Source organism: Neomonachus schauinslandi, chromosome 2 (genome assembly GCF_002201575.2).
Source record: "Neomonachus schauinslandi chromosome 2, ASM220157v2, whole genome shotgun sequence".
Lineage (NCBI taxonomy): Eukaryota > Metazoa > Chordata > Mammalia > Carnivora > Phocidae > Neomonachus > Neomonachus schauinslandi.
In genome coordinates, this window is record NC_058404.1 from 49,161,441 (window position 1) to 49,305,619 (window position 144,179).

Consider the following 144,179-nt stretch of genomic DNA (forward strand, 5'->3'; position numbering starts at 1 on the left):
GTGGCTCCATAAGTAACTTTCTAATAGACCTGTGGCTTTACATTTTTTTTTCTTTAAGATTTATTTATTTATTTGAGAGAGAGTGCACAAGCGGGAGGGGCAGAGGGAGAGGGAGAGAGAGAGAATCTTCAGCAGATTCTGCATTGGGCATGGAGCCTGACTCAGGACTCAATGCGGGGCTCGATCTCACGCCCCTGAGATCATGACCTGAGCAGAAACCAAGAGTCGGACGTTCAACCCACTGAGCCACCCGGGAGCCCCTAGGTAAATGGCTTTAGAAAGTACTGAGCTTCCTGTCTCTGAATGTATTCATGCTGACACTGGAGGAGTTCTGTTATAGGATGTTGTAAAGGGCACAGAAGAGCTCAATCGGCTTAGGTGACCTTCAGGGTCCCTTCCAAACTCCAAGGGATACGTTTCTATGAAAATCCATGATTCTATGAAACCTATGCATGAATGCCCGTGAGGGAAAGCGAGAGGCTGAATCCGAAACTAAAGAAACCTGTTTTTAAATATAGGCATTATGGGGGCGCCTGGGTAGCTCAGTCATTAAGCGTCTGCCTTCGGCTCAGGTCATGATCCCGGGGTCCTGGGATCGAGCCCCGTGTCGGGCTCCCTGCTCCGTGGGAAGCCTGCTTCTCCCTCTCCCACCGCCCCCCTGCTTGTGTTCCTTCTCTCGCTATCTCTGTCAAATGAATAAATAAAATCTTAAAAAAAAAAAAAATATAGGCATCATGTTTTGACAGCCATTTTCTTTTTAAATCAATACATGGTATTGGTTTAGAAGATTCAGTCACCTTCTACCCCACATTTCTAAGATTTCAATGGCATAGAGCTTTGAGACCCCTTCCTCCCACCCAGACACCAAAGCATAGCTTTTCCAGATGTGCTACCAAATTCTTGGGGCTGGAGGGATATCTGAGGTCCTGTGTTCCTTCCCCGATCCAAATGCAAGACCACAATATGGACTCACAAGTTGACAGCTGGAACCACGACTGGACGGAAGCTGAGGCCCGTGCTCTTCTCTCCTGCCACCTGCTGGCCCTTCCCTTCGGGTCTTGTTTCAGCAGGACAGAAGAATTCATTTCCAGGAGGCCTCTGCCACCCAGAAGGCCTCGTAGAGGGGAAGTGGGGGGTAGTTTCCCTGTCTGTAAGGGGAAAGCTTGGATGACTTCCAGGGGTTCTTACTCAATCTAAGAAAATCGTAACTTTGCAGATGACAGTGACTGGAAGAGACCTTCAAACCTCTTCTAAGCCAGCCTTCGATTGATAGCCTGGTTTGGCCCAGCGGTGTTGAATAATCTTGAGCTAACATATACAAATTTGACTTAAAAATCAGATTTGTGATGTCATTTGCTATTGGATAGTCACGAAGTGGTAAAGCTGAGAGCAGCCTGTAGGTGAGTACATCCACATTTCAGTCGCAAGACACGTCAGTAATGAGAGTACAATAGTACCAGTCACAAAAGGCCCGCACTTGCCTTGTCTACCTTTCTAGCCCCCGCCGCACTTCTAGAAGAGCTGGCTGCTGGGGAAGAGCGAAGCATCGGGGGAGAGCTGGAAGAAGCAGTGACCAGTCAGACCTGAACTAGCAGGTGGGTTGAAGTTTTGAATTATATTTGGGATTAAAGTTTTGATTTAAATAACAACATTTTTAATACCTAAAAGGAAGTTGTAATTTTAAAGTGAATCTGTTCCTATTTGGGAGCACTTGATCAGAAAGTCACAGAATCTGATCTCTTGGCCCAAGACGTCATCAAAGGGTGGACAAGAGAATCCAGAGTTCTGCTGAAGAAAGACCTGGAAGGAAACAACCACTTCTTTTTTCCGGTCCTATCAAGTTCAGCCCCTCGGATGAAATCGGTTAATAAAACCTCGTTTCCCCACGGCGATTGTTGGCCCGAGCTGAGAAGCAACTGCCCCCCTTAGGAAGCTCATGCGTAGTGTGTGTATGCACTTGCCCATCTCGCCAGCCTTCCTTCCCATTACCTGCCTGACCCCACGGGCTGGAATTTACCTTGCTCTCGTCCTAGTCCTCATTTTCCAGTGGGCAAAAGGAAGCCCCAAAGGGGACAACTGGCTTGTGCTAATTCACATAGAAAAGGAGCTGAGTTTCATCCTAAAATCCACACTCCTAAAGGTAAAATCCATGGAAATGGTGTACGGTATACATCTCCCTTTCCTTCGTGTTCCTGTGCCTATCCTCACCCATACTAGATCTTTCCTCCCATCCCTTACATTGCAGGAGGAAGGGGCGCTGGGACACGGGTAGCGAAGGTCGCAGGGGGGTTGGGGTGAGGACATCTTGAGTTGCTTGAGGCCAGTTCTGTCCCCATCACCTCCTTTCCCACCCCCAAGCACCAAACTGAGATGAAAGCAAGCAGCTCTCTTCCTTCCTTGTGTTCCTTCTCCACTGAGTTCAGATTGACCTGGAACATGGGAGTTCATCGAGAGACAGCCTGTCCAAACATACGTTGTTTTGTGGGTGGGGACACCAAGGCACTCCTCTCTTGATCCTCTCCATTTCAGAACTCATTACCCACCCCTAAGCCCCAGAAACCAGGTGTGACGTCTGGGAAGTGGCTGGGCATTTTCTTTTGGATTAGATGGCCCAGGAGGCAAAGGCAGAGAGAAGCCCCTCTCCCCTCCCTCCTTAGCTGAGCCGCTGCTACATCCAGGCCCAGCTCAGCTGAGTCCAGATAGAGAAATTCTACCTTTGATAAAAAATTGGTAACACTGGTTGCCTCCAAGAAGGGGAACTGGGAACACATCACTCTGTACCTTTCTCTTCTTTTAAGTAGACTTTATTTTTTAGAGCAGTTTTACATTTGCTGCGTAATTGAGAAGATACAGAGCGTTCCCATTTACCACCTACCCCCACACCTACACACAGCCTCCCCCACTATCAACCTCCCACCAGAGGGGTACATTTGTTACCACTGATGAACATCCACTGACACGTCATCGTCACCCAGAGCCCGGTTTACCTTAGGGTCCATTCTTGGTGTACATTCTATGGGTTTGAACAAATGTATACCAACATGTATCCACCATTACAGTATCCTACAGAGCATTTTCATTGCCCTAAAACTCTGCACTCTGCCCTTTTATACCTTTTGAATTCTGAACCATGTATACCTAATTCATATAAGGGAAAACAGTTTAAACATTCTTCCCAACTCAGAATGCCAGGAAATCCTGGGGTTGGGGGGTAGTCCTCCAGTGGAGCTCGTTCACAGCGCCTGGAGGCAGCCGTGGGCAAGCTCAAGTGAGGGCGGGTTTGTGTTTCCTATACTCTTTAATCTCTGCTATATGAGCAGTTGTCTGAATACAAGCGAAGAAGAAAAAGTCCAGCTAATCAATGTATTGTTCTGTACAACAAGGTTTTACTATGTTACAAATCTTCAATCATTATCTGGTTTTAAACATGGTGGATAACACCTTTCACCATGGCAGAAGAGGGACCAGGCAGGGCCTCACATTGGGGGTGAGGGGCAGGAACATAGATGACTTTCTCCCTTCTTCTGGAAAAAGGAAACATTTTCTAACCACAGGCACCCATAAAGCTTTCTCTGTGACCAAATTTAAGTTTTGTCTCTTTGAGACCTTCCACCCCTTTCCAAAGACTTTTTTTTTCCCCTCCCATGAGAAATGTAAATAACATTCCAGAAAAGGCCAGGGAGAAGGAATTTCACAGTCCCTGAGCAGACAGCTCTAACTTCAGCTTCTCCTGCAGCAAAGGCGGTGGGAAGACTGGGCTGACCCTGGGCAAAAGCAGGGGCAGGGGAGACTAGGCCTGGCAGGGTGGTGGGAGCGGCCACAAAGTTCCTACCTGCTAGGAGCTCTGGAAGCACCTGGGGGAGACTGGGACATGGTGGTGGGTAGTGGGGAGTGGCTGGGCATTTTGGATTAGATGGCCCAGGAGGCAAAGGCAGAGAGAAACCCCTCTCCCCTCCCTCCTTAGCTGAGCCGCTGCTACATCCAGGCCCAGCTCAGCTGAGTCCAGATAGAGAAATTCTACCTTTGATAAAAAACTGGTAACACTGGTTGCCTCCAAGAAGGGGAACTGGGAACACATCACTCTGTACCTTTCTCTTCTTTTAAGTAGACTTTATTTTTTAGACGTCTGGGAAGTGGCTGGGCCCAGGGGATGCTTACACATCCAACATTCACACGTCTTGACAGCAGCTTTGGGAGGTCTCATGCCCATTTTGCAGATGAGGAAATGAAGGCTCTCAGAGGTGAGGTCTCAGCAAACAGCAGAGGCAAGGAGAGCAGGCCCACAGTTTCACGAGAGGTCTGGAGCAGGACTGTCAGCACAGAGGTCCCCACGGTGACATTCTCATACAAGCCAACATGTAGTCAGGCTGGCTGAAGATAGGCAGGTTGTCATTCTCATCGATGAGGGTGACCTTCACCTTGGCGTAGCCCACATGGTCAGACACACTCTCTGGCAAAGAGGTCAAAGTCATAGTGGTCCATGGTCTCATAGTCCAGGGGGATGGCCACCTGGCTATGAATGTCCGCTTTCCTTTGGACAGAGGTAGGGAGATAATGGAGTGCTGGGAATCATTCCCTATCAGGTACACCTTGAACAGGTTGTTCAGGCCCAAGTTCCATCACTCTGTATGATCTTCTTCCCATGGGCCATAGGGCAGGGATGAAGGAACAGTGGAGCTTGGCAACCCCTCCAGAGGAAATGGGAGTTCAGAGTGGTTGACTAAGCCACCCAAGGTCGCACAGGACATTGGAGGCAGTGAGGATACAAGTCCACGCCCAGCTCCCAGGCTGGGCTGCCTTCCAGCCCGGGGCAAGCGGGGTCAGGGCATCCCCCCAGTAGCAGCCCCAGTGCAATCTGAGTTACCAGAGCAAACAGAGAGTAAGGCTGAGCACCCCAGAGCCACATCCGAGTGAATGCCAGCAGGTGAGGCCAAGCAGGCAGTTGCCCCGAGGAGGGGAGGTTGGAACTGGCTTTAGGAATGAAGGCAGAATGGACTAGAAGAGTTCCAAAGACTAGCAATTCTAGTTTTGAAATGAGTTACATAAGCCTTGTTGATACTGAGGACATTAATGATAAAATGAGGAAGTTCAAGTCTTGAAGTGACAGAACAGAGCTAAGGGCTTCACAACCGAAGAGAAGTCTGGCAAGGCTGAGCTGGGTCAAGGGCATTGCTGCTATAACAGTATTTGTCTCTCAACCTTCTTCAGCCTGTAATTTTGACCCACTGACCCTGGATTTGGCCGAGGAGCCAAAAAGGTTCAAGACCAACGGACCAGCCTTTGGCGGCTGAAAGATCCTATTCTCAGCTGCAGATCCCCGGAATCAGAAGCAAATGTTAGCCTGCTCTCTGCGGGGCAAAGTGCCGAAGCCGAAGCCAAAATACCAGCAGGAGTGCGGGCGCCTAGGCCTCAGCCAGGCAGGATGTGAAATGTCAGGCCATTAGGCTTGTATTTTTACTGCAGTGGTTACAGGATGGGGTTGATGTGGGACTGAAAACGCATGCTGACTTAGGGGAGTTCTTTGGGGTTTTTTTTCCCAGTCTTAAATATCGACACCCACTCACCAGGTTCGGGAACGAGTAAACGCTACGGAAGATATTAAGGGTGAACCTTCATTTCCCCTGGCCTCCATTCCCTGGCTATCAACACGGGCAGAAAATGCCAGGTCAGTGCCAATCGGTGCATGCCAACAGCAGAGAAGTTTATTTCATCTGGCTCCGGGGCAGAACTACAGTCACAACAACTAAGGTGGGAAGTTCCTCAAGTAACTGATACTGTGAGATCAGAAAGGCAGAGGGAGGGGCACCTGGGTGGCTCAGATGGTTAAGCGTCTGCCTTCCGCTCAGGTCATGATCTCAGGGTCTTGGGATCGAGTCCCGCATCGGGCTCCCTGCTCAGTGCAGAGCCTGCTTCTCCCTCTCCCTCTGCTTGTGCTCTTCTGTCTATCTCTCTGTCAAATAAATGAATGAAATCTTTAAAAAAAGAAAAAAAAAGGCAGAGGGAAGCCATCAACGTGAGCCAGAAAAAGAGGTAAAATCTATTCTAATGATAAACCATGGGTAACACGTGCTGTGAGATAGGTATTTGTATTTGCAGTGTATTCCTGAGGCCATCAAGTAAATGCATGGACCTCTACATTTTTGGTATGAAAATTCTGGTTTCAACTTATATTCGCCGTATTAGTTTACTCAAACACTGAAATCCAAGAATTCTCATAGCTAAGGCAGTTAAAACCAAAAGGATGTAGGTACTGCCCCGACTAGTGAGAAATAGGACTCAAAAATGTCTTCTAATAATCATTGAAGAATTCAAATATGCTTTCGCGGCTGGGAGAGACACTTGAATGTTTGTGTGGCTCCCTCTACCCCAAGACCTCCCCCTGCAAACATACTCAGTTACAGAAAAAGCACCACCACAGAAGGGGTGAAACTGTAAATAACGCTGGCCCAAAGCTCCTACATTCATCAGGGATACCATTCCAGGGCCTGGGTGACTCAGTTGGTTCAACTTCTGACTTCAGTTCAGGTTATGATCTCGGGGACATGGGATCGAGTGATGAGCCCAGCGTGGGCCTTCTTACTCGGCGGGGAGTCTGTTTCTCCCTCCCTTTGCCCCTCCCCCATTCATGCTCTCTTTCTCTCAAATAAATAAAATCTAAAAAAAAAAAGATACCATTCCAGCAAGTCTTCAGAAGTGTAGCCTCATCTTGGTCAAAATCTCAGCAGACCCCTAAGAATTCTGGAAGGCGGGGTATCAAGTTGTAAACTTCGAATACTAGTGCTCAAACATCATGGCCCTTGAGATCCAGGCTTTTTGCTTCTCTTCCTGGAATTCTCGGGCAATCTTCCCTTCACCCTAAGTTGCTCTTTTCCTCTTGCTAAGGAGCAAAACTGACCGTTTGAAGGGTATCATTTCAGGCAGCCAAGAACCTCCTTCTTCCTACTCACCTAAAAGAGGTATGCACATCCCATCAGTGAGACAGAGGCTTGGGGAAGCAAAGTGAAAAGTAAAATCACACACACACACACACACACACACACACACACACATACACACACTTGATTCTACTCAAACTATAAGCTTTTATTGTATTTTACATATCATTCCTCCAGGACGTGATGAATATGCAGTTGGCATCTTCTCATTTGTGAAATGAATAGTGCGCCTAAGGCCTCCTGCCGCGTGCCGGGCCCAGGCGAGCGGAGAAGAGCTCCAAGTGAAGCTGGAATGGGAGGCTGCCTGGGCTCAGGCAGTGGCCTCATTTCTGAGCTGTCACACTTACTGGATGGAGTGAGATGGGCTGCGACTGACACTTAGCTTGGAATTTCAGTTTCTAATTTTACGCTTCTGATTATAGGACAGTTTGATTGTTTTATAGTCTACATTAAGATCAAAAGGTTGCCCACTCACTGGGATTTGTTATTCACAATGCTGTATTTGAAATCAAACAGAGACAAAGCAGGCTTCAATATCACAGCTCAGGAAAAACTGGAAAGGAAAGGTGTTCTATTTTTGTGTCCTGAGCGGTTTTCCCCAGAACCTGTTCTAGCCCAGAGAACAAGGGCTTTGACTCTCAGATGCAAAGGTGGCGGGAGAGGCCGGTCCCCAGCTGGAGGCCAGAGCTGAATTCTTTCTCCTCCTGCTCTGTGTACGCCTGCCACCTTCCTTCCTGAGTGGGGACACCATTGGCACTGGATAGTTTAAAGGCTCACCAAAAGCCGGGCTTCCAGAAAGAGTTAAAAGTAAAACAACAAAATAAACAAGAGCTACTGACAGCGTTCAACTAAAGCGTGCTGTAGTCCACACCTTCCAGACTTCGGTAAGCTTCCCCACGTGCGTTCCAGCACCAGCGCGGTGACGAAGCGCCCTTGCCCAAAGATCGTGACCCTAGATCAACAAAGGCTGGTAAGAAATGAATTCTAAAGCTGTAAAAGAGCTGAGCTTGTGAAGCAGATTAAATAGTGCGGCCCTCACTGGCATGCAGATCGGAGCAGGGAAATGAGACACAGTTAAAAAGACATACCCTCAGAATGCATGGAGTTGATCACAGGCACAGCTCCTAAATATAACGATTTGCAATTTTCCTACAGGTAGTTTAGGAAACATGTCACTAGCAAGAAATGAGATGGTTTCAGTGGCAACAGTGTGACCTGTGGGCATGGAACCAACGTCCTCGAGAGAAAAGGTCCTTGTTTTTTCTGGATCCACAGGTGCTGGGGAAAAGACTGCCCCCCACACAGAGGCAGGGGAAATCAGCACAGAGCAGCTCAAGAAGTTCGAGAGCTAGGAATTAAACTCGGGCAATTCAGAGAGGCTTTGACACTTGAAAGCAGTGTGAGGTGAGAATTCAGAGAGGTTTAAAATTCGGACCCCAGGATCTCTCACACTACACCGATCATAGACGTCTGCTCCAGAAGCTGTAACTCTACCTGCTGTAACGGCGGGCAGAGGAGTCCTTCAGAGGCGGTGGCAGGCAGAGGTAACACGGGTGAGGCCAGAGGCAAGCTCTCCCCATTCTAGATGTTGGCCGCAGCGTGAAAGAAGTGCCTGTGGGGGGCGCCTGGGTGGCTCAGTTGGTTAAGCGACTGCCTTCGGCTCAGGTCATGATCCTGGAGTCCCGGGATCGAGTCCCGCATCGGGCTCCCTGCTCAGCGGGGGGTCTGCTTCTCCCTCTGACCCTCTTCCCTCTCGTGCTCTCTGTCTCTCATTCTCTCTCTCAAATAAATAAATAAAATCTTAAAAAAAAAAAAAAGAAGTGCCTGTGGGCTGGGCAGGAGCCCTACCAGCTTCCACTCAATCCACAGAGGGCTTGGGAAAGGTCATCCACTTCAGCCCCCTGGGCATCTAGAGGGCAGACGCACTTGGCCACGAGGGAGGAAGAAGCTCTAGAAGCTGCCATGTTGAGCCTTGGATGGACGAGGTTTTTTATAGCCAGATCACTCCAAAACCAGTGTGGGGATGGGGATAACGAGCAAATTCTATGAGTTCATATATTAATGTCCTTCCAAATAAAAAAATGATTCTTTATTTTTACATTTCTAAAATCACAGAACTCCAGGCTGAATGTTATCTCACACACACACACAAAAAAAATCACTAATTTCTGGAGTCATCATATGGGAAAAATCTCCCATATCCCCTCTTCAAAATCTGGCCGAGTTATGCCTCAGGGAAATTTTCCAGTTCCGCCCCACACACCGACTTGGGATAAATAGAAACACTGAGGTCGTTTAGTTTTACCCACAGTTCCAAAGTGCTCTGACAGGATAACTCTCACCGGGTTAGAATACAGTTAGGAAGAATAAAGCTGCGTGTAGAATTCTGGGTGTGGTTAAAATGTGAATGTGTGCGCCTCCTGACCTGCGGGCTTTGTTCTCTTCTCCTTTCACTTGTTTTGTTTTGTTGCTTCCTACCGGGATTGCAACAAAAATATACCTTCTATTCAGAATCCCACTGGAGAGTAACTGGTTCAGATGAGTAGTCCTGTTACATATTAAGTTACTGGGCCTACAACTGAGAAATCTGAACTCTGGGGATACAACTCAAAGTAAATATTGTCTCAAGGTAAATAAACTAATTACTTGGCTGGCTGGTGAAATGCTTCCTTCTAAGATCATAACCCCAGCACGGGACGTTTGCTTTCTGCATGTGCATCCCAAGACAAAAATCAGGTAACCTGACATCCTCAAAATGATTCAGATCATGCCTTCCTATTTCTCCCCTCAGCGCTGAGCAACAGCTCCAGAGCCTGGAAGTCGTCACGTATGTGGCTTGGGACTCGGCACTCAGGTAAACACTGCCACGTGCCCGACCATGACTAACACGGACTACTTCTCTAAGCACGATGGTAACTAGGGGGGAGGCCCTCGCTCAGGGAAAGGACGCGGAAGGTGGAAGCCAGGACAAGGGGAGAGCTGAGGACAACGCTGCTAACAGACTCACACGACACCATGGGACGGGAATACTGAAGCCGGCAATCTTCTGAAAATACCACTATCACCATCAAAACCCGTAAGCTTTCTTGTTCTACTCAGGAAATCGGGGCCAAGGGCAACGTTCGCATACACTGCTCACTGATACATTCTTCTTAACAGAAGTGAAGCTATTTTAAGAATATGAAAAAGCTTCTCAAGACATCTGTTCTCAGGGACAGACCACAGTAACAAATACGTCTCAGAGCTGGTCTGTTCTAAAGTCTATCCCAAGAACAAGGGCAGCCAACTATCATGAGGTACCAAGACATGTTTCAGCAAAAATATTTTCACTTTCCTAAAGTTATATGCTGTTTTTCAAGTCCAAATATATTATAAATATCTGATCCTTTTCCGTCGGCAAAAAAGGGAACACTTTTTTTGTTTTTTAGACTCCAACGCTGGTAATATTTGTGTAGAATGAAGGTAGAATTTTAGTTGTTTTTTTTTTTTATAACTCCAAACACAGATGAAATCAAACTGTCTGCAATTGTCCCGAAATTCACATCTTTCAAAGGTCCTTTCCTCCATTCACATGAATTCATCTGAATCATTGCCGTCCTGTAGGAAACAAAAAAGTGAAACTGTAAAAGCCTTTAAAATAAATAACTCAAATTTTTAAAAATGTACACAATTAGTCTTAAGTAACAAGCTTCCTGATGCGTAACTGCAAAGTTCAGAAAGTGAAAGTAAAAAGTAACATCATTAAATTCACTCACCACTTCTCTATCTTAAAGTAGGAGCTGTTTAGACTAGTTGGATTTCTATGGCGTCATTATATGGCCTGAATCACACAGCAACAAATGACCAACAGTTTCCAAATTATGAAGTAAAGGCCCACCTGCCCTAGGACAGGATGTAACAAGTGTGACGAAAACAAAATGTGATCACTCCAACAAATACAGCAAAATATGAATCCAAACAGATCCTGCCTCAAATCCTTATGCCAAGGATGCTGCCAATAGGCAATTAGGCAAACACATTTTTGGCCTAGATTCCATTATTTTTAGCCTCAAGGTTGTCACAAGATGGATTTTTTTAAGTAGGAAAAGTGATTAGGAAGCCATAGGCTAGGTACCAAGTTCAGTGGCCTGCCAAGTTTTTGATTAAAAAACCTTATATGATGGTATACAGTAGAAAGGCCCTGATTTTATTGTGTGGCTTATATACACGTCCTAAAGACCAAGGACAAAAGTAGAGCCCCAGACTCCTTTTTGATCTATTGCATACCCTGAGAAAACGGCCCTGGATGCCAACATTCGCTAAGTGTCTAAGTTTGGGACATCAGCTTGAAAACGTCACAACCTGAACATAGCACTTGCTGTAGCTTCTCTTTCCCATGGCCTGATACCGGAGCTGAGAGAGAAGGGGAGGGCTCAGGCTTCCAGGTATATATGCTCTGCTCCTCCTTAATAGCTCTTATTAAAGATGGGCCAGGAAACAGGAGATCCCAGCAGGAAACGCTGGTTTCTGAGGTCTGCTTTGATCGCCAGTTTCTTTCAGTAGTTCTCTGTGCTTTTCATCAAGGAGCACAGCGAACCGAGGCCACGGCAAAAATGCCTTAGATAATTGTATGAAGAGCAAGCTCATGTTGGTATTCTATGCACAAACCAGAACTGTGACTGCCTTAGAGTCCTACACTGAAATCATAGCATCAGAGATGTTCAAAGTCACCATCTATCTTGGAAGGTCAGTATTAGAACCTGAACACTGAGGTGGAAAAATGCTCTAAGACAATTTGGATTGGTGACAATGAAAGTGTGTCACTCCCGATAAAGGCTGTGAGTCAGATTTGCAGAGTGTCTGTCCCATGTGTCTGCGGATCTGTATTTGGGGATTACAGCAACTTTTAAATAGATATCCGAGACCCAAGACTTTATCTGGACAATTTTAATTTTTTTTAGAGAGAAAGAGAGAGTGTGTATGAAGTGGGGCAGGGGGTGGGGAGGGGCAAAGGGAGAGGGGGAGAGAGAATCCTAAGCAGGCTCCAGCGCGGAGCCCAACGTGGGCTTCGATCCCAACACCCTGAGATCATGACAGGAGCCAAAATCAAGAGTCGGACGCTAGAACGACTGAACAATCCAGGTGCCCCTATTTGGCCAATTTTTATATTTAAGATTCCCTTTAAGAGTCAATATGTTTTTCAATATAGCAAAATAGGTTTCTTGTCATCTACCTATAAAGTGATAAACAAAATCGAATTGAAAGGAACTGTTTACTGATAACAAATTAAAAGATTAGGAAGAAATTACAGATTGAAGAGGATTATTCTAAATAGGAGAGCAAGAGCTCAAAATTAAAACCAACTTCAGAGTGGAAGACTAATATTTTTCCTGATGAATTTATATAAGCCACATGAAAACTCAAGTCCTATCATATATAAACGCAGCTTTAACTGAAGATCAACTGATCATGCAGCCAAACTGGATCATAAAAGGTCTGTACCCCCTTAAGAGAAGAGGGTTACAAGGAGAATGAAAACCTATTCTTTGGCAGTATGGGGGGGAAAGCTCTAAGAGTCCTTCCACTGCAAGACAGAGTAAAAACTCCCAGTGCAAAACTTCCCTGGAAACATGAATCTGATTGAAACCTGGAGCTCAGGGACAAGGGAGCAAACAACAGACAGAGAGGAACGGCAGAAAAGTTAGGAGTCCTTTGGTGTATAAATCTGACTTGCTAATCCTGGAGTGTATGTATGTATGTATGTATGTATGTATGTATGTATGTATGTATTTATTTATTTGACAGAGAGAGACACAGCGAAGAGAGGGACCACAAGCAGGTGGAGTGGAGGAGGGAGAAGCAGGCTAATCCTGGAGTTTGTTATTTGTTTGTTTGTTTGTTTGACAGAGAGAGACACAGCCAAGAGAGGGACCACAAGCAGGCGGAGTGGGGGAGGGAGAAGCAGGCTTCCCGCTGAGCAGGGAGCCCGATGCGGGGCTCGATCCCAGGACCCTGAGATCATGACCTGAGCTGAAGGCAGACGCCTAACGACTGAGCCACCCAGGCGCCCTGCTAATCCTGGAGCTTTCAACATCTGTCGCTACTCAGATCATGTCTGTATATTTGTATGTGTGTGTGTGTGTGTATTAATTCCAGAAGAATGTCCAAAATTTAATAATCCACAATGATGGAAATAAAAATGCCTAAGATTAACATAATCCAGGTGCCCAATTTCTGCTGGAAAGTAGCCTCTAAATCACAGAAGATTTTTAAGCAACAATAACCACAACAAAGACATTACACTGAGGGTATGTTAAAGACTTCTGTTTAACTGTTAAGCTGTTTTAAGAGTTCCAAGAAATCTAATAGTACTTTCCAGAAGGGATTAAATACATATCACCATTAATACTGAAACTCTGTGGGAAAAGAGCAGTTAAGGGCTGTATCGACAAAAAATTAACAATGACCATTTATATTCAGAGACTGAGGAACAACTTTCACATATATGCCCTTGTTTAAATTCTAGTGCAGACCCAGGAAGAAATTAAGTCTCCCTTCCACTGCTGATGAATACTCCTTCAGAGAGGTTAAATAACTTTATTAGGCTTATCCATGTAGTAAATGATAGCTTAGGGCTCTAACCTTCAAATTCAAGGTGTATTTAATTACATAATGCTACTCTTGAATTTTTCAGGAATAAATTACAAAGCTACATCTCTGACTCACAAAGGAGCCTCATAAATTTCGTTCTTCAGAGACAGAAATAAGAATATTGTCCTTACTCATTTTTAGAAGGACATTAAGATTTGAACAAGGTGTAAAATCCTACTAAAAACCCCCACTGATGAACTAAATATGGGGTTTGACTAGATGACCTTTAAGGGATCTTAAATTTTGTTAATTATTTCCAAGCATCTAAGGCAGTAGTGTGTAATATTATTTTCTTTGATGGTGGAAATGTTCTATTTCTGCACTGTCCAATATGACCACTAGCCACATGTGGCTAGTATGACTGAGCAGTTTTTAAAGTAAACTAAATTTTAATTAAATTTAAATGGTCACATGTAATTAGTGCCTAGTATCCTGAACAACAAGATCTAAAGCATACATAGTTGCCCCCTGAACAACACGGGTTTGAACCACACGGGTCTACTTCTACACAGACCCTTTTTCAATAAATACAGTTCGGGACTGTAAAAGTATTTTCTTCTCCCTATGACTTTATGGTCTTTTCTCTAGCTTACTTTATTGTGTGAATATGGTACATAATACATAAGACATACAAAATATGGGTCAATCCACTGTTTATATTATGGGTAAGGCTTCTGGTCAACAGTAGGCTACCAGCAGTTAAGTTCTGGGGGAGTCAAAAGTTATATGGAGATTTTTCAACTGTGTAGGGGGTTTGGCACCCCTAACCCCCTTACTGTTCAAGGGCCAACTGTATTTGTAAGCTATACTATAAAATATGCAACATAGCAAATATATCCACCCAGTTTCGATTTTCTGCAGCCTGTTACATAATAGCTAAATTGGGCTATCTCCATATCTTCCCATATATTTTGGGAAGAGAGTACTCATGGACAGTAAGTCCCTGACATAGTTCCAATAAAATAATTAGATGCTGATACTAAGAAAATTCTTTCAGTACTATAATCTGGATCTCCCTTTCTCTTATCTGAGGTCCTGAGGAACATGAAATCAACCAATGTGTCACTTAGGCTGCAGGTAAGATCTTGGGGTTAATACTTCCATTTTGTTTTTTAATTGAAGGTGAGAATTTTGTTTTCAGTTGTAATATAGGATCTACAGTAACATTAATGTAGAATATTAATAAGGGCCCGCCTGCATGCCACAACTAGGAAAGGGCAAATGAGGAGCAAGAATGTTCTGTTAACAGACCTGCACATCATAACAGAGCCCGATGATTTCTTTCCGTGAGGTGACCTACTTAAAAACACATTGCCCCCCCCAGGGCAAGAGGGGCAATGCCCAATAGAATGCGCTTGAGCGTATGATGGTTGCCAAATCATGTCAAGCCATCAGCAACATGTGAATCAGTACTGGCTAGTCACTCGATTATTAAAAACTCTTAATTATTTTAAGGTACAACATTAAAACAAATAACTTGAACATACCTGATTTGAAGACATATTCTCAACTTTCATTAGTGATGAATAGCTCCTAGAAGGAAACACATTTAAAATAAGGTTATCCAGGGGCGCCTAGTTGGCTCAGTCGGTTAAGTGTCCAACTCTTGATTTTGGGTCAGGTCATGATCTCAGGGTGGTGAGATCGAGCCCCACGGTAGGCTCCGCATTGGATGTGGAGCCTGCTTAAGTCCCCCCTTCTCTAAAAATAAACAAAATAAGGCTATCCAGCCAGCGAGTATTTCATGAACATTTACCATGTACCCAGCAGGGTCTTTCGGAGGAAAATATGATCCCTGCCCTCAAGGAGATTGCAACAAATACCTTTGAACAGTAAATAAGATGTGCACAGCACTTTACAGTTTAGAAAGTGCTTGCTCATACTCATTTCATGTCACTTCCACACTGTGAGGTAGGTGGCGTTATTCAGATCAGGAAACCCATCTATGGCCAAGAGCAAACAGGACTCCTTGCTGGGGGCGGACTGCCCGAACTGCAGAGGCTACAGGAACTCACGAGGAGATGCACCAGCACAGAGGCAGATCCAGAGAATGGTAGGAGCAAAGGCAAAGAGATGGTATCTATAATGATATCTCAAGTCCATTCAAGTGGAGTCCGAAGGCAAAGGAGTGGGAAATTAGGCTGGATGTGTGGGGCCCGATTATGTTGTCCTAACTGCGTGAGCTAACACAACGTGATCGGCAAGAAGCCACAATATAAGACGGGAGCAGAGGAGAGACATATGAGATTCAACAAGTATTATTAAATATCTGTGAGGTGTGAAGCCCTGTGCTAAGTCTGGGTGGAGGATGAGATGGGAAGAAAACAGAACATGATGAACAAGACAAAGCCTAGCCCCAAAGAGCTTACCAGGAGAGGAGATAAGACCTATTCAGCCATAAGTCTGCAAAAAGTTCAATTAAAAATACACAAAGAGACAAAAGAAAGTGAGACCATAGAACACCAGTGTTTAATCTGTAGCAGACAGAAGAGAGGGAGAAGGGAAATTAAGGCAAGGAGATGAGTTAATAGTAACAGTATTTACATTTACCATTTACCAAGTATCCTTTATTTGCTAGGACCTGTGTTCTATGCTTCATAAATTACCGCTAATCCCCCAACCACTTTATAAGGCAAGGGAGAGTCTCATGCCTACTCAAGACACAGGAGGCAGAGCAGGGGACGTTAAGGAAGTCGTGCAAGCTCTCCCAGCTAACTAGTGGAGAAGCGAGCCTCTGAATCCGCATCAGATTCCTGAGCTCACACTCCTGCCATCATGCTCCATCCAGTCTGCTGCAATGTTCCCCCACTGAGGGCATGAATCCAGGCTGTTAACAGCTGTCCTGGTAAGAAGGGATAAATCTGAGAGGAATCAACGATGACATGAAGGTTTCTATCTTGGGTGATTTGAAGAAAATAATGCTACAGTTGAGAGAAATGGGCAAATGCTGCAAGGAAGGTGTGCTCGGTGTGCGGCATGTTGCATGTGAAGGAATGGTGAGACATCCAAGTAGAGAATACGAACTATAGAAACGGAAAACTGAGAACGAGAGGGAAAGAGAACAGTCCCAGTTTGAGACAACCATCTGGGAGACATTTGGAGAGAGAGATTAGGCGAAGCTTGTCGGAGGAAGTGGTTATCTCTAAGAAATACACAGGTAAGATGGAGAAGCTGCAAGAGCAGAAAGAGAGAGGCATGCTGAGCACAAAGTGGGTAAAGCAGGGAATCTCAATCCTGGCTGCATTTCAAAATCGCCTAATGAAGACGGGCATCCCCGAGCCACATTCAAGAACCACTGGGTCTGAGAGCCCACTTCGATGAAAGCAACACACAGTTACCCTTTGTTAGGCCATGCCTGTCCTCTGAGCTCTGTCCCATTCATCCATCTGCCTATCTGACATTTTTTTGGATACCTCAAGGTATTGTCAGATTCGTATGTCCCTTTGCTACTCATGGTCCCACACCAGTTTGGTTCTTTCCCAGTATCCCCTGGGCCCAGAGAACGGCACCGCCATCCACTTCACCTCACACACCAGAAACCTAGCAGTCACTCTTTTCCCCTGCCTGTCCCCTCCATTCGATCTAGCTTCAAATCTTGTCATTTTACCTACAAAATCACTTCTCCCTGGTCCACTTCTCTCTACCCCTCCACAACACTCCCATATTCCAAGCTACCATCACCTGTCTTGTGGACAACTAATAGTTTTCTAACTGGCCTAGCCACCCCCCACCAGGTTCCTCTTCCATTCAGGTCAGCAAAGTGAGCTTTCTGAAGCACAAACCTTATCATACAACCCCCTGCTTAAAAGTCTTTGATGATCTCACAAAAGTCTGATGAAGGATGAAGACAAACATGACACCAACAGGCCCCGTGTGCTCGGGCACTTTGATCCACGCATCCCCACTCCTGGGTTCCATACATTTGGGCCTGCCTTTCTAGTCCTGGGTTCTGCCTTGCTGCCTCCCACACAGAGTCTTTCTTTGCACACCCAGTTCCCTCTGCTTAGAGCCCTCTTGCCACCATCTCCCTTTTAACCAGCAAACATAGTTCTGATCTTAGCTCAAGCATCACTGTCTCAGAGAAGCCAATCTCTGTTATTTATACATCCGCAATATATTAACCAATCTTACTCACTGCATATGCAAAGCATCGGATCACACATAAAGGGATGCAAAGATGCATATAAGTGCCTCTTTGAAGGAGTTTGCCACTAAAACGGAGAGCTACAGCATACAGAGCGTTAGTTATAGAAGGCAGCAGTGTTCGTGTGTGAGGGAGAAACAAAAGAAGGTCCAATTAAAGCAGTCATTTCTACATTGGACTATATCATCTTTTTAATCATTGGTCTTTTACCTTTTCTACATGTTGCCACTAAACTCCTCCTACAGTCTACTTCTTCCTAACATCCTAGGACACCTATGATGGCTCCTTATCACTTACAACCTAAAATTCTGTACTACGCAAAACCTTTTAAAATCCCCCTCCGATGTGCCTAATCTTTTATTCTTTTATTTGCCTATATATGACCTTGACTCTGGTCTTGCCAACCCGTTCCTTTCTTGCCTTACAGGCAGTACGGTGCGGACCTCAGGACTCCAGACTTGAGTTAGAATTCCTGCTTTGCCCCTTACCAGCTATAAGTTTCCACACATTAACCATCTTTTTTTTTTTTTTTAAGATTTTATTTATTTATTTGACAGAGAGAGACACAGCGAGAAAGGGAACACAAGCAGGGGAGTGGGAGAGGGAGAAGCAGGCTCCCCGCCGAGCAGGGAGCCCGATGCGGGGCTCGATCCCAGGACCCTGGGATCATGACCTGAGCCGAAGGCAGACGCTTAACGACTGAGCCACCCAGGCGCCCCCCACACATTAACCATCTTGCTAAAGTCATCTTTGTCCCCAAATCCAGCTCAGGTTACTTGTCCAAACTGATGATCCATTCACCTGTGACTTGTCATTTTACCTGGGCCTTGTACTTGTCTGACTTCAATCACCCGAGCCTTGGTTTCAAATTTCGACCTCCCAGACTCCCAATTTTTAAATATCTCTATCTCAGGTAGCCACAGTCCCTACCTTTTTCTTTTCTGATCTGTTACTCACTTATCCTCTATTAACTACCTTTTTCTATTGTTTCTTCTGGTTTGAATATCCACATGGTGGAGCTTGATTTTGATGCTGATGTTTGTTATAATACCACAAAGCCCAAATAAGTGAATACAAGACTGAAACAGAGCAGGTGAGCTTTCATGTGGATGCAACCATGCATTCCACTACAGAGATGAAACGACGCAGCCAGGACACACTGAAGGGAGCCAGGGATGCTCTTCCCTAGCACCTGCCAATAAATGATGGTGTCCACTGGGAGACTCACCGCTAACCTCTCTAAAGGATTTCTCCAAATGCCTGCTCTCTCAAACCAAATGTAGACTGAGTAGAAGCTGTTCTGCTTCTCACTCTCAAGATCACGTCTAAGACACCGACTACTCTAAAAACCTGTGCTGAATCTCTGCTATTACCTCATCTTAATGTATGGCTTGCGGTGTAGCAGTCACAGAGAGGAAGGAACGTGTGAGGAGGCTTCTTCCCTACACTCCAAACCCCATGAGCTCCTAGGCTCACAGGGCATGTGTCTAAGGAGCTAACGAGTAAGATGGGTAAGTGAGAATATGCAAAGTCTAAGGAAGGGGAAATTTTTCCCAATGGTTTAGATGAAGAAAATAAATGGTGAACAGATGGTATTACTATACTGCCCTCTCAACAACCCAAATATTTCTAAAACCTGTCTAAGAGGATGTTCTTTACGTAGACCTATTTACATTATCAGATCATCACAGTTTCTGCATGCTGAGATCAAGGAGTAAAGGCTCATCGGCAAGAGCAAGATGGAGTTCTGTCTCCAGGGGCTATCATTCCTCGCCTCGGAGCAGAAGTCGTGCCTTCCACAGGGCGGGCTGGGCTTTGTTCACCGCTGAGCTGAGGGCCGACAGAGGATCCTGACTGGAGCTCGGAGAACTTGGAGCTGTATAATGGCAATTCCATCCATTTCTTCTCCCAGTAGACATTAGAAATGAGAGGCTTATTGCCATTCTTGTTCAACAAGTTAAGAAGAGAAAGGGGACAAGAATCTAAATAATGGTTTTAGAATTGGAGGGAAGTTGGATATCTCCGGATACGAGGCTGTTGAGTATTTCTTTGCTGAAATCATCTGGAAGCATTGGGGTTAACTTCCGGGATAAGAATATCTCTTGGTTTCTCTGCAGAATCCCCTTCAGACCCAAAAGTCGGTTTCTTAGGCATTCGCAGCAACTAAAGTGGACATCCCCTACCAGATGGTCCAAATAAAAGAACCAGCTGCTGGTGAAAGCTAATGAAATTGTCATTGTCAGAAAACCAAGTGAAAGACTTGAGAATGAGAAGATTCTGTAGGCCCAGCATTTGATCTCTTGGGTGGAAGAGTCAAAGACAGAAACTAAGGTGATGTATAGAGCACTACCAAGGTATAAAAACAGATTTTAAAACGGGTCAGAAGCTTAGAGCTTGTGGCTGGAACTTCACAGAAGCTGCAGGAGCTGGCACGCAAGCCGGCAGGTCCCTGGTCTGTTGCTGCGTGGCTTCCCCGCGCTGCAGCCTTGCCTCTCACCCTCCCAGCTTCAGCAGCTTGGGAAAGCAAATCATTGCCGTGGCACAGGTTTCACAGAAATGAACGCATCAGCTGTTTCTGGTTTTCTGAGAGCCACGATCATTTATTAAAAAGAAAGCATCAGGGAAAAACTGTGTAGAAAAACATGAACTAGAAAAGTGATTTTCCCATTTATTCCACTTACATTTTCCTTTTGGTATTTATGGGCCAGAGTGATATAGGACAAAAATTTGTGTCTGAGAAAACAAATGGAAAAATTACAAGTGACGAGGGACAGCTTAGAAAATGGAACTGATCAGATAAATTTGCTTTTGAGGCAAAAATTTCACTCAATAACAATGAGAATTTTTTTCCCCCCTCAACTTATTTAAATATTTTATGTGTTGTTGATACTATAAAAGAAAATCTGGGAGATAAGCACATTGTGTTTTAGTTTAAACTAATAAAATCAAATATACAAAATCCCCTAAATTTTACTAGTACACAGCTTGATTTGAAGCAAAAATGAAATGCATTTTAAGATAAATTCCCGTATCTATAAATTACTTGATTCATATAGAATAAATTTTACTTTAACGCTGAACAGACTGAACAGAGGCAGAAAAGAGTGGTAACTATAGCGTGTTGTGAGCTTGAGAATCAGACAAGACTAGCTCTGTGACTTTGGGCAAGTTACTTAACTGCTTGTCAGGCTGTTTCCTCTTCTAGAAAATGCAGGTAATAACAGTATTTGCCTCATATTGGCTATTGTTAGGATCAAATGAAATAATGGAGCTAAATATAGTACAGGGTTTGGCAGATGACAAGTGCCCAAAAACGTTAGCTATTCTTTCTTGTTAAGTTATTAAGTAAATTAAGTGATACTATATTCCTAACATATTATGTTTCTGAACAAAATTGTTAGATCTGTAGAAGGCACAAGAAGGTATGTTTTCACTCTTTTCCCCACTCCACACGAAAAACAAAAATGAATAAGCTACTCTCAATCCTACATTGCTCAAAATTCCACACATTTTACTGCGCTGATCGAGCTGATAATTTTTCTTTCACTCACAACACAAAGCAGACTCGCACTAGGTCAAACCAAATCTGGGCATTCGTTTGTTTCGTGTCAGCAGATTATAACTCAGGATAACACTTCCGGAGCTCTCCATCTGAATATATTTTAAATGCAGCCACTTATCCCGTTTCAGCAGAAACCCCAAAGGAGCACGTGCATGCGGATAACTAAGAAATACCAGTACTTGATCATTATACCTACGTTCTGACCCAACAACCTTTCTAATCACCCAGTGTATTCCAAGGAAACCAAGTCAGGACATGGCAAGACAGCTCATTTTGATCCTGTGCCACTCCCAAAGGCACAGCAATGCCTTTTCTTCCCCCCTTCTTTTCGGTATGCTTAACACAAATGATATCTACGGAGAACTGTGGGAAAATCTAGAAATCCTGTAAGTAGAAGTTGCAGGATTAAATTCCCTCTTTGACAAAGAAAACCCAGGAGTCTCTTTAGGTATAAACTATACATCTACTACAGATTCAGCGTGGTGGGCAGACTAATGATCCCAACCATAGATGTCCACATCCCAATCCCCAGAACCTGCAACTATGTCACCTCATCTGGCACAAGGGGCTTTGCAGATGTGGTTGGGTTAAGGATCTTAGATGGAGAGGTTATGGATTGTCTGGGTGGGCCCAATGTCACTGCACTGGTCCTCAACAGTACAGAAGGCTGTGGTCAGAGATGGGGCTGCGACTCTGGAGGGAGGGTCTCAGAGATGCATGTGGCCAGCTCTGAAGATGGAGGAAGGGGCCACAAGCCAAGGAATGTGGGTGGCCTCTAGGAGCTGGAAAAGGAAACAGATTCTCCCCTAGAGCTCCAGAAAGGAACACAGCCCAGCTGACACCTTGATATTAGCCCACTGAGAACCACGCTGGACTTCTAACATATGAATGGATGGAACTGTAAGGTAAGAAATCTATGTTGTCTGAAGCCACTAAATCTGTGATAATTTGTTACAGGAGCCACAGAAGACTCAGTCTGGATTCTCATACACTAGAAATTCAGGACTCAAGTTGTATTTTAACTACTATTTATCATTTTACTTACTTATTTTTGTTTATTTTTTAAAGATTTTATATCTTATTTTATTAAGTAGGTTCCACACCCAACATGGGGATTGAACTCACAACCCCAAGATCGAGTCACATGCTCTACTGACTGAGCCAGCTAGGCACCCCCTACTATTTATCATTTTAAAGTGTAGTGCTTTGGGGTAGGCCTCATTACATTAATCACTTCTAACTTACGAAAAAAATTTTTTCTTTTAAAAAACAAATTTTAAGAATTACTAGCAGTGGGGCACCTGGGTTAAGTGTTTGCCTTCGGCACAGGTCATAGATCCCAGGGTCCAGTGATTGAGCCCTACATCAGGTTCCCTGCTCAGCTGGGGGTCTGCTTCTCCCTCTCCCCTCTGCCTCTCAACTCCCCCTACACCCCCCACCCCTGCTCGTGCTCTCGCTCTCAAATAAACAAATAAAATCTTAAAAAAAAAAAAAAAAAAGAATTACTAGCATAGGCCTTCAGAGCTAAGACCACCTTATTCAAGTACCACAGCGAGTCAATGTTAAATCCTTAATATAACATCTTGTCTTTTCCTGAAGATGTTTACAAACCAAACTCTAAAGATGATGGTTTATCTAAGAATAAAATTAGCTCTTTTATTTCACACACACTCATATCCCGTCCCTATAAAAGGGCGTCATTTGACCAACGCCTCAGCATAACTGCCTTTTCCTAGACCGTCTCAGGCCCCAAGTCTGTTCTCTGTCCTGCCCTCCACCAGTATATCCTTCCTACGGGTTGGTCCCTGATGAAAATCAGCAGCAAGGAATCTCCAAGGTCAACACCAACACCACAGCTCCGACATACCGAAGTTCGTCCATTTCCCGCTTCTTCTTCATCTCTTCCTTCTCTCTCCTTTTCATTTCCTGAATTTGGGCTTTTTTCTCATTCCTCTCTTCTCGGTCTCTGCATTCCTTCTCTGCCGCGAGGTCTGGGAACCGCTCCATTTTGGTCTTTTCTAATCGGTTCAGGATCTCATTCACTTTCTTCTCCACGGTCACAATTTTCACCTTTGAGGGAGATGGGAGGGAACAATACTGAATCTTTATTGTAGGTTTCCCCCCCCCCAGAACAGAGGCAATGCTTTCTAGGGGCCAAACAACCCAGCTGAAAAGGGATTTAGAAGGCATACGTCATGCTGAGCCTTCAACAATGAAGGCAGGAGACGGAAAAGCCCGGGGCTCCATGGCACCTCCCACCGCGGCGCACAACACTTACATCCTTCTGCCTGTGAAAGCCTATCTGTCCCACATCCATGTCGGCTGTTTTCTTCAGGTTAGACCACGGTGTATATACCACATTAACGTTGTTCATCTTGCAGCCTGCCAAGAGAGACTGTCTTCAACATGAGGGCCGGAGCATACTGAGTTCCCTCACCCACTGGCCAATTACCAAAATCCAACAAACGGAAAGGCTGAGTGCAAACAGCCACTGAGGGATTCAAACCACCAAATACTTTTTTTTTTTGAACCCACCCACGAAAGGCAGATGGTAAAGGTGACCAACACAATTCAAGCAATAGTGTTATGAAGGAAAGCAGGGGTCTGTGGATTAGCTTCAGGGACTTCTGAGACTCCCAAATAGTGAAAACAAAATTTATGATACGCATTTTTTAAAAAGAGAAATGGACCAAACAGGTTTCCCTCAGATTCCCAATGGAGTCGTTGATTCAGTAAAGGCTAAACATCGAGATAAAGCAAAAAGCCATGGTCTGGGATTCAAGAGACCAGCACGAGACCCTGGAACCAACACAAACCAGCTGTGTCACTTAGGGAACGTGCCCAGGGCTCCCGGAATCTCATTTGAAACAGGAAGAGATCGGACTAGTAGAATTTTTTGTTTGTTTGTTTCTTTTCACAGTGGTAGTACCTCTTTTACCAAAGAAAACATATCAAAGTAATAAAAGCAGAGATGCTCTAGATGAAAGGGGTGCCGGGTACCCCATACCCCACTCATTCCTCCTACCACCTCCACCTCTCATTTCCCCTCTGCCCCGGACCGCTTCTCAGGCAGCTTGAAGAATCCCAGTTTAATCACTGGCCCAACACTCTTTAAGGCCCTTTTCAGTATATTATATAGTTTATTAAATCACCACATACATTGGAGAAAACTGGTGAATAACTGCTTACTTAAGTGATCAAAATTAACATCATCAAAAATGGAGCAAAATGGCACCATGTGAGTCCTGATTGTAACACACAAGACTTCACTTATATGTTATTCCTGACTGAAAATGCATGTGATCCTACTCAAGTGGAAGCATCAGACCAACCCAAATCACAGGATATCCTACAACTGGTCTCCATTCAAAGTGTCAATGTCTTGAAAGACAAAGAAGTATCTTTAGATTAAAAGAGATCAGAGACATGATGAGTAACTATAACATATGATCTTGGATCAGAAAAAGAAATGCTAGGGCGCCTGGGTGGCTCAGGCAGTTAAGCTTCTGCCCTCAGCTCAGGTCATGATCCCAGGGTCCTGGGATCAAATCCCACATCGGGCTCCCCATGCTCTGCAGGGAGCCTGCTTCTCCCTCTGCCTGTAGCTCCCCCTGCTTGTGCATTCTCTCTCTCTCAAATAAATAAATAAAATCTTTAAAAAAAAGAGAGAGAGAAAGAAATACTATAAAGGGATAGTAGTGGGACAACTGGAAAAACTTACATATGGACTATATATCAAATGACAGTACTCTAGCCATGTTAAACTTCCTGAATCTGGTCACAGTAATGCAGTTACTCAGACAATGTCCTTGTTCTTAGGACATGCTAAAGAGTTACGAGGTCTATAATTTTCCTTCGAATGATTCAGCTAAAAAAAGGAATAATTAGAACATTATAGAGAGAAAGCAAATACATATGGAAAAATTATTGAATCTAAGTGAAGGGCATACAGGAGTTGTATTTCTCTAGCAACGTTTCTGTAGGTTTGAAATTTTTTTTTTCAAAATTAAGATTTAAAAAAATCTCCATGTGTGTGGTGCTACAGGAGATCCAAACATGGATCAGATAATGGGTCTTGTCTTCCAAGACTAAAGGAAAGCAGATAAGTACATAAATAACCTCAATGAAAAGCAGACTTCTTCAGAACGCCCAGGTGGCTCAGTCGGTTAAGCGTCTGCCTTCGGCTCAGGTCACGATCTCAGGGTCCTGGGATCAAGCCTCGCATCAGACTTCTTGCTCAGCAGGGAGTATGCTTCTTTCTCTCTGCCCTCCCCACCCCCTCCCCCCAGCTCTCGCTCTCTCTCAAATAAATAAATATAATCTTTAGGAAAAAAAAAAGAAAGAAAGAAAAGCAGAACTCATCAAATGCTATTGGAAAGGTACAGGTAAAGTCCTAATGCTGCTCCGAGAGGGCAGTGGTCACCCACGCTGGAAGAAGGGAAAGGCTCCATCAGAGAGGTTAATACAGTTTAGTGGTTAAGACAGAAGACTTTCAGGTCAGACTGACTTCAAATGCACCCACCACCACACTTCAGAGCTCTGAGACCTTGGGCAGGTTCCTTAACTCCCTTAAGCTCAGCTCACTCATCTCTAGAATGAAAATAATAACACATATCTCAGGAGGGTTGATAAGTGAAATAATCGGTGAAGTTTTAGCATGTAGTGCCAGGCATGTAATTAATGTTCAAGGTTAGCTATTACTACCATTACTACAACTACTGGGTGGACCCTGAACCTTAGCTTGCATCTAGACACGGGACGACGGAAAGGCAGACAAAACTGAGGACAGGGGAGACAACATAAGCAGAGATATATGGTAGGAAAACAGCCAAGACGTGCTTTGGCTGGAGGGTGAAATACGTGAAGGGAAAAAAGTCTGTAGTCAGAGCAGAGATGCTTAGCTTCTAGCTGAAGAAGTCTGGACTTATATGTATAATTAAGGTGAGGCGTGTCATAGAAAGTTTCTAAGACTTTAGAAAGTTTACTCTGGCAAAAGATTCTATGAATAAACTGACTGACCAGATTCTATGATGACAAACAAGTTTAACCCAATTTCCTTGGTTCTGAGAGCCAAAGGCAGTCTAGCGGGGGGGGAAATATTTTAACTGCACAGCAACGCAAATGGAGCATCCTCAGCATCCTCTGCTGTCAATTCATGCGTGAGGCTCCTGGGCTTAGCTCCTTATTCTGCTAAGTGAGCTCTCACTGTGGAAGGCTGAAGTGGAGAGCAGAGGAGGGCAGTGTCATGACTCTTCTGCCTTTTCTGTTTTCTCTAGAACTAGTAAACTATAAAGAGATTAAGAATAAAGAGGCCAGGCCCAGAATAAAGAGTCCAAAGACCCTTTAATAAAGTCACATCTGCTAGCCAGGGGCATGGAAAGGAAACAAGACCATGTGAAAGAGGTTGCAACACACAAGAGGATAATGATTGTTTTAATTTTATTATTTTTACTTTAATAACTGAAGCTCGTGACTGGAAATCTTAAAAACTCTGTTCTGCTCATAAAAATGGAATGTCCTAAAAGACTAACTGCAATTTAATGATTTACGGTGTTGAAAACCAGTGACTCTACACGACCAGACTTCTACTTTCTTTGGCTAGGTATCTGACTCAGTAAAGCTGTCCAACTTAGTCTAAGTGATGAGGAAGGGGTACACTGGCCAACTCTTATCCTGTAATCTCCAACCCTGGTACCTACTATCAGCTAAGTGTCTGCCCTCTATCCAAACCATATTTCTTTCCAACCCTCTGGATAATCTCTCAACCTCACATCAAACCAAACTTACCTCCACTCTAGCTCTGTGTCCTACACCCCCAAATCCAACCTACTAGCTCAACCATTCTTAGCAGAACACCATCTCCTGGCTCCCCTTTTTAACTCCCACTTCCTCCCCCAAAATTGTCCTTCTTGACCTGTACTGACTACTGACCAATTAAATCTACTACTGACAGGGGTGCCTGGGTGGCTCAGTTGTTTAAACGACTGCCTTCGGCTCAGGTCGTGATCCCAGGGTCATGGGATCGAGCCCCACATTGGGCTCCTATCTCAGTGGGAAGCCTGCTTCTCCCTCTCCCTCTGCTGCTCCCCCTGCTTGTGCTCTCCTGCTCTGTCTCTGTCAAATAAATAAAATTCTTAAAAAAAAAAAAAAAAATCTACTACTGACAGAACTAAACAAGCACCAAGCCCAGAATTACAGGCCTCCCCTAAAACAGGACAATTGTTCTCAACCAACCCTCTGTACATATTACAATCTCCCGGAGAACACTGGAAAAATACAGATACTCATGGATCACCCCAGACCAACTAAATGAGATTCTTTGGGAGATAAGAAGATCAACAGACTCGATACCTTCACAATATACAGGGAGAATAAAGTATGAAAGAGGAGAAGGAGAGAAAAAAAAAGTAAGAAACAGGGATATAGAGACTTGAGTTCTAGAATTTAAGAACAAATGATGGAAAGAAAGACATCACACAGCATTAAAAATAAAGCCATGACATACATCTCTTGCTTAGCTATTAACCTAACCTCATTTCCAAAAGCCCCCCACCTTTTTTTGAAGATTTATTTGAGAGAGAGAGCGCGTGCACACGTGTTGGGGGAAGGGCAGAGGGAGAGAATATCCAAGCAGACTCCCGCTGGGTGTGGAGCCCCACGAGGGGCTCGATCTCATGAGCCATGAAATCAGGACCTGAGCTGAAAGCAAGAATCAGTTTGACTAAGCCACCCAGGCACCCCCAAAAACCTTTCTACGAATAACATCAAGGGTAGGCAGGTTTAGACAAGCTTCTAGTCAAGGTAAGGGGAACACAGTAGAAAGAGCTGAGAAAGGACCACGAACATGAGAGGGGTGGAGAGATTAGCTTTCAGTTCTCGGACAGGTAGCAGAACAAAACAGGGGAAAGGTATATTACATATTATTCATTTGACTCAAGCCCAAGTCACTGACATGTTCTCTAAAATGTATTCAATTTCAGATACAGATACTGGTGTTAATTCTGAAAACACCTCTAAGAGAACTGACCTTGAATGCTATTGGCCTTCACAAGATGGGCACAGTCCATCAGGACTTCCTTTGGTATGTCTTCTATCTTCTCCCCCTGGAACATAAAAATAAACCAGATGGTCCACTACCTTGTCACTGATCAATACTGGAGCACTTATAGGGCTTTACTGCCTTACTAGGCACAACTTTATTAAAAGCAGAGGCTCTTCACTGTATTTCAGAACACTGAAAAATGAAGTCTATTATGGGAATGTTTGAGAGAAGGCAGTACAAGTAATATGGAAAATATGAATACTTAATAAGTGGGTGAAAAGGGTATAAAAGAAAACCACTAAAGTACTAACTGTAATTATGTCTCAGGAACTTTCTCCTCTTTCTTGTCACTTTCTTCTCTTCATTCTTACTTCTGGAAACCTTGTGGGGAAATGGTGCCTATTTCTGATAATTGGAAGTCTTCTTTGCTGAGGTCCCTATGACCTTCCTTTCAAAGAGATATCTTATGGTCTTGAGTCTCAAACATCGTTTGAGGTAGGTCATCCATCAGCCTTAATTAGGAACCCCGCTCTTCGTGTGTTTGATATAACCACCCACCCTAAGGGAAAAATAATATTGACTCATTTTCTGTACAGATACTGTAACAAAGTCAAAGCTGAAAAAGCAAAGCCATTCCAAAAGAACAAAAATATTTCAAAGGCCGAACAAGTGGGAATCACCTCAGTACTGGCTCCAGCTAGGCATGGGATTAAAGCAGCACTTCTGTATGGGAATGAAATGTGCCACCTACCTAAATAACTGGAGATAAATTAAGTTTTTTTGTTTTTTTTTAAAGATTTTATTTATTTATTTGAGAGAGAGAATGAGAGAGAGCACATGAGAGGGGGGAGGGTCAGAGGGAGAAGCAGACCCCCCGCTGAGCAGGGAGCCCGATGCGGGACTCGATCCCGGGACTCCAGGATCATGACCTGAGCCGAAGGCAGTCGCCTAACCAACTGAGCCACCCAGGCGCCCAGGAGATAAATTAAGTTTATTCCATTACGTTTCAGAATTTTTTTTGTTTGTTTTTAAAATGTTTTAAAATGAGGATCTCTCAAATACATAACGTTGACCCAAAAAATACGTGATTTAAGTTTGCCACTACTTTAATAACATAGCTCATAATGTGCAATTCCCTGGCCACTTAAAGAAAGGATTCTGAATTTAGCATCTTGATAACACAATGTCATTACTAAGAGTATCAACCATTACACTAGGCCATAATATGGTGATAGTGATGCCTTCGGGAGCGTCAAAAATACACAGAAGCAGACTGACCCTATTCTAAATAAATCAACATAATTAAAAAACAAAACAGCTACCACTTTTGAAGTACCCACCATGTGCCAGGCACTAAGTAAACAGCCATATGAAAAAGATAGTATTATCTTCACTTTAGCAACAATGAAAATAAAGCTTAGCAGGGTTAAATAACTGGGCTAGGGTCCCCTAAATCTAGTAAGTGACAGAGCTGAGAGATGAACCCAGGCCCAAGGGTTGTAGCAACTGACCCCAGAGTACAGTGCCTTTGGAATTCTTGTGGAAATGTAGTTTCTTGGTCCTGGATGTCAGCCTACATCCTCATATCCCTTCTTGCTACCTGTGTCTGTCACTATTCCTGAAGCAAGCTCATCTTCCTGTTGGCTACTTCTAATATAATACGAGCAGACTTAAAAAAAAAAAACAAAAACCAATCCTTCAGCTTAGCGTTATGCATAAAGTCAGAGTAAACTCTGACTGGAGAGTCTGAGGTGCTCTCAATACATAAATGTCAGAATTTTGACTGTGGGCTTTGTGCCATCTCTGTCAATGAGGTAAGAGACCTCTGGACAGCTGAGGGTTTTCTATGGGTTTTCAAAAACCAAAGAAGCCTAGGAAAGAACACTGCTGAGTATCTCTGATCTTCAAGATCTGGGTTGAATTCAACTGAATTCAACAACCAAAAAGTTAACACATACGATGCTTAACATGTGCCAGGCATTATTCTAACTGCTTCAGTCACGCTAGCTCATTTAATCGTCACAATGGCCCAAGAAGATAGGTACTGTTAGCTCCCTCTTACAGATGAGGAAACGGGCACAGCTAGGTGACTTGCTCAATAAGTCCCACAGCTAGTACGCAGGACAGCTAGGGCTCCCCTCCAGCAATCTGGGTCCCCAACCGCCTGGTTTTACTCCATCTCCAACACTCACTTGGTACCTACTAAGTACAAAAGGCTACGCCACTTACTGCAGATCAACCAGATAAACGATCCCCAAAGAGCACATATTTTTATTGAGCACATGATGTTGCTTCCAAAAGAAAATGAAATTAAACTTCTTTTCAAACAAGGAGTAACTGGTAGTAAGTGAACTTGGGACTACCACTATTATTTCCATTTTCTGACACAGATGAGTCTAAAGGAAAAGAAAAACTTAATCTGAACCAAAAGGAAACTTGGTAACACCATACTCTATTTTCTCTAAACTTAAAATAGTTCCAAAATGGCAAGACGTTGCCAAGGAGAATCCAGACTTTTGTTCCAGCAGAGTTCACAATCTTCCTCTTTTTGACATAGCTCACAATGTGCTTTACAATACAGTTCTCAAAAACATAAGGAGTATAAATAAAGATGGGGCACAGTGTATAACCTTGCTAACAGATTAAGAAGTGAATATTATAATCATAATGAAATAGCATCTTATACTTATTTAAAAATTGTCAAAAGGTTGCTATTTTTTTTAAGTTGTAAAATCCCAGGAAGGGTTTGGAAAACCTGTATGTATCAGGTAGCATTTTAAACTAGTGCAATTATTTTTAGAGAGCAATTGGCCTCTGAAAGATTTCCCAAATGTTTCTATCTTTTGGCTCAGTGACTCCATTTCTGAGAATTATTGTAAAAAACTTACTTCGAAAGGAAAACAGAATATGGTTCATAAAGAAAATTTCTTGTTGGGGATTCATAATGTTGAAAACTGTAAACAACTTATATTCTGAAAGGGAGGTTTCGTATTAATTGTGGCATATTATCTACCAACTCAAAGCAGCCCGTCAAAACAATAAATATGAAAATAATATGGTAAGATGAAAGTTTATCACACTGTCACTTTAAAGAGTCATACAATCAACTAGGGGAATTAACAACTGTAATAATACAACAGGATGGAACGTAAACAAAAAAAAATCTAAGTGCATGGCATGACATCTCTCAAAGGCGTGCGGTAAAAAATAGAGCAGCTTACAAATAACTCTGGAAAACAGCATTTTGACTGGAAACTAAAGGCAAAAAGACAAAAATAATTGCACTCAAACACTGTACTTTAGTTGATAAAGTTGTTTTGAATGGGGAGACAGCTTAACAAATCTGAAACCACTTACACAAATAGTGCAATCAAATAAGCAAACAGATGGTGGATGGTGGGAACCAGGCTTCTCGCGCTGAGAAGGAAATAACAGAGAAGCAAGGAGAAAAGGCTAGAATGGCCTCTGTAATAACAGATTTGTCAAAGACATCAGTATGAGCTCATGTTTTGCTTAACATAGATACAAATGGAGACACAGAAACAAAGATTCACAGGAATTACTAACATGCGTTAGTATACCTACATGTAGTTCCTAGCTCCGTAGCTCATGTATACAGACATGTAGTTCCTAGCCCTCTGACAGGGCCTAGAAGCAATGACACTCCAGGAGCAGTGAGCACACCACGTCCAGATCTTGGCTTCTAAATACCACTCCCCAATAAAAGGAATCAGGGTTGCTTGGAGAAAGGGCCGATTCAAGGACTGGGGCAGGGAAAATACAAGATGAGCCCATAGCATCTTAGAGAGCCAGACAGCAAGGAAGTGCTCAAAAACCAAAGGATGGGAGCATATCAAAGGAACACAAGAGCCAAGCTGAAAGAGCTCCAACTAAAGCTGGGACAATTTCAGCTACCAAATAACACAGAATTGGATTATAACCCCGAGTATAAAATAAACATATGAGTCCATAGTGATACAAATAAACTACTGTATTAAATATATAGGGGAGAAGAGATGAATCTTCCTTATATATGTAAATACTCCCCCCCACTGCAAGAAGTAGAGCTTAATTCCATCCCCATCCCCTTGAGTATGGGCTGGACTTGGTAACTTGTCTCCAAATAACAGAGTATGGAAGGGGGGAGAAAAACAAGACTCTAGTGGACAAACCTGGCAAACACTGGGCTGGCCAGGAGATGAAGGTTAGCAACATCAGTGCTAAGTTCTATTAATGCAGGTACCCTTGACATGATGTGATGAGGAGGGCACTCCACCTTTGTGCTATTCTTCCTCCAAAACCCAGAACATCAGTCATGAGAAAAACATCAGATAAACTCAAATTGAGTAATATTCTGTCAAGAACCTGACCCATACTTCTCAAATTGTCATGGTCATGAGAAACAGGGAGAGTCTCACACTTTTACAGTGTGAAACTGCCACAGACCAGAGCCTAGGCATACATGACAATTAAACACAATGTGGGACACTGGGCTGGAGGAGGACATTAATGGAAAAACTCGTGAAATCAAAATAGAGTCCAGAGTTTAGTTAATGGTAACGTACCAATGTTGGTTTCTTGGTTCTAACAAATCTGCCATAATAATATAAAATGTTCACAATGGAGGGAGAACTAGGCACGAGGTATATGGGAACTCTGTACTATCTCTGCAACTTCTAAATCTAAAATCATTCCAAAGTAAGACGTTAAAAAAAAAAAAAAGTAATACATATAGCAAGTATATATACCCTATGATTCAACTGTATAAAATATAACATATGAGGGGCGCCTGGGTGGCTCAGTTGTCAAGCGTCTGCCTTAGGTGCAGGTCATGGTCCCAGGGTCCTGGAATCGAGCCCCGCATCGGGCTCCCTGTTCTGCAGGAAGCCTGCTTCTCCCTCTTCCACTCCCCCTGCTTGTGTTCCCTCTCTCGCTATCTCTCTGTCAAATAAATAAATAAAATCTTTAAAAAAAAATAAAATAAAATAAATAAAATATATGAAAGTAAAGGCATTAGAAAACCAGTGCTTTTGGGACGCCTGGGTGGCTCAGTCATTAAGTGTCTGCCTTTGGCTCAGGTCATGATCCCAGGGTCCTGGGATGGAGTCCCACATTGGGCTCCTTGCTCAGTGGGAAGCCTGCTTCTCCCTCTGCCTGCCACTCCCCCTGCTTGTGCTTACTCATTCTCTATCTCTCTGACAAATAAATAAATAAAATCTTTAAAATAAAAAATAAAGTCTTCTGCTCCAGAGAACACCTCCACTACCTCAAAAAACAAAACAAAACAAAACAAAACAAAAACAGTGCTTTTATGTTACTAGGAAACGTTGCATCTTTTCCCCTTACTATTCTAATGCTGTTTTAAATGTCCCAAAGAAGCCCCTGATAACTGGGAATATCCACCCTCGGTGAGGGAGTGTGAGAAGGAACCACACATGATCTCCACGGGAAAAGACAGAAGGTCCGGAATTGTCCACTGAAATGAAAGGGAGAGAGAGCAGAGGTGACAAACCACACAGCTGAACTGGTAGGATAATTACGCAGTGGGGACAGTGGTTCTAGCTGGGGTATATGGACTATGCCCCCTTCCAAGTATCCAAAAATCACCAGACTTTCCCTTAGTGATTTTCCAGGTCAGGGGTAAGACATCTCTTCATTTGCTGATTTTCCAACTTTTGTACGTATTTATTACTTGAAGCAATTTAAACTGCAAAAAAAGGACAGAGGACAAGATAGGATGCTCATAGCTAGAGAAAAAGTCATGAGTCCATGTTTAAATCCAGTTACCTTATGTAATCGAAGGTATACATGAGCCGAAGAGAGTTTGTCCACATGAAACCTACAAAGAATGAAAACCACTTTTAGCAAGAGGTACAAGACAACCACCTCCTCAGACCCCTTGCCTTTAAAGCATTCCAATCCAGAAAGTATTAACTCAGTGCTCACCACATGCCAAGCACCATAGGGAGTATAAAACACAGTCACTGCTTCCAAAGGCACTATTGACTGGGAGAGGTAAGATAAACATGGAAGGTTCTGCAGCTGTGTGAGACTAAGTGCCAAGATGAATACTAGAGATGATAAATGGAAATGCCCCGGAAAGGGTGATTTTTCCAGTGAGAAAGAGCTATCCATGACCAAAGGCTTCATTGATGGACTGAGGTTTAGAGGGTCCCTGACTGAAGCATGGGACTTAGAGGAAACACAGAGAAAGGAATTTCAGGTAAGGAGAGAAAGGAATGGAAGAAGTCATCAAGACTGCGGTGTTGCAAGCCTGGGAGACTGGCAGGACCAAGGAGAGAAATACTTTACAGCTGGAGAAGACACCAGTTTGGGAAAAAAAGATGAGAGGTTTGGTTTGGGACATCCTAAGTTTTCAAGCAATGGCAAAACAACCCAAAGAGAAGCACAGAGTTGGAAGAGTCATAAAATGGGTCAGACCAACAATTCATCCTGCCTCACATCTGACAATGGCCCTAATACAGGGCTTCTGGGAAAGCATGGGGGCTGCCCTTTATGATATTGTCCTAAAAACATCCGGAACGCCCTCCCATCCCAATGTCCCAAATTTACCTTTTATTAAGGCTCTATCATCTGCCAATTTAATGAAATCTTTCGAAACTTAATTCCTTTCTTACCTAGTCTTAACGTTTTGAGATACTAAGTTTTTCATATTTATAATTCACCAAATAAAGTTGACTTTCTCTCTTTTCTACTTCCAGAGACACCCCCAGGACTCTAGAACCAAACAAGAGTAACACATGATGGTCACTTTGGGATTCTGTTAACTTTAATCGTCTCTTCCTTAGTTCCTAACTTTCCAGGCTAAAGAGTTTTCAGTAAAAACCTAAGGAGGTATATATTTCTCTAGACATTTTCTTAGCAATAATGTATCTTTTAGAGGTGAAAATGGTCACACACTCACACCTAGTACAAGATGCAGACAGCATGGTTCTACATAAAAGTTAAGATTATGGTGTTCCCTCTTCAACAAGTTAAGCATCTTGTTAGTCACTTTGGATACAGAAAAATATTACACTTTTTTGGCAGTCTATGATGACTCTAGGTTCTATTAACCTTTACTGCTAGCCAGACGTGGACAATCATTTATTTTTCCCCAACTGGTTCATTTACTCATTTGCATTCCCATATAAGAGACTGATTAGTGTCTTCAGCTCGGCCTTTTCCACTGAAAAAAATGTGTTTTTGCAAATCTAAAATTACATAGCTCATTACCCTTTTTCAGGATCTTAGGATTAGAACCCATTAGGAAGCAAGTTCAGCTGAGAAGTAACTTCTCCCATTCCAACTTGTTTTAAGCCAGTTCTCCATTTAAAACAACTCTTTCCTACATACCCACAGTAGCTCGATTGTATTCTGATTTTCCTTAAGATAAGGTCTCTGATGTGGAGTTTTGTCAAAAGAAACACACAAATAATTCAATATACATCGAATGGAGCGATACATAAGTAGTTGAAATCCCAAAACACACAGGGAATATATCACTGCTGATACACAGACCAACTCCAGGCTGGTAGGTATACTTCTATAAGGGCACGAGGAATGTGGGGAAGTATGGGGCTTTGGTTGAACTGTAAAAACAAACAAAAAAGCCAATTCTGTAAACAAACTATCGTGAGCAAGTTTCCTTAAAAGAACCTTTCCAAACCTTCTAAAATGTTTACTCCAAAAAGTTTAAATCATGCCCAGTAGTTCCCTAGTTCCTTCTTGTCCTTGTTATCTTCCTCTCTCTCTACTTCATCACTGTTTTCTTTACTGAATGCAGAGACTAGAAAGCTCAATAAATGAGCATCAATGACCGGGGGATGCAGAGATGCAGGCCCTCAGAAGCTGAGTCATTTAACTCCTGAAAGTGGGGTCCCTGGAAATACTGTTCATTAGGGAGTTTGGAGGCAGTAAACACACACTATTTCTATTTTCTTTTGTTTAAAGATAAATTCAGTTCCATTCTCATTTAGTCCCGGGAAAATCCTTTGCTTAAAGGTGCCTCAGAAGGTTTTCTGGTATAAACTCAGATGCTGATGTTCACACAGGTAAAGTTCCAAAATTTATCTCAGAGCGAACCACGCTGAAAAACTGCCCCGGAATGTCAATCAACTGAATCATTCCTAGCATGCCCAGGAATGTTTCCAGGACTGACAGAAGAGTCTTGAAATTTAGGGCTGACTCTTCTACCTCACATTAGGCCTCAAATAGCTTCTAAAAGTGAAAGTCAATCACTTCCAACAACAGTCATTAGTCTCAAGGATGTCAAGATGGGTATCAAGGTATCTGTAGACACCAATTTGGTTAAATAGCATTCCAGGAGATAATCAACCATAATGAAATAAAAAACCCAACTCAGAACACAGAGGGTGTATGTTGTAAATTAGAAATTTCTCTTCCACTTAATTAAAAAAAAAAAAAGTAAATTGACTTTCGTGATGCATCTGAATATGTAACCTTTACTATGCAGGTATTTATGCCTCAAACCTGACATGTTTAAAAATTCACAGCAGATAACTACATAACAGGTGTGGCCATTCTAATATCCCTTGACAGGATCTGGAGCTCCTTGGGCTTTAAGGACAACTGAAATAATCCAGCTCGGTGACAGGTGCCCAAAATGGAGATACCAGAATGCAGTTATTATGAAGAAATGTCCAGTAGAGATCACCGCTGGAGAGGCAGAGTTAGTTAATTTTTACTGAATGTGTACCATGGGCCAGGTCCTATGGTAGGTAATGGGATGTGGTAGTAAACAAAGTAATCGTTGTCCTCATGACACTTATAGTCTAAAGTTCCAGGAACGTAAGCAGCACTCAATCTAGAAGCCCTGGGCACTGCAAACCCCGCACCTGAAGTAAGGGGGTACGAAGCAGTGTCTACCTTGATGACACCTGATATTTGAGTTCAGAAGACAGGCCACTGTGCTGGAACAGGGAGGAAATTAAAAAAAAAAAAAAAGACTTTAAAATTCCTCAGGTTTATAGTGCCTCTTGGTTCCTTTAGCGAGGACAAACAGGAAAGCATTTCCTCTGCATCATGAATTAGCCCCTCCATAATGGGGTAGGCTGGAGCAAGAGAGGAGACGCCCCTTGGTGGGTGTCTGCAGCTGGCCCTGGGGGGGGCGGTCTGAGGATGGCCACATCTGGGGGGAGCTTAAGTTAGTCTCTGTGCAACAGTTTTTCTATTAAATGTTCAATGCTGTCCGCTTTACTGAAAATCAAGCAGCTCTTCTAAAAAGTGCCTAACCTCTGTGTCTCTAGGGAATTGAGTGAAGGATCCAGGCCCACACTTGGAGAAAAGAGGTCCAGAGAGAGCTGCAGCAATGGCCTGAGGGACGAAGGAAGGCACCCTTAGCCAAAGAGCAGCAGCTGAAGGGAAGAAAGAAATTGGTAATTCAAAACTAGAGCCGGCTGGGGGGCCAGCAACAACCAGAACACATCTGTTCAGTTTCCCTTAGCCTTAGCTTCCTCATCTGAAAATGGGCTTAATACCAGTAACTCTTTTACAGGGCTACTGTGAAATTAAATGTATTAATAAAGTAAACACCTACCAGTACTTGGCATATAGCTAGGTATTCAGTAAGTGTTCATCATTATTATTGTTAAAGCCAAGAGGATCTGTGTGCTTATCTTTAGGTAGCATTTGGCCGGGGGGGGGGGGGGGGGGGGGGGGGTGGTGTTTGGAGTTGTGGAGACCACACCCTGCTCTCTATATAGAATTAGGCTCCAGGAGAGACACATCACAAGAGTAGATGCTGAAGACAGAAAAGGAAAGCAAACTGAGCCCGAGAGTGTTACATGAAAGTCATGGGAGCCCATGTCCTCCTAAAAGGTTTGAGGTCTGAGTGGTAGAGATGCCCATATGGCATTCTAAGGCAGTTGGAAAAGAAAAAGAATTCAACTAAAATGAAGGAGTTTTTTGTTCACTGGTCATCGTTTTTTGGGCTGGGTTTTGTGAACAGCAAAAATAAATTATCTTGGAAGGAGGCAAAGAAAGTATAATTATTATTCTTTAAATTTCCAGAAAATATTTTAGAAAGAGGGAGTAGAGGCTGGATCAAGACAGGGCTAACGTCATGAGGGAGATGAGAAGACAAAGGGAACCCAGCCTATGTTTTCTTTAAAGCTGTACCTGGTCAGATGCTCTATCTATTCCATCTACACGGAAGCTTCTATTTTCCTCACTGCTACCTGTGAAGCCCTCATCCATCCTTCGGCCTTCCAAGAAGAGTGGTCTGAGTGTTTGAGTGAGGTGGTCTCACTAGTCCACTGTGAGAAGACCACACATGAGGTTAAAGAATGTCTTGGTTCCAGAAGCCTCTATGGTCATCCCCAGTTTACACGGCAATTATAAACAAAGGGGGCTGGCAGGCAGCTACTTACCACTGACCATTCATAAACAAAATGCAAAGCAAGAGTTCTAGGTTTCATCATAAAAGTCAGGTGGTTGGCCAAATCTAAGAAAGTAAATAAGGCATAGAAAGCAGAACCAAAGTTGTTACTTACCAAATATCTTCAGGCCAGCCATGCTTTATTAGATCTTCATCTATAGTGAGGAACAAGAAAACAAAGAAAAGGTTAAAAATAACCTGTCAGATGAAAATATGCCAGAGTTTACAGTAAGCGGGGGAGTGGAGAAATACCAAGCCTTTCCACAAGTGTTTCTCTCCCTTAATGGAAGAAAGAGTAATTCAGAGGCTTTGATGCTTGAAAAATACAGGAAAAAAAAAATTTGTAAAAATGGTTCTTACATTTGGGCCATCATAATTATTATTTTTACAATAATACTTACAAGAAACTTCAAAGATATTTCCATTAAAAGGTAGTAAAACTTCAAATTAGAGCAGCTAATAAGTTAGATGAGGTCTTAGAAAATTGATTCACTGTAAGAAACTTATTTGTTAAAATGTCTTTGCTAATCAGTGGACTGCATTTTACTTTTTAAAAAAGACCTCTCAATTATAAAACTGTAGAACATTAGAAGATAAAACAACCACCAGAAGTATAAAAAAGAAAATAAAAATCACCTAAAATTCTGTCACATACAAAAAGAAAACTAAAATAGAAGAAACAGCTAGAAATTAAAACTAACTGTCTCTGTGGGATGGAACATGGGTGTTGGAAAGGATAGGGTGAAAAACTGATGTTTTTATGATATGCATTCTGTTACTATTTCAAATTTTAAGCTATGTATTTATTAGATCAAAGTAAAATAAAAAATGAAAAAGTTCTTTGGAAACAATGACTACTTAATTCTATCATGTGAATAAACTTTTCTACTGTTCAGATTTGGATTGTTTTTAATTATAAATGCTTCAGTAAATATTTTTAAAATAAACATGTCCACATTCCTGATTATTTCTTTCAAAGCATATTTATAAAAGGTGAATTATTCATTCAAAATGTATACTTTCACATTTTTAAGGCTAATAACATATATCACTACAGAAAGGTAATATCAATATACATTCCCAGTAGCCACGTTAATAATTAGAAACTAATTGTGTTTAATACAAAAGCATTATTTAAAGTATTAGACACAAGGTTAAAAACTGTAAGGCAAACAAAATGATTGATATGATGGTTTAAAATGTACCCAAGAGAGTATAATCTATCTAACTTGAAAGGTATTCATTTTCCAGAAAAACAAAAGGATGATAAATCTTGGATGAGGGTACTCTCAGAAACGGCAGACACCATAAATTTTCTGAAGGGCTTTCTACTAGCTTAAACGGGAAGCTGAGCCAATAGCCAACAAGTAATCAAAAAAAGTAAAGGGAAATATAAAAACCTCTTTTCCTCAGTCAGGCAATGTTTGGCTCCCTGGTGACACCTGCTGGCTAATCAAAAGAAAACATCTGCAAGCTTTTTAGTGAAAGTTAATTATTCAATTAAAAATTCATTTATGTTCCATCTAGTCATTTGTATGAAGTCATCAAGGCTATTAGACATAAGTATGAAGCGCTAGGAGCACTAGAAAATGGGGTACTTTAGAAATGTAATACCTTTCTTACAAAGCAGACTAGGAAAGCTGACACCTCCAAATGACTCCAAGTGGTCATGGGGAAAAAAAGTTCTATACATAGATTTTTTCCTACAGACATTTTAATGACAGCAAAACACTACTCCAGTGGGCTCTGGAAAGAATCTAAATTTACATCTGTAGGCATAAATTGTGTATCTAGATTTATATCTGTAGGTACAAGTTTCTACAACCGACATTCCTTTAAATGGGCTGCAATCAAGCCCATCCTAACCCTTCTCCACGAAGCCTGCTTGGTTCTCTCGCAATCACATTTACTCTCTGCCCCCTCTACTGCTACAGCACTTACTCATATTGCTTCATTTCACCCATACGTTTTAAAACAAGCATCATTTTTTAGAGAATTTTAGGTTCACAGCAAAATGACCCATTATTTTTGTGTGCACGTCTCCACCTTTAATGCTGTAAAAGCACAGACCACATCTTCCTCTTTGGCTACTCAGACAGGTTGGCATATGGCCCCAAGAAGATCAGCCCCAGCAAATGATAAACTAAAATGGAAGGAAAAAAGAGACATGGTGGGAATGTCACTGGCAAAGCTGCCTTAGGTCAGTACCACCAGGAGACCATCAGTGGGAAGCAGTATCAGTGCAGTCCTTCACTGTAAGAAAGTTCCCGGCCCAGAGTCACACAGTGCAAAACCCTCACAACCGTACGCAGCAGCTCTCCTTTAGGTGCTTCTCAGTAACCTAAGTCTTGGTCTTGTATCCTTGATGTGGTAGAAAGAAAAGCAGATTTGACCAGGTGTGGATCCATATCTACTGTAGATAACCAGGACTGGTTCTAACAGTGCCTCCTTGCTCAATGTCATACAAGGAGATAGCACCCCCTTCTCAGCCACATTCATCAGGAGGATGCAATGAAAAAAATACAAATTACCTATGATGATGTATGAGTTACTAGGAGAAATAGAAAACTCAAGTATTAATATACAGCAGTCTGCTTCTCCATAAGTCACACCAGAGACAATGGCATAAATTCATTATAAGGAAAAACTGTTTAAAAATTATTTTATGGTTGTTTTTGTTTTTTTTCTCTTGGATAGGATGTAATAGTCTTGCTTATTCTGATTCTGCTTTATGGCAACCAGTATCATTGCAAAGTTCTAAACCATTTATATAGATCTGAATAATAACTATACATATTTACACAGCTATTACATAAATCACATTACGTATTTTATATATGTTACACTGTATGTGTTGTATTAGATATGAGTATATGTTAACTATAGTTATATATCTATATATACTACAGTAATATACAACATTACTGTTCTTTGACATTTTTTCCTTTCTGGCTTTATTTATTTCATTCATGTCAAATGTCTCATACTGAAGAATGTTATACTTGCCTCTTTTAGAGAATCAAGTTTAAACTGTTGTCAGTTTCAAACTGCACCTAGAACAGACTGATGGTTTTGCGGGGGGGGAAAAAAAAGCAATACCCGGAGGTTAAAGAAAAGTAATTGGAGGGAATTGGCCAGCTCTCAGATTACTGAAGCGGTCACCCAGCCCTGGAGTGGTCCCAGGAGAGGGAGGAGCCAGCTCTGGAGAGCTAAAAAAACTCCGTCAGTTTACTGAGCACCCACCCTGGGCCAGGCGCTTTACTCAGGCTCTTTCATTTACCCCTCACACCCCTGCAAGGTTGATACTGGCCCATGATGCTCTCCTTACATCTCAGCAATGTGAGGTTCAGAGAGGTGAAGTACTACAGCTAGTCTGCTAAGAGCTGGGATTTTAACACAGATGGGCCTGACTTCTTTTCCAAAATGTGACACTACCCCTGTGAGAAGAGCCACTGTGTTTTCTCCAAGCTTAAAGCAGAGTGCTCTGTCAGGTCTCCAAGCTCCCCTGCTGCAGATCTTTTCTCCCTCAGCTCAGTGCTGTCAACTTACTACTCCAGAGCAAGCAGTTTTCCCTTTTAAACTTTAGTTCACACTGATTAGTGGGTCAAGAAATTAATTTAGCTGGTTGAGTCTAGCTTTGTAAAAATAAAACAAAACAGAAAAGAGGGCATAGCAAAGAGTATGGGTATTTTTTTGTAAATTTTCGTTTTAGTTACATCAGTGTGTACAATATGGAATAATGGATTTCATTCTGATGAGCGTGATCAACAAAGCTTGAAAAAATGTTAACACTTCATAACTCAAAAAGAGCCATCTTTAGCCTCAAAAACCCTAAAAGTATGTTTCCTCTATTCTTAAATGTGGTAAAAACGTACAGAAAATGATCTTTTCAATCAAGTCACAGATGATTTTTACTTCCGTAAGTTAGCACAGGTTAACCTCTGATTCGTATCACCCTAAATCAAACAATACCACAAAACTCTTAGTAAAAGTTAAGTTTCTAATCAGCAACAAGTGGTCCAATAGGCCCCAATATTATTTGATATAACTAAATTCTAGGAAAGTTAACCCACTGAAGTTCCTCATAATGGGCTTAACTAGTAGTAGTTAGCTGAAAACTCATATCCGACCAACTGTGGGGGGTGGGGGAGAAGGCAGTTAACACTTACCTGCTGGAAATTTCAAAATCAAATGCTTTTGAAAAACTTACTTTCATATTTATCCTTTCCCATGTAAATAGTGTAAGCAGATGAGTTAACTAAGACAAAACAAAAATATAAAAAACAGTTAGAGAACTTCATCCCCAACAAAACTGCTTCATGGGAAAAATACATGACAAATGCTTCGATTAGAGGTTGGCAACACATGGCCCAGATGCCAGATCCAGCCCTGTTTTTGGACAGCCCCCATGCTAAGAAATGACTTTTACATTTTTAAAGAGTTGAAAACACAAAATGAGGAAGAATAAAGCTACAGAGACTGTATGTGGCTCACAAAGTGTAAAATATTTACCACCTGGCCCAAATAGAACAAGTTTATTGACCCTTATTATAGAATAGCCACTTCCCTACTTTCATCAGGGATACAGTTCAATACAATTCCAGTTCAGTCCTATATTTTGCCTTCTTCAAAAGAGTAAAAAAACAAACAACAACCCAACCTTCACCTCAACCATTTAAAAATAGGCTCCAATACTTAGTTGAGTTTTTTCATAAACTTTTATTTAGTTTATGAAAAAACTCAACTTTTAGTTTATGAAAAAACTCAACTAGTTTTTGACATGACTGCCTTCTATTTAGGCAATATTAGTTACCTTCCAGGTGTGTTGCATATTATAATGGACTATCCCATTCTGGGGAAAGATGGTTTTTCAAGCATCTTCTAAATCAGTGACTCTGAACCCTGATTACACATTAGAATCACCTAATTATGTCCCAGCTCCATTAAGACTAACCAAATCCAAATTTCTGGTGGATAAGCAATGGTGTGTTTTTTTAAAGGCTCTTCAACTATTTCCAATGTGAAGTGTTAGGAACCACTGCCTTAAACCAAACTGAATATTCTAGGTATGGCTTACCTTGGAAATGACATTTGCTTTACTGAGCTAGTGTCTTTTACTGCAGGCATCCTCCATCTGGAGTCAAACAAAAAGTTAAGTTTCCGAAATTGAAATTCTATCTGGGCACTGGGTTTCCAAGCTAGTCTACCAAACTTGTTTGACCCCATCTGGATCTAAACTCCTGAGTTAATATATTGTCACTGGGCCCCCAGTCTGGGCAGCTTGTTGGCTGTCACTCAGAGCACAGAACTAGTACATGTGAGTGGAGCTCTGAAGGCCAGGGGGTAGCACGCTCATGTATAAATTCTTAAATTCTTAAATAAATTGCCTGTACTTTCAGCAATGAGAAGCTCTTTAAATTATCAATCATAGTTGCCTCTCTCGAGGAAGGAAAATCCCATTTCCTTCAGTCAACAGTTATAATGATCACAACTCAAAATTACCTGGAAGTAGTTGAGAGAACCCTCTGGAAAGGAGAGAATATTTGCACTGACTAGTTGACAGAAATACTTGTCTATAATTGACCATTACATTAGCTTGGTAAGGCCTTAGCATAGCCAGAACAGCCATTATAACAAATGGCAGAAGTGCAGAAATAAAACCATTTCAGATTGTCTCTGAACAACCTAGCCTTATCCTATGTGTACCCTCTTTGATCCTGTAATGTCACCACTAAGTATATGCTATAATTACTCTATCAAGCAATGATGTTCTTTTTACAACCTAAACACTCATTAAGACTGGTTAAACACATTGTAGAACATCCATAAACAAAATACCACCTACCCACCGAAAACAAAAGGTAGAAATTAAATAACAGTATTTTTCTATACATACAGCAAGATTCAATTTGTAAAAAATGAATATATAGTTGTATATGCATGTTTACAACTAGATGCTTAACATATGTACCTATTTCTTTATATGTATGGGAAGATATACATATAACTGTTAACAATACTTACCTTGGCTAGCTGGCTTACCAAACATATGGATGGTTTTTATAATCAGAACGAAAGTAATTTTTCAAATGATTAATATAAAATAAAGCTGTTTGTGCAGGCTAAGCCATCTAAATTATAGCCAAGAGAGTGACAGACAATTGTTTGGATGGTTGACTATAAAATGAGGTGATTAAGAACATAACTCAAATGCAAACTGAGGGGCATTCTACAAAATAATTCTTCAACAGTGTCATGAAAGACAAAGACTGAGCAACTGCTCCAGATTAGAATAGGCCGAAGAGTATGAATGACAACTGAATGCAACAACGATTTGTAATGTTCCTTTGTTATAAATGCATTATTAGGACACCAATGAAAACCGAATAAAAGCTGATGAGTTAATAGTATTGCTGCAATGTTAATTTCCTAATTTTGATAATGAGGAATGCTTTTTGATAATAGAACATCTTTGATTTTGGGGGGGGGGAACCCTGAAGTATTTAGGGGTAAAATGTGACCAACAAATGGCTCAAGAAAAAATGTGTGTGTGTGTGTACGTGTGCATGCGTATGTGGAGAGAGGGAGATGAAGAAAAAGAGGAAAAGAAAGAAATAAGTTCTAATGTTAGAATTTGGGGGGATCTGAGAGGTTATAAAGGAAATCTTTTATTAATTTTGTAACTTTCCTGAAAGACCATAATTAGTCAAAATAGAAAATTCAAAATAAAAAGGAGCATGACTGCTGAGCAAGAAGTCTGAATGAAGTTCCTGTGTATGTTAATAGGGATAAAGGAAATGTAAATTGAATTATTCTAGTACTTTTGTTACTCTTGCCCAAAGAACAGGGTTGATTAGTATGAAACTAGTCATCTTAAAGGTACCGGATTCAGGTGTAGCAACCAATCCAACTTTAGAGGCTCTGTGATAATTTCATAATTTACATAACAATCTATCTTGAGGTAGACGCAATTAAAAGGTACTAAAAGTACAGATGCACTTAATGAGCCAAGTGCAGATACTTCGTGGGTCCATAAATCAGATGGTCTTGAATTTGACAGTGGAAATACAGTAAGGCTAATGTTTCATTATTTCCTTAGGACAGAGCATGAAACATGAATAAAGTTTAAGAGATTTTAGATACTAATTTTAAAAGGAAAGGCAATAACTTTGTATTGAGATTTTCTCCCCATTTAAAAAAAGTTCTTATACAGTAAACCCTAAGTTGGTTGAAAAGCTTGGCTAGCTATACGAAGTCATTTCCTGGAGATTCTGTATGTTTAGGTTGTTTTCTCTAATGGAATATGTTAAAGTTTTATTACTATTTTACTGACAAAGTTATAATTTTTTCATTAACTTTGCAATTTTATTTTTTAAAGATTTTATTTATTTGAGAGAGAGAGAGAGAACGAGAGCTTGAGAGAGGGAGAGGGGCAGACGGAGAGGAAGAAGCAGGATCCCCGCTGAGCAGGGAGCCCGATATGGGGCTCCATCCCAGGACCCCGGTATCATGACCTGAGCCGAAGGCAGATGCTTAACCGACTGAGCCAACCAGGAGCCCCTTTTGCAATTTTAAAGATTTGCTGCCCAAGTACGTTTTGTTAAAGTCCAAATATTTTTCCAACAGGAAGCAGTTCTAACCTTTTAATGGAAGCCAATGAGAAAAATATGACCCATAATCTGCTGAAACATTGTTCTATTACAGGCATCTGTGTAAATATGAATAGTGCTCCAAGAATTTAGAATGGCTCTAAGGAGAATAAGGCAGCTAACATAAAATACATGTAGTACCTATGTACCCTGCCTGTATTTTTTATTCCATTGTTGGGCTTCTTTGGATACCTATGTTGTCGCGAACTCTCATGAGTGGAGAAGCTAAAAAGAGATGTTGGAGTTAGGACAAAGTGTGAACAAAAAAGAGGGAGGATGCTATTAGGGGCCTATAACGGCTTTTCAGGCTAGTGTGAATTGTTTCTGGTAATTTTAATAATATGGGTAAGACAAACCAAATCTATAAAGGCAGGAAATGGTTTATGGCACCCTGTGGAAATCTAGACTACTGAAAAAAATAATGAGATGTGACAGTGTGATGGAATTGGGGGGGGGGGGCAGTCTGTGAGCAAATTCCCTGGGCCTTACTGTTCTCATCTTTAGGGAAAGTATCATCACCCTATTCAACAACATGGGGCTAGTTTCGCTTAAATCTCATGTTTAACAAGCAAGCAAAGAGAGTAACAACAGAATAGTATGTGCTATGACTAAGTCAAAAAATAGCTTTATTCAACAAGCATTTATTAACTACTATGAGCCAGGCACTAGACTAGGGAAACAAGGAGATCCTGCCCCTGTCCTCAAGAAGCTTACACTCTAGATTAAGCAGACAGCATTTAATACCATATGATAAGAGCAATACCAAAGATACACACGGGGTGTTAAGAGAGTGCCCCAAAGAGGTTTAGCTAAGCAACCTCTGGGTGGGAGTTAGGCTGGGAGAGTCATTTGTAAAAGATGAGCCAGAGCTGTCTTACGGGAATTAATGCGATTGATCAGGCAAAGGGAACAACATACGCAGAAAAAACGAGGTCAAGATACAGCACTTCCTGGGAACTAAAAGCACGCTCTCCTTGGCTGCCAAAGACAAATCAGAAACACTATCATATGTCAATTTTTGAGATCTGGGACGTCAACTCTGCCCAGTGAGTGGCTGTACCGCCACTCCGCGGTCTTTTTATTGTTTTCTGTTGCATTCCAGGACCTACAACGCTATCCTAGAAGGGTAGGGCGCACTTCCTGGAAGGCAGTGTGGTTGGCAGGTGTCTCCTTTCTCCCACAAAGTGGGTAATTACCAGGACGCTGTCAGAATAAAGGCCAAGGAGGTGGGAGTGACACCTGCGACGGGGGTGTAAAGAAGCCCACAAACTGCCCAATTCCAGGTAGCGAAGGGAGGTCTTTCCGAGGAAAAATAACTCCCGGATGCAAAGACAGCAGGGGTGATGGTCCATCTACGCCCCCCCCCCAGGCCCTGAAAAGGGGCACACGGGGACGACAGGGACGGACACAAAGTGGGGACCGAAAGGGGGCAGGAAGAAGCACCCACTGCCGAGGAGGAGCAGCTTTAGGATGAAGTTCAGGCTGAACAGCAGCTTGGGGTTCCCGGCTTCGGAGCCCCGCTGTCGAGCAAGGATGGAGGGGGTCACGGCGCCCACTCACCGCTGTTGCTGGTAAAGTAGAACACCATGATCCCGGCGGCGGCGCAGATACTCCAGCGCGAAACACAAGCACTCAACTCGCCAGCTCAGGATACCAGAAAGCGGAGGCCGGCTGTTTCCCGGAACTCCTCACACACTTCCGGCTGACGTCGGGTCGCGTCATAACGCCAGCCCGTTGGCGCCATCTTTAATCCTGGCGGGGGGGGGCGGGGTACGGAAGGGTGCCGGTGGCGGGGTAGGGTGCAGGTGGGCTAATGGCATTCATTGGTTTGGGAGTTGAAGAAGGAAAGTAGATGGAGCTAGGACAATTCGTGGTTGGGAAACGCAGCGGGGAGATTCTATCTTCTTAAAAGATAAATACTTTTGGCCGACATTATTTTTAGAATCTCCATCGAATGGGCCTATATGTTGGTTATATTTGCTACCCATCACCCGCTGACGGGCTCCCTGACAGCATTGAAACCATTTGCCTGCTTCACAGATACGCGTTCACTGCGCCAATCACAGTACTTGGCACGTAGTAGGAGCTCATTTTATTTTGAAATGAACGCGAATTCTTCCACTATTCATATTCTCTACCACTTGTAAGGCGTTTGTTGGGCACATTCTGTGCTTCAGTTACCTGATCTACAAAATGAAGATGAATAGAGCAACTCATTCATAGATTATTTTTCTAAGGTTAAGTAAGTTAACAGGCGTAAAGGGTTTAGAACATAGTGAGCGCTCAACTAAAGTGATTTGTTAATGATATTCCCCAGAGGCATATGCTTCTTGGGGTTTGGACTCGGGACTGTTCTACCGTTAAATCTAAGATCGGCCATCTATTACCTCTGTGAGAGGGCAAATTCCAAACAAATGAAACTTAGAAATCTAACTGCTTTTGTCAAATGGGAATAATATTACTTATATAAAGCTCCCCAGCAGTTAGTTTTGACCTGATTATTTCTCTTCACTCCGACAGACTACATTCTATGAAGTAAAGTGCATCCTTTAACTAAATTTATTTAGAACTAAAAATGTGCCAAAGACTACCAGGATCTGGTGACACAAAGATAATAACAGTAGCTGACAACCCATGGGTACTTTAAGAACCGTACGGCTTCCCAAAGCAAGAACCTAGCTATATCCTATAAATAGTACTTGTTTTCAGGCCCTCGGTTTTAGTCTCAGTAAAATGGGAATGATAATACGTATCTCACAGGTTGTGAGGAGAAGTAAATGAAATAAAACTCGTAAAGGGTGTGAGACTGCCTGGCACATCACAGATGCGTAGAGCCATGATTTAATTTTTTTAATTTAAGTTGAAAAATAAAAAGTGAACTAGAAATCTAACGTTTTACTAATAAAAAAAGTTAAATTAATGGACAAAGCTTCAAATGTGAAAGATAACTGCCTCGAGAATCTTGGGGAGGCTACTTTACAAAAACATGCTAAACCAAGTAACCCCAGAAGGTACCTCAACCTCAAGAGGGCGACTTTATTCTGCCGAAAACTACAATTCCCAGAATGCATCTAAACCAGACCCCCCCCCACCCCCCCCACCCCGACCTCGAGAACGGAGCCCGGAGCTGCCGCAAGGGATTATGGAAGGCGTGGATTCCTTGCGTGAAGAGAGCATTTCACCTGCTAAGGGCGGGAGAATCTTGGAGACCACCTCCCGGATAGGCGGGGCAACGGCTAGTGAGCGACCAATCACCGAGCCAGCCCTTGGAAGGTCTGAAAAGCGGCGAATCAGAACGCAGCAGCTTCAGCCTTCACGGGCGCGCGGTAATTTGAATACAGTGGAGGAGAAACTGGCTCCTCCAAAGAGAGATTCCCGGCTTCGAACCTCAGGTAAGAGCTGCGGGGGCCGAGGCGTGGGGCGGAAGACTGAGGAGAAATGGAGATTCTGTGGAACGTGCGGGTGAATGTCAAGGAAAAAGACCTTTAGCTCAGGGCTTGGCGCCACGGCGGCTCAAGACCGAAACCACCCGGGGGTTCTCCGCACTTGGAGGTCACCAGGTTTCCATTTTTCTGACTTAGGGTTTCCTTGTCTATTTGCCCTGACAAGGTTCGGGGACAGGCGCGCTTTTCTGTCATATCTTTCCTCATTCAGCCCCAGAAGTGTCTTCTCTTAAGCCGCTACTCAACATTGAGTTCCAGAGACCTTGGTTTTCTGTTTCACCTTGAAATCATATTTGTGTATTATTTTTTTTAATGTACCTGATCCGAAGGAAGGAGAAGAAACTACTGAGCAACATAACCAGGCTGTCTCATGCTCGAGAATTAACGTGCATGATTGTGTTTATTTTCAGCAGCCGGAGGAGGTCCAAGTCTTATAAACAAGGAACAAGCGGCTTGTTCTAGGCTCTTTAGTAAGATGGGAGAGGATTATGCTAAACCCGTTTTCTTGCTGAACTCTGAAGAAAAAGCTAGAAACGGTCTCTGCCTTCATTGAGCATTCAGGCTGTTGAGGAAGACAGTTAAACCAACAAGAAAATGTGTTAAATGGCTTATTAAGGAAGTGTAGGTTCTGGTGAGGGAGATCAACAAGGAGATATCCCAATAGAGTATTTAAATTTGGTGTTAATTAATCAGGCTGACTAAAGGGGAAAATGTGTCCTGAAATGGAATTTAAAAAAAAATACTTCTTCCTTGGTAGGGTCATTTTCCAGCTTGAAACAGATGTACTAATTCTGCTTTTATTTCTTCTTAATTGCTATGGTGATGCAGTGTTTTCCTTTTTTTTAATTTATTTATTAAGTGTTCATTAAAGTGATTTGGTTTTTTTAATAAGCTTTTATTATTTATTTATTTATTTAAAGATTTTATTTATTTATTTGACAGAGAGAGACACAGCAAGAGAGGGAACACAAGCAGGGGGAGTGGGAGAGGGAGAGCAGGCTTCCCACTGAGCAGGGAGCCGGATGCGGGGCTCGATCCCAGGACCCTGGGATCATGACCTGAGCCGAAGGCAGACGCCCAACGACTGAGTCACCCAGGCGCCCCAAAGTGATTTGCTTTTTAAAATACCTCATCCATCAAAAAACCTTTTCAGACTCTAAAAGTGTAATTTTGATATAGTGATTTTTGTACATATTGGATAAATTTGGTTATTATAATTTTCCTATTGCTTTTAGGAGTTCAGTTAAGAAGATGTCAGCTTTTACTCCAAGAAAAAGGAAGCAGCATTCTTCAAACTATGACAAGTGAGTCTCATCCTGTGGTTAGAAACTCTTTTTTTTTTTTTTTTTTTAAATTTTTTTTTTTTTTTTTACAGAGACACAGCGAGAGAGGGAACACAAGCAGGGGGAGTGGGAGAGGGAGAAGCAGGCTTCCCGCGGAGCAGGGAGCCCGATGCGGGGCTCGATCCCAGGACCCTGGGATCATGACCTGAGCCGAAGGCAGACGCTTAACGACTGAGCCACCCAGGCGCCCCCTGTGGTTAGAAACTCTTAAAGAAAAATCCACCTTCTTGTCTTTCTTATATTCTCTCTTCTGTTTCTTAAAATTTCCATTATTCCACTTGTCTACTCCTTGTGGCTATAGTAACATTTTATATTCTAATTCTAATCTGGAAATACTGTAAGCTTTCAAAATTAATTATTCAGTGCCTTTGGAGAGAATCAGGAAGAGCTGTTTTCTGTGACTTGGAAATGTATGTCAAATCTTTTATTACCTTGCTCCTTTCTGTTCTCTTATATAATAATTAACATAGTGTTTTTCATACAGTACTCTTCTGTGAGCAATCCTAGAAAGTCTGTTTACTCAGTGCTTACTCCATGTCATAATAGATAAATTACTCCCCACAGAACAGGCTTGAGGGGGTCAGTTTATTACATAGAATTAATAATTTTAGGAAACTTGTAGCCAGTCAAGCCTGGTGAGCTCTGAGTATATGGCCAAAACTTAGAAATAGGTTTTAAAGCGCGTGCACACACACAATATCAAAGCTTTTTTGTTAACAGTGTTTGTTTTTGCAAGCATTATTGGGACTTTACTTTTGAAAAATATTTGAATGCTTTGGTAAAGACATAATTTGAGAATCCTATTGTTAAACTAATAGATAATGTGTATGGATGGGCGTTTGGTAGACAGGATGTATTGTTTTTAGTATGACCTACAAGTATGGTTGTTTATTACTTAGCAGTAGATTGGCACAAAATTGAAGCAAAATGATACTTAAAATTGGACCTTGTTTCTTTTCATAGCCTATTATCAGACATTCCATCAAAGAAATTAATTTTGGACTTTGCTGAAAATATATTTCCATCACCTGATCAAAATTACATTTGCCAAAGCAGTGATAAAAATGAAGAAAATGTACATTGCCCTCAACAGGGCCATTTCCTTTCAAGTCCACTCAAAACAACAAAAAAAAACAGACTACCACCTGCAAATCAAGGTTCACCATTTAAATCTGCTGTGTCTACTGTATCCTTTTACAACAAAAATAAATGGTACCTCAACCCATTAGAGAGAAAATTGATAAACGAGAATAGGTCCATTTGTCTAAAAACTAATAATGAAGACAAATCTTTTCCCGTGGTGACAGAAAAAATGCAGGGAAAACCAGTCTGCTCTAAGAGATTGAATAAAAAACCGCAAAAGAGTTTAACTTCTAAATATCAACCAAAATATAAATGCATCAAGCCTCTATCAAAGAATTCTAAAAATCCCAAGCAAAATCGAGTGGCCTATAAGCCCATTGTAGAGAAAGAGAATAATTATTATTCGGCTCAAAATAATCTGAATGCTCCTCGGGTTCTAAGCCAAAAAGTCAAACCACAAGTTACACTCCAGGGTGGAGCGGCATTTTTTGTTAGTAGAAAAAAGCCCTGTCTTAGAAAACTGACTCTGGAAAACAAGCCATTACTGGGACTCACACAAAAGAATATATCAGACGTGATCGAAGATTCTGATGTAGAGACTGTCAGTAAAAGAAAAACTTTTGAGACAAGGCAAGTGCCAAAGTGCTTGTTACTAGAAAAAGAACCAAGCATCGAGCTGCCTCATGAAAGAAGTAAAAATGAAGAGAAATCAATAAAGGTAAAGAAAACCAAATATGTAACTTTAAAAACTAACTAAAACTTCAGTATACATAATATATATATAACATGGTTGAACAAAATTTTATTTATAGTCCAAAGGACTGTTTTATGAAGCTGAATAGTATATTTTAATCACCATAAAGAATTTAGGGGCAGGGTGGAATGATGGGACTTTTCTCTCTTTTTTGGCTTAGGGAAGCCTACAACATTTTCTTGCATTAAGGTATGCATTTCATTAAATCCCCTTATTACTAAAGTCCAGAGAAACTTAGCAATTTTTACTTGGTAGTATTTTTAGAAAGTAGAAATAACAAAACTAGGGTAGTTTTAAAGTGTATGAGCATATTGCTTTTGTTTGTTTGTTTCAGCTCATTAAAGTGCTAGATTCTAGAAAATTTAGAGAAGACAAAGTATAATTTTTTTTTTTTTATACCTTGTTCTTGCTGGCTAATCCATGACATTCTGATTTTACTAATTCTTCCTATTTTTCCTGCCAAAAACACCCCTATATCTTGACTGGAGTTTTGGGTTTCGGTGATATAAGTGTGTAAGTTTATCAAAACTGATCAAATTGTATACTTTATATCTGTGAACTTTATATAAATGTACCTTAGTTTTTAAAAATGCACAATTCAGGCTAGAATTCTCAGTTTAGCAAAACAAAGTGGCAATGGGGGGGGTGGTATCTGCATTTCCATCCATCCATCTCCTGGTTAGTATTCTCCCTATCTATTTGGTAATAAAGATACAGCATTTATACAGTGATGTGATGAATTCTCTGCAACACTCTATTCTGCCTTATTTTCTTTTCTGAACTTCATTTTGTGGGGCTGGGTATTGGGTTCCGTCTAGTTTTCAGTAATCTTTGGAGGCTGGGCTTTTGTGCATCTTAAATTTGTGGAACTGAGCTCTGCTCAAGATTCTTAAGATTTTGTTAAATACCCACTACTAGTATTCATCTCTCCTAGCCAAGGATGAATCTTCTTTTCATTAGCGGGTACATCACCTTTCCCCAGCTCCTTGTGGAGCCCTGAGAAATGGTGAACTGATGCATTGTCCCATGTCTACCGAGATGTAATGGTCTTGAATAGGAGTTCTACTTTAATCAAAAGGGGTTTTTTCCTTTCCTCCCAAGCTATATATTCTCTAAGTCTTACCAGATAGTAGTGTTAATGAAATACTTGAGAATGTTTCTACTTTGCTTTTCCCCCTTCCCTGCTACTGCCCAACAAGTGGGATTTAGAAGCCTCTCCAGCTACTCCAGAGTGTTCTTTTTTTTTTTCCTTGGCTGCCTGTTTTTAAAGCTTATGACAGAAAGTTGTCCCTTCCCGTTTGGTGGCTGCTGGGGAAAATTTTGCCATTTTTGCTAATTTTTTTTTTTACTTCATTATCATAGAAGGGATGTTTTATAATCTTCAATCTACCATCTTTATCAGGAAATGTAATACATTTTTGACAGGATGACAAATTACAGTATTAAATATGTGCACTCTTATCTTTTAAAAGATTATGTACATTTAGTAAATATAGAGGAAATTTTCCTTAAAGTAGTCTGAAAATTGATTTATAATCAGTTTAAAAGTGTAATTTATAATAAACTAGATATTTTGCTTTAGGAATAAATCTATTGGGATTCATTCATGAGATAGGAAATAATAAAGAATTATAAGTTTCCTTTAATTTTCCCTACTCATTATTTTCAGGATTCATTAGGTGGAGTAGTTTCTTTAAGAGAAGGTATGCCTAATGAAAATAAGTGTTTTCCTTCAGAGGATTCTCTCAGTGAAAACAAAGCAGGTAAGTAAGAGAAAACTTCTCAAAATGAGTTTATTTACTTGTAATGATAATTCATTAGTATCAATATGGAATTATACACAGTAATATGTTCGGGTTTTTTTTATTCAGTATGTGTGCTTGTGTTTGTATCTTTGTGTTTGTCTCAGTGACACTGTTTTCTATGGTAAGCAATGCGGTGCATTTTGAAGACAAGGAGACCTTGGGCCGGAATTTAAGACAAATACTGATGCATAAGTGGTCTATGCGATGTGGTCAAGTTACTTAGGCTCCCTAGAATTCAGTCTTCTCATCACACCTACCCTACCTATCTTTTACCGAAAATAATAGGAAGGAGTACAAACAACTTATGTTATATATTTGTGATCAAAGTCCTATTGTAAGTAAGCATAATTTACGAAGCCATAGAAAGGACACTGAATTGGGCATCAGGAACCTTGGGATTTTGTCTAGGTCTGCCACTAATTAACTGTGTGATCTAGGGAGGAGATCTCTAAAGTAAGGGGTTAGTCTTCATTTTTAATTTTCTCTTAGTTCTGAAATCCCATTACTAACTCGTGGTGTCATTGTTCAAATCAACACTATTTACTAAACTATGAATATATAGAGAGGTTAATTAACATTTTATTTACCAACCAGATTCTTGGTAACTTTACCTTGTTGGTTATATCTGTAATTTTGGAAATAAATTAAAATTCTAGGAGTATATATGTTGACTATAGTGAGAAAACCGCAGTTCATAGGAAGAAAACATAGATAAAACTAAAAGCATAATCTGGAACAATAGCACTTAACAGGACTTAATGATATATATAGAAGGATTGTTCATAATGATGATTCTGAGATACACTGTTAGTAACTAGTATTTACTAGGTGCTGAATATGTACCAGGCAGTGCTAAGTGTTTAGTATGTGTTATGCTTCACATGGGTTGTGCTATTACTGATATAATACAACATGTAACAGAACAATAATGGCTTTCTCTTTACAGTAGTTGTAAAGTTTTCTTTTAATATAAATTTATTTCAGTAAACTAAATTCATTTAAAGAAAAATATTTAATGAATAAAAAATAATACAGATGGCATAAGGATATGGCAAAATTCATAAAGGTAGTATACAAATAGTAAAAGTTGATTACTTCATAATTAGTTTGTAATTTCTCACAACAACCCTAGGAAATGGGTTTGTATGCCCATTTTATAGAAGAGGGAAGAGACTTAGGTTAAGTAACTTAGCCACAGCTGATCAGACCTGTTTTGGCCTTGTTTCTAGAGAATGAGCTCTATTTTTCAATGCAAAGTTAAAAGTTTGCTTTTTGCTACATAGCCCACTTGCAACATATTTTTCTCTAGGCAACTACTATTTTAACTTTGGTCTTTAAAACTTTTTTTTTTTAAGATTTTATTTATTTGACAGAGAAAGCAGGGGGAGCAGCAGAGGGAGAAGCAGGCCCCCCACTGAGCAGGGAGCCCGATGTGGGGCTCGATCCTAGGACCCTGGGATCATGACCTGAGCCGAAGGCAGATGCTCAACTGACTGAACCACCCAGGCGCCCTGGTCTTTTTTTTTTTTTTTTAAATAGGCTGTTTATTGTGCAGTAATTTAATTTTTTTAATTTTTTTATGTATTTATTTTTTTTAAACATTTTATTTATTCATTTGAGAGAGAGACAGAGAAAGTGAGAGAGCACAAGTGGGGTGAGGGGCAGAGGGAGAAGCAGACTCCCTGCTGAGCAGAGAGCCTGATGTGGGGCCTGATCCCAGGACCCTGGGATCATGACCTGAGCCGAAGGCAGACGCTTAACTGACTGAGCCGCCCAGGTGCCCCAATAATTTTAGATTTATAGAAGAGTTATAAAGACAGTGCAGAGAGTTCCTATATATCCCTTACCCATTGTTACCATCTTATATCTCCATGATACTTTTGTCAAAGCTAAGAGACAGGTGTTATTAGTACATTACTACTAACTAAACTCTAGACTTTATTTGGAGTTCACCATCTTTTCTATTAATGCCTTCTTTCTGTTCTAGGATCCGGTCCAGGGTACCACACTGCATTTAGTTATCATGTCTCATTTGTCTCCTCTGGTCTATGACATTTACAGTCTTTTGTTTATTCCATGTTTTTCATGATTTTGACATTCTTGAGGAGTACTAGCCAGTTGTCCTATACAGTGGCCTTGAATCTTGGTTTGTCTGATCCTTGTCTCATTAATAGACTGGACCTACAGGTTTTGGGGAAGAATGCCACTAAGGGGAAGTACTCTTCTCACCACGTGACATTACAGATGATGTTAACCTCTGTCATTTGGTTAAGGTCAGGTTTGCAGGTTTCTCCCCTGTAAAATCACTCCTATTCCTTTTCCATACTCTGTTCTTTGGAAGTAAATCACTAAGTCTAGCCCATCCTTTCAGGGAGGGGATTAAGCTCCATCACCTGGAGGGGGAAGTATTTACATATTTATTTGGAAATCTTCTGTAAAGTGTTGTCTCTTCTCCTAATTATTCAATCTTTAAATGGACTCATGGACACATATTAGTAGGAACTCATAAGTATTTTATATTTTGGTTTATAATCTAACACTACAGTATTTATCCTATTGTTCAGATTGTTCTGGCTTTGACCATTGGGAGGTCTTTTCAGGTCATTCTCTTTGGCATGTCCCGTCCTTTTGTTTTTTTTGAGCACTTCTTTATTTTCTGGCACTACAGGGTGCTCCAGGCTCCTCTTGAATCTTCCCTGCCCCAGTCCTAGAATCAGCCATTTCTCTAAGGAAACTGGTTCTGTTGGGTTGCTCCTGGAGTGTCATTGCTTCTAGGCCCTGTCAGCAGACAGCTAGGAACTACATGTCTGTATACTAATGCATGTATACACACATATCTCTAGTTGTTCCTGTATCTCTCCATCTGTACATAAGCTAAGTAAACACAAGTTCGAACCTGATGTCTCTGACTCTAATCCAGTACCTCAGGGTTTATCCCTTTCTTGTTTATCCATAGCCTCCCATGGACAGTGAAAAACCTGGTTCCCACTCTTCACTGTCCACCCACTTAATTGTTCAGTCCCAGGACACCTGCACAGTAGTTTCAGAATTGTTAATTCACACTCCTGTGAGAAATACTTACCAGTTAGAGTATGATATTTACAGTCCTTTTGTCTTTAGCCTTATAATTTCTAGTTAAAACAGTTCTGAAAAGTTACTTAGATCAGCTGCCTGTTCTTCCCCTACCTCTTTATTGCAGTTATGCCGTGCAGTTCTGATACACTTACATGCATTTGTCCCAGTCTGCATTCCTTCTTGGAATCCTCCACCATCACAGCTGATGTTTAAATTTGATAAAGTTCAACTTAATTAATATTTTCTTCCATGTATTGTGCTTTTGGTGTTGTATATAAAAACATACCCAAACCCAAGTTCATGTGGATTTTTCTCTTACATTTTCTTCTAGAATTATATAGTTTTACGTTTTACATATAGGTCCATGATGCATTTTGAGTTAATTTTGTTTTTAAGATTTGATTCATTTATTTATTTGAGAAAGAGAGAAGAAGCAGAGGGAGAGGGACAAGCTGAGCATAGAGCCTGACGCTGGGCTCGATCCCACAACCCTGAGATCACGACTTGAGCTGAAACCAAGAGCCAGACACTTTAACCCATTGAGCCACCGAGGTGCCCCCCATTTTGAGTTAATTTTTATGGAAAAGTATTGTCAGGTTTTTTTTGCATATGACTGTCCAATTGTTCGAGCACCATTTGTTGACTATCCTTTCTCCATTTAATTACCTTTGCCTCTTTGTCAAAAATCAGTTGGCTGTTTTTGCGTGGGTCTGGTTGGGGCTATTTTGTTCCATTAATCTATTTGTCCTTCTGCCAATACCAGACAGTCTTGATGATTACTTGTTAAGTCTTGAAATGAAGTGACTTGAATATTTTGGTCATACTAACCTTTAAATATTTATGATTTAAAGCTTTGGGTTTATTTTGTAATATAAATTATTGTCCTTTTTTCCCCTACCAGTTTCTCCTGAGTCCATTGTCTATCCCATCTTCAGTGTGTCTTCGGTCAATACAAAAAGGTAGGGATTGCTCTTGTTTTAATGTTTAAGGTTTATTTAATTTTGAGTCCTTTGGGTATCTTTCTTTTTTGCACTATTTAATTTGGAAAATATATTTTTTCTTCCCCACTTAGGGGATATTGAGAATAAGATGAAATCAGGCCCTCTCATAGAAACTTCAAAAGAACCTAAGTGTTGAGAGAAGGGAAAAATCTTTATGGGTTTGAACAATAATAATTGCTAACATTTTTTTTTTTTAAAGATTTTATTAGAGAGAGAGAGGGAGGGAGAAGCAGGCTCCCTGCTGATCAGAGAACCTGACACGGGGCTCAATCCCAGGAACCTGGGATCTTGACCTGAACCAAAGGAAGACGCTTAACTGACTGAGGCACCCAGGTGCTCCATTTTGCTAACATTTTTATACAGTACCTGACCCATAATAAGTAGTTTATATCCTTTATCTCACTTGATTCTTACAACCTAGAAGGTAGATACTACAAATAATTCCATTTTCAGCTGAGGAAACTGATAGTAATCCAGTTACAATTGCACAGCTCTTAGGTGCAACAATCTTAGCAGCCACGACTAGAGTCCATATCTGAATTCAGCTATATTGCCTTTCCTGGGTGATAATATATTAAGAATAGTTCATGTTTAATGAGCATTTACAACCTTATGATGTAGGTACCATTATTTACCCCATTTTATAGACTAAGAAACTGACCAGAGGAGTGAATAACTTGCAGCAGCTCAGTGCTCTTATAAATCCCAGCTGAAGCTACCACTATCCTAGTCAAAGCTAAGACTGGAATGTGGGGAGGCATGGGTGGGTATGAGCAGAATAGGTGGGAAAGCTCTGGAAAAGAAGTTTCTTGTAGTCTTAACATCTTCCTAAGTGGTTTTGGTCCTTCTCTCCCCACTTGATAAATAACTGGAGGTATCGAGCAAGGAGATTCTAGCTTGGTTCTACTTTCAGGGCACCTCACCTTAAGTCATCTCAGAGATTGGGTTGGGTGGGCAACTTTCCTTTTTCCAAGGCCATATTCCTAGATTTTTGTACGTTTCCATTTTTTCATCTATGTCTTCTTTCATCACTATTTATTGAAGATCAAAACCTACCACAGTTAGCTGATAAAAGTGTATACACTAATCTAATCTAGCCTAAAGAGATATTAGGATACTATTGGTTGAATTGTTTGAAATTTCTCTTTATGTAGGACCCAAAAGGTCAGATCTCATCAATCCCTTATGGTTTAACCTATGACTTTTAATTTAGGTAGGTTACAGATTCTTCAGGCTCATTGTCTCACATTCATTTTTTGTTTAGCCGCTCATTTGGCATTTATAGAGTACTATGCGGTACTGAACTATACTGAGTTTTGGAGCTGTGAAGATAAATAACACATAGTTCTATCATGGAAGTTATGGTTGAAGGAGGACAGGCATTTAAACGAATACATATAATAAATTGTTAAAATTACTAAGGTAGAATAAAGAGGGGCGCCTGGCTGGCTCAGTCAGTTGGGTGTCTGCCTTCTGCTCAGGTCATGATATCAGGGTCCTGGGATGGAGCCCTATGTTGGGCTTCCTACTCAGCGGGGAGTCTGCTTCTCCTCTCCCCCCCCCACCCCGCTCATGCTTTCTCTCTCTCTCTCTCTGTGTCATAAATAAATAAAATCTTAAAAAAAAAAAGAAATAGATTGTGGTCATACATGCAGGGATGGGAAGAGCTGAGTTCCTTAGCAAAGGTTGCATAAACAAGGGGGGGGGTCAAGCAACCTAGAGAGTGTGTTTTATATAACAGGCATGTACCATTAGTGGTTTGTCAGAGCAGTTTAAAAGCATCGTATCTAGCGTTTTTTTTTTTTTTTATTTTTTTTTTTTATTATTATTTATTTATTTTTTTTTTATTTAAAAAATTTTTTTTTTTTAGATTTTATTTATTTGCGAGAGAGAGAATGAGAGACAGAGCATGAGAGGGAGGAGGGTCAGAGGGAGAAGCAGACTCCCTGCTGAGCAGAGAGCCTGATGCGGGACTCGATCCCGGGACTCTGGGATCATGACCTGAGCCGAAGGCAGTTGCTTAACCAACTGAGCCACCCAGGCGCCCCTCTAGCGTTTTTTAAATGGAATAATGCATCTCTCACATTTATTAACAGTAAGTTATTTAGTGAAACTTTTTTGTTTTTAGTTTTATATATGTATCTGTATTGGTCAAAATGTAAAATATATTTCTTACCATGATATTGCCAAATCAGTTGGAAAGATATTCTTCTAGTCAAATGATAACAGGGTAGCTTGGTTTAGCCTTGAAGCATTGGACAGGTTTTTCTCTAGTGTTTTGTTTTTGTTTTGTTTTTTAGCTTGTTAGTTTTCTCTGAATCTCTCGCTTTGGGCCCTTAGTTTTTTCCTTGCTGATTTTCTCTTCCCTCTACTCTCCACAGATTTTTATTCCTTTCGTCCTTGGAAAACCAAGGTCCTTTCATTATAAGACGAGAGTTACAAACTCAGGGCCTACAGAGATTGGGTGGAGGTTGGAGCCAACTGAAGAATGCATACCTCATCTAAAAGCATGCGCTGTGTTAGTTGCATTCTTTGAAGACATAGTGGTCTGGTGATCTTATAGTGTCTCTTGCAATATTGGAAATACACATTTTTAAGTGAAATCTCTAGATTTTGAAATATTGGTAGCTAATCCAAAGTTTTAAACACTGTGTAAGCCAATCAAAACATACCTGCTAGCTGGATTTGGCCCGAGAGCCTCCAGTTTATAACCTCCGTAAGCCAATCCCAACATTCTTTCCTAATGAGAACAGGTTGCCTCAACACCATCTATCCAGCCAAAATATTTTTTTCCTAAGTATTTGAGAATAGTGGGGTGGTGTATTAGGTATGAGGACAAGTGAATATATTAGCCTCATTCAACTGCCCAAGTAAAGAGTTGTTGGATCATAATATGCTGGTGGCTAACTTCCTGTGGAACTGTGAGGTTCAATAATAGAATCTACTTATTTGGGGCGCCTGGGTGGCTTAGTCGTTGGGCATCTGCTTTCGACTCAGGTCCTGGTCCCGGGGTCCTGGGATCAAGCCCCACATTGGGCTCCCTGCTCGGCGGGAAGCCTGCTTCTCCCTCCCCCACTCCCCCAGCTTGTGTTCCCTCTCTCGCTGTGTCTCTCTCTGTCAAATAAATAAGTAGATTTTTTTTTTTAAAAGACTTTATTTGCTGTGGTGTTACAGGAATTTCTTTATGCCTACATGGGTAAACATTGTCCTAAAATTTGGCAAAGCAAAAAAAAAAAAATTTACTTTTTAAGGAGGAAGTCAACTTAAGACTGCGTATGTGCATCTGATACTATAAATGAGAGTCCCTTGGACTTGGAGTTAGAAGATGAGGATTTGTGTCTTACTGCCACTCTTTACTAGTTACTTTACCTGGAGGAAACTACTGATCCTCTCTGAGTGGGCCTCAGGTTTCTCATAGTTCTGAGCCCTATTACTTCATCAAGTTACTGTCAATAGAGAGCAATAAAAATTGCAAGGTGCTCTGCAAGTATTATGTACATATCTGTTTTCTTTTTATTGTAATTCCTCAGATATTTTTAATTTGTTAAATAATATTAAATATTAAATTATTAACTTTCATTTCAAAGATCTTTAGTTGACGAACAGTCTTCTGTGGGATCCGTCATATCTGCTAACTTCTTGAAGCAGATCAACACGCAGAAAAGTACTAATACCAGAGATGCAAATAAAGAAACAAAAGAGCAGCTCATCATTGTGAGTAAATTTAAAACAAAGCTCCTCCTGTTTTGTGGCTCTCACATACAGAACATGAAGTCAGACATGTTGTCTTAGCATAGTTAACATGGTTTAGAGACATTATGAGTCTTGTAAATGCCAGCTTTGTTGTAGTGATAGCACTTAAAGCTAGTCAAGTAGATTTTCAAACTCATAATGTTAGGCAATGCTAGTAATTTAGTAGAATGCTAATGAATCAGTTGTCTCCGGATAAGGAAAATTATTGTTGATCCACAAAAGATGTAATGAGCATAGCTACACTGTAATAGACCTGGGCTTGGCAAATTATGGCCATGGACCAAATCTGAACCATGGCCTCTAAACTAAGAATAGCTTTGATGTTTTTAAAGGGTTGGAAAAAAGAGAATAATATGAGACAAAAAGAGCCTAAAATATTTTCTATCTGGCCTTTTGCAGAAAAAGTTTTACAATCCCAGTATTCATTCAGAGCTTGGTGTTTTCAGTAGCATTAAATATTGCCTCATGAGATAGAATGGAAGTTAATAAGCCATAAAAATTGAATATTCCTGACTTTCCTACATTCATGAATTTATCATGCCAAATTTAGGAAAGTTTTCTGAACTTTTATTATGTATTTATTTTTTTAATCAACTTTTGGGGCAAAGAATTTTAATATTCCTAATCACTTAAGGAAAAAATACTATATAATGAATATACAAGGCCTGAGATTTTTGCCCTGCCTCTTTGAAACAAGGCCTTTTCACGGCTCTCATTTAAGAGCTTAATAAAGAAGCACTATTGTTCATCTTAGCTATTATCTTTATGATTTAATCTGATTCCTTCTAGAATTATGGATCCAGCCAAGGGATCTTGATTTTTTTTATACCATCAAAGAGACAGTTTGATTTCTTTCATCAATTTATTGCATTTTTAGGTCTCTTCTCATTCCATTTTGTTTAGTAGATGGGGGAAGAGCATATAGTAACCAGACTTTCATTTAGTATTTTACTCGTGCCAGCATAAAAGAAAAATAGGAAGAAATTTGAGTGAGTAGTTACATGAACTAAAATACAGAACTATTTGTGATATGTTTAAGATGGGCTTTTTCTTTTTCTTTTCCCGATTACAGGACGCAGGTCAGAAACACTTTGGAGCCACCATGTGTAAGTCTTGCGGTATGATCTACACTGCCTCCAGTCCTGAAGATGAACTGCAGCATGTTCAGCATCACTACAGATTTCTGGAGGGCATCAAATACACAGTAAGTCAAAAGTAGTCTTTCAGTTTGTTCTAAAAGTAAAACTGCCTTAAAAGATACATTTCTTTTGCTTAAACATTGAAAAGATATATATATATATATCCATAAATACCATCTGCAGTTTTGTTTTCTAAATATTTGAGGCTGACAGTATTTAAAAGCTACCTTTTATAAAAGTGCCAGTTCAAACTTTCTATCCTAATATAAGAGAAGTATTGTCCTAGGCTGAGTGAACACCCTTCATCCTTAATTCTAGCCTTTTGAGCAGAGCTGAACAATTAGGATACAAAACTCAAAGACTTGAGGAGACCTCACTTCCCTGCACCTCCTCACTTTACTTTTTTCTTTGTAGATAGGATTAGAAAAACAACTTTTCTGTGACTTCTCCAGGCTTTTTCTTTTCTGATAGGAGAGGTTCCATCTTTTTGTCAAGCACCTTTCTAGCCCAGTACATCCTGCTGTTGGCCTTTGTGACTGTTCCTGCTACTCAAATGCATTTCCTTTTTTCCTCTATTTTTAATGTGGTTCATTAAAGCTCTGCTTACCCTAGCCCTCCCCCACCTTCCTACTCCTAATAATTCATCATTTTTTCTCTATATTCCTATGAAGGGCTCTTTAATTGACTTCATCTTATTTTGTAGTAGATTATGTACATGTCTCCCACTAGGGTGTCAGCCTCCTGAGGACAGGCCCTGTATTTTAGGCATCTTTTATTTCCTTCCTCACATCCCTTGAGATGGATTGTGTCTTTTTTTATATCATTCATTGTTCATCTTTTTGTTCTCTCCAGACTATTTGATGTTTTTTTCTCTCTTTTTCAAATTAAACTATGACTTTTTTTTCTTTTTGTCAGGGCTGGAAAAAAGAACGCGTAGTAGCAGAGTTTTGGGATGGGAAAATTGTGCTGGTCCTGCCACATGATCCAAGTTATGCTCTCAGAAAGGTATGGAACATAAAAGTTTTTTAATCCTTGTTCTCCTCCTACTCCCTTTTTCTCCCCTTAGCAAGAAATCAACCTAAGTATGAAACACCTCCCTGAGAGCTAATCCACCTTGGTGTGCATGCAAGGATGACTCTCATAGTGGCTTATACAAAACTAAATTTAGAATTATAAGACAAAGTGTCAGTCAAAGATTAAAGAAAACAGTTATCTGTTTTATCCTTTACCTTCATTTTCACTTGTGAAAGATAAACTAAACTTTTTAATATTGAGAAATTACCCCAGAGTCTTTTTCTGTGTTGGTATTGTCTGTTTCTTGGGCTGGATGTTGAGCCCCCCAGTGAACAGTGAATAAAGCTGAAACAAAATCTCTTCTGGCACTTCCCACTCCTTACTCCCCCAGGAGTCTGCATTTCTTTCTGCTGAAAGTGATCTGTAAAATAGGTTTTTCAAACCCTGTTTCCAGAGTGGCAGATACATGCATCAATAGTGAAATAAATTGGGGAGTGTATAAATTTAGGGAATAGAGGTAAAAGAAGCTAAAATGATAGTAATCATAAATTAATCTCTTTTGGTTTTTAACATCATTAGGTGGAGGACGTCCAAGAACTTGTTGATAATGAATTGGGCTTCCACCAAGCTGTTCCCAGATGTCCAAACAAAACCAAGACTTTTCTCTTCATATCTGATGAAAAGAGAGTAGTTGGGTGTTTAATTGCAGAGCCCATCAAACAGGTATGGTATATGTCTTTTAAATTATTGGCATAATGTGTGAGCAAAATAAAGTAGTTGGGTGAAATCTCAATAAGCATTTAAGAATGCTACCATTGATGACTTTTTTCCCTACTAAAGTATCCTTGACCATATGAATAATTGAAATCTTTTATTTCTATTATATTTGGTATTTTGTCATATGTAAGCAGAATAAGTCAGTCAGTCTTATGTTCATGTAGTCATTTCCATACCCGGACTATAAAATATAGTGATTTTAAATAAGCAAATCTGTAGAGCCCAGATGTTGAACATGTGGTTTAGTGCAGGTTAATGTAGCTGGCAAAATAATTATTGTCCCTTAATTAGAATCTATTTTAGGTGCTAATTAGCAATGTTCTGGAAGAGGAGTTGGCAAACTTCAGCTCATGGACCAAGTGTAGCCCACTACCTGTTTTATAAATAAAATTTTATTGGAACACAGCTATGTTTATTTATTTCCATATTATCTGGGGTTGCTTTTGTAACAGATCACCTGGCTCAAAGAGCCTAAAATATTTACAACTTGGCCCTTCACAGAAAAAGGCTGCCAACTTTTGTTCTAGAATAGAGATAGTTTTTGCCTTCAAGGAGCTTATAGTATAATCTTTAGCTAGAGAGAATTATAGTTCAAATGTGTTCTTTTTACTTGACTTTATAGTATCCCACACTTACATCTCCTTCCTTTTAAAAATACTGTTTCAATATGTCTTAAAATGATACTAGCATAAATTTATCCTATACCTTTGTGTAAGTGCCTCCCTTTCTCCTCTCATTTCTACTATCTTTTTTTTTTTTTCTTAAAGATTATATATATTTATTTGAGAGAGCGCATGCACAAGCAGGGGGAGGGGCAGAGGGAGAGGAAGAACCAGACTCCTAGCTGAGTGGGGAGTCTGATGCGGGGCTTAATCACAGGACTGGGATCATGACCTGGGCCAAAGTCAGATGCTTGACCGACTGAGCCACCCAGGTGCCCCTCATTTCTACTATCTTTATTGTTCTTCCTTATTTTTTCTTTTTATCTGCTTTTTCATTGTATATATACGTGAGATATATATATATGTGTGTGTACACACACAATATAGTGTCTCTTATGGGTTTATCAGAAAATGGAGAGAAAAGTAGCTGGTTTATATTAGTGATCAGTTTGGCCTTTTCTTTCATTTTAAAGAAGTAGACTATTTATGTAGTGATGTTAGACAAATATAGCCAAACATATTGTCTTCTACTTTTTCTTATTTCTTATTTCAAAAGCAAAGTTTTCTTGATGGTAGATTAAAACTTAATTAAGTACCCACGTATCAGAACAGCTACATTTAAAAATAGTGACAATACCAAATGCTGGCAAAGATGCAAGGAAACTAGATCTTTTAGACATTGTTGGAACGTAAAATGTTAAGACTGCAAAACATTTGGCGGTTGTTTTTTTTTTTTGGTTTTTTTTTTTGTCTTTTTTTAAGACATATTTATTTCAGAGAGAGGGAGAGAGAGTGCATGTATGTGCACACAGTAGGGAGGGCAGAGGGAGAAGAAGAGAGAGTCCCAAGCAGACTCCATGCCAAGCCCGGCACCAACACGAGGCTCGGTCTCACAACCTGGAGATCATGACCCAAGCTGAAGCCAAGAGTTGGACACTCAACCAACTGACCACCGTGATGCCCTGGCAGTTTCTTAAAAAATTAATCATATGTTTTTCATATGACCCAGCAATCCTGTTCCTGGGCATTTATCCCAGAGAAATGAAAACTTATTCTACACAAAAGCCCATACCTGAATGTTCATAGCAGCTTTATTTGTAGTAGTCAAAGCCTGGAAACAATGAAAGTGTTCTTCAGTAGGTGAATGATTACACAGCTGGTACATTCATACAATGGAATATGACTTAGCAATAAAAAGGAACAAACTGTTGATATATGCAACAACTTGGATAGATGTCAAGGACATTGGCTAGTGAAAAAAAGACGATCTCAAAAGGTCACATGATGTATGATTCCATTTATTTGACATCCTCAAAATAACAGAATTATAGAGATAGAGAACATATTGAAGTAGCCAGGGCTTAGAGATGGTGGAGGAGAAAAGGTGGGTGTCGCTATACAGAGGTAGCAAGAGAAAGATCTTTGAGATGGTACAGTAGCTCTTTGTACGGGTTAGCTGTGGTGGTGCTTAAATGAGTATACACGTATGATGAATTGTTCCGTGATATGGAACTATATGCATACATTATACTTACGTTAATTCCTTGGTTTTGGTATTGTACTATAGTTATGGGAAATATAACCATTGGAGGAAACCGGGTGAAGGATACATTATTTCAAAATAGAAAGTTTAAAAAGATCCTTAAATACCAACCAAATTTCATAGTTAATATGCAAAAATCTTCTTTAGTATTACCAGTTTTTCAGGATATCATAAATATAGTTTAGGCTGGAGAGAATGGGAGAAGTTTATGTACTGGATTAAAAGTAAGAGTCTGATTTTTATAATTTTTTAATCTGAAGAAGGAAGTTTCATAATGGTCTGTAATACACTAGAACGTAGGAATATCTCAACACCAGTAGTTGTTTTTTTTTTTTTAAGCATTGTGTGACTAAATGGATAAGAATTCAAAAAGTATCAGAATTTTAACATTTTTGGTGAAGGCATAACAAGATTAATTTTAGATACTTAAGTCTTATTTAAGGAATGGCTTTTAAAAAGAAATGTGAACTCAACTGTACTGTTAGCTCTAGATGCGTCTGTATATCATTGCAGGCCTTCCGTGTCCTTTCTGAACCAATTGGTCCAGAATCCTCAAGCTCTAAAGAATGTCACCGGGCTTGGCAATGTTCAGATGTACCAGAACCTGCAGTCTGTGGAATAAGTAGAATCTGGGTCTTCAGACTAAAACGAAGAAAGCGCATCGCACGACGATTGGTAGATACTGTCAGGTAAGAAATAAAATAAAATGGATCTAGACCCAGATTAGCTTTCTCAGAACCTTTGCCGGCTCATGAGTCAAAGCGAACGATGTTGTTAAGACACTTCTGTTTAAATACTACCAAAGTCAGGCTAAGGCAAGTGTTGGCACTGGGGGAAAAACCCCACTAGATGTACTCAATTTAGGGCACAACATTCCAAGTGTGAAACATGATAGCCCAGTGCTCATCAAACTACCTGCAGTAAAAAACTAGTTTAATTATAGACCGACACTTTAATAAAATGAGATGAATTGCTAGAAAATGAAATAGAAAAACAAAACAGAAAATACAAGCCCACATTTTTATTGGATTCAGCAGATGTAAATAAAAGTTAACACTGCAATAAATATAATTTCTACAAACAAAATACAGGTTTAAAAAAAGAATTACGGAAATTGTACATGTTCATTGACTAGTGTGTGACCAGGTATAATTAATGAAGACTTAATATAATTCACAAGTGTAACTAAAATGGAAAAGTGAGTTAGCAAGGCAACCCACAAAATGGGAGAAAATATTTGCAAATCATTTATCTAATATATCCAGCATATATGAAAGAACTCTTACTACACAACAATAAAAAGACACATAGCCCAATTTCAAGATGGGCAAAGGATTTCAATACACAGTTCTCCAAAGAAGAAATACATAAGGCTCCTATCAAGGATTTGCAAACCAGGGACGCCTGGGTGGCTCAGTCAGTTAAGCGTCTGCCTTCGGCTCAGGTCATGATCCCAGAGTCCTGGGATCGAGCCCCACATCGGGCTCCCTGCTCAGCGGGGAGTCTGCTTCTCCCTCTCCCTCTGCCTGCCGCTCTGCCTACTTGTGCTCTCTATCTCTCTGTCAAATAAATAAATAAAATCTTTAAAAAAAAAAAAAAAAAGGATTTGTAAACCAAAACCACGATGAGACACCACACTGACTAGCATGACTATAAATTTTTTTATTTTTATTTATTTTATTTTTTTTAAAGATTTTATTTATTTATTCATGAGAAACAGAGGCAGAGGGAGAAGCAGGCTCCCCGCAGAGCAGAGAGCCTGATGCAGGACTTGACCCCAGGACCCTGGGATCATTGAGCCAAAGACAGATGCTTAACCGACTGAGCCACCCAGGCGTCCCTATAAATTTTTTTTAAAAGGGGGAAAATAACAAATATTGGTGAAGATGTGGAGGAAATTGGGATCCTTACATTTTGCTGGTAGGAATGTAAATGGTACAGCTGCTGTGGAATAGTCTGGTAGTTTCTCAGAAAACTAAACTTAACCATATGACCCAGCAATTCTGCTCCTAGGTATATGCTCAAAAGAAATGAAAGCATGTGTCCATATAAAAACTAATACATGAAGCTTCATAACAGCATTATTCGTAAGAGCCAAAAAAGTGTAAACAACCAAATTCATGATTAATGGATAAATACAATGTGGCATTTCCATACAATAATACAATGGGATCTTATTTGGCCACAGAAAGGAATGAAGTATTAACCTCTACTACAACATGGATGAACCTTGGAAACAATATGCTAATTGGAATAAGCCAGTCACAAAAGGCCCTGTATTGTATGATTCCATTTACAGAAAATATCTAGAACAGGCAAATCCATAGATAGAAAATAGACTAGTAGTTTCCAGGGACTAAGGGCAGGGTGAATGGAGAGTGACTGCAGATCGGTACAGGGTTGCTTTTTGGGGTGATGAAAATGTTCTGGAATGGATATTGGTAGTTGCACAGTGGTGTGAATATACGAAAAACCACTGAATTGCACACTTTTAAAGGGTGAGTTTTATGATGTATGAATTGTATATCAATAAAAAATTGTGATTTGCCATTTTAAACTCCCAGGTTCACACTTGGAACGAACATTTAATTACTTGAAGTTTCTTCTGTGACAAATGAACTTACTTTTTGCTTGTTAATGTACCTGATCTAGGTTGGCTGGATGAGTTTCACAAAACTTATTCTCTCGACTTCTATTCCTAAGATAACAGGTTACAATCCAGTGACCACACTTTGACCAGACCAGGGACCATGCTTTGAGTAGCGCTAGTCAAGCCTGTTGAGTCCTATACACTTTTTTTTTTTAAAGATTTTATTTCTTTATTTGACAGAGAGAGAGAGCACAAGCAGGGGGAGTGGCAGGCAGAGGCAGACAGAGAAGCAGCCTCCCCGCAGAGCAAGGGAAGCCCGATGTGGGACTCGATCCCAGGACCCCAGGATCATGACCTGAGCCGAAGGCAGTTGCTTAACCAACTGAGCCACTCAGGCGCCCTGAGTCCTATACACTTTTTAAGAAAGAACACCCAAAACCACTGTGGGATCCAGTGTTGGGCCATAATCCTAGTCCCCTGCACATTCCTTATAAAGGGGGACAGTGAGAAAAATTAGTGTCTCTAAAGATTTTTATTTGACAGTTAATTATGAAATATCTCTACTTTCTGTATTTTATGTTAGGAGATGCATACATTTGGCATGGGGAAAACCAGTATCTAACCTAGCTCCACCAGTCTGTAGTCCAGTGCTTCTCAAACGTGAAAGTGTGTATCAATCACCTGGGGATCTTGTTAAAATGCAGGTGTGATTCAGTAGGTTGGGGTGGGGCCTGAGATTCTGCATTCCTGATAAGCTCCCAGGGGATGATGAATGTTGCTGGTCTGTAGATCGTACTTTGAGTACCAAAGCAATAGGTTATCTATAAGCAATAATGAATAAAAATTAAGTTGCCTTTAATGGAGAAATAAAAACATTCATTTGAGAACACATCTTTCTTCTCATGCCCAGGAATTGAAGATACAGGTAGCATAATTGGCAGCTATCCTGTATATGAGGAGCCTTGGGCAATATATATTTAAATCCCCACAAGAGTAGAATATTGTTCATGGTTGTTTTACCTAAGAAGCAACTGAGGCTCACCTGGGATTATTAGTACACGTCTATACTGATAGGTGAATAAAAGGACAGAGTTAGGACTCAAACCCACAGATCTAATGTTCTTTCCATAGCTGATATCACTTATAAAGATAGTAAGACCTGTTTAATATTTTGCTTTGGATTCTAGTAAATTTAGCAATAAACTTTGTACGAAATTACATAGTATACCATATGCTTTTATCTTCTAATTGAATCCAATCTTTAATTTTTTATTTTTTGAAATAATTTCAAACCTATAAAAGAGTACCAGAAATAGTAAAAAGAAGCCCTTATTTACCTTTGCCCAGATTCATCAAGTTTTAACATTTACTTTCTTCCTGAATTATTTAGAAGTAAGTTATGTACATTATGCCCCTTTAGCCCCTCGTACTTCATTCAGTGTGTATTTCTTAAGACCAAGATAAAAGGTAGTCTCTTTCATAAGCATACTTCAGTCATCAAACACAGGGTATTTAATGTTAATGTAATGCTTTTATCTGATGTATAGTTCATATTTCCATTTTGTCATTTGTCTTCAAACGTCCTTCCTAGCATTTTTTTTTTCCTGCCAGGATCACATTGCACGTAGTTGTCCTAGCTCTTTCCTCTTCATCTTCCTTCACTTGGAACAGTTTCTTAGTCTTTGTCTTTTATGGCATTGAAGAATTTGAAGAGTACTGGCCGGTTATTTTTGGAATATCCTTCAATTTTGTTGAATTCTTTTAACCATTTCATTTTATTACTTTTAATCCTAGTTGAGCTGGGTCAGGAGAGTTGTGGTCAAAATGCAGGTTAGTTTTTGCCTCCTTAAAGCTCTGAGCGTGTGGTATGGTTGAGGAGAGTAGTTGTTGGTTAAAATTGTTGATGGTGGTTTTTTGGTTTTCATGAACTGTGGCTTTTAGTCAGCAATATTATCGTCTATTCCTTGCTCATTACCATGGGTCCCCTGGAGTCAGCTAGATGGTTTTTACAGCTCCTTTTGCCTCTCAGCAGAATTTTTTCTGGACCTCAGTTTGCTCCTCTGTGAAATGGTATCATTAGACTTCCATCTCTAAAATCTAAGGCATTAAATCACTTTATCACTTAATTTTTATTTTAATCAAGAGTATTTAAAGAGATTGAAATTTTATATTTGGATTGCTTTAAAATAAATTATGTTTATGATTAGTTGGAATTTTAAGTTGGTTCCATTGTTAAATTGTCTTTTCCTCTTCTTTAGGAATTGCTTCATGTTTGGCTGTTTTCTCAAGATTGACGAAATAGCATTTTCTGACCCAACACCAGATGGCAAGTTATTTGCAACCAAATATTGCAACACCCCTAATTTCCTTGTATACAATTTTAATAGTTGAAGCCAGTGTCTACTATAGAACAGTTACTGTGTGGATGAGTTCAGATAGCCCCATATCATATAATATTTAGCAAATATCAAAATAAATATACTAAGATACACACATACACAAAAACCTGTATCGGTTTTGTTCCTTATGAATTGAAAAGTGAGGGATAAATTTGTTGAAAATTATCTGGGGATTCAAAAAAAAATTTTTTTTGGATAATATATACTGACTAGCACTGGAATCCTTAATTATGAAACTTTGTAGCTATTACTGGAAAATGACATGCCTCCTACATAAAAACACTGACAAAGCAAGATGGTTTCCACAGATATGTGACCACTTACCTTTTATAAAGCACACTTTTGCACCAGGATTACTTCATGCCCAATCAGAAGCAAACAGCAAAATTTAAAGACAGGCAAATAATTTCCATGCCCAGTCTTTAAAGGTAATTCCTGAATTCTGTACACAAATTCTCACTTTATAGGTATTGGCTGGAGCAATTCAGTTTGAACAGATTTAGTAAGTATTTTGAATTTTTAATTTGTAAGAGGGCTTTCCCCTCTTTATGGTAAAGAATGAGTAAAATTTCCATATCCTTTTATGTAGAACAGATTTCTGTAGCTTAAGGTTTTAATCCTTTTGAAAATCATATTAAGCACAATGTACCTGTCATCGGATCCAAATACAGTTAAACGTAGTAATTGCACTATTGTCATTTCATGACCTTTGGGAGTGTGAAAATGCTAATTTGTGCTGCTTACCTTCAGTGCGCTTGTTGCTGGGGATTGACGGCATTAACAGAATGGACCCCCAGTTGGATTAGATGATTCATATGGTTACATTTTTAAAACTTTTGCATGTTTAAAATACATCTGACTTGTTCTGAGGAGTCTGGCTGCCGTGCTGACAAAGTGAATAGTAATATATAACTGAGGTCAGTAAATCAATGTATGTAGGTGGATGGGTCAGAGAATGTGATGACATTATGTAAACACACCTCAGTATGCACACATTTTTCTAGTATAATTCTTGGATACTTACTTTGAAGAGCAAAGAATATTTTGATTCTAAAATTCATGTAACTGCTTACCTGGCAGTAGGACTCTAGGGAAGTAGTTTTCCGGGTTATAACTCTGTAGAATCAGTTCATCTGCATTCTTTTATTTGCCTGTAAGTTAACATGTTCCCAAAATTTAAAAGCCTGGATTCCAAAAAGAATGTGGAAGTGTTAAAATGTGTGTAATATGCAAATATTTTAATGCTGTTCTCTGCACTGCTGTTTTTGTTTTAAATATTTTATTTAAAAATTTTTATTAACATTATTTTGCTTGCTCAATGCTTTGTGATGAATCAATTAAAATTCCTTTCAATGTTCTCTGTCTCTTCTCATATACAACCAAATGTATTGATTTTCTTTCCAGATTATTTTTGTGATTATAGAAACAGTACATGCTCATTGATTGTAAAAACCAATCATTGAAAAGAGATCCACACGAAAACCTGCCCACTGGACGTTTATAGCAGCTTTATTCATAATTGCTAAAACTTGGAAGCAACCAAGATGTCCTTCAGTAGATGAATATACATCCAGACAATGGAATATTATTCAGTGCTAAAAAGAAATGAACTATCAAGCCCCAAAAAGGCAGAGAAACCTTAATATTACTGAATGAAAGAAGCTAATGCGAAAAGGTTACATACTGTATGATTCCGACTGTATGATAGTCTGGAAAAGGCAAAACTATGGAGACAGTAAAAAGATCAGGTGTTCGGCGGGGAGGGAGGGATGAATAGGTGGAACACAGGATTTTTAGGGCAGTGAAACTAGTCTGTATGACACAAAAGGGTGGATACACTTCAAACGTTTGTCCAAACCCACAGAATGGACAATACCAAGAGTAACCCCCTAATTTGTCAGTGTAGGTTCATCAGCTGCAACAAATGTCCCACTCTAATAGGGGATGTTGATAGTGGGGGAGGCTGTGCATGCTGGGGGGAAGGGAGTATATGGAAATCTCTGCTTCCTCCTAATTTTGCTATGAACTTAAAATTGCTCTAAAAAAATGAAATTTAACAAAAACAAGAAAAGGATAATCTGAAAAATTATAGCCAAGGAGACATGACAACTAAATGTAATGTGGGATCCTGGAACAGAAGAGGACATTAGGTGAAAACCAAATAAATCTAAATTAAGTATACTTTAGGTAATGTATCAATATTGGTTTGTTGGTTTGTTAATGGTGACAAATATACTAACTTAAAATGTTGAGAGTAGGGGAAGCTAGGTGTGGAGTATATGGGAATTCTCTGCAATTTTTCTGTAAATCTAAAACTTCTTTAAAAGTTTATTTTTAAAAATGTACACCTTATTTATCAAACACCTTCATAATTACTACCCAGGGTAAAAAAATAAAACACTGCCTCATGTTCTCTTCAATCATCATTTTCCTCAAATGTTACTACCGTTTTTTTTAAAGATTTTATTTATTTGAGAGAGCACAAGTGGGGGGTCGGGCTGGGGGGCAGGGAGAGGGAGAAGCAGATTCCCTGCCATTGGGAGCCCGACTTGGGGCTCAATCCCAGGACCCCGGGATCATGACCTGAGCCAAAGGCAGATGCTTAACCAACTGAGCCACCCAGGTGCCCCATAACTACCTATTATGTCTAAAATTTTAGTCTGTTTTTTAACTTTGTATAAATTGAATATGTTGTCAAGATGCATCCATGTTTCATCTAGTTGAAACCCATTTTCATTGCTGTATATTCTATTATAGGAATATACCGTAATTTATATTACTGTTAATGAGCATCTTTGATTGACTACTTGAGCCTCTTGCCCTCTTATCTATTTATTATTGATTTGCTACCTTTGTCATAGATTGTGTCCAATATATGTGTCTATTTCTGCCTGTTTATTCCCACTAGCCTTGTGGGTTTTCCTTATGCTAGTACCACATTGTGTTATTACATTCTTGATGTTGGTGTTGTAAATGCTCCCACCTTTTTTTCCTACAAGAGTATTGTGTCTATTCTTGGTCCTTTGCATTTCATGTACAGTTTACAATCAGTTTAAGACCCTCAAAAAGCCATCACCAATTCAAAAAAACAACTGTTGGGATTTTACTGGAATCGCATCAAATGTATAGGCCAATCTGGGAAAGATTGATTGTAAAAGCTATTTTATCTTTTGTCTGTACACGTGGTATATTTCTCCATTTATTTAGTTTCTCAGTAATTTGGGGTTTTCAATGTTAGAGGTCTTATGTAATTTATTTAGATTTATTCTTAAGCATTTGATACTTTCTCTGAAGCCACTGGAAGTAAAGCTGTTAGTTTCATTTGTTTGCTGATAAAATACGACTGACTTCTATATTTGACCTTGCATTCAGCCTCCTTCCTAAACTTATTTAATTTTAAAGGTTCATCTGTAGATTCTTTCGGATTTTCAGTTTTGAATTAATGTCTCATTCCATTTTTCATAGGAAAAGCTTTCAACATTTCACTATTGTCTTAGTTGGACCGCTATAACAAAAATACTATAGCCTGGGTGGCTTAAACAATTTATTTCTCACAGTTCCCAAGGCTGGTAAGTTCAAGATCAAGGCACTGGCAGATCCAGGGCCTGGGGAGAGCCCACTTCTGCCTTGCAGCCTTGCTGCATCCTCTCGGGGCAGAGTTCATCTCTCCGTCAAGGACACTAAGTCCACTCCTGAGGGCTCCACCTTCATGACCTAATCACCTTCCAGATACCATCACATTAGGGATTGGTTAGGCTTCAACATGAATTTTAGGGGGACATGAACTTTCTATAACTATAAAATGTTAACTATAGCTTGTTAGATGTAAACACACTTACGTTAAGGAAGCTCCTGCTCTCTGTTCCTAGGTTTCTAAGAGGTTTTATTTTTATTTTCTAAGCTTTCAAACGTCTTTAACTGGATTTTATCAAAATTTTTCTTCTTTGGAGATCACTGAATTTTCTTCATTGGGCGAATATGATGATTACATTGTTCTTTGAATGTTAAGTCAACCTAGTCTTGCCGAAATAATCTCAACCTGGCCTTGAAGTTTTTAGGTTACTGGTTTTGGTTTACTAATACTTGGGGTTGTTTTCAGCTGTTCATGAACGAGATTGGTATCAGGATATGTGCTGTTTCCTTTTCTCATTTATGATGCCTTTTTTACTCTAGATGATTCTTGCTAAGGCGCTTATGAATTTTATTTGTATTTTCAAAGACAACTTTTGGCATTGTTGATCCTATCTATTATAGGTTTGTTTTCTGTTTTCTATGGCAGATTTTGTTTTTAAATATATGCTCATTTCCTTTTATTGGGAGTTTTGTTTTTCCTATATACTTAGCTTGACAATTTTTCAAGGTTTTAATAGCATTTAAGACTATAAATCTCTATAAAGCACAACTTTAGCTGCACCCTCAAGTTTTTATATATAGTATATGATTATTTAAAAATCTCTTTTAGGGGTGCCTGGGTGGCTCAGTCGTTAAGCCTCTCCCTTCTGCTCAGGTCTTGATCCCAGGGTCCTGGGATGGAGCCCCACATCGGGCTCTCTGCTCAGCAGAGAGCCTGCTTCTCCCTCTCCCTCTGCTGCTCCCCCTGCTTGTGCTGTCAAATAAATAAAATCTTTAAAAAATAAAAATTTTAAAAAAATGAAAAATTTGCTAGAGGCGCCTGGGTGGCTTGGTCAGTTAAGTGTACAACGCTTGGTTTCAGCTCAAGTCGTGATCTCAGGGTTGTAGGATCAAGCCCCGAATCTGGCTCTGCGCTCAGTAGGGAGTCTGCTTGAGGATTCTCTCTCCCTCTGTCCTTACCCCTTCTCTCTCTCAAATAAGTAAATCTTTTTTTTAAAAATCTAATTTTGGGCGCCTGGGTGGCTCAGTTGGTTAAGCAACTGCCTTCGGCTCAGGTCATGATCCCAGGGTCCTGGGATCGAGTCCCACATCGGGCTCCCGGCTCAGCAGGAAGCCTGCTTCTCCCTCTCCCACTCCCCCTGCTTGTGTTCCTGCTCTCGCTGTCTCTGTCTCTGTCAAATAAATAAATAAAATCTTTATTAAAAAAACTAATTTTATTTTAATCAACAAATTGTGGATTAAGTAGGAACCAGGAGGCAATAATCCACAATGTTTCTTGAGCAGCTACTGATCTCCATTTTCTAGAGGTGCAAACAGGCTCTTGACAGCCTTACCATGATAGCAAAGGGAGATTTTCTGGGAGGTGAGAAAACTATTTGGGAGAAGCCTGTTTGGATTTGCCAATTACAATTAACTCAGCAAAAAGATTAGCCCTGCTGTATCCACCCAGTCACATTACTTTTCTGAGAATGAGGCAGATGGCCAAAAACAACATAACATCTGAGACTTAAAGAGCAAGTTCCAGAACAAGGATAAAAAACTTTCTTGGTGTTGGCAGCAGATAGTCTGCAACTTTGTGTTGAGCCCCATCCAGACACAAAGTGGAAAGCACGCCGGGAACATTTTGCCGTGTCTGCCATTGACAAGTGCTGTGAATTTGCTGACCCAGTTCTTGGGCATTAGTTTGTTTCCATTTAGATATTCCAACTATAGCAACAGGAAACAAATTTCTCAAGGAAAAAAAAGTATTGGATTATGTATTAAAAAGAAAGCTGCAATTCATGAGAACGGACCAAGAGACACACTGCCTTGTCAACTTGGCAAACGTAATGAGATCATATAAAAGTCAAAGTGAGGGTAACTACATGTCAGCGTGCAAAACTGTATACAAGATTTTTCTATGACTCAGCTTTCAGTTTGCTTTAATGTCACTTTACTGGTGTGTTGATAGAAGATATACCCATTAGTAATCTGTGTACTATTGCTTGGTACAATCTTATTCTAAAAGGAACCTCCAGTGAATTCTAGAATTGTTTAAAGCTCAGCGTGTAACCGTTCCTCATCTGTCCAAGAAGTGACAGTAACTTTTAAAACTCTTTCTATAGTCAAGTCTTGCTGTATCACCTGGAGTCACAACCACAACTCATTAACTAAAAATGCCCAGGCGGGGGGCACCTGGGTGGCTCAGTTGGTTAAGTGTCCAATGCTTGATTTCGTCTCAGGTCATGATCTCAGGGTTCTGGGATCGAGCCCCATGAGTCTGCATCCGGCTCCATGCGCAGCAGGGAGTCTGCTGGAGATTCTCTCTCCCTCTCCCCACCCCACTACTCCCTCTCTCTCAAATAAATAAATAAATCTTAAAAAAAAAAAAAAAAATGCCCAGGTTGCTGTGGCACAGAGAAACTGCTGATTCAAATCACCCTCACTTTATAGGCCACGAGAAACTCACATTCACTCACATTCATTCAATACATTTAATGACACTCAAATTAATGACATAAAATAAGACACCTTCTGGTAACTGAAGTCTCCTTTATTTTAGATCATCCTATTAGAATTTTATTATTTTTACACCAGAACTATGAAATGCTTAAGACAGATTACTAAATAAAAAATAAAATAGGGATCTCAATGCAGAAAATACATTTAATAAATTAAAGCAAAAGCAAAGACCTGGGGAGATCCAAGAGAGCAAGACAAGCCTTAACCGAAAAAGCTTGTAAGTACCCAAGGAGCTAGTCTTTTGAGCCATGTTCTCTCAGCTTCTGGTGACCATATTTAGTAATAAGCACATCAGCCAAAAAAGGCCAGGAAAAAGTTTAATGGTTTAAAAAATAAGCAAACGTAGACTTGTATTGCGCAAAGTGCTAATTTCAATAGATCCATTAAAATAAAGAATTTTTGAGAAACCGTAATAAAAGTGATGGTCATTCAATCCAAATCGTTAGACATAGAGTTTATAGCATTGTATTATGCTAGTGTTTTAAATCTGTATAAACAAATTCAAATACTTAAGTAGCTAGTTTCTTAAACTTAACAGAAAACCTTCTACAATCTCAAATGCTTATCATTGTAAACATGTTAAGAAACATCATAAATAATTGTTTAAATGTTAACTAGGTGCTATGGTCCTAAAGCGGGTCACTTCAAAAAGCCTAATAATTACAGCTTATCATAGTAACTATATAATGTATTACAGTAAACAGAACAGTTATATACATGAGCCAACGTAAAGCTCAGTAGTCATGAATATGAGGGCATCACTGGACATCTATTTCCAAAGCTTCCACGATGTGCGCAGCAGAAGGACGATCTTTAGGATCTTCATTAGTGCATACAGAAAAGAGTTCAATTACTTTCTGGTACGTTTCATCCAGTTCTTCCATATTAACAGGTGGCCTTGTCCCCAGAGCTGCATAGTATGCTTCATCGTCAAAGTCACTTTCATCAAAAGTTTTATCTGCTCAAGAAGGAGTTGACACAGAGTAACACTAAGTCAGGGAAAAGTTTAGCAACTGCTCGAACTCACCCTCCTGAAACAAGAACTCATCATCTGGGATGCTTTTCTTGATACACTGCGGTCTGCCATGGTGGAGATCAGCTATTGTCATGAACCCCGCCCCTCTTACTATTATAGCTCTCTAATCTTCTCCTCAGGCGAGGGGAGTTTCCAAGGAAACTTTCTGCTCTGCATCTCAATTTATCTCCCTATTGTCAATTAACCTACTCTCATTTGTAGGAGATTAAACTGAGATTGCACCAAATTAGTATTAATATAACCCATATCTCATGCACTAGATCAAACAACTTCCTCTTTTAAATTTTAACTTAATAGAAAGATGAAATAAAATTTTACCAGCTAATCTTCAGTTCAAACTGAAGAGATTGGGGTTTATGTTAAACATATGTAGTTATACCTTCATCATCATCATCTGGAAGATTAATGTGTGGAATAGACAAAGTCATCATTTCCCACAGGGTCAGGCCAAAGGCAAATATGTCTGCCTTGTCAGTAATAATACCATTCTCTTCCAAAGCTTCCTTGGGTTTCCAAGGCTCGGTGCCAATGTAACAGGCCTCGGGGTCAGTCACTGAAACAAAATACAAGGAAGCTGGTCCTTAGGGCAAGCACTAGGAATCACTAAGAAAGGCAAGCAACCCAAAGAAAACTGGATAAGTGATTTAACAGGTAGTTTAAAGGTTAATACGTGTAGGTAATAAACATGGAAATACACTCAATCTCATTAATAAGAATTACTTTTTCCTTATCAGATTGTAAAATATTCAAAAATCTGGCCAGTTGGCAAGGGTGTAGAGAAACAGCACTTCTCTTAGAAGGTGGCAGGAATGAGGGCACGTGGATGGCTCAGTCAGTTAAGGGTCTGACTCTTGACTTCGGCTCAAGTCATGATCTCAGGGCCCCGGGGTCAAGCCCCAAGTTGGGCTCCCTGCTCAGCGGGGAGGCTGCTTCAGATTCTCCCTCTCCCTCTGCCTGTCACCTCTCTTTCCCTCTCTTAAAAAAAAAAAAACAAAAAACAAGAAAAGAAAAAAAAGAAAAGAAAAGAGGCAGGAATATAGATACCACAAAAGACCTCAAATAGCCAAAGCAATCTTGAGAAAAAAAAAGCTGAAGGTATCACAATTACAGATTTCAAGGTCCACTACAAAGCTCTAGTAATCAAAACAGTATGGTACTGGCACAAAACTAGACACAGAGGAACAGAACAGAGCCCAGAAAGAAACGCAGGCTTATATGGTCCATTAATCCGTGACAAAGGAGGCAATCAATAAATGGTGCTAGGAAAACTGGACACCTACATGCAGAAGAATGAAACTGGACCACTTTCTTATACCATACACAAAAATAAACTCAAAATGGCTTAAAGACCTACATGTGAGACCTGAAACCATAAAACTCCTAAAAGAACACATAGGCAGTAGTATCTTTGACATTGGCCTTAGCAACATTTTTCTAGATATGTCTCCTCAGGCAAGGGAAACAAAAGCAAAAATAAACTATTGGGACTACACCAAAACAACACACTTTTGTACAGTGATGGAAACCATCAACAAAACAAAAGACAACCTACTGAATGGGAGACGATATTTGCAAATGATATATCTGATAAGGGGTGAGTATCCAAAATACATAAAGACTCATAAAACTCAACATAAAAAAAACAAACTATTGATTAAAAAAATGGCCAGAGAATCGGAACAGACATTTCTCCAAAAATGACACAGAGATGGCCAACAGGCACATGAAAAGATGGTCTTCATCACTCATCATGGGGAAACTGCAAATCAAAATCACAAGATATAGCCAGTATCAAAAAGACAAGAAATGGCAAATGCTGGTGAGGATGTAGAGAAAAGGAACCCTCGTGTACTACTGGTGGGAATGCAAATTGGTGCAGCCACTGTGGAAGAGAGTATGGAGGTTCCTCTAAAGTTTTGCAGTCTGTTCTGCTACAATAAATATTTTGCAACACAAATTAGTGCAAACACAATTAGGTATAAAAAGATCAATTTTTTTTCCCATTACCTGTTATTTTTAAATGATCGGAAGTAAACTTCCTCATAAAGAGAAAGCCTTATCCCAAGAGAATAAAAATGCTTTCTCTTAATGCATGGCTGGTTTAGCACCTTTAACAACTGCTATGCTGGGGCGCCTGGGTGGCTCAGTCGTTAAGCGTCTGCCTTCGGCTCAGGTCATGATCTCAGGGTCCTGGGATCGAGCCCCGCATCGGGCTCCCTGCTCCGCGGGAAGCCTGCTTCTCCCTCTCCCACTCCCCCTGCTTGTGTTCCCTCTCTTGCTGTGTCTCTCTCTGTCAAATAAATAAATAAAATCTTTAAAAAAAAAAAAACAAAAAACTGCTATGCTGACTATAACCTTAAATTGTCTCGTGAAGCTGAGTGTCAGCAAAGGGGCTGGGGAAGCACTCCCCCCCCATGCTTACAAATATTCTTTTTTTAATTGAGCAAGCCAGATCAAACTTTTAATTTTAATTAAAAGTATCTATTGAAAATAAATGCCCTCAAGGAAGCACAAACCCAGGGTTTATGCCACACAGGATGAACTGATGCTGGGTGCCAGCCAAAATTTCATGTGTTCATATTTTTATCAGGATCATTATTGTTTCTGTTACTGCTTTCTTTTCAAGGCTACATGGGGTTTGATTCTTCTGTCTCAACTCCATTTCTTCTATAAGACTACGTCTCTTTTGGTTTTGCAGAAATTAATATATCAGGTTATTATAAAAAATGCCCACACTGCCCAATTAGTTTTTGGAATATGTTCTTGGGAATGAATTACAGGATCAAAGGGCGTTTTGAAAGGTTTTTGGTTTTTTAAAAAATACATATTTCCAAATTGCCCACTGTAGTAGTTACCAGTGCTGTTCATCAAGTAGTTCATACTCCCTCCCTTCGGGACACATAGAAAGATTGCACTTTCTGGCCTGTCAAGCTTGGATGGAGCCATCTGCCTAGTTCTGGCCCGTGAGTTGTGAAAGAAGGGACTTGTGTCATTTCTAATCTCGAGCATCTGTTAATGCAAGACTTTCTAGGGCAGCACTTTCCAACAGAACTTTCTGTGAGAATAGAAATGTTCCATATCTGCATTGTCCAATATGGTAGCCACTAACCATATGTATCTACTGAGTGCTTGAAAAGTGGCTGGGGAAATGAAATGTTAAAATATTGACTAATTTAAATAGCCATATGTAGCTAGTAGCTCTGTAGTGCACAGCTCTAGAGCCTTTTTTACCCTCCATACATACAACGATGGCAATATTCCATATAGTGGATGTTCCAGCAGCTTCGGTCCTAAAGTGAGAATGGCATGGAATAGCCATTACGGACCTATAGCCTGAATAAGCCTTGGTTTGAGGCCGCTGACGTTTTTGAGGGTCTTTGCCACCACAACACAACTTAGCCTAACCTGAATGATACACCAATCGCAACTCTACTTCGCATATGAGAAGCTATCCTATTGCTCACAGTAGCATAGAGAAATTTTTCAAAGGATTTTTTCATAGTCATGGCTTTTTTTTTTTAATCGTTTCTAGCTTTGATGTCCTTCTTAAGCCCAATATTAAGGAAATACTTACCTACAATTTTTTTTTTTAAATCTTTTTTTTTTTTTTTTTTAATTTATTTGACAGAGAGATAGAGAGAGAGCACAAGTAGGCAGAGAGGCAGGCAGAGGGAGAGGGAGAAGCAGACTCTCCACCGAGCAGGGAGCCCGACGCGGGGCTCGACCCCAGGACCCCAGGATCATGACCTGAGCTGAAGGCAGCCGCTTAACCGACTGAGCCACCCAGGTGCCCCACTTACCTACAATTTTTTCCATTTTTTTTTTTTTTTTTTACATCCTCAATCTACGAGGATGAGTGTGAGGTTGGAAAACAGCTTTATTTTTTCTAAAATATCCAGGCATCATCATTTATTGACTCAACTACCTCTTTCTCACTAACATTCCACTTTTATTACAAAAACTCGATATATTTGGGAATACCTGACTTCCTTATATTTTTCTGCCTATTTTCTCATGAGTATCACTGCTTTAATTACTGTGGCTTTGTAATACTTCTTAACATCTCCTCAGGGAAATTCCTACTCGTCATTCTTTCACAGAATTTTCCTGGCTAAGTTTGAACACTTAACAAGGATGAACTGTTTATGAACTGTTTTACAGGTTTATAAACTATGAACTTTGACACGGTCTAAAATAAATAGATCATATTGGGTTAATGCACAATTCATGGATTTTTTAATTCATTCACTTTCTGCTTTCTGTTTTTTAAAAGGGCTTCATTTTTTTTCTGATGAGAGTTAAATACTCAAACTTAATTTCATAAAGGTTAAATAATGAAAATGTTTTCCTCTGTGTAGTGTTGACCATATCAAATAGGTTTTGATTTGTTATTACATTCTCATTATTTTCTAAATATTTGTGTAGGTGAAATTTGATTTCAGCTAAGAACTATTTACAAATATTTTGAATTCCTAAAAAATGTGGGTGGTGTTGTTTCCAAATGTTTCACTAATTTCTAGATTTGTGATGATCTAGATGATGAACGTCAACCATTAGATCACTTCCACTTTTTGTAATGAGGTTTTCTCTTATAACTTAATATATGTCCAATTTTAATAAATACTTGGACGTATAGAGATTGACCTTATACTACTCAGACTTTCTACATCTTAATTTTGTCTATTTGATCTATTAAGGATTGAGAAAATTTTGCTAAAAAAATCTTATTTTTATTGTTTCACAATTTCTCCTTTTATTTTTGAAAGTTTCAACTTTGTAGCAGTTATGTAGCCTAAAGGCTCATAATAGTCCTAGCTTCATGAATGATTATAGACATCTTTATGTAGTCCCTCTATTCATCTTGGCTTTTTCCTTCGACTTAACTCACAGACTTTACCTTAGCTAGAAATTAAAGTGTGAAAAAGTTCCAAACAGCATTCATTAATCTTTCTTTTACCTTCTATTCGTATAGAGACGCAAATTTAAGTGTTACTTATTAAATAACATGTTGAAAGCAGAGGCTTTCTTTACAAGGCTGGCTATGGGTTCTCACCAAGATCTTAAATTCCCTGAGGATGTCAGTATTTATATTAGAGTGAGAAGAATGAGTTGGGGCAGGCCAATGGGCAAGAAGCAGAAGGCCTTTATTAGCACCCCATTTTCCTACTTCTACCCCCGTTTCTTCTTCTACCAGTTTCCCCAATCTTGTCACTAAATGAATTCCTTTATAAAACCTTATTAAAACTTTGTTTTCTAGTCCCAGATCTTTTACCACATAAAAATCCCAATCCAGGTTAGAAATAGTTCCTAAAATTATCTTCAGTTAAAGTAGATATTAATAAAAATGCAATAATTTATATTGTGGGTATGGCAAGGGAGAGGGCTGGAGGCTGAGTGAAGGAGAGACAGGAAAGGAAGGATATTGTTTATTGTATACTTTTGATACATAGTTTTTGATTTTTGAAGTATGTAAACTTATTATCTATTGAAATATGTAAAAAATTAGAAATTTAAAATTTTCATAAAGTTTTAAAAAATTTGAATACTACTGGGGTGCCTGGGTGGCTCAGTCAGTTAAGTGTCTGCCTTCACCTCAGGTCATGATCCCAGGGTCCTGGGATCCAGCCCCCAGGGAGTCTGCTTCTCCCTCTCCCCGCCTTGTGCTCTCTCTTGCTCTCTCTCTCTCAAATAAAAATCTTAAAAAATAATAATAATAAAAATTCGAATACTACTTACCAGTCATATTTTCATCCAGTGGTAGAGAGACTCCTACATCACAGATTTTAATTGTTTCAAAATCACCTTTAATTACAACATTTGAAGACTTTATGTCTCCATGAAGCAGTTTCTTTTCTTGGTGTAGATACTAAAATAGTGGAAAATTTAACACATCTGAGCAAATACATAAACTGATAAAAATATATGATAACCTCCAAACACAAAAAAACAACTTGAACTCCCTTCCTGAACTCCATGCAGGATGATATCTGTCCATCATTTCAGATTATTTGAAGTCAGACAAGGGAATATCCCATATTACTCCAGTCTGCCATACTGACCAGACATAAAGAGTCTTTGGAAATCAATGTCTGTTTATAGATAAGCTAACTTTTCAAACGTATCTCATACTTTTATAGCAAAAGAGGATACTGCAGCTTTAAAAATATATCACAATTTTACTTGAGACTAGTAGGTTTTAGAAATAAGTTTGGAACCTTCACAATGAGGCACACTTTTCACAAACAAGTTGTTGAGATAACGCAGAACAACAGATAATTAAGGGCAAAAGTTACACGAGAAGAGGAAGCAGAAATGTCATCTAAGACTAATACTTTATTTTACACATTAACTCTTAGTAATGATACTCATCCATAATCAGAAATAATCCTGAAAAACTGTTATTTTTTCATTCATCAGCATCTACTCTGTGAGCTGCTTGAAAATAGTGCAGAGACCATTTTTGGTATATACTTTCGAACACTTACTGTGCTTCACTTAAATGCTGATCATAAATTGAGCATGCTCAAATATGTTTATAGTGAAATTTATTAATTCCACCATCCATATATAAAGTCATTATTTATTAAATAATTCAAATTATTAATTTAGCTTCTCCTATCCATTTAAAATCAGTTTTTCTACATACATATTAAAATATATATTTAGAAATATTGCTTTTATGCAGTTTTATATTTCATAAGTCAATTTTATGTCAACTCTTAACATGCAACTTTGACATCAGCATCAATACATGATCCACTTTGGCGTCATCCAACAGTGTTCCGGAGCCACCATTTCTCCTGCTTGGTTACCTAGGATAAGGAATCCTTTTTCTTCCTTACACTGTATCTATTCAAAGGCACAACAACTTATTTGACAACATTAAAAGAGCTTTCTTCTTCATTTGACCTATAGATGTATATTGATATCCAAAACTTAACATCTCACAAAGCAATCTTCAAGAGGTTTGTTTACATCAACAGAGGATTAGGCTACACTCCCAGGAATAATTACTAAATTTGTGTTAAATTGATTAATCCTTTTAACTAAATCCAACATATGATCTGTATAAACAAAACTACCTGACTTGGTTTATTTCAGGCTATGTAAAGACCTCAAACAATACTCTGCTGATCAAGATAAGGAAAGAGGGCATTCTGCAATATGAGAGAGTCTATAAAGACTTTAACTTGGGGCAACTACTTCTTTTGGGGGAAAAAAAAAAATCCCACCTTGTAATTAGGTATATAAAGTAGTTCTTTCTTGTTCCACAAAAATCATTTAAAATATAAGGGCACGGTTACCTTTAACCCTCTCGCCATGTTCAAAGCAACTTTTAAAATTATGGCTGCTGGAAAAGGATCCTGGTTGTCTTTATACCGTTCTTCTATTAAGTCATTTAGAGACTTTTCCCCTCCATATTCCATAGCAAGACACAGACTACCATCACTGGCTTCAGTGAAAGCACGATAACCTTAAAGAAAACAGGACATTTTCTTACTAGAATAGGGAAGAATAACAGTATTTAAGTTTTTTTACAGTGATGTGATTGGAAACTGACAAAATACAATGAAACAATTATTTATAAAGCTAACTCAGTAGATATAATTTAAAACGACTTCAGTGTTAGCCAATAGTATCACAAATTAAAATATTTTTAAATGCTCTATGCCTTCCTAAATATAATGGTTTCACTAGTCTTATTTACATTAAAAATGAAAATAAGGAAATTATCTAAATGAAGGTCATTTTATATTCCTGAATTCTCTACAGTACCAGCATCATAATGAGTATATCTATTCCCATTAAATTTTAAAAATACAGAAGCATCTAAAAATATTACATAATTCTTATTTGAGAACATTCACAATAATCTTGTTCTTGCCAAACTCCACCACCATCTTCATTTTTATTAGTGACACTGGTCGAGAGATTATACAAACTGTTTCTGAATAAACACATGTACTGCTACAAGGTAAATTTAAACTTACCTACAATGTTTGGATGATGGAGGTTTTTCAAAATCTTAGCTTCATCTATTAGTCTCTTTTGATACATACTTTGATAATGATCATTACATCTAGGGTTAATCTTTTTCACAGCCCAAGGAGAATAAGACAAACCTCTTGGAGATCTTAAAAAAATAATCAAAGTATAGAAAGAATAATAACCATAATGCATTTCAAAGTATAGAAAGAATAATAACCATAATGCATTTCAAATGACTAACAAGAACTTCCAAATTTTGAAAAGCATTCAGTAATAATTTGTTTAAAAATTTTTTACAAATATTTTCAACTATTGGGGCACCTGGGTGGCTCAGTCACTTAAGCATCCAACTCTTGGTTTCAGTCAGGTCATGATCTCAGGGTCATGAGATCAAGCCCTGCATCGGGCTCTGTCTGCACTCAGCGCACCGTCTACTCAGGACTCTCTCTCCCTCTGCCCCTCTCCCCGCTCCATGCACACTCTCTCTCTCTCAAATGAATAAATCTTAAAAAAATTTAAACATAAAGTATTTTTGACTATCAACACCTCTGCTACACATCCTTTTTAACTGGAAGATATATAGCTGATAGAGCTATTAATTACAAGTCTGATATCTATTGCTGAAACGTAGGGGTTAAAAAGAGACAACTAAAAGGAAAAAGATGGAACATTATAAATTTTAAACTTCAAAATTACTATACTATTTTCTAATTTTTCCATTTCAGCATGTCAGACTACCAACTACTTATCAAACATTTAACTATATGTGCCAGAGGTAAGTTACAGAATGCTAAGTAATAAACCACTAATGTCCAAGAAGTTTAAAGAAGAGAAGTACAAAAAACATTTGGCCCGTATTTGATTGTGCAAAGAATAAGACTGCTCTTCACCAACAAATATTGTCCCTCTATAGTAACCAATCCATCCTATACCTTTCACCATATACTCAAAGACATACATGGAAGGAGGTAATAAATGTACAAATGAGAAAAAACGTAAACTGTCTATTTTCTAGGAAGAGTCAGTCATTTTAAGTATATTTAAGGTGTAAACATTCTGAGATCTAAATAAACAGGTAAAACAAAGTCAGGGAAAAGTTTACCTGATAAAGTAGTTATTCATGGGTACAGCAAATTAAGAAGGACAAAGTGCATGCAGCATATGGGCAAGAAAGTGAATGAAAAGAGCCTCGAAAGTTAGAGATAAAAAGTTTTACCATAAGAAGATAAAATAGGCTGAACCAAGAATCAAGAATCCACTTAGTTTTTTACTAACTCACGAACGGCTCTATGCTTGCAGGACCTTTTTATTTTTAAATCAAAAAACACGCACTCAAAGGATCACTAGATTTCTTAATTCAGGTACATCTATCATACATAAGTTTATCCAAAGTATTCTTAAACCTCCAATTTTAGATAACAACAGCATTTGGGGATGACCTCTTCCACGTCATTTTATTATGGAAAATATATTTTTCAAGTTTCAAAGGGTACCCCTCAGCTCCCAAGGATTTAGAATTCAGTGAACAAATAAATCCATCTTCACCTTTTTCATAACATACCTCAATCTAGAGAATGCCAAGAACATATTTACAAAATCTGAATAAAATATTTTACCAAGCTAAAAGTTGGTTCACTGAAAAGACAAAAAAAACAGGCAAGTTTTTTTTAAAAATTTTTTTTTTTTTTTTTTCAGAGAGAGAGAATGAGAGACAGAGAGCACAAGAGGGAAGAGGGCAGAGGGAGAAGCAGACCCCCCTGCTGAGCAGGGAGCCCGATGTGGGACTCGATCCCGGGACTCCAGGATCATGACCTGAGCTGAAGGCAGTCGCTTAACCAACTGAGCCACCCAGGCACCCCCAGGCAAATTTTTTTAATGAGACTGCACAAGGGAAAAAATGAGACCCAAATAATATTGCCAACAAAAACAGAGACATAACCACAGACTCATTAGAGATAAAAAACGTAAGTGAATAGAAAAATAAAACTTTTACCCCAATAAATTTAAAGGACAAAATGGACAAATTCTTAGAAAAATCTAAGAAACCTGACAAAAGAGAAAATGTAATCAAGAGTTTAAAATATTCCCATAAAAAATACAAAGTCTAAATAATTTTATAGGTGAGTTTACTAAACTTTCAAGGAACCTATCATTCCATCTTACACAAACTGTTCCAGGGAATAGAAAGAAAAGGGACTATGAGTCTAGTATAACCTTAATAGACAAATCAGATAGGGACAGCAGAAAAAGGAAAATCACAAGCCAATTTCACTTAAATCACAGACATAAGAATCCTAAATAGCAAAATGAATCCATCAGTTTTATTAAAAGAACAATAATGTATCACAACTAAGTTAATCTAGGAATGCGAATTTGATTGAACATAAAAAAATATAGACTTCTAGGTTAAAAATATAGACTTCTAGCTTGAACATACACATATAATTTTGATCCCTTCCAAACCCCACTAAAGTAAAAGCAAATGGGTATTTTAAGACCTACACCCAATGAGAAGGATGGAAATAATGAAAAGGAGACAACACACTTTTGGAAGCTTGGAAAGCAGATGAAAGTAACAGACTTAACAAGCCTAGTGAACTTCTTGAAAGTCACTTAAAAAGCAGGTGAATTTCTAGACACCCTCCCCAATTCTGTCCACCTCCTATTCCTCCAGCTTCTGACGACTGGAGACTGGCTTTGGAAGGGGTTAAAGCGGAGGGTCTTTAGCCTGAGGTTTACTGGCATAGTTGAGAACCCGTGAAGCACACAGGAAGAGTAATTCATGACCGTATGCGTACTAAATGCTGCATGTGTTTTCACACGTGTATATACCTGTTTATTAACATCCAGACCAGGATACAGAGCCCTTATAGCACCCTCAAAAGACTTAGGATGCCATCTGAGCATGGAAAACGTTAAGATAATTAAAAACAAGACAGACAAAAATGAAAAAATAGAAATATCAGAAGATGAAGTTGGAAAAATCTCCCAGAAAACAGAGCAAAAAAACCCCAGCCCCCCTCCCAACAGTAAATTATAGGAATTCCAGATAGAGAAGAGAATAATGGGGGTGACAATTATCAACAAAGTAATTTAAAAAATAATTTCCCAAGATTTAAGAGTAGGAATTTTCAGATTCCAGAAGGCCCACACCCATGTATGTCATTTTGAAAGTCCAGAACACTGGTGACAAACAGAAGATCAAACAAAGTTCCAGGAGAGTGGGAGGGACAAACAACCTAAACCAGATTACATAAAAAGAAGCAGCAATCAGAAAGGCTTCAGAAATCTCAACAGCAACACTACAGGCTAATAAACAATGGAAGAATGACCTCAAAATTCTAGAGGAAAATTATTTCCAAACGAGGATTCTGACTCAGAAAAACAAAAAGGGCCATTCAAGAATGAGAGTAAAATGAAAACATTTCATAAATGCGGATTTTCAAAAATGTTATTTCCTGTGCATCTTTCAATGGGGAGCTACTACATGCCCTCAGTCAAAATGAAATGTAAACCAAGAAATAGTAAGATATAAGATACAGAAAAACAGAGGATCCAATTCACCAGAGAAGTGAAGGAAATCTCCAGGTTACCAGTAAAAGAAAATCCCAGGTTGACACGGCTACATTAGGAGGAGTGGTAGGGTCAGTCAGTGACCACTGTTTTTCAGTATCGGCGATATGAAGCTTTCTAATTAAGTCTCACAGAGAGAACTTTGTTGGTAACACACTTTACATGTAAGGACATTTTTTTAAAAGGGGGGAAAAAATGAGACTAGCCATAAACATGTGAGAATTTTTTCTTTCAAAATAAGAGTTTTCAGACACTAAAAAATGAATGTCTATAAAACAAATAGCACAGAAACACACGAAGGGGGTGTTTAAACCACAAAAATTCTTCAAGAATAGCCACTTACATATAATTGCTATGCTAATTATATGTAATAGAAAGCATTTCTATTTGGAAACAATATAAACCTAGATAAAGCTAATGATATACTGGTAGTTAGGCTGATTGCAACAACGCATTAAGGAATATAAATTGACTTAAGTTATTTGCCACTTAATAAATAAAGGTACAGAATAATGAGTAAAAGAAACAACTTTTAAAAAAATGTTTGTTGACACCTATAATTTCATTTTTCTTTTAACACAATTTTCCTACTTTAATATCATGTATATACCCCTCTTACTTAACAGTGATGACATAAGAAATAAAAAAATGTACTTTTTAAAATGAGAGTATCTTGAGGATGCCATTCTCCAGATCCAAGAGGTTAACAGTCACTGACATCCCCCAACATCGGCGTCCTCTCGGAGGTTTTCCTATTGAGAATCCTGTGTTATTACCACACAGGAACCACCTTCCCTCTGTCTCTTTCCCTTCCCACACAAGCCAAGGAAAAATTATAAGATAAATTCCTTCTCCTTTAATAATCCATCAGTAGGAAGGTAGGAGAAAAGTATACCGGCAAAACTCTGGCAAAGTTATAAAAAGTTCTAGGACTGGAATATAGCAGTCAGATAAGATCAGGAACATATCTGAAATCAAACTATTTGAATTTTCATATTCTTTTTTGTCTTCAAGTACACAGCAACTACGGTTCCATGTGAAAAGGTTAATTTGGAATGTTACACTCACCTTTTCATAAGGTAGACGTTTACCCCAGTGCCAAAGCCAAGCTTCTGCATAAATGGAGAAGGAGGAATATTTATACATGGAGTTGAACATAATGCTAAATGTCAGAAAGACAAAAAATATAAAATTAGTATTTGAAAAGACCTCTACAAAAGCATCCTAGTATTTTCAACTTCTGAGTATTAACTGGCCTCGTCTTCTGGAGAGCAATTTGATATTATCTACCCTGACTGTTCCTGGAATCCCTTTGACCACATCCACTTCCGGAGCCCTACCTCACAGTAACACCGAAGCAGGCGTCAGCAAACGGCCCATTTTTGTTTGGCTCACAAGCTAAGATTTGTTCTTAGATTATAAAAGTGTTGTTAAAAAACAAAGAAGAATAGGCAACAGAGTCCCTACGTGGCCCACAAAGCCTGAACGACTCCCGTGAGCTGTTTGCCAGCTGCGTAGCACAGCATGTGCGCAGACATCATGCACACACTTGTATTTGAACACTGGGATTTGGTTTGTGACTGCAAACCAAACAACCAAAAAACCCAAGTAGTCATCATTAGGGTCATAATTATACTATATCTGTATTACAGAGCTTTATGCAGTCATTAAAAAAGATGAGATAGAGCAGTCCTACTTTTGTTCATGAACAACTGAACAGCCTTCTTGCCATGAATAACTAAAACACCTGCCAAAACAGAAGTTTTCAGACATTTGACAACAGGCAGAGCAGGGTTGTGAACTCTGAGAGAAGACAAACAAATGATGGGAGCCCTATCACTGCCCTAACTTACTGCTTTAAGGTGGTCTCTGGGTGGCAGCATGAAGAAACACAGCCCAGAAGTCTTGTCAAATTCAGGAGACAGAGATCAGAAGTCCAAGAGACCTAAGTAGCTAGAATTTGTGGAGCAGAGAACCACAGGGAGCCACAAAATGAGAGAGAAAGCTCCAGACACCCGAAAAGAGGTCTCCCTTCGAGTGTTGGGTTATCTGCACATCCAACAGATAGAACTCCCCAAAGTCAGGGAAAGCACCAGGCGCAGGCATAGACTAAACAGCCAGCAGAGAGCACAACGGTCTAGGAATGGTCCAATTACCATCAGCCAGGGTGCGGCAACTTGGTAACACACAGGGCATTGAGTAAAGTCCTCTAAATGGTCATGGCTCTATTTTAGCCCAAGGAAAAGGTTTACAGTAAAGCTTAAAAGCAAACCTCAAAAGAAACAAGCTAATGTGCAGGTAACGTAACTGGACCATCACAAAATCCCACTGCCCTCCAAAGAATGACGAAATCTAGCACTCGACAATGTAAAATGTCCAGCAGCCAATAAAAAAAACTACCAGGCATGAAAGAAGAAATATGACCCACACCAGGAGAAAAATAAACCGACAGAAACGTACCATAAAATGACAGTGGTGTAGAATTAGGAGGTAAGAACCTTAAAATAGAAATCTTAAAAATATGCTCAATAATGTAAAGGAAAATGTGAGCATAACAATAAAAAAAAAAAAGATGTAAAAAAAACTCCTAATGGAACTTAAAGGAATAAGACAACGGATAAGAATAAGATCATCTAGAGATGCTGTTAGAGAAGCATCTAGAGAAGAAGGTTAACTAAGTTTTAAGACAAAGCAACAAAAACTACCAAAAATGAAGCACAGAGAAAAAGATTAGAAAAAATACAGAGAAATCATCAGCGAGCTTTGGGACAATAGCAAAAGAGTAGATTTGATCCAACCACACAGAGAATTACATTAAAGGTAGTCTATGCAGTGCTGTCCAATAAACCTTTCTGTCACGATGGAAATGTGCTGTATCTGTGTTGTCCAGTATGGTAGCCACTAGCCACATGTGGTTATTGAGCACTAGAAAAGTAGCTAATACAACTGAGGAACTAAATTTGTAATTTTATTTAATTTTAATTCATTTGAACCTAAATTTAAATCACTAGATGTGGCTAACGACTGAACAGTCCAATTAAAGGCAGAAATTGTCAGAATGGATAAAAACAAAATAAGACATAACTACATGCACTCTATAATAAACTCAGTTTAAATAGAAAAACACAGATGGGTTAAAGTAAAAAGTTGGAAAACATCCTATTCAAACAGTAATCAAATTAAAACTGGACTGGTTTCATCACATAAAAGGGAACACACATCACATAAAGTGAACCTCAAACAGTACAAGACTGGATAAAGAAAGACATTTCATAATAGTAAAGGGGTAAATCATCAACAGAAATAACCATCCTAAATGTAAAAGTATCTAGTAACAAGCTTCAAAATACATAAAGCAATCACTGTAGAACTCAAAGGAAAAAAAAACAGATAAATCCACAATTGTAGTTGGAGACACCTCTCTCAATAGTAGAATAAATAAAATTCGTAGAGATACAAAAGACCTGGACAAAACAACATAAGTCAACCAGCTTGACCTAAATGATACTCATGGAACACTGTACCCAAAAACAGCAGAAAGTATGATCTTTTCAAGTGCCTGAAACATTCGCCAAAATAAATAAACCTCAAGTCAAGAAAGAAAAAGTAAAATACCAGTATCAGACATGAAAAAGGAGATACCACCACAGATCCTACTGACATTAGAAGGGTAATAAGGTAATAAGAGTATATCACAAATAACATTTTGCCACTATATTTGACAAATGGAAAGTGAAAAACTTCCCTGAGAAACACTAACAAAGTTTACACAAGAAGAAATAGATAATTTGAAAAGCCCTATACTTACTAACTGTGATGTCACAGTTAAAATCTTCCTCCTAAGAAAACTTCAGGCCACATGTCTTTCCTATCAGTAAAGGAAGAAAAGCCAGTTAAGGAAAAAAAAAAACACCCATCAATTCTACATATACTTTCCAAGGGAAGAGAAGGAAACACTTCCCCTCTTACTTTATGAATATAGAATATGCTGATATCGAAACCAGAAAGACATTCCAAAAAAAAGACAACTACAGTCCAATATCCCTTATGAACACAGAAAATATTAGCAAACTGAATCAAGCAATATATAAAATACATCATGACCAAACTGGCTTTACCCCAGGAATGAAAGTTTGGTTTAACATTTGAAAATTAACACAAATTACCACATTTAAAGACTAAGAAAGCAAACTATCTCGATAGATTCTGAAAAAGCTCTTGACAAAGTTCAACATCCTTCTGTAATAACCTTCAACCTGATGAAGGACAATAAAAGGAAATCCTTCACCCTGATAAAGGATAACTGTGAAAAACCTACATCTAACATAAAACTTCACCGGGAACAAGGCAAGTATGTCCAATCACACCTCTTCTATTCAAAAATATACTAGAGCCAGTGACATAGGGAAAGGAAAAAGAAATAAACTAATACAGACTGGTAAAAAAAAGTAACACTATCTTCATATATTCATCTACAACAGTACCAACTATGCATGAAATAGCCTAAGGAACCCATAAAAAGCTAATAGAATAAGTGGCTTTAGCATGGTTGCAGGACACAAGGTCAATATACAAAAATCTATATACTAGAAATGAACAAGATAAGATTTTCTCCTATATTATCTTCCAGAAATTTTGTAATTTTAATCATTTTTGTATGTGATGTGAGCTGAGAGCAATCTGCATATAAATATCTAAATGCTTTTATTTGTTGAAAAGATTATCCTTTATTCACTGAATTGCCTTGGAAACTCTTTCCCTCACAAGAGCACTGCATGTACCAGAACGGGAAAGGTAAAGTACTTCATGGTTCAAATTGATTCTTTACCAGGGAGAACCTCCAAATCTGTTAGAATGTCAATAAAATTAGCCAATAGATGGCCAAACCTGGCCTACAAAATAAGTCTTATTTGTTAAAATCAACATTACAAAGAGGACTTATGCTAAAATTGTTTGTGTATGATAAATAATAAAGGATCAAACTCTAATAATGCTAAGACATTTCTATAGCAATAACAATAAGAAAATATTTTATATCTTACCAGATTTCTTTTTTTCAGATAATTTGCTTGGTGTCTTGAAATTATTGATTTCTTCCATTGTAATAAACACTCTAGGTCCTATGATGAAAACAAATTGAAAGTTACACTGCAGTTATACAGAATATAACTCTCATTCATGAAGAAAAAAAAAGTCCTATAATACTGTAACTCATTTTATCATATAAACATAAAATTTGAGAACTGAAAAAGACCATGACAAATATTTAGTCCAATTTTATTTACAATGAAAAAACTGAGACCCAGAGAAGTATAACTACTTACCCAATGTCATACTATTAATGATTAAGTTCTTACACTTGTTTGTATTAAGAAGTAATATACACACTAGGAAAAAGTAATATATGAACTTGGTTAAAAAAAAAAAAAAAACACCTAGTACATAAAGGTAAAGGTAAGTTTCCCTCTCACACTTCCCAGGGGTCACTGTTAACAGGTCTTTTACACCTTTTAGAGAAACGGTCTATGCAAGCAGCATTTATTCATAATAGCCAAAAAGAGGAAACAGAAGTATTCATCGGATGATGAATAAATAAAATATGGCCTACAATACACACAACAAAATATTATTCAGTCATAAGAAGGAGTCCTGATACCTACTACAACATGAATGAACCTTAAAAACATTATGCTAAGTGAAAGAGGCCAGACACAAGAGGCCACATATATGATTCCATTTACAGAAAATGTCCAGAATAAGCAAATCCATAGACAGAAAATAGATTAGTAGTTGCCAGGGGCCGGGGAGAAGGGAAAACATAGAGTGACTCCTAGTGAGTGTGGGGTTTCTTTTCGTGATGATAAAAATGTTCTAAAATTGGGTAGTGATTTAATATATTCAACTCAGACTATTCCTAAAGTCACTACATTATATACTTTCAGAGAGTGAATTTTATAATATGTGAATTATATCTCAATAAGTTATGTAAAAATGGTCTATGAACAGAAAATACTGTATATACAAGCAAGTTAATCCAAGGTTTTTATTTCTTCTATAACATATTTGTTAAAGAATCCTTTTTTATAAAAACCTTAAGTATTACTTTTTCTTTTTTAAAAATAGTTTGGTTCATATTAGATTTATTGTACAGTGAACTGTCACTACATGTGTATAAGATTGTTTGGTTTGTCTATAAAAAAAAATGGGAGGCAGATAAAGGGTTTGCATCCAAAATATATAAAGAACACCAAAGAAAATAATCCAATTAGAAAATGGGCAGAAGACCTGAACAGACATTTTTCCAAAGAAGACATACAGATGACCAACAGGCACATGAAAAGATGTTCAACATCACCCCGTGAGGGAAATGCAAATCAAAATCACAATGAGACATCACCTCACACCTGTCAGAATGACTAAAATCAAAACCACAAGAAACAACATGCACTGGTGAAGATGTGGAGAAAAAGAAACTCTCATGCACTGTTGGTGAGAATGCAAATTGGTGCAGCCACCGTGGAAGACAGTGTGGAGGTTCCTCAAAAAATTGAAAACAGAACTACCCTATGATCCAGTAATCTCACTATTGGTATTTGCCCAAAGAATACAAAAACACTAATTCAAAGGGATACATGCACCCTAAAGTTTACTGCAGCATTATTTACAATAGCGAAATTATGGAAGCAGCCCAAGTGTCCATCAATAGATCAGTGGATAAAGAAGACGTGGTACATATATACAGTGGGATATCACTCAGTCATAAAAAAGAATGAAATCTTGCCATTTGCAACAACATGGATGGATCTAGAGAGTATAATCCTAAGTGAAATAAGGCACTCAGAGAAAGACAAATACCATATGATTTCACTCATATGTGGAATTTAAAAAAATAAAAACAAAGTGGGGGGTAAAACAAAGACAAATCAAAAAACAGACTCTTTTTTTTTAAAATTTTTTATTCTTATGTTAATCCCCATACATTACATCATTAGTTTCTGATGTAGTGTTCCATGATTCATTGTTTGTGCATAACACCTAGTGCTCCAAGCAGAACGTGCCCTCTTTAATACCCATCACCAGGCTAACCCATCCCCCCAACCCCCTCCCCTCTAGAACCCTCAGTTTGTTTTTCAGAGTCCATCGTCTCTCATGGTTCGTCTACCCCTCCGATTTCCCCCCCTTCATTCTTCCCCTCCTGCTACCTTCTTCTTCTTCTTCTTCTTTTTTTTTCTTAACATATATTGCATTATTTGTTTCAGAGGTACAGATCTGAGATTCAACAGTCTTGCACAATTCACAGCGCTCACCATAGCACATACCCTCCCCAGTGTCCATTACCCAGTCACCCCCTCCCTCCCACCCCACCCCCCACTCCAGCAACCCTCAGTTTGTTTCCTGCGATTAAGAATTCCTCATATCAGTGAGGTCATATGATACATGTCTTTCTCTGTTTGACTTATTTTGCTCAACCTAATACCCTCCAGTTCCATCCACGAAACAGACTCTTAACTACAGAGAACAAACAAATGGTTACCAGAGGGGAAGTGGATGGGGGGATGGGTGAAATAGGTGATGAGGATTAAGAGTACACTTATCATGATGAGCACTGAGGAATATACAGAACTGTTGAATCACTATATTGTACACCTGAAACGAATGTAACACTGTATGCTAACTACACTGGAATTTAAAAAAAAAATTAAAAATTGGCAGGCAGAGAGAACATATGCTTAAATTTTGTATAGAGCTCTTAATAAATAGCATTTTTAAAAACTGCCAAGAAAAATCACCTCAAAGGCCTACCTTTAATTGCCTATTAATGAGAAGTCTGTTTCTTTTTAAATGTAGCCACAATCACCACTGTTTTCAGATTTGCCTGAATTTTGAACACCAAAGACCTCTTTTTCATGCAAAAACACACTAATTTTATCAAGTGAAACATTTAACTAAAAGGAAGGAACACATTTTTCAGGAACACGTTTCAGGCCTTTTGGGAAGGATAAACTGTTTTAACAGAGTGGGTTGGAGGTGCTACTTCTACTTTGGAAATAATTTCCCCATGTGGTTCTGACTGCCCTTCTTCCATCTTCATTCATCTACCCTCACAAGAAGTTGTAAAGGAGCACCTCAATGAGCTTCTAAGACTCCTATCTACCTATGGGAAGCTACTCTTCATTCACTCACTCAACACATACTTACTGAGCATGTACCATGTGTTAGGCACTGTTCTAGGCACCGGAGCCCCAGCAGTGAACAAGACCCAAACAAACAAGAAGATAAATACAGAAGATAATGATATATAGGCAGGTGAATCACTGGTGAATCACCAGTGAAGTGAGACCAAGTGCTGGGAAGGGGCTTGAAATTTGAGTTGGGGTGGTCAAGGGGAGGTCTCCTTGAGATGTCATTTGAAGGAAGGAAGGGAGCTAGACCATGCAAATATCTAGGGGAGGTCTGCAGGACAAAAGTAGTAAATACAAAGGCCCTGAGGCAGAACATTTTCAAGGGAAAGTGAAGAGGGCAGGGCTAGCAAAAGGGAGAAGGAAATGAAGTCACAGAGTTTGGGGATGAAGGACAGCAAATCAGGTAGAGCACTGAAGCCATAAAGACCTCAGCTTTTATTCATAGAGCTTTAGTCACAGTAAGGATTTCAGCTCTTGCTGAGAAAGGGGAAGCTATTGGAGGATTTTACAAGGAGGAGTGATATACTCCATGTTATGTTCCAGCAGAATCACTCTCGTTTGTGTTTCTTAACTGAAGGGGAACAAGGACAGGCACAATACTGAAATAATCCAGGAGAGATATGGTGGCTTGGATGGCAGGATGGTAGCAGTTAGAGATGGTGACAAATGGTCAGGTTCTGGATGTATTATGAATCTGGAACCAATAAGATTTCCTAATGTTCGGATTTTTGTTAGGAATGAGAGAAAAGTCAAGGATAGCTCCAAGTTTTCAGACTGAGCAACTGAAAGAATAGAGATGCCATTACTCAGATCAGGAAGTCAATTTTGAAGTCTGATTAGACATCCAAATAAAAATGTGAAATAGGCAGCTGAATATAGGTCTGGAATCCAATCTGAAGGTACAAATTTGTGGCATATCAGCATGTAAATGGTATTAAAGCCAAAGACTGGATAAGATCACCTAAGGAATAAGTAAAGATAGGAAACACAGACCTCTGAGGGATCCCAACATGAGAAATGAAGAACAGAGTAAACTGACAAGGAGCCCGAAAACTAGGATGCAAAAAAATCCCAAAAAGTGGGGTGTCCTGGAAATTTTACTGCCTTATAAGTCTCACTGCCCTTCCCTTCAGCATAAAGAGGATCTGATATTCAGAAGCAGCCTAAGTGTTAAAAAAAAAAATCTTCCTCCAACTAAAAACATCTAAGTTTAAACAAGTCTTTTAATATTACATTCTAGAACACTCTAGAACTCAGTCCCACTTCCCATTACAACCTACTTGCAACTAAACAGACTATACCCTCTCCATCTCACAGTTGTCTGAGGCACCTTTTTTCATGACAGAACAGTTTAGGCCTCAGTCTACTGAGAGATGGCTTCTGGCCACTGGCCCAAACTCTCAGATTTTATATATGTAATCTATATACATATAGATCTATCTCTTTCTATATATTTAAACTGCTAAATAACTATAGTAATCTAAATCACAACGTTCTTATGAAGGTAACAGCATAAAATTGTGAATATCTTACATGAAGATACATTAGAAATGAAAGTATTATGACTGTGGGCAAAATTTCATTGTGGAGTATTTAGGAGATTTTTTTTTTTTAAATCAAGTACTGTTTAAGAAGCAGTATTTAAAAATTAACAGAGCTCAGCAAGTTAATCAAAAGATCCATTGAATCAGATACCAGTAACTTTTGGACCCTAAGCCACCCTAGGGCTAAACAAATACATGGATACTACTGGGCAGAGCTGAAGTGTATAGACAGGAAGAAAAAAAAAAAAAGAAAAGAAAAAGAAAAAAAAAACAGAATGAGAGAATTGGTAACGATAATGAGAAAAGGAAATGGAGGGGGAAAGTAGCCTGAAAAAGAATGGCAAAGTTCTGATCATATTATTTCTAAGATCCTGTACACTTTACACCCCACGGCTTCCTGGAGGTAGAAGCACAAACTGTTTATCCCCCCCATCCAGGAGCTTACAGAGGGCTGGTTGTTAAAATGCTTCTTCCACCTGCTCAACCACCTCCCTTGAAAACTGGAAGCAACACGAGGTGAGAAGCTCAAAGGCGGGAACTGTGCTTCATACCCCCTCTTTCTCAAGCCCCACCCTCTCCGTTCCCACCAGAAATCCTTCACCAATTCCAGCCGCGCCTAAGAGCTGGAACTGAGACTCACTGGGCGGCGCGATAAGAAACCACCGTTTCCACCAAGCACAAGCCGGTGCTCCGATGTCCCTAAACGCTGGGGTCTCGCCTCAAGCAGAGACCTGGGCCTCAGGGCGTCTGTCTGTAAAACCAATTGTAAAATAACGGCAACCTGCTAGATCCATCGTCTTCTCCTACGGATCTTCCATAAAAAAGTAGATTGTTAGGCTTCACTTCGAGAAAAGGGCAATTTCTTTCTTGAAATCCCCACCCTACCCTGCGATTCAGATGCGCATTCGGGTTTGGGTCGCAAACACTTTTCTAAATTAATTCCCAGTTGAATGCCACAGTCCCAACGTCTTCACCTTTCCCTCTAGGTCCCGAGCTGTCACCGAGCAAACGCAGAGGCCGCGGCTCCGGGGCGGGGCGGGGGGGCAGGATTCCGCCCCAACCCGGGCCCACGCGCGGTCAGGGGTCCACAAAAAGCTCCCCTTACCGCAGCGGCGCCGGGGTGTTGAAGTCCAGGCCAAGGCTGTCTTGAAAACTGATCCCGAGTGGCCCTCAACACGACCCGGGGCTGCCCCAGCGTCCCGCCACCTACCAACACAAACACTCAGTAACAGTCGTTGTGACGGGACCCTCCCCGTTTTCAAAACCGCGCGCGCCGCCCCTGAGCGGCTGCAAACTACGGGGTGGCGCGAAGGACACAACAAGCCGTATTCGCCGTTCTTGCTTTTTCCCGCCCCCCGCCTGGCTTTTCCAGTTTCAGCGATCCCATCTTACTATCAAATGGGGACGCCTTGAAGACAAATGAAAGGAAGAAGCTCAAAAAAGGACAAACTGATTTTTAGAGCCACTGTCAGCCTTTCAGAGGGACAACTTCGGTTAAAAAGAGTATTTATCCATGCATGTACTTAAGGCTGAAGTTCTCCCCCAATTATAAACACTGTTGTCAAAATGTGTAATGATTATTATATAAATTTTTATTACAGATTTATTTGGCCTTGAAACACTCTAAAAATGTATTAGCCTAGAGTAACAATCATTTTTGGCTACGAAGAAAAACAGATATTTGGAAATTTTGCTAACTCTTGTAACTACCACACTCAGGTCAACATTTGTTCGTCTATTTCTAGAGCATCATTGGGAGGGCACCTACCATTTGCCAGGTGTGTATTGAATGCCCACTACATAGGATGGACTATAGTAGTTATACAAGAGGTGCAAAGACGATTAAGTCATAGAATGACCTCCTGCTCAGGAGGAGCTTGGACTCTATGGGGTGGGAAGGAGGAAGAAATGCCCTAAGAACACACACACACACACGCACATGCATACAACATAGTACAAAAAATACTATTTTGGACACTACAGATAAAGGCCTGGTATCCAAGATCTATAAAGAACTTCTCAAACTCGGGCGCCTGGGTGGCTCAGTTGGTTAAGCGACTGCCTTCGGCTCAGGTCATGATCCTGGAGTCCCGGGATCGAGTCCCGCATCAGGCTCCCTGCTCGGCAGGGAGTCTGCTTCTCCCTCTGACCCTCCCCCTTCTCATGTGCTTGCTCTCTCTCATTCTCTCTCTCTCAAAAAAATAAATAAAATCTTTAAAAAAAAAAAAAAAGAACTTCTCAAACTCAACACCCAAAAAACAAATAATCAAGTCAAAAAATGAGCAGAAGACATGAACAGACACTTGTCAAAAGAAGACATACAAATGGCTAACAGACACGTAAAAAAATGTTCATCATCATTAGCCATCAGGGAAATTCAAATCAAAACCACATTGAGATACCACCTTACACCAGTTGGAATGGCAAAAATGGACAGGGCAAGAAACAACAAATGTTGGAGAGGTTGTGGAGAAAGGGGAACCCTCTTACACTGTTGGTGGGAATGCAAGTTGGTACAGCCACTTTGGAAAACAGGGTGGAAGTGCCTCAAAAAATTAAAAATAGATCTACCCTATGACCCAGCAATTGCACTACTGGGTGTTTACCCCAAAGACACAGATGTAGTGAAAAGAAGGGCCACATGCACCCCAATGTTCATAGCAGCAATGTCCGTAATAGCCAAACTGTGGAAAGAGCCGAGATGCCCTTCAACAGATGAATGGATAAAGAAGATGTGGTCCATATATACAATGGAATATTACTCAGCCATCTGAAAGGATGAATACCCAACTTTTACATCAACATGGATGGGACTGGAGGAGATTATGCTAAGTGACATCAGTCAAGCAGAGAAAGTCAATTATCATATGGTTTCACTTATTTGTGGAACATAAGGAATAGCACGGAGGACATTAGGAGAAGGAAGGGAAAAATGAAGGGGGGGGGCGAATCAGAAGGAGAGATGAACCATGAGAGACTATGGACTCTGAGAAACAAACTGAGGGTTTTAGAGGGGAGGGGGGCGGGGGGATGGATTAGCCTGGTGATGGGTATTAAGGAGGGCACGTACTGCATGGAGCACTGGGTGTTATATGAAAACAGTGAATCGTGGATCACTGCATCGAAAACTGGTGATGTATTGTATGGTGACTAATATAACATAATAAAATAAAATTTAAAAAAAATACTATTTTGTAGGTTATTATGATCATAAACCCCATTTTTCTTTTTTTTAATTTAAAATGAATTATTTAACATAAAGTGTATTATTTGTTTCAGAGGTAAAGTTCAGTGATTCATCAGTTGCATATAACCCCCAGTGCTCATTACATCATGTGCCCTCCTTAATGCCCCCCCCACCTCCCCTCCAGCGACCCTCAGTTTAGAAACCCCATTTTTCAAATGAGGACACTATGGCACAGAGAGGTTAAGTCATTTGCCGAAAGCCAGAGAGCTAATAAATGGTAGGATCAGAATTTGAACCCATGTTGAGCTTAGACTTCCTCTTTAACAAAAGTGCTCAAAAATCTCTTCCAACACACACACACACACACACACACACACACACACACACACCCCTCCACCTCCAGGGCCTTCTCATTTGGGCATCCTCTCCTAAGCATAGATGGTCTCATCACACCTTCCCTCTATTTGCATGCTAACTTTGTTTGTGGAGGCATAATATAAACCTCGTCATCTTTTTTAAAAAAATCTATAATATTCTTTTTTTGGTAAAGATTTATTTATTTATTTTAGAGAGAGAGTGTGAGTGTGGGGGAGGGCAAAGGGAGAGGGAGACAGAATCCCAAGCAGACTCTCCCCGCTGAGCACAGAGCCCAATGTGGGGCTGGGTCTCACCATCCTAAGATCATGACCTGAGCGGAAATCAAGAATTGGACACCTAACCGACTGAGCCATCCAGGAGCCCCAAAATCTAGAATTTTCCACACTTTTAATTAAGTTTTACATTTTTACAATTCTCTATTTTCTATTCTTACTGGCTAATAAAACCCTGCCTAAAGCCAACACTGAGAGCTTCTTAATTAACCAGTGCTTGTGAAAAGAAACTCTAGGGAGATGAGGGTATTGACACAGGTGTAACATGAGGCAGAAAATATTCACAAGAATGAGGCCCTTGGGTAAAGACTTATAACCATCCTGTTCCCCATCTTATAACCAGAAAAGTATCTCCAGAGATTATCCCTAGAAGCGTCTGAACTTCACAAGCTTAATGTCATTGCCTGTGAAATGGAATTGTTAATCTCAAAGTCTTGCAAACCAGTCAGTTGTCATGGAAACAGCTGCCAACTTGGATTGGCTAATTCTTCCAGCGTACAAATGGTCTGGAATCCCTGGTTTAGGCAAAAGAACTGCAAAATCTATTTGGCTCTGGGCTGGTTGTGTCCAAAGGGATATCTGCATTGTCACCTTTTTTTATGGCATAAACTCCCAACTTCTGCTCCAGTCAAGGCCTCTCCTTCTGGCTTTCAAGAGCCTAGTTTGAAGGGGAAAAAAAAAAGAATATTAATTTTTTTTTTTCCTCTTTTCTGCTGCTGTTACATTTGCATTCTCTTTGAAGCCATGTGGATCTACTGATTAGCTAGAAGAATGGTAGGAATATTTTGGGAAGAGAAAGAAAAATAAATTTCACCATTTCATCTTGTTACATCCATATATCCAACCTGTCACCTCCACATGTCCCTGGGGTGCTGCTCAGGCATTCTGAAGGTTTGTCAGGCTTCTCAAGATGTGGAAATGCCTCTGTGTCACCCCGTTCCAGGGGGAGGACTTCAGATATGTCAAGCAGCCTGTTTCTTCTCACACAGCTCTAGTTTTCAGGAAATTCTTTTTAATTTGGGGACAAAAATGGACATATCATAACAAGCTCTAGCCTAATGACAACATTTAACTAATATATTTTTTAAAGTAATCTCTACACCCAATATGGGGCTTGAACTCACAACCTCAAGATCAAGAGTCACATGCTCTACTGACTGACCAGCAAGGTGCCCCTTAACTGATATTTTTGATGCAGCTACTGTATGCCAACCACCAGGCTACATACTGGGGAACCAACATGGGCAAGATCAACAGCTTGGGCCCTTTAAGGGTTTACTGTCTGCTGGGGAAGGTAGACAATAAATAATGAAAGCACTTGCAAATGTTGATCAAGCCTGTGGAGGGCATATGCAGGCGGCTGTGACAGAGAATGATGGGCAGTTTTGTAGAAGGTTCTACTCTCACAGGGTAGTCAGAGAAGTTTATCTGAGGAGATGATTTTAAACTGAGGCTTCAGGGAATAGAAGGAGCCGGTCTCGCATAGAACCAAGGAAAGAGCCTTCCAAGCAGAGGGAAAGGCGAGCGCAAAAGCAATTAGATTGTTTAGGAGGCTGAAAGGAACAAAAGCTGCCTGGGATATAGTGGGAGGTAGGTGAAAGGTGGCCCAGGATGAAGCTGGAGAGCTAGGTGTTCTCTTAGTGCAGCGAGAAGCCATTGAAGAATTTTAACAGAAGAATGGCATGGTCTGATTTTTAGTTTAGGAGGATCACTTTGGCTGGAACATAAAGAACACCTGTCCTGCTTTTTCAACAAATGATGCTGGAGCAAGCAATTGGACATCCATAGACAAGGAAAGAAAAGAAAAGAAGAGAAAAAAAGAAAAGAAAAGAAAGAAAAGGAAAATCTTTGCCTAAACCTCAGCTTATAAAAAATTAACTAAAAATGTAACATTATCCACACCTACATATACACCCAACTGAAATGCACATAAGTGCACCAAAAGACATGTACATAATTGTTTATAGCAGTATTATCTGTAATAGTCATACTGGAAAACCACCCAAATGTCCATCAACAGTAGAAAGGCTAAATAAATGGTGATATATTTATACTGTGGAATACTATACAGCAATGGCACGATTGCGCTACCTGGGATTAACCTCACAATGCTGAGCAAAGAAGCTGGACGCAAAAATATAATATGGCATAAGTCCATTTATACAGCTCAAACACAGGCAAATGAAACCATAGTACTTAGGGATCTGTTAATTTAACTGGCAAATATATATATATATTTATATATATATATATAATTTTTTTTTTTTTTGAAAACCACCAGAACGATGAGGAAAACAGTCAGATTTGTTGTCACTTAGGAGGAAGGGAGTGGAAGTGATTGGAGAACAGGAAGGGCTCTATAGCTCTCAGCTGGGCGATGCTACATGAGCGTTTGCATTGATCAATCATTGAGCTCAACGTTTTGCCTGAGTGCATTTTTGTTATCTTTTAAAATAAAGGAGCTTTGAAACAGAGTAGAGGAAGGAAAGGAAAGTGTGTGATGGAAGGTGGGCCTGAGAAGTTTGGGAACCTGCTCAGCGGTCGGAGTGAATGGGCTCCGATTGTGCATTTGACTCCACCGACGACATGTATCCAGTGCGGTCTGGAAGGCAGAAGTGAGGTGGATCCTGCTTCCCGCCCCTTCCTCTGTGTCCCCAGGCAAGCAGAGTTGTGGCGTTTGGGAGTTTCAGCAGCTGTGTTCTAGTGTCTAGTCACTCACTCCCGTGGGCATTAAAAGACATCTGCATGGCGACGGTGGTCTCTTCACCCCTGGATTACAGCTACGGTGGATATCCTTGAAACTGACATTCTCAGTCTCAATCTCCTGCCTGGCAATGGGCACAGATATCAAATCCTCCTAAAGGGAAGCGGGAGAGTGAGTAATGCAAGCAGCAATATAGTCCACTGCAGCATCCTAGAAATCTTCATAACGGTGTAATAAAGTTCATCATGGCAAACAACAGGAAAAACATGGATTCAAAGGTAAAATGTAAAATGCTAAAACTTTTAGAAAAAATGTGAAATATAAAACCATAAACCTTCTAGAAGTAAACTGGTGCTCCTTGGGGAAAAATTTCAGGACCAAGGGCGGGATGAAGAGTTGGTGGCCCTGTTATTAAAAGCATGCTCTGTAAGGGGAAAAAAATGATCACTTGACCTTCATCACTTTTGTTCTGCAGAAGACCCTGTGAAGGGAGTGAAAAGACAAGCTAGAGAATGGTAAAAAATATTTGCGAACCACCTATCTGCAAAGAATTTGCATCTAGACTGTTAAATGGAACACTCTCAAAATTGAACAGTAGAGAAAACAATCCAGACAGAAAATGGGCCAAAGGCATTGTGATCGGCTAAATGATGGCCTCCAAAGACCACAGGTCCTAATCTCTGGAATCTGTAAGCATGAGCTCATTTGAAAATCAAATCTTTGCAGATGAGATTAAGTTAAAGGATGTTGAGATGGCGAGTTTATGGATTATCCAGAGAGCCCTAAATGTAATCACACGTGTCCTTATATGAGGAAGCAGAGGCAATCTGACACACACACACACACACACACACACACACACACAAAGGGGAAGGCAATGTGAAGATAGAACGGAGAGGGATGTGAAGATATGGCCCTGTGGCCACAGACCAAGGAGACTGGGAGAGGCAAAGCATGGATTAACCCTCCTCACTCACACTGTATTCCACAGGGACCCACAAGCCTGCCAAAGCCTACTGCCACTTCTGAGACAATGCTTCTGAGGATCACGTTTGCCCTTTACATTTAATCTCACAGAGAAACCACCTTTGCCTAATTGTTGTCATCTGCTTCGTGGATGCAATTCTGTGAAGTAGGCAAATGGTGGAACACCAGGCAAGTATAACATCTTAGTATAGTTTAATTACTTTTCGGCTTCATAGTCTGCCCCCTCTCCCTGAGGACAGTGAAAGGGCGAGTTAGTTCAGATGGATTGTGATCAAGAGATGGAAACGTTTGAGGAGAGCAAAGAGAGGACGGGAATGGGAGTATCAGGGAACTTTAAGAGGGGCTCTGCCTGCCCGGATCTGGGACAGGGCACAGCGGCAGGCTTGGAGCAGGACAGGAGCTGAAGCCCTCCACACAGCTGCCTGCTAGGAAGGCCGAGCTCCACCAGTATTTACTCATCCTCAGTGGCTAAAGGTTTCTACTTGCAGCTCTCTGATTTTTTTTCCTACCGCCCAGTAAGAAGGGAAAACTTGGTTCTGGGAATACGGGGCTTGAAAAACAAGAAGTGCTTTGGAAAATGTGCTGGGATCTGAGAGGCCTGTAATTGATGAGTTCCTTCCTCCACTGTGGTCCAGAGAACTGAGAAGATGTGACAGAGAATTCTAACCTCCCTCGGGGAAGACGCCTACTTCAAGCCTGACAAAGAGGAGTATTCCAGCCTCTGGGATTGTGGGAGATTTCTGGGCTGGCCCTGACATCCGGCCACAGTTTGGGCACCCTGACATTGTTTTTGCTCCATGGTGTTCTTTGCTTTCTAATTCAGCCAGAAAACGTTTCCTTGACTCTTGGCTTCTTGGGATGAATCAGTATAGTGAGTAGCAGGAAAGAGGTTTGGGTGGTTTATATTTTACCTACTCAATACCCACGTGGAATGTGTAGGGAACTTAGAGGGAATGGAAGTCCTGCTTACTTGGTGCTACTGGAAATTATCCCGCCTCTAAGGCAACAGCATCTACTGAACAGATTGTGTGATTATGAAATAGACCAGATGATCTCAAGACATTTGAAAATTATAGGTTCGAGGCCTTTCCCCCAGGAAGATAGTTAAATGGAGAGGCTTTTCAGGCTGTACACACATGTACCATATATTAAAACCAGTCCAGCAGAGCCATAAAAACAAGCCCAGAGCTTGTTACCACCAAAACACCATTAACCAGAGATCACTTTTCCAGTAACATGATACACCAAGCTTTTACAATAATTACTCCCCGGGAACTGTGAAGAGCTAAGTGGGTATCAGAAGGAAAGCCGCGCCCCACCCCCGGCCCCCCCGCCCCGGCATCCACCCTCGAAATCCCCAAAGCTATGACCCTTTGTGTACCTATTAATATTCTCAGCACAAATTCAGCAATCCTGAATCAGAGAACAGTCCTAAGCTAGGTATCTAGCTTATTAAGAAGTGGCTGTTATAGGGGCGCCTGGGTGGCTCAGTTGTTAAGCATCTGCCTTCGGCTCAGGTCATGATCCCAGGGTCCTGGGATCGAGCCCCGCATCGAGCCCCGCATCGAGCCCCGCATCGAGCCCCGCATCGAGCCCCGCATCGAGCCCCGCATCGGGCTCCCTGCTCAGCGGGAAGCCTGCTTCTCCCTCTCCCACTCCCCCTGCTTGTGTTCCCTCTCACTGTCTCTCTCTCTCTCTCTCTGTCAAATAAATAAATAAAATCTTAAAAAAAAAAAAAAGAAGTGGCTGTTACAGTGCACAGGAGCTATTTATTTATTTAAATATTTATTTAAATTGTAAAGGGGAACTAGGTAGACTTTGATGAGGCTCTTTCCCGTGTGTGGAAAGAGAGGTTACACTTTAACAATTGTTCATGAAGGCGCACCTGGGTGGCTCAGTTGCTTAATTGATTCTTGATTTTGGCTCAAGTCATGATCTCAGGGTTGTGAGGTCCAGCCCTGTGTGGGGCTCCGTGCTCCAGGCAGTCTGCTGGAGATTCTCTCTCCCTCTGCTCCTTCCCCCTCCACCCCCACTTATGCAAGTCCCTGTCTTAAATAAATTTTTAAAAATAAAAAAAAACAGGGGCGCCTGGGTGGCTCAGTCATTAAGCGTCTGCCTTCAGCTCAGGTCATGATCCCAGGATCCTGGGATCAGCCCCGTATCAGGCTTCCTGCTCGGCAGGAAGCCTGCTTCTCCCTCTCCCACTCCCCCTGCTTATGTTCCCTCTCTTCCTGTGTCTCTCTCTGTCAAATAAATAAATAAAATCTTTAAAAAATTTTAAAAATTAAAAAATTAAAAAAAACAATTGTTCGTGAAAATTCTAGAAGTGGGTGAACTCATTCATCCCCTGCCTCCTTCTCTTATTCTTTAGTTCTTCATTGAGTACACGATCCTCAGCCAGGTGCTAGAGATTAAAAAAATGAAAGCAAAGACCCCAAACACCCTGCCTTCAGGGCGCACACAGACTAATTAACAAATAGATACAATACAATGTGTTAATTAGAAAACTGAGAGCCTGACTGTGCTTGAGGTGTGGGGAAGATTTCACTAATATGGTCTTGCAGGATGAAAGGTTTGGGTGACCATCCTGATCAGTGGGCAGAAGGGGCATGGCAGGAATCTGCCCCCAGAGGACGGACTGTGTGGAAGCATGAGAAAGGTTGTATGGTCTGAGAGCAAGAAATACCAGGGAAAGAAAGTGACTGGGAAAATGGAGGTCAGATCATGGGCTTTTCTGATGGTAGGAATTTGGGTTTTGTTTTGTAGGTAGTAGGGAGCCACAGAAGGATTTAAAGCAGGAGAGCTGTACGGTCAGAATCACATGTTAGATGGAGAGATCTCCTTGGTGGGCGATGGTGGGGCAGACAACAGGAGATTGTTTCAGAAGTCCAGGTGAGAGAAATCAAGAGGGTTAAACTGGCTGGTGACGGTGACCTGGATGGACAAAATTAATCTGGGCAGTGTTTGCGGGGCAGAATCAATTTGCAAGACTCATGAGGCTTTCAGAACCCTATTGCCAAAACAAAAGGAGGTTAGTCCCTCAGGAAGAGTACTGGAATATGGTCATAAGAGGGAAAAAGGCCAAAAGGGCTTTCCCAGATACTGCTCTCCTGTGGTAGGGAGAGACAGAAAGCTGGAAGGAAAGGAAGCTAGGAAAGGCGTCCACCAAGCTAAACTGACATCACATTGAATTCCCCTTGTGGTTTAGATCGAAAAATCCATTAATATATAGTAGAAATTCCAGGCAGGATCAAGACTGAAAGCATGCCTTTTTGCATTTTCTGTTGTTTCTTTTTCTTTTCTTTTTAAAGACTACTTTGAAAAATGCATTTATTTTCATTCGTGTTGAATCGAAATTCACATACAGTGAAACGCATAGATTTTATGTGCACAATTAATAAGTTTGACTTACCTCACATACAATATGCAAATGTATACTTCTGGGTAACAAACACCGCAATCAAAATAATATACATTTCCATCACCCAGAAAGTTCCCTCAGCTGCCTTCCTGATAATCCCTACCACCCATAGATAACCATTGTTCTAGTTTTTATAATTGGATTAGTTTTACCTGTCTTCGAGTTTCACATAAAAGAATCATACAATATTTACTGTTTTGTTTTGTTTTTTGTCTGAATGGATATATGACAATTTGTTTCTCTAATTTTCTCTTGATGGATATTAGAGCTGGTTTCAATTTGGGGCTATTATGAATATAACTGCTATAAACATTCTTGTACAAGTCTTTTTGTAGATATATGTTTTCATTAGTCTTGGATAAATATTGAAGGTGAAATTTCTAGGTCATGGAGTAGATATGTATATTTAACTGTATGAGGACTTGCCAACTCATTTTTTCAAAATTGTGCCATTTTACACTTCCACTAACAATGTATGATTTTATTTCTAGTACAAAGTAGTATCATATTGTGGTTTTAATTTCTATTTCCCTGATGACTAATGATGTTGAGCATCCTTTCACATGCCTATTGATCACTCACATTCTTTTCTAAAGTGTCTGTTAAAGTGTTTAGCCCATTTTTTTTTTCAGTTTGGTTGTTTGTCTTTTTATTATTGAGTTGTAGGAGTTGTTTATGCACTCTGAATACAAATCCTCCATTGGATACATGTAATGCCAATACTTTCTCCTCGTCCTTGACTTGCCTTTTGGTTTTCTTGACATCATTTGAGGAACAGATTTTTTAATTTTTTCTGAAATCCAATTTAACAATTCTTCATGGTTAGTGCTTTTTATGTCCTCTCTAAAAAGACTTTGCCTAACCCAAGTTTGCAAAGATATTCTAAGTTTTCCTCTAGAAGTTTTATGGTTTTTAGCTTTTAATTTAGGCTTCTGATCATCTCAATTTTTGTGTATGGCATGAGGTAGGGCTCAAGGCTCATTTTTCCCACATACATATCCAGTTCTTCCATGACTGTTTACTGAAAAGACTTTCCCCCATTGAATTACCTTGGTGACTTTGTTGAAAATCAATTGGCAGTATACATTCAGGTATATTTCTGAACTTCCTAATATGTTTCATTGATCTCTTTGTTGTCCTTATGCCAAAATCATATTGTGTTGATTATTATAATATTATAGCAAGTCTTTAAAAATCAGGTACTGGAAGTCTTCCACTGTGTTTGTTCTTTTCAATGCTGTTTTGACTACTCTAGGTTCTTTTTCATATAAACTTCAGAAAATCAATTTAAACCAAAAAAAAATCTCTTAAATTCTGATTGAGATTGCAGTGAATCCATAGATCAATTTGACATCTTAGTAATATTGTATCTTCACGTTCATGTGAAGATTTACTTCACAAAGCATATCTCTCCATTTATTTAGGTCTTCTTAGCAATTCATTATAGTTTTTTTTTGTGTAGACGTTTTGCATATCTTTTGTCAAACATGTCCTTCAGTATTTTATGTTTTTTGATGCTATTATAAGTGATCTTGTTTTCCACTTTAGTTTCCAATTTTTATTGCTAGTATAAACAATATAATTGATTTTTGTATGTTGATTTATGTCCTGCCATTTATTTTATTTATTAGTTCTAGTAGGGTTTTTTTGAGACTCCTTAATATACACAAAACATATACATGTATTTCTGATTTTAATTTGCCAAGATTTCATTAAGGATTTTTCCACTGATATTCATTTAATTTTTCTCCTAACTTCTTTTTTTTTTTTAAGATTTTATTTATTTATTTGAGAGAGTGAGAATGAGAGAGAGAGAGAGCATATGAGAGGGAGGAGGGTCAGAGGGAGAAGCAGACTCCCTGCTGAGCAGGAAGCCCGATGCGGGACTCGATCCCGGGACTCCAGGATCATGACCTGAGCCGAAGGCAGTCGCTTAACCAACTGAGCCACCCAGGCACCCCTCTCCTAACTTCTTAAGGTGGAGATTTAGATCATCAATTTTAAACATTTTTTCTTTTATTATGGGAGTATTTAAAGCTATACATTCCTTTTAAGCATTGCTTTAGCTGCATCAGATAGATTTTGACATATTGCATTTTCATAATATTTCAGTTGAAAATATTTTCTAATTTCCCTAGTGATTTATTCTTTAATTTAGGTTTATTTAGAAATAAGATTTTTAAGATTTTATTTATTTGAGAGAGAGAGAGCATGTACACAAGCAGGGGGGAGGGGCAGAGGGAAAGGGAGAAGCAGGCTCCCCCCTGAGCAGGGAGCCTGACGCGGGGTTCCATCCCAGGACCCCAGGATCGTGACCTGAGCCAAAGGCAGACGCTTAACTGACTGAGCCACTCTGGTGCCCCTAGAAGTGTGATTTTTAATTTCCAAACATTTAAAGGGTTTTTTTTTTATATCTTAGTATTATTGATTTCTAATTTAATTCTATTTAGTCAGAGAACATGAGATTTTTTTTTTGAAATTTATTGGGACTTATTTTTATGACCCCAAACTTGGTCTGAATTAGGGAAACCTCCATGTTTATGTTTAGAAACAGTATATTCTGAAGTTTGGATTGTATTACCCTATGAATGTCAGTTGCTGGATTTGTTCTAAATGTATATTCTATTTATATAGTGGCTTCTATATCCTTACTGATTTTCTATTTGTTCTTTATTTCTTTTTTTTTTTTTAAAGATTTTATGTTTTTATTTGACAGAGAGAGACAAAGCAAGTGAGGGAACACAAGCAGGGGGGGGTGGGAGAGGGAGAAGCAGGCTCCCCGCGGAGCAGGGACCCCGACACCATGACCTGAGCCGAAGGCAGACGCTTAACGACTGAGCCACCCAGGAGCCCCATGTCTACTTGTTCTACCAATTACTTAGAGAAGGGTGCTAAAATCTTGAATTATGATTGTAGATTTGTCTCTTTTTTCTTTTTTAGTTCTGTTAGTTTTTGCTTCACGTGTATTAAAACCTAAGTGGTGGCATGTTTTATCATCAAGAGACACAGAATGGGGGCGCCTGGGTGGCTCAGTTGGTTAAGCATCCGACTCCCAATTTTGGCTCAGGTCATGATCTCAGGGTCATGAGACTGAGCCCTGAGTCAGGCTCCAGGCTCAGCAGGGAATCGGCTTGAGATTCTCCCTCTCCCTCTCCCTTTGCCCCTCCCCCCTGCTTGAGCTCACTCTTTCTCTCTCTCTCTCTCTCTCTCAAATAAATAAATAAATCTTTAAGAAAAAAAAAAGAGGCATAGAATGTCTGGTTGTGTCCCTTTTTATGTTAGTAGTTATTGATGCTCAGTCCCTAGATCCATTAACAACTTTTTGGAAGTTACATAAAGGTGATATTTTAATTCTATCAATTCTTTTTCATTTAGTAGTTTCTTCTCAGCTACTATTTTTTTATGTAGTTATACCATTTGTATAAATGTTTCATTCTTTCCATTTATTTATCAATTTTCAAAGTAACGAATTGGTTGAAATCATCTTTCTAAGGTGACCACTTACGGTTTTTCTAAAAATATCATTATAAATACATGGATTCGGACAGATCTGATGGATTTTTAATCCACTGCAACTGTTGTCCTTACTGACATTCATACTGTAACATCTTTGGCTTGTGGAAGCCTCTTCAAATTGGCTCCTGAATCTTGTTTACATGACCTTAATAATTTTTGGTAACTTCATCTTTAACTGATGTGACAAGATGTTTCAGACTCATCTTGTACATTTCTCACCCAAGACTTGGTGTTGGCCATTTCTCCAAAAAGCCCCCAGGTTTTTCTTTTAAAGTGGGAAACGGTATTTCAATACCATGATCTCGGTGCTAGGCAAGATCTTTTGATTTGGTCACTGTTTCTAGGTCTGTTTTTTTTTTTTTTTTTAATATTTTATTTTTAAGTAATCTCTACACCCAACATGGGGTTCAAACTTACAACCCCGAGATCGAGAGTTGCACGCTCTACCGACTGAGCCAGCCAGGCGCCCACTAGGTCTAACTATTTCTTTTTTTTTTTTTTTTAAGATTTTATTTATTTGACAGAGAGAGCACAAGCAGAGGGAGAGAGAGGGAGAAGCAGGTTCCCTGCTGAGCAAGGAGCCTGATGTGGGACTCGATCCCAGGACTCTGGGATCATGACCTGGGCCGAAGGCAGCCGCTTAACCAACTGAGCCACCCAGGCGTCCCGGTCTAACTATTTCTTAAATAGACTTTGAAACAATCCTGTAGTTTTAGCCACACCTTTATCCCCACTTCCAAAAGTAGCTACTACCACCGATTCCTAAGTTTTTTGGGAATTCTGTAGCCTCCTCCACTTCATTCAGCCTTACCTCTGGCCCTTTCATGTCTGTTAAGTCATTCACCACTCATCCACCAGCTCTCCAATGTCAAAAATGCTGTTCCTTTTGTCTCCCAGCCTGTTAGCCCACTCTTGTAGGTTTATGCCTACAAAAGACAAAAGAGCTTTATTCTTATTTCGCTAAGATTTGGGGAGGGAGTGAAAGAAGGTACATAGGTCCAATCTACGGTTTTTAGTTCTGAAATTCCCTCCTTTACTTTGTATCCCTGGTCCAAGCATAGGCTTCATTACTCCTTGGTAAATATTCATCCTGGTCCAAGCATAGGCTTCATTACTCCTTGGTAAATATTTATAAACAAGAACCACCCTCTCACAAGCCTTGCTTGTGACAAGATAGGTCGGTCCAGGACATGCTGGAACAAGCCGTTCCTAGACATTTTTCACTTCAGTCCCTGACTTTGCCTGGCCTATTCCTGCCAATCACCTCATCATTAAGGTTTTAGATCCTAAACTCGTGTTCCCCTGAGGACTCCTAGTTTCAACATGCATCTAGTTGATCTGGACTTTCTGATTCAGTCAGGGTTGGAGAGTCCTTTCTTGCTTAATAACCTTGTTAGTGACTGTCTGGTCACCAAATCTTGACCCACAGCTCTGATTCCCAAGTGATGCCCCTGGAGTTGCAACAGAAAGCCTTATGGAGGGCAAGCCCTGATAATACTGACTTTTAAGGCAGTTAGGCCTTCTCAAACAGGAAAACACTTGAGGAAAGGACCGTTCTAATCTGTCTATGGAGCATGGAATATCATCAGCCCAGATCTTCCTTTTGGCTTCATGGAATCTGAGCTTTCCTCCCCACCCTAAAGTCCAGGGAGGAGACTCTTTTTGCCAGAATTATTATTTATTTCAAAACATTTTATTTTCTGAGAAGGGGGGGTGGAAAGACACTTACATTGTTTGTTTTGGAAGACATTTTGCTTTGCCCCAGGTTATTTCTCATCTTCCAGATAATTTGTGGGACGAGTGGATTACCTGATTTCGCTTGTGAAAGGAAAAAAAGGAAGAGAAAAATAACTCATAATTCTCTGGAGAAGCAACATGGAATTAAAAATGGAAAAAGAGGCACCAGTTATACATTCCGTTTACCTCCAGCAAACACTGTGTAGGGGACGCCTTGACCACAGAATCCACAATGCCAGAAATGGGTGCCGACTCCTTTTTTCAAATGTGACATATTTTCCACTGAATTTGATTCTGATCTTTGCTATGACTGCCTGTGGCCACTCAGTTACTGGAAACCTACAATGCCAGCTCTTTGCTAAGTGGCTTTGGCAAGGCCTTTCCTAGCATTTAATCGCAGTAAGAAGGCTCCAGAGACTTTATTAGCTGTATAAAGAATTATAGAGATATTAGCCTAAGTTGGATGAAGCCCAGAGCAGCTGTACTGCTCTTTAAGTGCAGGAAAATATCTCAGAGATATATTGTGCTAAGAGAAAAGTATCCTGGGATTTAACCATAAATTATGTGAATAATGAACATAAGTATTCCTAAATTTTACAAAATAGCTATATTCCTGAAACTGTTGTGTTAAATCTAATGTTTCATACCCAATTCTACTTCCCCATTTACTACCTTATAATTTCAAAATTGCTTAATCTCCATTTATGGTTGAATGTCAATGTCACCCTGTTATCTTTCAATCCCTCTATTCTCCAAGTTTCTCTGACAAGTACTTGAGTATAAACAATGTAAATATACTATGATAGCTATGTATTTAGAGGAGAGTTTGTTAAATATTTTGGTAAAGTGAATATTCACTCAGTATTTTTGTTTTTATATATTGACCGGAGTTAAGTCTTGGCTTCATCCAAAATGTACAAATGGGGGAGGGGTAACTTGCCAAAACAAAGTTTACCATTTTTATTTGTTTAGCTTACAAATTTTGATGGTTCCAAAATGCCAATTTTCTAATCTGTCTGTAACAAAGTTCCCACACGTCTACCATAAAAGGAGTAAAATAAGGGGAATAAATGTTTTAGAAGGCTAAATGTATTCAATTTAAAATATGCTTCATAATCCTGAGATTATGACCTTCTTTCTTTATTGATGCTTAAATGCCCTCTTGGATCTGAAATTGTGGTGGTTTGTATAGATGGTTTTTCAAAGATGTCCTTATATGGCAAATAATAAAAGTAGGTAACCGAACGTATAACAGTCTCCCAATTTTGGAGGGAAACTACCTGGTCAGTGAAATTCTAAAGTGTGGAATCTACTGGCTTGCTTAACTTTCTGAAATGTATTTTCCTGTAATTGATATTGTACTGGCATGAGGTGGTGATAATGCTTTGGCCATGCATACTTTGTCAAATAAGATAAATATGCTCTTCCTTTTAAAATCCTATATGAATCCTATTTTACTGTTGAAATGGTATACTCTTTATATTATCCATTAATCATTAAATATCATCACTCTCATCTTACTCTAATTCTCAATTTAGTCCAATGCTTGATTAGCCTATATCAGTGTTTTTCCAAATAAATTTTGCACAGCACTAATTCCTTGTATAATAGTTTTCCATGCTATATAACAAATTACCAGAATCCTAGCAGCTTTAAACAACAAACATTTAGATTTCTAATTCTGGAATGACATTTTGAAGAGCGCTGCAGTCTCCAGCAAACAAGCATAACTAGTGAAAATTATTCCTAAAATCCAATATTTAAAGCCTCAGGAAATAGTCCTTAAGGTATAACAAACAAAAAAATATTTATTCTGGGGCACCTGGGAGGCTCAGTCGTCAAACGTCTGCCTTCGGCTCAGGTCATGATCCTGGGGTCCTGGGATCGAGCCCCACATCGGGCTCCATGCTCAGCGGGAGGCCTGCTTCTCCCTCTCCCACTCCCCCTGCTTGTGTTCCCTCTCTTGCTGTCTCTCTCCCTGTCAAATAAATAAATAAAACCTTAAAAAAAAAAGAAATATTTATTCAAGAAAATCCAGTAAAACTTGGTAAGAGCAGTGAGAGTCTGTAGCATTTGAACAATAACTCATTGCCTCCCTCCTTACTCCTGGCTCAATGTGATAGAGACTGCACTCCAGGCAGGTGAAGCCAAGAACCCAGCACTCTCTCTACTCCTAGCTTTCACTTAAGGGATATGGATCTTCCTGGGAGGGGCAGACCACCAGAATTTTTCAAGCGCCTAAGAGATGTGAAGTTTCTTTCTTTTTTTTTTTTTAAAGATTTGTTTTTATTTATTTATTTGACAGAGAGAGACACAGTGAGAGAAGGAACACAGCGGGAGTGGGAGAGAGAGAAGCAGGCTTCCCGCTGAGCAAGGAGCCCAGTGTGGGACTCGATCCCAGGACCCTGGGACCATGACCTGAGCCGAAGGCAGACGCTTAACGACTGAGCCACCCAGGCACCTCGAGATGTGAAGTTTCCTATGGAGATGGTCAACATATTATAAAATTGATTGTGGTGATGGTTTCATAGTGCTTGAATTATACACTTTAAATGGGTGAATTGTAAGATACGTGGCTTGTATAGCAATAAAGTTGTTACCAAAAAACCTACAAAAACCTACACGTTATCTCATATTTTCTGTGGATGAGGAGTCTAGGCATGGCTTAACTGGGTACTCTGTTTAGGATCTCACAAAGCTGCAATGAAGGTGTTGGGCAGGGCTGTGATCTTATCTGAGGTTGGGATCCTCGTCTAAGTTCACTGGTTGTTAGGGCGCCTGGGTGGCTCAGTCGTTAAGCGTCTGCCTTCGGCTCAGGTCATGATCCCAGGGTCCTGGGATCAAGCCCCGCATCGGGCTCTCTGCTCAGCGGGAAGCCTGCTTCTCCCTCTCCTACTCCCCCCTGCTTGTGTTCCCTCTCTCGCTGTGTCTTTCTCTGTCAAATAAATAAAAAATCTTAAAAAATAAATAAGTTCACTGGTTGTTGGCAGCATCGAGTTCCTTGTAACTGTAGGACTGAAGTCCTCAGCTTCTACCTGCCATTCCCTGCAAATGGCCCTCTCTGTAACATAACAGTTTGCTTCTTCAAAGCCATTTATTAGCTTTTATGATTTTGAATAATTGATCTAACTTATATATCCCACATTCTTCATTTGAAAATGGTAATAATAATAACAATACCTACTGATTATGGTTGTTGTAAAGATCAAATAAGGTAGTGCATGTGTGCCTGGCTTTTTCATATCCAGTCAATAAATCTTAGCTAATACTATTAATAATAGTATATTATATACTATACTGTTAATAGGATATTAATAGATATTGCATAAAGAGTTCTATTAAAAGAAGTTTGAAGAGTCCAACTTCTAGAATAATGTATTAAAGATCTACAAAAACCTACTCCTCCATAAAGCAGTGAGAACCCTGAAAAATTGCCAAAATCAACTTTTTTATAACTCTGGATATTAAAGATTTGCAACAGTCTGAAGAGCTTTTATTAAAAAAAAAAAAGACAGCTAAATCTCAGTAAAGAGTGAAACGTGTAGCACTTTAACTTGCTCTATCCCATTCCCTTCTCCTCAGCTCCATGGTAGCCCTGAACAACACCACCACAATGATGGTATTCATGAATCAGCAGGCTAGCAACCACTGAAGGGGAAAATGTGTTTGAGCTCCCCTTAAAGCCCCATTCCCAGAGCATTGTCACTATTTGACCTGACTGGAAGTTCCCTGGAAACACCCGCTTGCAGGGCTTGTCTTTATTTGATCTGACTCAGAGTTTGCTCAGTGTGAACAGCCTTTTCCCTAGGGCATTTGCTGAAAACAATTAGTGGCAATTGCTTTACATCACAGCTGGCTTTGGCAGCACTAACAGTTGGGGCAAACAAATAGCTGACCAAAAATTATAAAAAGAAAAGCTGGGAAATGAAATTTTCACAGGGGTTTTGAAAAGCTCTCACACATTCCTGGGAATCTAGAAAGCCACATACAAACATGCCCAGGGCGGTGAACATGCTCAGGAAAGTCCTGTGAAGGCTGTAATCTCTCACCTCTACTTGACCTTGAAGCTTCATGCAAACAGGGAGTGAGGGCACAGGCAGTGTTGCAAGCTGCTTGCTAGAGCACTGAAGGCATTTCCCAGATGCCACTCAGAGCCTCTGGGCAAAGACTGGAAAACTTGTTGGTTCAACGTATTTAAGGAAATCCCTATCCAATCATTAGCTGACCACTAAGGTAACCTACTAGAGACTTTGATGGCTACACACAGACTGCAGACTTCACAGAATTCACTTAGGAAAGTCACTAAACAAACAGTAATAACAACAACAACAAAACCTGTTGAATGGAAGGAGGGGGATCATGTGAAAGAATTTCAATTTAAAATAAAACTGAAGAATATAAAATGGAGAATTTCACTCATGTGCCCTCAGAAAGACAAAAGTTAAGGATAAAGATGTTGATTTCCTATAAATGCCTCATTTACAGAAAACTGATAGTGTTGGAATTTTCTTGGATGGTGAGAGGGTGGATCAGAGGTTGTCTTATATCAGGGTGCCTGGGTGGTTCCGTCGGTTAAGCGTCTGCCTTTGGCTCAGGTCATGATCTCAGGGTCCTGGGATGGAGCCCCGCATCGGGCTCCCTGCTCAGCGGGGAGTCTGCTTCTCCCTCTCTCTCTGCTCCTCCCACCTGCTCATGCCCAGTCTCCCTCTCCCCCCTCTTCTCATAAATAAACAAACTCTTAAGAAAAATAAGAGGTTGTCTTATATCAACCTTGGAAAGTTTTTCCAGAGGCATGAATGGGAGATGACCCAGGTCAGACTGATCTCACAAAGTGGGCTGAATTGAGTTCTGTGTGTTTGACTGGGCTGATTCTGGCTGCTTGGGAAATTTTCAAGGCTGGTCTCCATTTGTTTTTGATTTTTAACTGACTCTAAGTGAACTGTTCCTATATATTCCCTGCCTATAAATACAGTCAATCCCAAACCCTTAGTGAACTCACCTATAGTTTGCTACCATTCACCTGTTCTGAATTGCAATTCCTCTGCAAGTCCCATATAAATTCATCTTTTTGAGTTTGCCTCAGTTTACCTCCTTATTTAGGTCAGCACCAATTTCCAGAGTTGCCATAGTATATTACTTAAATGTCCAATTTTCAACAACAAAAAATTCTGAGGAATGCAAAGAAACATAAAGTGTGGTCCATACACAGGGAAAAAAAATAGCGGTCAATAGTAACCCTGAGGAATACCAGATGTTGGAATTACTGGACAAAGAGTTTAAATCAGCTATTATAAATATATATATATTTTAAAAGATTTTATTTGTTTATTTGAGAGAGAGAATGAGAGAGAGAGCACATGAGAGGGGGGAGGGTCAGAGGGAGAAGCAGACTCCCCACTGAGCAGGGAGCCCGATGCGGGACTCGATCCTGGGACTCCAGGATCACGACCTGAGCCGAAAGCAGTCACTTAACCAACTGAGCCACCCAGGCACCCTAATATAAATATTTTTAAAGAACTTAAGACAACTGTTTAAAGAACTAAAGGAGAATATGAGAAAAATGCTCACTAAATAGTGAACATTAATAAAGAGAAAATATAAAAAAGAATGAAAACAGGAAGAGAGCAAATGTGTTCTTTAAGAACTACTGAAGGAATCAGTCTTTCAGGCTGAATGAAGACACTAGACAGTAACTTGAATAAAGAGCACTGGTAAAGACAACTGCATAGGTAAATATAATGTAGCTTTTTTTCATAAGTCTCTCTTCTACCTGATTTAAAAAGCAATTGTATAAAGCAATACAGTTGGCCCTTGAACACTGTGGGGGGTAGGGGTGCAGTCAAAAATTCACATGTAACTTTTGACTCCCCTAGAACTTCACTACTAGTAGCCTACTGTTGATTGGAAGCCTTGCTGATAACATAAATGTTGATTAACACATATTTGTATGCTATATTTATTATACACTGTGTTCTTACAACAAAATAAGCTAGAGAAAAGAAAACATTATTAAGAAAATCATAAGGAGGGCGCCTGGGTGGTTCAGATGGTTAAGCGTCTGCCTTCGGCTCAGGTCATGGTCCCAGGGTCCTGGGATCGAGTCCCACATCGGGCTCCCTGCTCCTTGGGAGCCTGCTTCTCCCTCTGCCTCTCTCTCTGTCTCTCATGAATAAATAAATAAAATCTTAAAAAAAAAAAAAAGGAAAATCATAAGGAAAGCATGTCTGGTTGGCTCAGTCAGTTAAGTGTACAACTCCTGGTTTCGGTTCACGTCGTGATCTCAGGGTCCTGGGATCAAGCACCGTGTTATGGGGCTCTGCACTCAGCAGGGGATCTGCTTGAAGATTCTCTCTTCTTCTCCCTCTGCCCCTCCCCCCTGCTTGCACTCTCTCTCAAATAAATAAATAAATCTTTATTTAAAAAATCATAAGGAAGAGAAAATATATTTATAGTACTGTACTGTATTTATAGAAAAATATCCACATATAAGTGGACCCACACAGTTCAAACCCATGTTGTTCAAGGGTCAACTATAATTTTAAATCTGTACTATGAGCTCACAATATATAAAGATGTAATTTGTATGATGATAATAACAATACTAAGGAAAGTGGAGGAAATGGAGCTGTACAAGAACAGTTTTTGAATAATATTGAAATTAAGTTGGTATTAATTCAAACTACATTGTTATAAATTAAGATGTTACTTATAATTTTCAGTGCAACCACTAAGAAAGTAACTTTTAAAATATAGTAAAAAGTTTTAAAAAGGGAATTAATATAGTATACTAGAAAATATTCAACAAAAAGGCAGTAATAGAAGAATAGAGAAACAAAAGATGTAAGATGTGGAAAGCAAATATAGCAAAATAGCAGACATAAATCCTGTCTTATTAGTAATTACGTTACATGTAAAAGGATTAAACAGTCCAACCAAAGGCAGAGATTGGCAAAACAGACTTTTTTTTTTTTAAAGTTTGGAGGTAATGACCAAAATAAAATTAAACAGATTTCTTAACTTTTCAGAACCTTGAATAAGCTTCAGGATATGCTGGTCTACATCATTCTAATGAATAATAAATCCTATCTTGAAGTCAAATTTCTTGCACTTCTGGTCAATTTTGTGTCAGGAGTGGTTTGTACATAGCTTGCACATTTTGTTGTCAAAATTTCCTTAGTTTCTCTAACATGATGGTTGGGTTTCTGACTTTTTCCCTTGAAGCTCCCCCATTTTAGTACTAGAAAAATATTTCCTTGAGTGGAACACATTATCTCTCTCTCTCTTTTTTAAAGATTTTATTTATTTATTTGTCAGAGAGAGAGAGAGAGAGAGCACAAGTGGGGGGGAGGGGAGGGGCAGAGGCAGAGGGAGAAGCAGACTCCCTGCTGAGCAAGGAGCACAACATAGGGCTCAGTGCCAGGACCCTGGGATCATGATCTGAGCCAAAGGCAGACGCTTAACCGACTGAGCCACCCAGGTGCCCCAAGTGAGTAATCCTTGATTAAACAGGTTTAAACCCAGTTCTTGTGGTTATTCATTACCACCGCCATAGAATAATCAGTTATTTACTAGGATGGTGGTTCTCAAGCTTTTGTGTGTTTTGGAATCACCTGGAGAGCTGGTTGAAACACAGGGGTCAAGACCCCTTCTCCAGGGTTTCTGATTCAGAAAGTCTAGATTGTGTCTGAAAATCTGCATTTCCAGTAAGTTCCCAGGAGATACTGATTCTGTTGGTCCAAAGACCACAATTTGAGAACCCTTTTAGGAGGATAGGAAATTTTCAATCTTGTTAAAAATTGCTACGAGTGCCCTGAAGGAGGATGGCAGGGTAATATGAAAGCATTAAACAAAGAAGCTGGGGTGCCTGGGTAGCTCAGTCAGTTGGGCATCTGACTCTTGATCTTGGCTCAGTTTTTGATCTCAGGGTCATGGGTTCAAGCCCCATGTTAAAAAAAAAAAAGAGGTGTCCTTGTTTGGAGGGGTCCCAGAAGTCTTTGAGAAGGAAAGGGTTTGAGTTAAAATTAGACATATGAGTAGTAGTTTATCAATGTAACAGGGTGGACAGTGGGAAGAACTGCTATCCCCTAGGAAGAGTGTGTCAAAGACTCTTAGGCCTGATGGAGCCTGATGCTGCTGGTGAAGGGAGAGGCCAACGTGCTGGAGTGCAGGGGGAAAGGGGAGAGGAGGCACCAGCTGAAGCCAGGGAGAGAGGCACAGGCCAGACCAAGCAGATTCTGAATTTCATCCGAAGAGCAAAAGGAGTTTGTTGAAAGATTTTTCTCCAGGGAATGAAGAGACCAAGTGTGTAATTTTTAAAGTTCTCTCTGCCCACTGTATGGGAAAATGGTTGCAGGCAGGCAAAAGTAGAAATGGTGTGACAGGCTGGGAAGGTACTGAAGCTGCCCAAGGGAGTTGGGGGCATGGGCTGAGGAAGTGTGAGTGCAGTGGGGGGCTGCGGCTGGGGGGGGGGGTGATGCACTGGATGCAGGGGCAGGTGAGGGGCTGTTAGCATGCCAACTGGACAAGGGTGTGATGCTTACTGCACTAGAGAGTCCTAGATGGCAGGGGGCCATCATGTGATGGTGGTCACGAATAGTTGTGCGTCTGGAATCAGTTTTGGACATATTATATTACAATTTTAAAAAATTGACGTAAGTAAAGTTCAGGGATTTTTTGGGGGGGGGGAAGAATACACATTTCTATAAATTTTGGGAAATGCCTAGATTCATATAACCACCACTAATATCAGGATACATACTAATTTCATCTCCCAAAATTCCTGCTTGCTATCCTTTGTAGTCAAATCTTTCTTACTCTTAAAACCTGGCAACCATTGATATAGTCTTGGGACATAATTTTACCTTTTCAAGAATGTCAGATAACTGGAATCATACAGTATATAATCTTTTGGGTCTGGCTTCTTTCAGTTAGCATAATGCATTTGAGAGCCAGCCGTGGTGTTGTGTGTATCAATATTTCATTTTAAAAAATTCCCTTTTTTTTTTTTTTAAGTAGGCTCTACACTCAGCATGAGCCCACTCCAGGGCTTGAACTCACAACCCTGAGATCAAGACCTGAGCTGAGGTCAAGAGGTGGGTATTTAACTGACTGAGCCACCCAGGCGCCCCTAAAAAAAATTCGTAAGTAGTACTGCACTGTAGGGGTATACCACAATCTGTTTAGCAACTCAGCCATTAAAGGACATTTGGCTTTCCAGTTTGGGGCATTTATGAATAAAGCTGCAAGAAAGATTTGTGTACAGTTTTTTATGTGAACACAGGTTTTCATTTCTCTAGAGTAAATGCCCAGCATTGGGGTTGCTGGCTCGTATAAGGATATGTTTAACTATTAAAAAAAACTGCTAAGCTCTTTTCTAAAATGGCTGTGCCATTCTGCATCCCCACTAGTGAAGTATGAGACGTCTAGTTACACCACATCTTTATCACTACTTGGTATTGTCATTTTTTGTTTTTTTAAAACTGTGCCCATTCCAATGGGTGTGTAGTACAGTGATCCTCCTGGCATTGAATGTCTTTTCATGCATTTATTTCCATGGGTCTATCTTCTTTGCTGAAGTGCCTGTTCAACTCTTTTGCCTAATTTTTAATCAGGTTGTTTGTTTTCTTATTGGTGAGTTGGCCATACCAATGGGCCAACTTTGTGATAAGTGGGGGATGATGTAGGCCATTGGATATATAAGCTTGGGGTTCAGAGGAGATGTCTGGTCTGAAGATATTCATTTTGGAGTCAGTGGCATATAGTTGCTTCAAAGTCCAAGGAGTGCTTAGAGAACGGAGTCTTTTTTTTTTTTTAAAGATTTTATTTATTTATTTGAGAGAGAGAATGAGAGACAGAGAGCACGAGAGGGAAGCGGGTCAGAGGGAGAAGCAGACTCCCTGCCGAGCAGGGAGCCCGATGCGGGACTCGATCCCGGGACTCCAGGATCATGACCTGAGCCGAAGGCAGTCGCTTAACCAACTGAGCCACCCAGGCGCCCTAGAGAACTGAGTCTTGAGGAATTCCAGCACTTAGTGGCCAGGGAAAAAGGTGAGCCTGCAAAGGAGACTGAAGGTAAGCAGCCATAGAAGTTGAGGGAAGCCTGGAAAGTGTGGTGTGAAGGCAGCCAGGTGAGCATATTACAAAGAGAAGAGTGAACAACAGAGCTGAGTGCTGGTGAGTGATCATACTTAACAGACACTACAGAAGGCCCATATGGTTTACCAACTTTGCTCACAACCCTTCTGACACCAAATGTGTGGGTTTTCCCCACCACTCATTTCTCAAAATCTCTGTAGACACCAACAAGATGTCCTGCAATTTAATTCAATTCTGCTAACTACCTGGAGTTAACACAGACCCCACGGGTTAGGGGCTCAGTCCCACAAGACTGCCCCTCAAGATGCCAACTGCAAGTCTGGGCCTCCCATATTCTGACCAACTGGCTACAAATCAGGGGTTCCCGTGACTCTCTCCTTTGGACTGATACTTTTCTACAATGGCTCACAGAACTCAAGGAAATACTTTACTTAGATTATCAGTTTATTCTTTTTTTTTTTTTAAAGATTTTATTTATTTATTTGAGAGAAAGAATGAGATAGAGAGAGCATGAGAGGGGGGAGGGTCAGAGGGAGAAGCAGACTCCCTGCTGAGCAGGGAGCCCGATGTGGGACTCGATCCCGGGACTCCAGGATCATGACCTGAGCCGAAGGCAGTCGCTCAACCAACTGAGCCACCCAGGCGCCCTATCAGTTTATTCTAAAGCATAGAATTTAGGAGCAGCCAAATGGAAGAGATGCATGGGGCAAGGTAGAGTGAAGGGGCATGGAGCTTCCATGGCCTCTCCGGGCATGCCACCCTCCCAGCAGCTCCAACCCAGAAGCTCTCCCAGTCCTGTTGTTTAGGATTTTTATGCAAGTTCCAATATTAGGCAAGATTGATTTAAATCATTGGTCATTAGTGATGGACTCAGTCCCCTCCTCCTCTGCCCCTCCCCAGATATCAGAGTAGGCCTGAAAGTTCCAACCCTCGCATCAGATGGTTGGTTCTTCTGGTAACCAGCCCTCATTTTCTAAGAGTCACCTCATTAGCATAAAAAGGTATGGTTGAACCAGGACTTATAATTATGAGTACTAAGAGACTCCTCCTCTCATCCTTATCACTCAGGAAATTGCAAGCGTTTGGGAGCTCTGTCCTAGGAACCAGAGACCAACATCAAGTTTGCCTATTTCACAATATCATACCAACTCAGAAGTCACTGGTAAGCTTCGGACTATTTCAGTGTCCCTAAGGGGGTAAATGTCAGACTGGAACATGATGAGAAAGGGAGTGGAAACTGAGGAAATGGAGTAAGCAGGTCATTTTTTTAAAACATATATATATATATTTTAATTTAATTTATTTATTTGAGAGAGAGAAAGCACATACATAGGGAGAGTGAGAGGGAGAAGCAGACTCCCCGCAGAGCAGGGAGCCCGATGCGGGGCTCAATCCCAGGACCCTGGGATCATGACCTGAGCCAAAGGCAGACGCTTAACCAACTGAGCCACCCAGGCGCCCCTTAATATATATTTTTTAATTCGGGTATAGTTGACACACAATGTTACATCAGTTTCAGGTGTACAACATAGAAATTTAACTTCTTCTACATTATGCTGTGCTCAGAACAAGTGTAGCTACCATCTGTCACCGTACATCACTATTTTTTTAAGTTTTTTTTTTAAAGATTTTATTTATTTATTTGTCAGAGAGAGCACCCAGCAGGGAAAGCGGCAGGCAGAGGGAGAAGCAGTTTCCCCGATGAGCAAGGAGCCTGATGCGGGACTCAATCCCAGGACCTGGGATCATGACCTGAGCCGAAGGCAGATGTTTAACCGACTGAGCCACCCAGGCGTCCCAGCCATACATCAATATTATAGTATCACTGAAGCAGGTCATCTTCTGAGATTTGGTTTTGAAGAGGATCAAGGAAATTGTGTTCTTATGCTTTGCCAGAATTTTAGAACTTCTAAATTAAGACTTGACTCTTCATTCACTTACTCAACATTTCTGAGGTCCTGCTCTGTGCCAGGCTCAGTGCCGCTGATGCAGGCGGGCCGGGTCCGAGGACCCAGAGGGGGTCCCACGGGACCAGTCAAGAGGGTCCTTGGCTACGTGCGGGATAGAAATCAAACAAGAGCCAGCAAGAAGTGAGCCAGCAAGCAGGGTTTATGGAAGATAGAGAGCAGATACATAGCATCTGGGAGACGCAGAAAGGAGAAGGAGAGTGAGTCTTATCTTTGTTTGGGCTCTGGGGTTTTTAGTGCATGTGTCCACTCAGTCATCCAGGAGTCATACATAACAAGGACAAGTGCTCAAGGGTCTAGCCCCCTCGGTTACTTATGCCCCGGAGCCAGGGACCTTGGGTCAAGGTGGAAAATGTTCGTGATGACCTCGTGCAGTCACTCCTTAGATGGTATCTATTGTGCTTGAGAGAAATCATTAACCTTTTGACCTCTACAAGGAGGATATGCATTATGAGTACTATAAGCCACATGTGGGGCAGGGGTGTAGGTCCTAGCAAGAACAGAAGCAGGAAAAGGAGCAAAAGCAGTTTTTTTTCAGGGGTCCCTTCCATTTCCCTGTCTCACTATTTGCCAAGGAAACAGCTAAATATGATCAAGGTCCCAGATGACAGGCAACTAGCTGTGTAGACAGTTCCCGGGCAGAACAGACAGTTCCTGTGCTCAGCATTAAGGTAGAAGAGTGTTCTTACTAGCAACATTTTTCTTGTGTAGAAATTGTGAATTGTCTCTTGCAGGTTTTGAGGTCATAAAATATTGGAGCTGGAAGGGAACAGAGAGATCATCTAATACAAACCCCTTCACCTCGCAAATGTAGACATTTGAGTCCCAGAGAGGCTAAAGAGCTTGCCCAAGGACACACATCTAGTAAGTGGCAGATTCAGGGAAAGAGCCCTTATCTTCTGCTTCCCAGATCAGGGAATTTCTCATGACCCACGCCAGATCATACACACAAGTGTCAATTTCTGCATTTCTGAATTCATATAGCTTAACCATTCCTTTAAATGATAATGTTAATGAATTCCATGAGTGAGTGCTTATTTTCCATATTCTGCCAATTAATTGTGGTCTGGGGGTAATCCTATTCCAAGGTCCTAGATTATAAAGTGCGTTGTCAGCTGCTTTTTCCAAGGTAATTCATTCCAAAACTTGGACCAATTACACCTGATACAGTTGAGAGTTTGCTGAATTTGTTTCTAAATGTCCTTGAATTAAAAATCAATAGTCCTGTTTATTTCCCCAATAGCAAGGCGAGAGGGAGCAATTTGCAGCAGGGGCTGGGGCGCCCACAAAACCCAGAGAAGAGAATACTGATGGATGATGTGCTGGAGTGACTATTTTAGGAGTTGGCCTTTCTTTGTTGTTGCGGTCAGAGATGAGAGCAGGAAGAACCTATGGTGATTTCTGACCTTGACTCCCCTTCAGCAATCTGGACTAGGCTCCTACCATCTGGGAAGTATCCATTTCCTTTGGAACCAGGAGCATCTTCTGCCTCATCTAGAGCTGGTTACTCCCCCAGCCAGCAGCACGCCGAAGAGAAATGGGGAAAAAGCATCCATTGTACAAAACGGCCACCCTCAGGTCTAAGTAGTGTAGCCTTGGGCAAGTGACATCGTCATTAAATATCAGAGCTGGAAAGCCTTTCTCGGCTCCCATAATTTGCTAGTACAGACAAGAAAGCGAGGTTTAGAGAACTGAAACATCTTACATTATGCACATTTGTGGTGGTGCCTGCCTTCTCCCTCTGTTCTCAGCTTCCTCACCTGTAAAATAAGGAGGTTGAACAAGATGACCTCTAATATCCTTTCCTCCTCTGACATTCAATGCTCTGAAAGTCTTTTGGAGCCTTGCTACTTGACACGGGGTTGGGGCCAATCAGTGCTGCAGCGTCACTAGGGATACAAACCTGTGGAATCTTGGGTCCCACCCCAGACCTACTGCATGAGCAGCCAGGTTTGAACAAAACTCCCGGGGGATTCATGTACACATGACGGTGGGCTTTAGAAATCTAGTGGATTTTGGCCCTATAGACATCTCGTTCTTTCCTGGAGGCTTTCAGTTCCCATTCTCTCGTTAGCCTGAAGATGTCACCAGAGAGCCAACAGTGATCTCACTGGAGAAGAAGAAAAAGTCCCCTGACCGTGTTTCTCTCCCGGCTTACTTGCCATCTACTCATCTACTCTATCCTCCCGCCCATCAGATTCCCTTAAGCTCTTTGGCCTTGTTACCCAGTAAGCTACAGAGAAATGGGCTACGAGTGTATTCTGAAGCTGTCCACACTACAAATTCCTCAGTGTCTGCCTTTCCAGAAGAGAATTAGACCCTAGGGGTCCTCTTGTCTCGAGTAGACTCCCATGGAGTGATTAAAAAAACCTCAAAATCCTGTGTTTGCTTAACAATTCTGGGAAATATGTGATTGATATCACCACGCTAACAATGTAATACAAGGAAATATGGTTTGTTTTGGTCCCAGAATTTATTTATTTAATAAGGTATTTGTATTGTATCGCATTATCCATCAATTCCCTATAACTTTAAATTAGAATGACCATCTTCCCAGTAAACCAAAGGCCAAAGTCTTCCGTTATTATATAAATGTCATTATTTGCACTTTAGATTTTGTAAAAGACTTGCAATTTAACATATATTTCTTTTTTTAATCTTTTATTGTTATGTTAATCCCCATACATTACATCATTAGTTTTAGATGTAGTGTTCCATGATTCATTGTTTGTGCATAACACCCAGTGCTCCATGCAGAACGTGCCCTCCCCAATACCCATCACCAGGCTAACCCATCCTCCCACCCCCTTCCCCTCTAGAACCCTCAGTTTGTTTTTCAGAGTCCATCGTCTCTCATAACATATATTTCTGAATCCTCATAACATAAGGTGTATAAGAATATCCCGGCTTCTAGATGATGATCCTGAGGCTGGAGGTTCATTCAGTAAGTTGAGGAAATTGGATCCAGATCTTCTAATTCCATATTCCATAATCTTTCTATTTTACCAAATGTCCCCCCCCAATTATAATCAAATTTCTGCCCAGTGAATGATGTCAAACTGTGGTTATTCACCATTGAGATGTTTTATTTGAGAATTTCAACATTTCTGCCTACTAATATTTTTTTTCCAGCAATGCAATTCACCAGTAATAACAGATTAAATAATGGAATTTCTAGAGAAGATCCCATTATGTCTGTGGTTGGGAAGCTGCTACTGGGCAACGTGGACTTTAGAAATAATAATATTCTAAAATACTGTAGAATGGGAATGTTTCCCTGGAAAGTAAAGTCCACACTGGCTTCTCCCCCCAACCATCCGTCTACCCAGCCCCCAACATACAAGTTCTCTTTCTTCTCTCTCTAGTGCAGAAAGGAGATTTGTCTTCCTGCCTATCTTCCTTTCTCAGAGAGCGAACATCCAGCATTTGTCTGGCCCTCTAGCAGGTGCTTTATGACACAGTGGAGAACTAGTTCCTGCCCTTGTGGAGTTGATGGTCTACTGAGGGAATTAGACACTGGACAAATGGGAACAGTGATATGGAAGGGAAAGAACAGGGGAGCAGAGTAGCTGATTATAAAGGGGGCATACTCTAGTGTGGGGATCAGGGAAGGCTCCCCCAGAAGTAGTACATAGGCTGAGACTTGAAGGACAGTACTAGTGAGGGGTAAGAGTGGGGCACGGGGAGGAAGAACTCTCTCTTCGGAGGCAATGGCATTGGGCCTGTCAAGTAGACAGAGTGGAGGGAGCAGGAGAGTGGGCAGCTGGCCATGATGCAGCTAAAGAGATGGCCTGGGGCCACATGGCCCAGGCTTCATGGGCCCCCACACAGTACTCTCTGCTCCAAAGTTATTGGCAATGAGTCCATCTGTTTAAACATTTCATGGGAGCAATCAGCCGCTATTCATATCTTTTGAGGAGCTTAAAAATTGACACTGGATTATAATTTTTCATTTTTTTTTAAATTTCAGAATTAGGAGGCGCCTGAGTGGCTCAGTCGTTAAGCATCTGCCTTCGGCTCAGGTCATGATCCCAGCGTCCTGGGATGGAGCCTTGCATCGGGCTCCCTGCTCAGCAGGAAGCCTGCTTCTCTCTCTCCCACTCCCCCTGCTTGTGTTCCCTCTCTCGCTATATCTCTCTCTGTCAAATAAATAAATAAAATCTTTAAAAAAAATAAACAAAATTTCAGAATTAGGAGTATAGGTGAGCAGTATAAGTGAGCAGACATTAGAATGAAGGACTGCGTGTTTACCTCGCTTTTTGTCTCCATTTAACCCCCATATTAATTCTGACAGTTCGTCCACAGTCTGGGTTTTCTATGTATAAGATCATATCATCTGCAAATACTTAGCTTTGTTTCTTTCTTTTCAGTCCTCACACTTTTTATTTCTTTTTCTTTTCTTACCCTGCTGGTTAAGATGTCTGTCGCGTTGCTGAAGTTCGCAGAGATAGCTGACCTTTTTACCTTGTTTTTGATGTTTAAAAGGAAAGTTGCCAATATTTACATCTAAGTATGCGTGTTATAGGCTTTTGATGAATACCTTTAGGAAAAGTTCCCATCTATCCTTATTTGCAAAGAGTTCTTATTATTAACAAATATTGAATTTTCTATCATTGATCGAGATAACCATACACGTTTTCTCCTTTAATCTGTTGATGTGATGATTACATTAATAGATTGTTACATTAATAGATTGTCTAAGGTTAAACCAAGTATGCATTCCTAGGATAAATCCAACTTGGCATGATGTAGACTGCTTTTTACATTCTGCTGGATTCCGTTTGCGAATATGCTGTTAGGGATATCCGCGGCTATGTTAATGGGTGAGATTGGCCTATGATTGTTCCTTTTTCATACATTTTTGTCTTGTTTTTGTCATGAAGGTTGTCCAGGTTTCATCAAGTGAGTTGAGGGAGTGTTCTCTCTTTTTCCCTTCTCTGGAAGTACTTGTGTAAGACTTGCAAAGCTCTGTTCTTTGAATGTTTGTTAGAGCTTACCTATTAAACCATCTGTAGATTCTGTTTCTTCAGAGATCATTGCAGTATTCAAGTTCTTGATGCATTTTTTTGGCATTGAAAAATTAATTAATTAACTCTAATTTCACTTCAGTTTTCATCTAAATTTCATGCGAGTTTTCCAAAAACCCTAACACGAGGGTAGAGGGATCTGTACCGCGTGACTACGGTCTCTTAGCTGATTAGACCAAGTAGTGAGTGGCTTGCATGCAACTCTTTAGGTGAACCAGTTAGAGTGGGTCTCTTTTTTGCAATCATTTGAGACCTGGCTGGAACAGACTGTCTTTTTAACTTTTGTGTCTCCAGGACGTGGCAGAGTGCCTGTCTTAAGGGAAAGGTTCAATAAGTATCTGGATGTGTTATTTCCAGCTATTGTACAAATTAAGAAACTTAAAAGCAGGCCGTCATTCAGTTTCTTAATATAAACTAGGCTTCTTAAGATAAATTAGGCACAACATAGAATGTTTGGGGGGAGAAAGGAGAAGAAAAGAAGGGTAAGGGTCAATTAACGAGGTGGAAGAGGTCCAAGAGGCCCTTGTTATATACTTTGAATAGATACCTACATGACCTTGAATGTACTTGTTCAGAAGGCTGCTCATATACTAACAGGCCTACCTCGCCTACGTAGCTCAGACGTGCTTCTAATGCAGGGTGGGGTTTTCAGCACCTCCATCCCCTTTATTCCTCCCTACTTCACCTCTGGCAGGGAGGGGATCATTTAGCATCATACCAGCATAATGCTCTGAGAGGCAGTCAAGATAAACAACCGAGATATGTTGGGATTTGCATTCCCTGCGAACATAAAGAGTGACCATGGCCATCCAGCCATCCAAGATAGCCTTGGTCCATGCAGCAGCAATCGGATGCAGTGAAGACAGGTTTTGCAGCAATATTTGGATTCGGGCTGTACTCATGATAGGTTATAAGTAAGAGTGGGACGGGCATACCACAGGTTGATAGACATACTATAATTCACTGGTGTAAAAGGAGATTTCAAAAAGGAGCAAGCAAGCCCAGCTGAGAGTCTTTCTAAAAATAGGGCCAGGAGGCCATATGAGAAGAAGAATTTATGCACATCTTCATAGGAAGAGCTGTGAACTTTCAGAAATTTTAAGCCAGCTACAAGCCCTCAGCCTGGACTTGACTTCCTCCTTACCTTGGCAATTGGATCATCCCCATTCTTCACTCGGAAAGGGGTCATTTCAGTTTAACAAGCTTCAGTCCCTCATTTGCATATCAGCCCAACCAACCCCACTTGATCTAATTTCAATCCCTATTTCGCATAGCGGACCTAAATGAGAGCTACTCTTGTAACCTTTCACCTTTATTACTCTGCCGCTCTCTGTCTTCCTCAGACACAGTTTAAGTTTCTACCTCACTCTGTGTCTCCTGAATTGCAATTCTGATTGCCCAAATAAATGCCTTTTTGCTTAAATTTTCAGCGAATTCTTTCTTAATCTACATTTCAAAGCACCGAAGAACAGACCAGGCTCCTCCCTCCTAATGTGGGAACACAAATGTCAGCAAGAGAATGAATCTAATTTTCTTACCCTGAGGAATTCCCATCTCCTTTCTTTGTAAGCATCAGCAGTATGTCCGAGGCATCGTCGATGAGGCACAAGATGGTTGGTTTACCAACTTCCTATCTTTCATTTTCTTTTACGGAGAGCCAGAAGCACCAAGGGTGAGCATCATTTCCTCAATCTCTCAAGTCCAACATCTTGTCTCGAGGCCTGTGACCCCGGCCTTGGTCTAGACAGGAGCTTAAACCTCTACCCTTTAATAGCCACATGACACAAGTTACTTAACTCCTCTGGGCTGCAGTTTTTACACCCGTAAAATGGGAATAATAAGAATTTACTCCTCATAGGGTAGCCATGAGGATTAAATAAGTCCATGTAAGTGAAACCTGTAGCACAGTGTCTGGCAACTATTAAGTATCCAATAAATATAGTTTCCTTTCCTTTCTCGATTTTTTCTTTTTCTTTTCTTCCCCCCTCACATTCCACGTTCTTGATATTCCATAGCAGAGTCAATTACTAACTGCTGAAGAAGAGCTGGTAATGACATGTTTGTCCAAAGATCACTGTTCCTAACACCAACCAGAAGAGAGGTCCTTTCTTACCCCATTGCAATTTCCCCCACTCCTTGGGATTGCACTAATTAAGACCACTTTGGCATTATCTTGTCTTTCCCACTAGATTGACAGCTTTCTGGAGGCAAAGAATGCTGCTTTCTTCATTGTTAAGACCCGCTTTCCTGTGTTCTAGAACTGAACCATATGTATTCAGTTTGAATTAACTCATTTCCTTGCCTTTGAGAAGGGACGGGTCCACGCCATCCAGCTTGTGGAGGCAACATGGTATGCCTTTGGGTTCAGATCTTGAGTGTTAAGTCCCAACTCTGCCACTTACTGGTTGTCACCCTGGGTTCGTTACTATCTTTTCTCAAGGCCACTCTCTTTATAAAATGGGAAAACTAACCTACAGAACTGTTTGAAGGCCACTGACGCAGGGAGATTACCTTGCAAGTTGTAAGTACTTCCTGCATTTTCATTCCACTTCTTTGAGTCCAAATGAGGGGAGAGCCAATTTTACTTATTGATGCTTTTCAAACTCTTGGGTTTTTTTTTTACTTAATTGTTTAAGTGTTTAAAAATGCGCCTTGGCCTAGAAGAAATGGTGGCTTTCAGTGGCTATCTTGAAAGGAGGGAGTCACTGGCAATGATTTTTTTAAGCTTTGATTGCTGTATCAATTGGAGTCCAGCCAGAGGGCAAAACCATACCAGTTATTTGAGAGAACATTCAACATAAAAAGCTGTTAACCAGAAAACTGAAAGTGCAAAAGGCGAATTCAATGAGACCATGGTGGTAGCAACTGTAGGAAGCAACCACCATCCCTTGTAGCTGGGAGAAACAGGGGAACTAAGGGAGAGCCTTTAGAGAAGGATCCCACGGAGCTGCGGCGCAGAGCCCTGGGCCGGACACCAGTGGTAGGTGCTGGTATCTCTATGAGGGCGTGACAAGGCTGGTTCTACGAGTGTTGGGAAAACTGTAGTCTGGATCCAGCTGATGCTCCTGGAAGGTACCTCAGGTGTTACCAGGAGATGTCTTGCTGGGGTGATGCTTACAGAAATCTCAAGCAAACAAGAAAAGCTCACGGAAGGAACAGCTTTCTCCCTGGAGCAGCAGACAGGTGTGGACAGGATCAAGCCTTCTCTGTCCTCCAGCCTCGCAGCCTCCCCCTGGTGCTGCCCACCTGAAGAAAGCCACAGGGAGCCCGCAAAGCACAAGTACAGTTTGCAGAGTATCACAAAGTATCGCGAAGTGGAGTGTTAAGATGTGTTTGGAGCTGAGAGACAATGAACTTAATCGTTGACATACATGTTCAGAGCGGCCATTGCCAAGTACCAAGAGCTTTGGATGTCAAGCTGGTCTGATATCCCAGGACTGCAGGTTCAGGGCTTTGGACTCTAAAAGAAGTAAGGAATTATGATGGAATCTTTGTAAAAGGTTAGAGTCTGAATGGGCATTATACCACACAGAGAGAAGTATGTACTTGACTGGACAGTTGATCCAGTGTTGCTTGTTATGGTCATCATTTTAGTAAAATGAGCAAATATTATATGTAACTGTTTTAATAAAGACTACTGGTTTGACATTTACTGGAATGACTAGAAAGTTAATGGCTCTGGATTTTATATTGCCAGTGTCGTTCCAATGAAAGCCCATACTAAGGCATCTGATGGGAGATGACCCAAATGAAGGCACAGTGTCCAAGGAGATTGGTCAACTAAGTATATGGAACAATCACCAAATGACTTACTCAAACATCCTGTTTCTTACATGAGGAATCTTGCCCTCAGAAGATATTACTGCCTGGAATTGTAGATAAGAAGTTGACTGTAGGAGAGGGACGCCCACTATTTATAATGAGAGCCCTGATTCTAATTGTCTTTCTATGGGTTTGTTTATATCACAGAATCTGAAGTTTTTGGCTCCCAACTTGAAACTCTAATTCCTCATAAAAAGCTCCAGAAAAGTTGGTTTCATTGGTTTCTAACAAACCCAACTCCTGTCCTGAGTTTCCTACTGTAAATCACCTTTATCCCCCACCATTTTTAAAAAAGATTTTATTTATTTATTTATTTATTTATTTATTTATTTATTTATTTGAGAGACAGAGAGACCATGAGCAGGGGGAGGGGCAGAGGGAGAAGCAGACTCACCCCTGAGCAGGGAGCCTGAGGATGTGGGCCTCAATCCCAGAACCCTGAGATCATGACCTGAGCCAAAGGCAGATGCTTAACTGACCGAGCCACCCAGGTGCCCTTTCCCCCACCATTTAAGCTCATGTTCTAGTCTGACCCCTCTCTCTTCTGACATACACCTTTCTCTGTAAATGGGGAGACATCCCACCTGCCCCTTGCCTTATACTGCCCAGGAAGAAGCTATCTGCAAATGATCTCAAAAGATTGTCCTTTAAGAAAGTTTTCTTAACGTCCTAGTTTTCTATGCTCATGTGTAACTGTGTCTCAGAAACACATGGAAGGAATAAGATATTTGTCTGATTGGAACTGGATAGCTCAGGAAATCTGTTCAGCATAAATAGTAAATGGCTCTTAATCTTGATTTGGGAAATGTTACCCCGTTTGCTATGATTAGCGTGTGCTGTGGTGGGACCTGCCTGACATTCTTCTTTGCATAGTTATACAGCTCCAAATGTCAAACAACTTCCTCTTCAGTCTGATTTGTGACACAAGAATAAATAAATATGTCAAATGATTTTAAAGAGGGAAGAAATGATACTCGAAAATGACGTGGGTTGAAATCCTTTGCCACAAGGGAAGATTTTAGGAATCATTTCAGAAAGACCAAAGGTGCTGAGTAAAATAGGAAGAGAAAGAAAGACACCCAAAGTATTTTGGATCACAGATGGACTCCTTTTATGATGTAGCAGGAGAATAGAGCCTAGGAGCTCCATAACTTCACCCTTGCCTGACTCCTTTAAATATCTGAAAAATTGAGATCTTCCAGAATCAACCAGAAAGGAGGAGTCTCCAACCTCCTGAGAGAATCCATTGGGGGTCAGAGGGAGTCTGTGATTGTTCTATGTGGGTTGGTCTTTGTTAAAGGGCTTGCCATGGGTTCCCTCTATAGGCGGTGCATCAGGATCATTTCAGTGTAGGTAACCCAATACAGAACTGTTTATTTCAGTAAGCAGGGTAACAGGACTCAAGGGCTGAAAAATGTGTATTCATAACTGATCTATGATCTCCATTTCCCCCTTCATCAGGTTAACCTCTTCGAATTCTAGTACCACGGCTCCTTGTGTTACTTATGGTGTTGTGTTTAAGATTTCTTGGATTCAAGTCCTAACTTCTCCACAGAGTGATCCTCCCAGGACCTCAGTCTCCCCTCCACCCCCAGAGAATTGGGATGATTAGAACAGAACCAGGGCTTATCAAAATTCAGGGAGTTCATTCTTGTAAAGCCCCAAGAGTCTGTCCCATGGTGGGTAAATACTCCAGGGATGCTGGCTGTGGTTTCTGTCATATGACCTCTGCTTATCTACTACTATTTTGAAGGAACAGACATGTCTACTTACCCGTTAATCATCCCCGTTTCCTACTGATGGTTATTTGCATAACGAGCACCACCTGTGCTCTCGTTCTCTCACTGGCAAGAAGGATGATTTGTTAAACAATGGAGCTATTTGTGTTTTGCGTAAATAGCTTGGCAACAACCACCGTCCCTTTCACCTGTACATTTCTTGTTGTGGGACATGATTATTCTTGTGTGGTTAATGTCATGCCAAGAGCCTGTTAAAAGCTAGAATGTAAGCTCCATGAGGGCAGGAACCAAATGGGTCTGCTCTACCACTGTGTCTCCTGTCCCTAGGACAGGGCCTCGCGCGTGGTAGACACTCAGTAAACACTTACTCAATGAACAGGCACATGAAGGAAGTGAGGAACTTTGTCACAACCATTCTTCTGTGGGTAGAGCGTGAGTTGCCTCAGAGAGGAAGGAGATTCACTGTGTCTGTTAAAACTGATCTGAATCTGTCAGTCACGGGAGGGAGAGGTCTTTCCCTCAGACCTAGAACGAGCTCCCGGTGACTGGAGCCCTGGTAGGCAACAGAGCCAGCACACCCTTCTGCTCACCGAGGAGAACACATGATGGGGTAAGAAAGCACCCCGGTGTGGACACAGGTGGGGCTGAGAGGGAAGTGGGCCAGGCAAGGAGCCAGGAAATATTTCTCAGCTCTTTGGGACTATAACTCAAGTGGTTATTGAAGGGTCCAAGACTTCTGTTTTGGAGACTTGCCTGTTTTAAGGCTGTTTGTTATTTTTCTAGAATTATTTATTTCTTGCTCCTCCTCAGCTTCACTCGGCCAGTACTAGGAACAGTCCTCATGGAGGAGGGCAGTCAGTGGTCCCTCTCTTTCTGCCCTGTCTAATGTCTGTAAGACACCACTATTGTCCTCATCTCAAATGCTGGTGAGAACCAACCTTTGGGGCCTATGTGTGCTGTAATTAAGCCAACCACTCTAGTGGACTTGATATGTGGAAAGGAGCCAAAACTTTCTCCACCATAAGCACCCCTTCGTTTCTCCAGTTGCATTGTTTTATGACAGTCATGCTAACATTTCTATAAAATGTCAAATGTGTGAATCACTTGTCATGTCTTGGAATGGTTCTCCCTTCAACCCTCCATAGACTACCCCTCTCCCTTCCCTCCTTTTCTTCTCCTTTCCCTCCACTTTCCACTCCTTTTTGGAATGGAGATGGGGTTTTGACTGCAGCTTTGTTATTTATCCCTCTCCACCAGCTCACCCCCCCTCCCCAAATTAGAATAGGCTAAAGAGTTTTCAAGAAGGACTTGCAGTCCCCTAGGTAATTCTCCCACTCAGCCTGGAAGGAACTCAAATGATTCTCAGCTCTGCCTGAGCTCTGATAATGGTATATTCCTCAGAAGTTGTTTTAGCTGGCCTCATGGGCTTCACACAGATTGTTAACTCAGCTGACAACTCAAGGGAAGGAACCCCTATGAACCTTTCCAGAACTTTCTTTGTATAGTTCTCTACTCTGAGCACTGTGCACTGCAAATTCCAGCCACTTTGGCCTCCCCTATCTTCAGTCTTTGTTTCTTCACCTTAGTGAGATTCCTTGACTCGGGGCTCCCCTCAACTGTGCTGCAGTCGGACAGAGAGCCTAAATCAGGGTAGGCTTACCTCACTTATTGCCTTTTCTCAAAGATCACAGTCTTCTGGGCGCCTGGGTGGCTCAGTTGGTTAAGCGACTGCCTTCGGCTCAGGTCATGATCCTGGAGTCCCTGGATTGAGTCCCGCATCGGGCTCCCTGCTCAGCAAGGAGCTTGCTTCTCCCTCTGACCCTCCCCCCTCTCATGTGCTCTCTCTCTCTCTCATTCTCTCTGTCTCAAATAAATAAATAAAAAATCTTTAAAAAAAAAAAAAAGATCACAGTCTTCTGTTACATGTTGTCCAATGTTTGAAATTATATGTCTCAAGCAGTTTGGCCATTGTTCTGGTTATGACAGAGGGAAGATAATTATAGTCAGTACTCTTTCATTCCCAAGTAAGAACTCTGGAGATGTAAGGAAATAGGTGTTTGTTCTTTCCTTGATCAAATAAAAATGCAATTCTCTTATAAGCTGGGCCTTGATTTTTCTGTTGCCTGGGACCCTTTCCTTAGGTTACCTACTAAGGCTTGAGACGTCATGTTCCACCATGGTCTTGGCCTAGACTGTGTTTATTGTCCTCTAGAAGTATGAAGACAGCTTCTCTCTCTCTCTCTCTCTCTCTCTTTTAAGAGAACAACAGTGAGTGAGTGGGGGAAAGGGACAGAGGGAGAGGGAGAGAGAGAGAATCCCAAGCAGGCTCCATACTCAGAGCCGAGCCTGACAGGAGGCTCGATCTTACAACCCTGAGATCATGAACTGAGCTGAAACCAAGAGTCAGAGGCTTAACCAACTGAGCCACCCAGGCGCCCTTGAAGGCAGCTTCTCATAAGCTGCCCATTCTACCAATCCCCGGTGAGAAATAATCAGACCATCCCGTTTTTACCAGTCCTTCCCACGCTTGCCAGAATTTCAGGAGAAAGAATGTGATGTAAAACTTGTTAGTGACATGTTCTTAGCTTTATTGAAATTCTTTCTTACAAAAGGTCTGATGTATTTTAGGCCAGGCCTAATTTCCTTTAGTCCCTGAAATCCAGGTCCATGGTTATTTCCATGTCCTCCTAAGTAAATATGTAAACTAGTAGACTTTTCGATTAAGGTTCAAACACTTATCATTGTGATTTTTATTTGATGTAAAACAAGACTTGTGTTTCCCCAAATGAAAAGACCAAGTAAGAAAGTTATGTGGGTCTTCATCAATGGGATAACTGGATTTTTTGCCAGAACTGACTTGGAATTTATTTCGTTCAATGTGACATCTTTCCACCTTCGGTATTTTCTTTTTTTAATGTAAACTTTGCAATGCTCTGAGCTATGTAGTAAAGAGTGCTATGTTTATATATGCATAATATACTGGTTCTGGAAAAAGATGCATGAGTACATGCGTGTAATGTAAACATAGCAATTGATCAGGAGAGTCTCCGATCATTAGGACATTAATGGATAATAAGCATATTGTAAGCAAAAAACCACCAATAGCACATATTGGTTTAGTTGTCAGCCAGGAACTCTGCTGGTCCTATACCTGGATGGTCCAGGTGTCACTTCCCCAGCCAAGCTGATGCTCACCCCATGTGACAGGTATTTGTGTATCCAAGGCCTAACTCAGTCTATGACTCCCCAAGGGAGGTGAGTCTGTGCTCACTTACTACCACGCAGCTTCCCTAGTCCTAGAACACGACGTATATGGCCTGGTTTGACCTCCTCCTCATGTCAAAAGCAGAATATGATCTCCCTGTCACCAGGAGAGGGGTGCAGACCAAGGACTGGCAGAGCCCCATGGCTCCTTCTTCTGCCAGACGTTATAGGGAATCCTCATTTCCCTACAGGATCCATCAGGACACATGTTCTGATCACAGGAGCACACCCAAAGAGTCCTGGAAAGTTCAATATCATCATCCCCAAACAGCTCCAAGACACAAGTAACTTGGCCTTAACCCTGACTGCCAGATGACTGAGTGTTGGTCTCAGTTTAACCCAGACAGCCCCCATGTCACCCTTCAAATCGGCTTTCCTCCTAGGTGGGTGGTTGGCCTGGAAGCCAGTCCGTGTCTGATCTTATACCCTGTAGGTTTGGAGTATGGAACCCTATAGTCCCACATGCCTTGCACCCGAGCTCCCTGCTCAAGCCTAGTCAAGACACGCTAGGATTCAGGTAGAAACAATGGTTACTGTCATTCTCAGTGCCTGGTGAACAGGTCAGCTGAGTGCTACCTAAAGGTAAGGTCTTACCCCAGCTCACAAGCCTTGGGGGAATGCTGCAAAGTGGATAAATGAATT

The 144,179-nt window shown here is 40.3% G+C and overlaps 4 protein-coding genes across 7 annotated transcripts in view; 1 reads left to right on the forward strand and 3 right to left on the reverse strand.

Annotated features, from left to right (window-relative positions):
* Nucleotides 1-8,716: 8,716 nt before the first annotated feature.
* Nucleotides 8,717-48,037, reverse strand: CCDC25 (coiled-coil domain containing 25). 2 transcript variants are annotated; one of them, XM_021698793.2, is made up of 9 exons: nt 47,922-48,037; nt 42,923-42,970; nt 38,828-38,867; nt 34,101-34,152; nt 28,299-28,374; nt 23,550-23,653; nt 23,139-23,341; nt 15,053-15,098; nt 8,719-10,532 (listed from the first exon to the last, which is right to left on the reverse strand). In XM_021698793.2, the coding sequence occupies exons 1-9, from the start codon at nt 47,947-47,949 to the stop codon at nt 10,503-10,505; spliced, it is 627 nt and encodes a 208-aa protein (XP_021554468.1). In that variant the 5' UTR covers nt 47,950-48,037; the 3' UTR covers nt 8,719-10,502. The 2 variants fall into 2 exon arrangements, with proteins under 2 accessions (XP_021554469.1, XP_021554468.1); XM_021698794.2 differs by lacking the exon at nt 42,923-42,970 and having other exon boundaries at nt 8,717-10,532.
* A 3,977-nt stretch (nt 48,038-52,014) lies between these two features.
* On the forward strand, nt 52,015-72,869 carry ESCO2 (establishment of sister chromatid cohesion N-acetyltransferase 2). Its single transcript, XM_021698756.1, has 10 exons — nt 52,015-52,025; nt 52,111-52,948; nt 54,654-54,747; nt 58,766-58,823; nt 62,453-62,579; nt 63,691-63,822; nt 64,673-64,762; nt 65,351-65,494; nt 68,267-68,442; nt 72,602-72,869. Exons 1-10 carry the CDS (start codon nt 52,015-52,017, stop codon nt 72,732-72,734), a joined length of 1,803 nt encoding a protein of 600 aa, XP_021554431.1. The 3' UTR covers nt 72,735-72,869.
* Nucleotides 72,870-79,854: 6,985 nt separating this feature from the next.
* Nucleotides 79,855-102,664, reverse strand: PBK (PDZ binding kinase). The gene is made up of 8 exons (XM_021698929.1): nt 102,527-102,664; nt 96,737-96,814; nt 92,763-92,856; nt 88,124-88,266; nt 87,437-87,606; nt 85,869-85,998; nt 80,512-80,685; nt 79,855-80,054 (listed from the first exon to the last, which is right to left on the reverse strand). Exons 2-8 carry the CDS (start codon nt 96,792-96,794, stop codon nt 79,855-79,857), a joined length of 969 nt encoding a protein of 322 aa, XP_021554604.1. The 5' UTR covers nt 96,795-96,814; nt 102,527-102,664.
* A 40,180-nt stretch (nt 102,665-142,844) lies between these two features.
* Nucleotides 142,845-144,179, reverse strand: part of SCARA5 (scavenger receptor class A member 5) — a 120,686-nt gene continuing 119,351 nt past the window's right edge. For all 3 annotated transcript variants that reach the window (XM_021698780.1, XM_021698779.1, XM_021698778.1), the window contains one exon: nt 142,845-144,179. This exon is cut by the window's right edge and continues 742 nt beyond it. The gene's annotated coding sequence lies outside the window, so the exon portion shown is untranslated.

What these genes read in the sequence shown, in the direction of transcription:
- CCDC25 (XM_021698793.2), bottom strand. Translation starts at nt 47,949, where the DNA reads ATGGTGTTCTACTTTACCAGCAACAGCG. An exon ending in GAAGGCCAATAGCATTCAAG is followed by an intron (nt 23,654 to 28,298) that starts GTCAGTTCTCTT and finishes CTCTCTTGGCAG; the next exon opens with GCTGCAAGATGAACAACGTT. An exon ending in AGAATATGTCTTCAAATCAG is followed by an intron (nt 10,533 to 15,052) that starts GTATGTTCAAGT and finishes TGTTTCCTACAG; the next exon opens with GACGGCAATGATTCAGATGA.
- ESCO2 (XM_021698756.1), top strand. An exon ending in TCTCAGTGAAAACAAAGCAG is followed by an intron (nt 54,748 to 58,765) that starts GTAAGTAAGAGA and finishes TTCCCCTACCAG; the next exon opens with TTTCTCCTGAGTCCATTGTC. An exon ending in CGATTGGTAGATACTGTCAG is followed by an intron (nt 68,443 to 72,601) that starts GTAAGAAATAAA and finishes CCTCTTCTTTAG; the next exon opens with GAATTGCTTCATGTTTGGCT.
- PBK (XM_021698929.1), bottom strand. Translation starts at nt 96,794, where the DNA reads ATGGAAGAAATCAATAATTTCAAGACACCAAGCAAATTATCTGAAAAA. An exon ending in ACATGGCGAGAGGGTTAAAG is followed by an intron (nt 85,999 to 87,436) that starts GTAACCGTGCCC and finishes CCACTATTTTAG; the next exon opens with TATCTACACCAAGAAAAGAA. An exon ending in TCCAGATGATGATGATGAAG is followed by an intron (nt 80,055 to 80,511) that starts GTATAACTACAT and finishes CTTCTTGAGCAG; the next exon opens with ATAAAACTTTTGATGAAAGT.